At 44.4% G+C, this 121,896-nt stretch overlaps 1 protein-coding gene across 2 annotated transcripts; it reads left to right on the forward strand.

Moving 5' to 3' along the window:
* Positions 1–51,655: 51,655 nt before the first annotated feature.
* On the forward strand, positions 51,656–121,227 carry C3_1H4orf54 (chromosome 3_1 C4orf54 homolog). Of its 2 annotated transcripts, XR_015309332.1 has the most exons (3): positions 51,656–56,089; positions 88,287–88,391; positions 117,187–121,227. XR_015309332.1 is itself a non-coding variant. In XM_086961597.1 (2 exons), the coding sequence occupies exon 1, from the start codon at positions 51,725–51,727 to the stop codon at positions 56,072–56,074; it is 4,350 nt and encodes a 1,449-aa protein (XP_086817723.1). In that variant the 5' UTR covers positions 51,656–51,724; the 3' UTR covers positions 56,075–56,089; positions 117,187–121,227. The 2 variants fall into 2 exon arrangements, 1 of the variants encoding a protein (XP_086817723.1); XM_086961597.1 differs by lacking the exon at positions 88,287–88,391.
* The last annotated feature ends 669 nt before the right edge of the window (positions 121,228–121,896 follow it).

Raw genomic sequence — 121,896 nt, forward strand, 5'->3', positions numbered from 1 at the left:
TAAGCATTTACGAGCAGCAGCAAAACAGAAAGTGCGTACTTGCATGATCTGTTGTCAGTTCAACCCAGGTAAAGGCATTCCCGTAGAGCAAGGTGGATTTCATCCTCCCGATCACCCTTTTGAAGTCCTCCAGATGGATTATATCCAGATGGAACGTTGTCGAGGATTCAAATATGTCCTCGTAGTTGTATGTGCACTCTCCCGATGGACAGAAGCATATCCAGTCCCAGATTACACTGCTCCGACCACTGCCAAACAGCTGGTACGTGAATTCTTCCCCAGGTATGGTTTGCCCCGTATCGTGTACTCAGACAATGGTCAGCCATTCTCGTCCGAGCTTATGAAGCAGGTATCACTCCTGCTAGGATATCAGTGGAAGTTCCACTGTGTCCGACATCCTGAGGCAGCAGGTCTCGTAGAGAGACACAATCAGACACTGAAAATACGCCTTGCAAAAGTATGTAAAGAGAAAGGCGTTGATTGGATTATAGCATTACCAGTTGCACTTTTCTATATGAGAATGGTAGCCCATTCAAGAACAGGGCTATCCCCGTACGAGGTGGTCTTTGGTAGGCCACCGAATAGGTGGGGGACGCCTCTGCCTCGTAAGATCACAGATGTTGACTGCAATATGCTGACAGATTACCTTGCCTCCTTGATGTCTGCACTACAATCATGTCGTTCACAGGTAGCAGCAGCCTTTCCCGACAACACCGAGGTGAAGCCACACAAGATCGTCCCTGGAGATCTGGGGCTTATCCCGAATTTTGATCGGAGGAATCCGCTGGAGCCCCGCTGGCAGGAGCCGAAGCTTGTTCTTCTCACAACAAGGACCGCTGTCAAGGTGGAGGGCCGCAAAGGCTGGCTCCACTCGAGTCATATTAAGAAATACCATGGACTGCCGCCAAAAACAGACTCTCAGCCCTGCCCCATTCCAGAGACTGATACTAAACTCCCCCTGGTAGAAAAAACTCCTCAGCAGGAGTACAAACTGAAATTGAGGTCTAGCAAGTCAGACAGTTTAATTGTTTAAGTCCTCCCCTAGGTGAAGCGGTTAGACAGGTTCCTGACATGTATCAGTTAGACCCCAATAGAGAGAGAGATAGACAGAAACAGATCAAGAAAGAGAAATATTGTAAATCTCTCCGTAGCCATTGTATTGTTACACTATTGATTATGTTTTTTCTGAGTCTTACGATTATTGCTGCAAGCATATTATTACACATGTACTTTCCTATCTCCGTACGTGCACATTCTTCCTCAAACGACACTGTCGAGCATACTTTCAGTGAATTGCCCCCTCATGAGTTATCTTACCGACTTGCGCTGCGCAACAATACTTTCATCAGTATGTTACATCATTCTCATCAGACCAGCAACGCTACAAATTGTTGGATATGTGGCCGACTCCCTCCCTATCAGAAATACAAGGGAGTTCTGCCCTCTTTCCGTACCCGTTTACACACAATGGATCCTGTGGTGCATGGTTTAGTTTAATGAACTCTTTAAATTCTGATTCCATAGTTTACCAGGGCAATTGGGTATGGGGAAATCTGAACACAGTTATGCATAAAGTATGTTTCCCTGACAAGGAGGGTCTTCCCCAAAGGACAGGGACTGATCTAGAAAACGAAGTGTATGGATTAGGTAATTTTACACTTAACCTCATGATTCTGAATGTCCAGTCCGATACCAAACCAGACTTGCCCGCTATGTCAGTGTTACCAGTCAAAGGTGACTTATGTGTCAGAAAGAATGGTTCAGTTCATCTAGGTCATAGTAAATGTACTACTGTGATTGAATTCAGTGATAAAGGCAAGTCTACATTCAAAGCTTCCCGTCATTCCTATTTTATTTGTGGCCATACAGCTTATGTTTGCTTACCTCTAGACTGGGATGGTACTTGCTACATTGCCTTCCTTCTGCCACCTGTTTTCCTAGCCCCACCTGATTATCATAGGGACTCCCATCTAGTACACAATAGACCCAAGAGAGATCTCCCGATTGTCGACTATACTGAAACAGCATGGGAGCAATACGCAGACTTTAATAAAGGTTTCTTTCCCTATTTAGGTACTGTCTCGAATAGTAAACTGATACGTAAATTAACCAGAACCCTTGAAGCAGTAGTGAATGAAACCACTTCCGCCCTAGGCAACATAACAGAGGAACAGTCTGCTATGAGACTTGTTGTTCTTCAGAATCGTCTTGTTCTTGACGTCATCCTGGCCGATAGGGGCCGAGCCTGTAGAGTCATCGGATCGAGCTGCTGTGTTTTCATTCCAGAAAATGCACCATCAGTATATAGAGCCATAACCCGTCTCCACAAGATTGCAAGTCAGATACACCAGAATCCAGGCACCTGGACTTGGTCCGGTTGGCTCTGGAGCGTGTTATCAGCTTGGGGATGGAAGGTCCTATCCTTCCTCGGAATAGCCCTTCTCATAGTATTCAGTTGTTGCCTATGTTTACAATGTGGGCCGGCGATTTGTGGCCTGTGTGCCACATCATGTATTCCCCATCCAAGTCCACGTTCTAAATCCCGCATGAAAAAGGAAGAGCAAATGATGTTATATGAACAAATAGATGGACTAATGAAGATTGATATATCATGAAGGGTCCGTAGGGGACAAGGAGGGAATGAGGTAATTGGAATTTCTATGGTCAATTGTGTCCCCTAACGTAGACCCCAACGGCTCCATGTACGTGCTTCAAGTACATGTAATTACCCTCCATGACCAGATATGAAGACGCAAACACATTTGCGTCCAACGTTAACATGTCTTCTTTCAGATCCACCATGAATGGATCGATAATTCTGTTCCTAAGTATGCCGTGCCACCGTCTTTACATGGTGCACATTCACGTTTTCCTGGCTCTGTTAAGTTAGGCCCTGATTTCTGCCATCGAGCCCTTTCTGCCTTCCTGTCTTCTGCCTCAGAAAGCTGCAGCCTGGATCTGCATCCATGACCCTTGCCTTACTCCCTGTGCGGCGAGCGGTGCCCGGCTCGGCCTGCTTGCCTGCCAAGATCATACAGCCTTCAAGTTATCTGCTCCGCTCCTCGAAAATACATTCCTGTCTAGTGATTTAGGTAAACATCTCCCCAGCTGCAGAGCAAAGGGCCCGGCCTTTCTGTCTCCGTGCATAAAGTTCATTGCTCCTGTTACCATGGTAGGCCCATGGCCCCTCGCATTACACGTAGACACGTAGACACATATGCACGCACTAGCAGTCAGTATAGAATAGCCTCTGCCCGACAAACCTTTCCTTCTAGATAAAACAGTTCCTCAAACACAAGATATCAGATATGATTGAGTTTAGGTTGTTCTGACACGCCAGACTTCTGTCTCCCCATATAGTGCTAAATGTCAAGTCCCCTTCACCCTCCAGTTCCACGTCAATCACACGTCATGTTGCCTGCGCGCGCATCCAGCCATATATTTCTGCTGACGCTGCAGGATTCCTCTATGAATCCACCCACTTGTGACACTTTCCTGTGACGTTTCTAGCACACACCTCCGTGTACGTCCTAGTGCACGCCTTCTGTTACGCACATGTGTTCTTATCTCGTTTCTTTCAGCTGTTACGCCTTCTGTATCCATCACCATTGTATGCTTTTACTATATATAATGTGCACTGTTAATAAAGTATTGTCTATCCCTTCCTGAACCTTCGTGGTGATGGAACATGATACCATGGTTCGAACCATTCCATTACATGGAATAAAACCCTTATAAACTCAGCCTCCACGGACTCTGCCTCTCATTTTGATTGAGCTATTTTATTGAACTTATACCGCATAGAAATTAAGCATACGGTAAATTTATTTACCACACCCCAGTGCTCTGGGCATCTTACATGCCCCCATTATGCAGAAAAATTGCCCCCGTAATTTGCCCCCCCGGGACCTAATGAGTAACCCTGGGCGTAGTACGCATAGTTGCGCTACGCAAAGCTACGCAAAGCTACGCAAAGATGTTCTCGCACTACGCGAGCTTTAGCGTAGCTTCGCGAGCGTGCGTAGTAGCTTGCTGGACCCATTTGCGAGCCGTTTTTCTTGCTCGGGGCGCGTAGTGCGTGTTCGGGGCGCTGTCTGCGTGTTCGAGGGATTGTAGCGTGTGACCTTGGTGGGCTATGGGCGTGGCCATCTTGTTTTTTCAATTGTCCCGCCCGCTCGTGTCCCCTATTTCCTCTTCCGGGTTGCGTATAACGTGTTCGCGTGGTGCACGTCTTGTTCGGGGACACAACTACGTGTTCACGCTGACAAAGTGCGTGTTCGCATGAAATCCCGTGCGAACTTACCCACGTGGACGCGATGGGCGCGGCCATCTTGTTTTTCACACTCTATGCTATGGTTCTGGGCCTAGTTTTCTATCCACCTTTTATCTTTGCAATCTTTACTTATTTTCACAGTTTTTCTTACTTTTTTTACTTATCATCTATCTCTCTCTGTCCCTAAGTTTATATTTTGCATTTTATTTCTATTTTTCCACCTTTTCTTAACTTTTCTACTGTTTTATTTTACTTCTTTATTTAAGCTCATACTTCTTCCCCCTAACTAGTTTTTTTCCTTTTGTTCTAACTTTTCTTTTCCACCTCCACCTCCACCTCCACCCCAGAACCATGGCAAAGCGGAGCAGCAGAACCGGCTCGAAGGCCAAGGCGCCTGACCCCAAGAGCCGGCAGCCTTGCGGCAGAATGCGACCTGCAGGGGTGAAGGCCCGGAATCTTTTCGGGGAGGCGGAGGTGGCCGCTCTTGTTTTTTTTATTCAGCGCCACCTCCCCTTGACCTTGGCAGCAGGCGGCAGGCCAGGCTCTGGTTACCTCCCAGAGGAGCATCACCGCCGGTGGGCGAAGGTGCGCCGGGCAGTCTACCGTCGCTCAGATATCCAGCGCACCCACCAGCAGCAGGCCCACCGGTGGGCAGACATTCTGGATGGGGAGCAGGACCTGTTGGAGCTGCTAGGTGTCGAGGTCATAGTGCTTGTTGAGTAGCTAGTAATATTAATAATTTAATATATAATCTGGTAGTATGAGTATTGTGTATATTCTTGGACTAATATGTAACACGATTATTGGTGCGCTTAGTTACATTACATATCAATTCCGTCTCAAAATCTTCTGTTATTGTATGACACAGGTGCTGCTCACCACTTTTCTTACTGGGTTGTAACTTTGCGCTAGCTTGGGCTGGTGATTATTGATGTTAGAGTTTTTAGAGAACCGAAGTTAGTTAATGCTATTGCTAGAGTCTAGTCCTTACATTGTCCTTTAGTGAAATAGTGGTGGATGGATAGTATTAGTTCATATTTTTTTAATGGTCAGCATGACGCCTCTTCTGTCACTGAATGCTTAGTTAGTTCTTATTCATCCCACCCCTCCATAGAACTGGTTTAAAGTTTGTTTACTGAGTGGTAGGCTTAGCAGCAATAGCATGGTCACGTCAGTCAGTAGCAGTTCATATGACGCAAGCAACCAACATTTCCGTGTATGCACAAATTTATGCATGTGTCCTCCATCTCATCTATGCATGTTTGCGGGCAAAAATAAAATGGAAATGCCGACTTACTGAACAATTGGCCCGTCTGGATTCTGGAATAGTTGGTGTAGGTCAGGTGGTACTGGCTTCGTTAGTATATTCTGCAATCAGAATGTTTATGGAACATTGGATTAGTGTTCTATAAGTAGACAGTCTGTGAATCCTGCAAGCCAGTAGTCATTTATACTTCGGAGTCAATTTTATTGGAATTGTTGTTTCCTAAAATGTTTGAGAGGATTTTTTGAATGATGTCCTTGTTTCACAGCACTCAATGTTTCTCATTCTTTATTATTTCTTACATGATCAGCACCACCCAGGGGCAATAAGACGGGGGTCCGAGTCGGCGGGACAACCACAAGAGGAGCACTCCTCTACCGAGGATCCTGCTGCTGGCCCCAGTAAGTCTTACAGTGCTTATATTATTAACAATTATATTTCCCTAACTTTTTAACGCACCTTATTTGTTCCAACCTATTAAGCCTCCTTCCTAATTCAACGTTAGCAAAACCTTCTTTGGTCTTCAATTGGTTTTCCAAATTTTGGGTATCCAATGCCATCCCTGACTTTCAGTTCCTTCAAACTGCCTCTGCCCTATGACTCTCTGTGCTACTACTATTAGACGGTGTATAGCTAAGCTTGCCCTGTTGGCCACTCTTTAGTTAAGGTATTCTTTTGAATAAAGCTGTGATAGAATAGCTGTAGCCACTGGGTCCAGTTTTACGTTGTCCTCTGTAATCTCTAGTCTATGTCAATTCCCACCAACAAAATGCGCAACCATATGTTTGCCTACTAATTTTTGTTCAGTTAGTATACTACTACTACTGTTGTGGTTATTATTCTCTGCACATACAGAACTATGCACAAGAAAATAGGATGTTGGTGATAGGGAGGTTGGACCTTACTTCTTACACCTTACACCCTAGTCACAGAACTCAGTCAGAGGAACCCACAATCCAATGACCGTCTACCTACCTAAGTGTCTCTGTCATAGTCATTTGTCCCACTCCCGACCCCCATTTGAAGATAGTTAGATATATATACACAATGATTTTATCAAACAACCCAGAACAGAGTTAAAGAACACCCTTTCGCTCACTCACTCGTTTCAGTCTACAACACCCCAGACACTCAAAAAATAACCACAGAGTCTATGTGCAAGTTCAAAAACTTTATTTTTTTAATAACAAGCTTTGTATTGGTGATTGGTGACTTGTAACTTGTAAGTATTTCCATGAAAAACATCCAGCTCCACCATGCAAAATGAAGATTAAGTACTATACATTTTGTACATCTAGTGCACGATAGAGAAATGTGTGAATTGTGTGAGACCCCTCACTGTTGAACGTACACTGGTTACACATGCATCTTTCGAAAGCTCTGCAAATCTCTGGTTCGTAGAAGGCAATCTTCTCATCTGCCTATGAGAACAATGTTGCACGTTAGACAGTGAATACAACTATGCCAGTTTTTAGCAGTCATGGCAAAAAGTGCAACATGGATAAGCAAAAGGGACTAACAATACTGGGTTGTCAACCTCTTTAGTTGTATGCAACACTCATGTGGCCTCATAGGTGTCTTTCTTACTGTGCAACAAGCTGCGAGGTAACATGGGCAAAGCAGTAGACCCGGATCTAAAATGGTTATATGGCTCAGGCTAACTTTCCAAAGACGAGATTAGGAGTAGAGATTAGATGACCCTAGGGACCATCTAATAAATTAAAACTAAACTCGGTCTAATGTGACTGTTGTACAGTAGGGCGCAATTTGGACTAGTTACAACGATTTATGTTGTATGTAATGGTTTTTTCAGTCTTCCTTCCTGGTGAAAAAAGTACAACTAGTAAAATATGGGGAGGTGTGCAGGCATCTAAAAAGGTGTACTTGCTTTTATAGGTGCACAATCACTACCAACCAGTGCTGATGGGGCCAGCGGCGATGCGATTGCCATCCAGGAGGGGACAGTGGCTGCGGCACCTGCAGGAGCATCAGTGGGGGAGGAAAGTTCAGCGGTGGGCGGTGGTAAGTTATATTCATTACTTATTTGCATTACTAGGTGGAAGGGGAACATTTCCCTCACTGTGCTATGAGAATTAAGAAAGTATGAATTTGAAGTTGTACTCGACAATATACGATGGTTGCAGAAGACACCCTTTGCAGCATTACCAGTGTGAGTTGAGTAAACAAGGCCTCTTCTAGCAGACTCCAACTCAGCTGTGAAAGTTATGGAGAAGACTAAAAGTCAGATCAGGTGACCTTGAGGGATGTGTTGAACAAAAAGGGAAAGAAGTGAACTAGGGTGGAAGGACTAAAGAGATGTAATAATATTAATAAGACTACCATAGAAGGATAATTTGGAAGGTTCATGCACGTGGCTGATATGAATCAGATGCATGGGTTGTTGAAGGATGGGTAGAACTGGAAGGTGAAAGAAAATGCAGGCCTCGTTGGGCAAAACAACAATATGGGTGCATGGATATAGTGGATAGCAAGAATCATGAGCAGAGTTTGTGTCAATGAAACCCAAGGCAAGGAAGGAGTGGATGCATGGGTGGTTGCTGGTGAAAGTGAAACCAGCTAATGTGATAATGTATGTATGTATGTATAATAAAGAATGATAGACATTTACTTTTAATGGGTGGATGCCCCCTAAATGTATTGTATTCATCATAGGTGGAGACTGTCACTGGAAGCAGAGTCTTACTTTGAAAATATAAAAGGAGATACAAAAAAGACTGGTTTTCTTCTGTGTACTCAAGTCCACCCATAGTACTAGGGCAAGTATAATGCCGGAAAAAACTGCAACAAATTCTACAGGCAGGGGAAGCAGGAGGATAGATTAGATAGATACTAAAAGTTGACACCAATTGTATTTACTGCGCTTGGTAGTGCTACTATGCCACAATGTACTGTTGAATTAATTTTGAAGAGTTTCACTTACAATTCTGTTTCTTTTCTTATAGATACTCATACTCCTTCCCAAAAACCATCAAGGAAGGAGTTGGCAGCCAGGGCCCGGCAACGGAAGCTGCAGGCCATTGTGGAAGAGTACCGCCGGCTGGTGGCCGAGGAGGAGGAGGAGGAGGAAGAGGAGGCGGCAGCAGCTGCTGCCTCTTCCAATGCGTTTGGCACCAGCAAGGCCCCAACTGCAGTAGTACGGCGCTGCGGCCAGGCAGCCGCTCACCGCCGGCATTTAACATCTGCCACCCCCTCACAGCATGGATGCAAATGTAGATGCCGTGCATTTCGGCAACAACTTATCCTCCAGGTGGCCAAGCTGGAGGACCAATTAGAGGAGCGCGTAAAGATCATTGTGGACAAACACCTCAAAGCCCGCCACTTGTAATGGACCCTGTTGATTTGCCCCTTTTTTAATACTTTTGTTGGTGGGTGGGATTTGGGTGTTGGGGTTATTTTTGTGGGACATTCTTTGGACTTGGAAATTGGTTGGGGTTAGGGTGGGGATAGGGGTGGGATAGGACTAGGATATTTTTTTACATGAATAAATGTTATTTATTTTCAACTTACACATATGATGTTGGTTTGTGGTGGGGTTACTGTTGTACGTCACAAGGTTTACTCTAGATGCAGGGCAGCGGCCAGTGTTTGATTGGAATACTTTATTAATTGACCACATATGTAACATGCAAACAGATAGATGTGGTACCCCTCACTCAGTTATATTTGTCCTATTAGTACTACTAACAGCCTGTTCTCCATTATACCTCCCAGCATACTTCTCTTCTTACCTGTGATTGATGATGATTAAGTTTGGCACCGCAAGGGCTGCATGGTTTCCCAAGACAACGGAGAATAGGCCGTGGTTGTGTGATGGTAGTAGTAGACTAGACACTGGCACTAGCATTGGCAAACAAAATCAAAGACAGTCATTTGCCTGAGAGAGAATGCGGGAGAAGTAGAAAAATACAGTACATGAGACTGACAAAAAAATACAAACAATATTGCAACTGCTAAATGAACTCAAAGAAATCAATGGTGCTGGGGACTACCAAGTACAGGAAGATAACTGCAGTTGTGTTGGAGTCAGCAAAACACAATCCAATTTGTAAACTTAAATGCTCTAAAATTAAATTCAAACAATGCCAGCAATTATTTAGATTTATTCGTTGGGTCACTTTGGGAAATTAATTGCCTTCTACACTAGTACATAAAGTGAGCTTGGGTGGGCAAGCAGAAGAAGATCCTCGCCCTGCCTCATTGACATTTGATTTCATTGGTGTTGCTTTCACCACATCTGTCCCAGCAAGCGTGTGATCAATTGTTGGTGTAGATTTAGTGTAGTAACATCACACCTCAATATAAAACCAAACAGCCCGGGTGAAGAGGGTTAGGGTTTGATAAATGGATGGGAACGGGGGTTTGGGGAAAGGTTTGACAAAGAAAAACAGTACGCATGGAGACAACAAAAGCAAAACAATGAAGACGATGATTGATGATCCACTGCTACCCAATAAAGCTAAAGTTCAGAAAAACGAAATGCAGGCATGATGAACATAAGTTATAACTTGATGGTTACTAAAAAGTGGTACTTAACTACTACTACACAATTCAAATGAAGTATTTCTTATATATGATATGAATATGACTTTTGCCTAGGCTGTATGCCCTCTGAGAAACCGTAATACCTGCTGTAGCAGGCTGAAAGGTAGCAAAGAAAAGTAAGCAATAGTTTAAGTGAACAATCAATTAACAAACACAAGCGTAAAATAAATGAAGAGGAAAAAGGAATCCAAAAAAATTACGCAAATGATGCTAAAGTTAATGTATGGCATCATTCATTTCATATACCTGTCTTTCTCTTCCTTGTGACTGTCAGATCACAGATGCAGCAGAGCCTTCTGAAAGTGATGACGAGTTTACTTTAATTTTGGAGTCCTGCTCAAGTTCTGACATTGAAGAGTTGTGTATCCAGTTGAGATCAAGATCATCAGAAGGGATGCTTGGCAAAGAACTCAATGGACTAACCCTCCTTTTCCTTGGTGGGGATTTGGAAAACAATCGATGTGCTGCATCAGGTGCTTCCTCTTCTTCTTGCTCTGCATCAGGCTCAATTTCCTGAACTGCACTGACTTCGGGAGGAACAACAACTACTATTGCAGGCAGTGGTTGTGGTTGTTCTTTTCGTTGAGCATCTACTATTGCGGGCGGTGGTTGTTGAACAACTTCTATTGCGGGCGGTGGCTCAGGGTGAACATCTACTATTGCGGGCGGTGGTTGTGGATGCTGTTTTGGAACATCTACTATTGCGGGCGGTGGTTGTTGTTCACCACTTTTCTGCTGTGTTCCCTCTTGCATGGATTGTCTACTACTTTGAGATAGGGCTAAGTTTAGGTCAGGCTCAGTATCACTGCTTTCCACCATCAGGCTGGCTACCTCTTCCCCACTCATCTGCTTGGGCCTGGGTTGGTGGCTTGGGCCCACTGATGCGGAGGTGCTGGCCCCAGCAAGGACCCCGGTCACCGCTGCTGCAGGCGTACTTTTTTCCCAAAAAAGGTTTTCGGATCAACACCAGACTTAAGTGTCACTTCCTTCTTCTGTTCTTGCTTCTTCTCAGCAGCTTTGTTGGTCTTGGAGGACCTGGTACCTGCTTTCTTTGGGCCCATCTTCTTCAGATGTCAGCAGCAGCACTCAGTTGCACAAGTTGCTGAGAATGATGTCTGGTCAGGTGAGTCACACCACACGTGACGTAGTACAGAAGGACGTCCATCTGGCAGTAGAACAGGCGATGAATGATGACGGACACCTCCTCTCAGTCTTCAGTCTTTTGTGCACCTACAAGCAAAGAAGGCAGAATAACATCAGTCGAATGTGGAATTTGTTTACCTTTAATTTTGATTACTACTAGAAGTATTAGTACACTCAGAAGTGGAACTTGTTTATCCTTAATTTGTGCATCATTTAGGATGGATGCAGCATCAGTGACCTGCAGCAGATAGCAATGGGGATGTGAATAGTAGTAAGCCAACAGGAACAATGGCAAGACACAGGCCAATTTGTCAAAAACAAAACAGCACACTACCACCACAGCTCCCAGCCACATGGGCACATATCACATTCACAGGTACATGGGTAAAGGCCAGAAAACAATAAACTCAAGCAGGCCTATATGTATACCTATATGGCCAGAAAAAGGAGGATGCCTGTTACACATCACAGCTTAATGCACAAAAAAGAAAATCCCCATGGCTAAAAGGTTTGAAAGTTACACAACAACACAAACAACAATGGCATTTACAGTTTTTTACACATACCCAAACAGTTAACTACACCCCAAACACCACATTTGGGAAATCAATGTATTGCCATCCATGCCCAAAATGATGTTAAATTAAACAGACAAAATCGAAACTGCTACATCAAGCACCCCCGCTGCGCTGACTACCTCTGGGACTCTAAGCCTACTGGCAGAAGAAATCACAAGTTTGTAGGCCTGTGACAAAACTGAAGCACGATGGAAGGTCACACAAAATGGCCGCCCCCACAGGGCCTGGCCATCCCCAACAACATGAAAAGAAAGAGAAGACAGACAATACATGCCTACGGCAAAAAGACAATGCTTAGCTTCACAAAATGGCCGCCCCGCCACCCACACGGTCAGACCACCCTCAAACAACAAAGTACATAGAGGACAGAAACAGTAAGTGGTCCATGCTCCAAAAACTACTACCAAATGACAACCTGAGGAGTTTCTTTATCAAAATGAACAGCATCAACATTTTCGAGAAGGTTTTATGTAAGGTCTCGTTGTCACACTGTGCAAAGTTACCAAAACTACGCGAGCCGAATTCTAGGGTTACCTAGTGCGCAGAAAAAGCCATATTATCAACACACACCCAAAACATGCAATTCAACACCAAACACACATTTTGCTAATCAATCCAAAGCCATCCATGGCCTACATGATGTTACACTTACAACTAAACACCACAATAACAGTTGAACAACTTTCATGCACCGATGATGATGACTCTAGTGGTACCCTTGGACCTACTGGCAGAGTAGGCCACAAGCTTGGAGGCCTATGGCAAAAACACAGTGGCTACTAGCACCAGAAAATGGCCACCACCACATGGTAGGTCACACAAAATGGCCACCCCCACATGGCCTGGCCATCCCCAACAAAATGAAAAGAAAGAGAAGACAGACAATACTTGCCTACGGCAAAAGGGCAATGCTTGGCTTCACAAAATGGCCGCCACCCACATGGCCTGGCCATCCCCAACAAAATGAAAAGAAAGAGAAGACAGACAATGCATGCCTACGGCAAAAGGACAATGCTTGGCTTCACAAAATGGCCGCCCCACATGGCCTGGCCATCCCCAACAACATGAAAAGAAAGAGTAGACAGACAATACATGCCTACGGCAAAAGGACAATGCTTGGCTTCACAAAATGGCCGCCCGCAACCCACATGGTCAGGCCACCCTCAAACAACAAAGTACATAGAGGACAGAAACAGTAAGTGGTCCATGCTCCAAAAACTACAACCAAATGACAACATGGGGAGTTTCTTTAGCAAAATGAACAGCATCAACATTTTCGAGAAGGTTTTATGCAACTCTAGACATATTGCTCGCGAGATTGCAAAATCGGCGTGTTCGGCAGCACGAATTGTACAAAACATTATCGCATGCCGGAGCACGCACATTGAGCGCGCGAAGAAGACAAAAACTGTAAGGTCGCGTTGTCACACTGTGCAAAGTTACCAAAACTACGCAAGCTGAATTCTAGGGTTACCTAGTGCGCAGAAAAAGCCATATTATTCAACACACACCCAAAACCTGCAATTCAACACCAAACACACATTTTGCTAATCAATCCAAAGCCATCCATGACCGACATGATGTTACACTTACAACTTAAACACCACAATAACAGTTGAACAACTTTCATGCACCCAAGATGATGCCTCTAGTAGTACCCTTGGGCCTACTGGCAGAGTAGTCCACAAACTTGGAGGCCTATGGCAAAAACACAGTGGCCTAAAACACAAAATGGCCACCACCACCTGGCCAAGCCACCCACAGAAAGTAAATGAACTCAAGCAGGCCTACACTAACTACATGAACTACTAGGGTTACCTAATTTTACTAAAAAAAAAAAATTCCACTACAACAGAGTTTGCAATTGAATCCAATGCCATCCATGATGTTTTACAGACACCACAGAAACATGGTTGGACCCATGGGTACCTCTAGACCTACTAGATGAAATTTCAAAGACGTACAACTTGTCCCCTCATGAAATGACAGGCCTCCCTCAATAATAATTTTTAAGAAAGATTGAGAAGCACAGAAAACAGTAGTTAAAAAAAAACCAAACCAAACAAACATTTACAGTACATCAATTCTCAAACTTACTTGTAAAAGAAAAGTTCAAATCCAAAAGTCCTCAATAAATCCAATCAAATGCTATGATGCAGCAGACATACACAAAGAGTGATCCTTCCAGCTCCAAATCCAAATGAAAGTGAACAGCACATGGACAAAGCACTGAGAGGAGCCTGGTGGACAGGAAGAGGAAGTTGGAGACTCAGGGGCACTTCCTTTCTCTTGAAAAAAAAAGTAGAAACAAAAGAGGACTCCTTGCCCAAAAAAATACCGCCAAATCACAATCTGAGGGGTTTTCCTGAGCAAAATGATCATTTTTGATAAGGTTTTAACATGCTCGAGAGATATTCTGTGCCAGATTGCATTTTCTGCGTGTTCGGAAACGCGATCTTACCTACATAGCGCTGTAAGGAAGATCGCGCGTCCTAATGACGTGTTCGCGCGTCCGAATGACGTTATCGCGATCTCACAGTCAGGTGGAATTGTGCGGCCGGATTCCAAACATCGTAGTGAACGCGAACGGGAGAGAAAAGCGAGAAAGCGAACGCAGAACCAGGGTAAGTCATTACCACTCACGCGAGAATGCTATTGAGCTCGTGAGGAAGAAAAACTACTTCGCTACACTGTAGATTGCGAAGTAGTCGACAGCTTCGCGCTCGCAGCAAAGTGCGAAGTTGCCGAAAATTCGCAAACTCCGCGAACGGAGCATAGTTCTCCGCCCAGGGTTACTAATGAGTAAAATTAGTTTTTACCTTTCCACCGCGTACAAGTACTGCACAAGTACCCCACCATTTTTTATTTAAAAAAAATTTTGCCTAAAGATCCATGTACCACCCCCTGTCCAAGACTATAGGCTCAGAATCTTTCCACCATGCCCTGTTTCCTTTTTTCTCAACTTTGTTTTACTGTTTTCTTGTGACTCTCCTCTCCCGACAATCAACATGACAGCCAACACTTCCTGGATTTGAGTATTGACAGCCAATCAGCATACAGCCCCTGCTCGTAATTTTACGTATTTCCATACACGTACGCTGCGATTTTTCTTTAAAAAAAAAAAAAAAAAAATAGAGCCTAAACATCCATGTACGACCCCCTGAGCAAGCCTAGAGGGTCAGAATGTCTCTACCCTACCCCCTTCCCTTATTTCTCAACTTTGTTTTACTGTTTTCTTGTGACTCGGTTCTAGCGAGGCACAAGATGGCCACCAACACTTCCTGGTTTCGAATGTTGACAGACAGTTCACAGCCAATCAGCATGCAGCTCGCGCTCGTAATTGAACAGATTTCAGTACGCGTGCTGAACTCCGTCTCTAGATATCGCTATGATTTTACTTGCAATTTTCTCAGAAATTACTGAACGGATTTACACCATTTAACAAAAAGCACAATCTGCGAACAGAACTCTACCTCTCTGCCAAATTTCATGTAATTCCGTTCAGCCGTTCGTGCTGTAGCCCTGGCTAAAGGTCCCTATGGAAAATTGCATGGGGAAAACACGTTTTGGGACCCCACTTTATTCTCTGCCCCCGCTGAACGAATCACCCCCAAACTTTTAGGGAAGGAGCGGAACCGAGCAGGCCATTTTCTTGGAGTAATTTGTGAAGATTCGTCTACCGGCGCCAAAGTTATTCCAAATAGAATGTTGTGGATTTCCTATGGAAACTAGGTCCTAACTATAACTACCTACTGGCGACGGCCAGTAGGTAATATATATATATATATATATATATATATATATATATATATATATATATATATATATATATATATATATATATATATATATAAAGAATAGACCCCAACCTATTCCGATTAAGGAACAAGCACCCTTCATTGTGGGGTTCTCTCGTTTATTGCACAGATTACATCAGGCTATGGACAAACAGGAACGCGTTTCGGCAGACAGGCTGCCTTTCTCAACCTGTAATGCGCCATATTGGTGCTTCTTTTTAAAACAAATATTCATTAAAAGAGAAGATGCACTACAATGCGCAGTGATTGGGTACATGTAAGCATGTGGGCTAATGCAAGAGAGCGGTGGTCTTGTGGATCCGTGCTGTTGCTTATCGGGGCCGATTGCACTGGTAATGTAGATTAGATACTTTAAGAAGTTGCCGCCGTAAATATTTCACCAAGCAATGTGAACAATGGTTCCTAATTAACCAAGCGTCTCCGAGCAGAAAGTAGACAGCCCTTGAGGACATATGCACTTGGAAGAAAATTATGAAACAAGAAGGTGGGCAACTATGCTTTGAGTGAAATAATGTGAACTTGAAAAATGCGTGCCTTTGGATTTTAAAGTCATTATAAAGATGCCCTTGGCAGCAGCTGAAGGACGTGCATGAAATCTAGTCCGGGTTTTTGGTGAATGTAGAATGAGGCATGTTGGGAGTTTTCTTTAAACAGCATGAACAGAAGGGCATGAACACGAAATAAGCACAGACTGAAAACAATTTAAAATATACAATTTAGTTTAAAGGATTTTCGCTGTTGCAGTCTTCAAAATAACTGTGATTATGCTTTGTTTAAAGAATGTTTGAGCATTAGCCCACATGCTTACACGTACCCAATTTCTGCGCATTGTAGTGCATCTTCTGTTTTAATGAATATTTGTTTTAAAAAGAAACACCAATATGGCGCATTACAGGTTGAGAAAGGCAGCCTGTCTGCCGAAACGTGTTCATGTTTGTCCATAGCCTGATGTAATCTGCGCAATAAACGAGAGAACCCCACAATGAAGGGTGCTTGTTCCTTAATCTAAATCGGTTGGGGACTATTCTTTGTACATTTTGGGCGCTAGCGGAAGCGCTACCTTTGAAGCACCACCAGCGATATGGCAGCACGCCAGTATTACCGCAATTTGGATTTTGAATATATATATATATATATATATACTTGTTTTAAAGGACTTGAAATGCATAAAGAGAACTTGTTAAATTGAATATAATATTGTGAACATTGCATCTTGTGTACATTTATGGTGGACTTTTCGATGTTTCAAATTTATAAATTAGAATGTTAATGTATAACTGGGATGATTAGTATTTCTTCTAACCGTTCAATAAATTTCAAATGGAAATAAGATTTTGAAAATGCATAACAATATTTCTAATCTTGATATCTCAACATATATAACTTGCTTTTAACCAATGCAAAACAATCCTTTATGATTTCATGCATATCCTTATATTATACTACATAACACAGTTTGTGATGAATGCCCTTTTTATGCTGGGAGCTGAAGTTCCTGAGCCATTCACTCATGCTTCTAGAATACCTATACCACCACAATTTAATTTGGGTATAAAAAGTCTATAACATTTAGTGAAAAAAAATGCATATTAAATAAATATTCTCTAATTTATTAAACATACTGAACATCTTGAGGACTAGCACTCATCTATATGTTATGTTATTAACACTTATATAGCGCATAATTACCATTGGTCTCTTAGTGCTTGTCTAAGGCTTAGCCACCTTGCGCCAACTAATACTTGACAGAGACCTTCGATCAGACTCTACCAAAGACCTGTTCATACAAAAAGGTTTTCAACATCTTACGAAATGGAAGGAGGGGAGATTCTTTTCGCAGACTTTCTGGGAGTCCATTCCACAACTGAGTTATCAAAATTGAAAAATCTCGACCGTCCACCGTGCATTTGTTAAAACGTGGACGGGTCAGCACGTGCCTCAGAGGAATGAAGAACGCGTCCTGGTACATATCGCCTTAGAAGGTCCTTGATATACACTGGTACCGTCCAATATAGTTTCTTATGTGCAAAGCATAAGCCCTTGAACCTGACCCTCTGCTTTAGTGGGAGCCAGTGCAATTGTTGTGACAGTGGCACGGCATGCGCCCGCCTAGGTAAATTATATAATAATGTTGCTGCATCATTCATGACTCCTTGGAGCTTATCCAGGAGCCCAATGTATAAAGCATTGCCATAGCCCAGCTGTGACACAACCAGTGCAGCCACCAGTGTTCATATCGTTGCATATCACATATGAATGACAGTGCCAGTTGTACAGCACATTACATCGCGGTAACTTACACCCTGGTTTTAGCCACAATACTCGTTACATCGCTATGTAATGAAACTGAATGTAAGTTATGTATACCATACAAAGAACAGTATTTTTTTTGCATCACAAATGAAAATAATATTTTATAAACTGAAACTCAATATTAAAACAATTGTGATAGTATCTTTTAATTAAACAGAAAAAAAAACTATTCTTTCCCCAACCAAGATTGTGTCACCTACATACCAAAAAGGAAATCAGTGAGAATGTTCTTTCCAAACAAAATACCAAAAAAAGGGTCGTTTCTATCACATATCAATACTATTTGACAAATAACCGAAAAGTATTGCATTTCCCAAAAAGTTAATTTAAAAATAAATAAATCATCCTTTAGAGCCAGTAACTACAGTTTTCTGTTCAGTTATTACAACAGTCCTGACGAGAACAGACATTTCCACACAAGCCGTCTTTCACCAAACAGTGCCATCTACACACCACCAAAGGTAAGTGCGCCTTTTAAAAGTTAAGTGATGCAAACAAAACAGACTAAAGCTAAGCATACACCAAATTAAGTTAATATTTCTTTTATTATCCTTTGCTTTATAACTGAATTATCTAACAAAAGGAAATCAATGACTGACAAAATAGACATCATACTGGCAACGCTTGAAATCACAAACCCTTGAAAAAAGGGACAATAACTAAAAATAGGTTGGTTCACATTAGAAAAAGAACAAGTGTATGTTTCAACATTTCTTTTCTAAATAAATTTACAAAGTCAAATAGTACTAACGAAATGTTTCTATCCACCCTCCGTCATGACTCTCAAACGTAGAAACACACTAAGTGAAAAAAGAAGGCACACTACAACTATCGAGAAGTCTAAAGCTAAAACCTAAATTTCACTGACCCAATTGAATAATTCATATCAGGTACATTTTTAAATATTTTAATATATTATTGTCATAAAAATTAAACATGTAATACAAACATTAAATGTTTTTCAACGTAATGTTTATCACATTCCTTATCTCCTTCGCAATCTTCTTCCTTCTTTCTTTCTTTCCTTTGTTCATTTTTTCTTTGCTTCTTAGTTTCTTTTTTCATTTACTTCTCTTCTTCAATCATTTCCTTCTTTCCTTTATTTCTCTTCTCATTCTTCTTCATGTTCTATTTCTCAGCACCCTTTACTTTCTTTATCAACTCCATTTCTTTCTTTCTTCTCCTTCCTGTTTTCTGTTTCAGCTGTCTCATTCTGCCCTTCTTTCTCTCCTTAACCCCGCCGGTTCTGTCGTGCCTTCATTATCCATCCCTCATTTCCTGCCTTCTTCTCATTCCTTGCTTCCTTTCTCGCCAATTCTCAGTCTCGATGTTTTCTTTCTCTCCTATGATAATCTTCTCCGCTCTTTAAAAGCACTCAACTACCTATAAACAATCTCTTTATTCATGAATGTGGGTTTCATCTTTGCCTCACAGCTACACCCATGAGGAGGGCGATAACTGGAAATATATGTTTGCTTGATATGAGCTACCTAATCTGCATGTGCCTATTGTTAATGGTCCTATTTAAGGGTGCAAACTACATGTTAAAAAAGTAACTTTCTGACGTAGCTGTGTGTTAATTTGTGCATTTTGGGGAGTACTGGGGCATTTTCACCTTGGGTGCCGAAAACTAGCACTGGCCTTTCCGACATTCCTTGAACTGTGCCTAACCCACACCAGACCAGTTTCTGGGCGTAGGCCAATATACTTTAGGGCAGTTACCTAGATTATGGGAGTTTTTCTTTTTTAAAGAGAGCAATGCCATACTTAATAGTCCATGACCAAGAAACCGCAAACACCAGGAGACACTCACCTGTCAGAAGTGATTCACAATTTAGGGTAAAAGGGCCAAATGGTCTTTCAGGACTCCACAAACAAGCCTGTCATGATACTGCTCATCTGACATTAATGCAATGGTATTAACTGCAGCAGAATGGGTGCACAACATTGAAGTTACTTCGCCTTTATATACCCTTGGTTAATCTATGTTTCAGGCTGTAGCTTGAATAGAAGCAGCTCTCACTATTGAAAAGGTTGGTGACCCCTGCTTTACAACCTATACTGAATTTATGGCAGTAATTTCTTAAAAAGGAAAGTAAATCACAAAGGGAAAATAATAATAAATGTTGAATTGGCCATGCTAAAAGTAATAATTAAAGCACACCCTCAAGAAAGAATACAGAGATGTTTTTTTTCACTTCTCCCTAGCTAGTTGCCAGAAAATACAGAAAACATCCCAGGGTGTTATATTACAGAGAGAAAACTACGATTCGAAGCTAGAAAACTCACAGAAGATAATATCACCTGACATAGTTGATGGCCATTTTAGTGCACTGAAGTGAATACTATAATAACAATGAAGAGAAACTGGCACCTTTCTTAAGCTATTTCGAAGACAACTGGATTGGGTGACTAAGCAGGTCCGGTTGCAGAAGGGTACCATGTTTTAGAATTCAGTGCTGGAGCTGCTACTCAACCTGCTTACAGGCAGGTATGAAAACTAGAAACGCCATCGAATGGTGGCATGATTCTTTCTCTACTTCCATTTCAAGACCACATGCAAGATTCTATCACTTCGTGGAAATTCTAAAAAAAAAGACTAGAGTTTCCAGGAAAAGGGAGAAACACAAAGTTTTGCAGGTAATCTAGAAGTAAAACATTAAAAAGTAAGGACATAAATGAATGACTATTGACAAGATTCCAACAATTTGGAATGTTTGACGAGAAGACTTTGTACAAACCTTTGCATAAATCCTCCACTACTAGTACACTAACCAAACTATTTCTATGTATCTCTCGTTTCTAATGCTATAATGGTAATTTGATCATTTAAAAAAAATTAAAAACACACACACACAAAGCTAATTAGAATCTGCAAATAAAAAGCTTTCCTAATAAAAGAAACATAGGGCCTCATTACGATGGTGGCGAGACCACCACCATCAGGCCGTCGGTGGCGGTCCCACAGCCATCGGACCCTGCAGGACCACCCGCCACTTTATGATGGTAGGCAGATGGAGGTGCGTGCGGAGAGACCGAACGCCATGCATCGAAGGGCTCAAGAAGCCCCCTGGACTGTTGGAGGAACTGCAAACCCTACAACACTGGCGGTGCCAAGCTCAGGTACCGCTGTTGGGAATACAATGTCCCTTTCCACTGGCCGTTTCATTGTTGTTAACCTGCCATGACAAGGCAGGTAGAATGTGACTTGGGGGCCCGTAGCGGGCACCCCCACCACCCTGGGCCTCCAATATGATGCCCCCCCTACATATCCCAGCACCATGTGACATGTACCACATGGTGCCTGCCATACAGTGCAGGGATATGTCAGATGTGCTTTTTTGTATTGCTGTGTGTGCTGCAGCCTGCAGCACACACTGCAATACAAAGAATACACATTGCGACCATCGTGAAGGCAGTCGCATCGTAATGCGGCCAGAGGGACCTCCGACTCCTAGTCGGGCAGTCCTGGTTCCGCGTCAGTTACGTCCGCCCAACATCATAATCAGGCCCATACTACACAATCCCAAAATATGTGATATTAAAAAAATAAAAAGTACATTTTACTTACTGTTTGAAGTATCCTTAATTCAATGAAGCAATAACAATCCTTCTCCCTTAAAAATGATGAATATCTAAATGCATTAAGAGGCACAATCCATTAAGAAACCCCAAAAGAAAAGCACAATAGAAAAATAAAATCCTGTAGAAAATAAGGTAGGCATTAGGTGCAGTCAAACTTTCAAATGTACCTATAAATGCAAAAAGTAGATTAAAAAAAGCCACCATCCTCAGATATATAAAAATTAGTAGCTATCCTAACAATAATAAAGAAAATGTTTAATCAAGTCAAAGTTCCCATTATTATTGCATTTGTAACATCAAGCAGCCTATTTAGAAAAATGTGAACAGAAACAAACTCCAACACCATACTTCTCAAAAACGATTATAATTTGTTTAAAGATACTTTCCATACAATAAATATACCTTTGCTTAAAATCATAATGTAAAAAGAAAACAGTTCCTATCTCACCACAATAACAGCAATCCTCCGTTCTCGACCTCAGTGCTCCACAATTTATAAAGGAAATCCGAAATCATGAAAACCAGAAACCAAGAAAATAAAAAGTGGCTACTGTGAATATAAAATATTATTGCCATGCGACAAAGGGGCCCATTAGCATGGTGGGCGGATCGCACTGCCCGACCAGCGGTGGCGATCCGCCTGCCAAAACACCCCGCCAGATGGCCATTTACCCCCTGCCACATTAGCATGGCAGGGGTACTGCGGCGGACGGAAAGACTGTCTGCCACTTTTCCGCCTATAGGCAATCGTCACGGTTGCCTATCAAGCAGAAAAGGCCCATAATGTGGTCGCGATGTCATATTATGATGTGTGCGGAAAAATGCCTTTCCATGGCGGAGACTCCGCCATGGAAAAGCATGTGGTGTTTACTTTGGGGGCCGGTTGCAGGCCCCCAGGGCAGTTGGGGTGGGGGGCTGCACCTGGAGGCTACCCATGGTACCCACCTACATTGACATTCACAAGGTGGCAAGCACCGCACGGTGCCTGTCACGTTGTGCATGCCAATGCACAACATGCATCTTCAACATTGTGGCGGGTGCTGCTTACAGCACCGCCTGCCACAATGTAGAATACGCGGGATACGACCGCCAGGGTGGCAGTCGCACCCTAATTGGCAGTGCAGGACCGCCACACCACTGGCAGCTGCTCCCAGCACAGCTAGGGTGGTGGGCGGACTGAATTCCGCCCGCCATCCAAAAGGGGGCCATAGTGTCACCTCACTTGCTACACTGCAATAACTAAAAGATGTTATATAAGATGTGATAAGTGTTGTTATGTATGCCATAATTTCACGTCGTGTTGTGTCATATAGTGGAGTCGAGTTTATAAAGTGAATTGCTGTGTTGTATAGTAGAGGGGTGTGTAGTACAGTACAGCTGAGTGTCATACAATGGAGTGCTGTTGACTGCAGCATCATGGAGCCGAATATCATGTAGTACAGTGTTGTGAAGTAAAGTGTCGTACAATGGCAATGATTCAGTGGAGTACAGTGTTGCATAGTTCAGTGTTGTCAAGTGGAGTGTCGTTCTGTAGTATCAGAGACTCTCGTACACTGTAGTGTTTTATAGTGGAGTGTCATAAAGTTGCTTGTCATACAGTGGGCTGTGGTGCAGTGTAGTATAGTGGAAGAATCTGTTGTACAGTGGAGTGTAAGTGGAGCGATTGCTGCAGCAGTAAATGACAAAGTTGTACAGTGGAGTACATGGGGAGAGAGTGATGTGGAGTGGCACAGAGTGTAGAATAGTTTTGTAGAGTGGAGTTCTTTACAGTGGAGGAGAGTGTTGTGAAGCGGAGTGTTGAACAGTTGTGTAGAGTGGGATAAAGTGTCATATAATGGACTAGATTGGAGTGGAGTTAAGTGAAGTCACATATGATGGAGTGGAGTATAGTGCAATAGAGTGGAGTGTTATGTGGGAGAGTAGCGTGGCATGGAGTGGCTTGGCATATCATACAGTGGAGTAATGTTTCATACAGTGGAGTGCTGTGTCATACAGTGGAGTAGACTAGCATGTCGTAGATTGTTGGAAGGTTTTGTAGCGTGGGGTAAAGTGGAGTGCCACAGAGTGGATTAGAGTGTTCTACAGTAGAATGGAATACAGTAGAATGTGGTACAGTGTGGTAGAGTGGATTGGCATACAGTCTCGCAAAGTTGAGTGCCATAAAGTATTGTACAGTGTAGTTGTGTAGAGTGGATTAGAACGGAATATAGTGTTGCACAGTGGCACAGAGTAAACTAGAAATTCGCACACTTGGATAGACTGGAGTACACTGTTAGTTATAGTGTATTGCTATCGAGTGAAATGCTGTATGATAGACAAAAGGGTCGTAGAGTGTTGTTGAGAGGAGTAGAATGTAGTAGAGCTGAGTAGAGTGGAGTGGCATAGAGTGGAGTGGTGTACAGTGCAATAGCATGTAGTGGTGTGGCATAGAGTGGAGTAGCATGGCGTAGAGTGTTGGAAAGTGTTATAGAGTGGAGTACAGTGCAATGGCAGAGTGAAGTGGAGTTTTGTAGAGGGAATGGCGTACAGTATACTGTCGTAGAGAGTGGTACAGTGTAGTTGTATAGAATGTTGACAAGTCTACTTGCCTAGAGTGGCATAGAGTGGAGTTGTGGAGTACAGTTTAGTAGAGTGGATTAGGAAGCCGTAGAGTAGAGCAGAGCAGAGTGAAGTGGGGTGGAGTGGCATGGACAAAGTTAAGTAGTGTGTCTTACAGTGGAGTAGAATGTCATACAGTGGCATAGAGTTGAGTAGAATGCAGTATAGTGGCAGATAGTGGAGTAGAGTGTTGTACAGTGGAGTGCAGGGGCATAGAGTGTAGTACAATTCCGTACAGTGGCATACAGTGTAGTAGAGAGTTGTGGACTAGTATAGAGTAGAGTGTTGTAGACTGGAGTGGAGTAGAGTGAAGGGTCATAGAGTGGCATAGAGAGGGGTAAAATGTTGTGCAGTAGAGTAGAGTGGATTAGTGTAGCATAGAGTGGAGTAAGGTATCATAGAGTGGAGTGGCATTTTGTACAGTGCCATGGAGTGGAGTAGAGTGGAGTGGCATAGCATACATTAGAGTAAAGTGGCAAAGAGCAGAGTGGCATGTCCTACAGAGGAGTAGTATAGGGTGTTGGAGAATGTGGAAAACTGTTATAGAGTGGGGTACAGTTGAGTGGTTTAGAGTACAATAGAGTGTATACAGGAGAGTGGCATAGAGTGTTGTAGGGTCAACTGGCATACAGAGCCATTGAATAGAGTGGCACGGAATAGAGTAGTGGAGAAGAGTTGAGTATTGAGTTATAGAGTACAGTGGAGTGGAGTAAATTGTGGTAGAGTATCGTAGAGGGAGTTATGTAGAGTGTCATAGAGTGTGGTTGAGTGGCATGAAGTGGACTACAGTATTGAATAGTGACATAGACTAGAGTGTTGTAAAGTAGAGTAGCATAGAGCGGAGCAGAATGTGGTAGAGAGGAGGGGGAAGAGTGTAGAGTGGAGTAGAGGTTTACTGAGCAGACTCGACTGGGATAGACTGAAGTAGCGTAGAGTGCAGTGTCCTACAGTGTTGTGTTGTAGAGTGTTGTATCGTAGAGTATTGTGGCGTAGTGTCTCATGGCATGGAGCAGGGGTCTCCAACCAGTAGCTTGTGAGCTACTATAGCTCTCCAGCCAGCTACCTCTGAATAGTTCACATGTGTGCAGGCCAGCTTTGTTTTAGAAAGATTTTGCTTGGTTGAATTATTATACATATAAAAAGATTGAAATGATAGAACACTAATAATTTTAGTAGCCCCCAATACGTTTCATTGAACATAAGTAGCTCTCAGTACAGAAAAGGTTGGAGACCCCTAGCATAGAGTGTTGTTGCGCAGAGTGTCCTGGTGCACAGTGGAGTGGCTTAGAGTGGATTAGAGTACAGTGAAGTGGCATAAAGTTGAAAAGTGTAGAACTGAGTGGCATACAGTGGGGTGGTGTACACTGGAACAACATATAGTAGAGTGGTGTACAGTAGAACGTCATAGAGTGGAGTGGCATATAGGGTAATAACGTATAGTGGAGTGGCATCTAATAGAATAGTGCAGAGTGGAGGAGAGTAGAGTAGAGTTGCAAACAGTGGAGTGGAATAAAGTAGAGTCCCGTACAGTGGAGTTGCAAACAGTGGAATAGCGTACAGTCGAATGGTCAACAGTAGAGTAGCATATAGTGGAATAGTGTAGAGTGGAGTTGCATACAGTGGAGTGGTGTAGAGTTTAATAGCGTAGAGTGGAGCAATATAAAGTGGAGTGGCATAGCGTGGAAAAGAGTAGAGCGGAGTGGCATGCAGTAGAATAGCGTAGAGGGGCGAAAACTGGAGAGATACACAGTGGAAAAGCATAGAGTGGAGTGGTGTACAGTGGAGTGGCATAATGAGAATGGTGGAGTAGCATACCGTTGAGTAGGCCTGGGTGGAGCTCACACAGTTTCACTCTGTAGAATTCCATGGATTTGCCAAAAAACTCAGCAAGATTTTGCGGGGGCAGTCTGACCTCAAGCAATGAGCAACAAGCAAAGCACACTATTGTTGACTCACAAACTTACAGTAGAAGTACGCTCCCCCAAGAGCACCCCTTGCAGCTACCAATGCAGTCTCCTCACAGCAAAAGCATGCCTGCATGCACCCCCTTCCTGACAGCGTTCAGCTGTGTAAGGCAAGAATCCCCCTGCATACGGCACCCATTCCTTCCTAACAGCTTGCAGTAGGGCCTAGTGGCCCTCTGCATGCAGCTCCCATCTGCATCAAGCACGCCATGCATGCACACACTATAAACTGGCAGTACTCCATTGCAGCAGATGCACACACTGCAAAATCCAGTCCCCACTTCCCTTGCAGATTGATCATGCAGTGTGGCCAGGACAAGGCTCCCCCTTTTGAGTAATTTATGCTGTGATTAAATTTATTGTTACATGAATTTTAAAAGTCAAAATAGGGTATTTAAATATTTTATAATTAAAAGATAAATGTTTAGTATTGTATTTATTTTGTAACCTTAAATTATATTTATTAATATTTTTGACTGTTTTAAGTAATTTAATTCAATTTAAAATGATTCCTACAGGATTTAATTTTTATTTCCTAACTCCAATATTTCATATAGGAAGGTGTTGCAGTACCAGTGGTTGGCCGTGTGTAGTGCTGGACTTTAACTATATCTTTTAGTATCAATTTACACTCAGATTTTGAGAATAATGAAAAGGTAGTAAACGTACTCAAAAGTGTAAACAACTTAAAAGAGTACGTTACCTTTGTGAATCAGGCCCATAATGTTTTTGGGAAATGGTAAATGTTCACTTTAAAGAACAGGATGACAAAGAGGTAATAATGGAACATTGGGGGGTTATACAGGATATGAGAGTGCGTGAATGAGTGAGGAGAAATAGTAATGTGTTTTACAAAAGGGAATAAAGGGTCAGGAGGTAGAGTAAAGGGTACATAAAAAGGAGTAAATTTGGTAGAGGGCATAATGAGCTTGTAAAAAATGGAGTAAAGTGGGAGGAGAGTATCACAATGAGATAGCAAGGAAAAGTGAGAAAGCAAGAGAGTTAAGGGGAGAGAACTCCCCCCCTCCCTACCCAGGGAGAGACCACCCCAAAAGGAACACCACCAACAAACAGAAAGAAAAAAAACAGACTGAAGAAAGACATTTTTTGTCAAGAAAGACCTTAATCAGATTGGTTTTGTCAATCTAGTATCCCTAATTCTTGAAAATAAAAAAAATTTGCGCACTTTGGTTTGAAGAAAATATATTGTCAGAACCACTTTCTTTATCCTGTTTTTTTTCTTCCAACGCGCATACAACCGTATATGAAGAGGACTTCTTTCCCATGAGAAATTTAAAACAGTAACTTACTTGTGCATTCGTTTTCTAATGATTACAACTTTTCAATATGTAGATTATTGTTTTAAGTACTGCATAGAATGACAGCATGAATATTTTTGCGGGTTTTTTTCTTAAAGTGGAAAAGAATACATATTTAACTTGACTTTTAGCACTTTCTTTGTTCATTTTTTAGTATTTCCCTCATTTCACTGATTTGACCACATAGAAGAGACGTTCTGTATGTCAAGTGATCTAAGAGTGTCATCTTGAGAAAGACTCCAGAATGCCTGAATGTGACCACCATACTAATGAATTTGACCTCTACTTATGGACCATAATACCGCAACATGAGAGACCCAAAAACCTTTGCAGAATACTTTTTTCTTTGTATTTATTTTTATTGATTTGAAGAAAACAGTTGCATTGAACATCGGAGTACATTACCAGCAGTGTATATGTAGATTTGCCCTGAAAACCCGGAATAAAAATACAAAAGTGAAAGTACCAAGGAAGAGACACATTGGCATGCATACAGCGGTCACCTCATCCACATACAGAAGAGAAAGGGGCATATATATAGTCAAGCCTCTAATCAACACAACATCACCAGCTCACCCTGCCCCACCTCCCCATGCCCCCTTTATCCCACCCTTGACATAAGTATGCATGTTACCTCCTTTCAGGGAGCCCTCTCCTCTTATAAAGTATCTCTATAGAGTACCCGGGCTAGCCATCAATAGCCGGAGTAACTTGAGCAAGCATATCCTTCAATCGGGCCAAAACGTCATCTCACTGGTCCATAAGGTTGCATCTCCCATCCATAGCCCTGGCATCCACCCAAGAGTTCTGCTGAGGCCCAGCAGACTACATCTTTCTTCCATAGGGGACCAGGGGCCACCACAGCCTTCCAGGACATGGCAATGCTATGCTTGGCAAGTAACAGTGCCAGGCCCTGGAACTCAACCAGGTGTTTCATAAGATTAGTCACTATTCCATTATTGAGAATGCAGTGGGCAGGGTCTCATAGTAGGACAGAAGCTGCGAATTCTGATATGTATGAGGTGACCTTTTGCCAAAGGTCTACTGCAGGTCATATCCTTACCATATGGAGAAAGTCTGCATCAACATGTTGACATCTGGGGCATGACTCCCTGGAGCCTGGGTACATCCTCCCAATCCTGAACGGTGAAAGGTATGTATGGTGTAGGTAGTTGAACCGTGTAAAATGGAATTGGGCATTCCAAATAGAACCCAAACACCTCTGCCAGGCAGTGTCCAAGAGTTTTATCGACAGTATTTACTCCCACCAACCTGTGAGAGCTGGGATGCATGCACCAGCGGAGACTCGAATAAAAGCTCCATAGGTCCTGGTCATAACCTGTCTCATGCTTGCCAAAGTTAACATAATTTCCAGTGGACCAGCAATCTGTGATAGGTCCCTATCAAGGCCTCACATCATCCCTGCCCCCACCCCTTCCAGAGAGCAGAGTACAGTAATAATTGTCCCAGGTCTAGAGTACTCTACTCCACAACATCCTCAAACATGCACAGTCTCCCCTCCATCACCGCATCTCTCCAAAGTGTATGTCCCGCTGTGGCCCAGCAGTCTATCTGGTAAGTTTCTGTCAATGCCTACTGAGTGGTGGTGCCCATAACGGTAGGCTTGATGCATATGGCACTCCCCTCTTGTCTCTATGTATATATCTCCTCCAGCCCCAAACTGCCACCTTCAGCAGCACGTTCAGTATGATACAAAAGGAGGGACATTCCAGGAACCACTCCAACAGTTGGCTGCCACTGAAATTCAACAAAACCCAACATGTCCTACTCAGGATTCAAAGTATCCCTTAGCCATCTCAATGGCCACTGGAGTTGGGCAGTGGCTTAGTAGAGCTCATAGTTGGGGCTCTCAGGCCCCTATCCTCCATTGCAGCATGTAAAGTGATAATTGCTACCTTGTGTCTCTTATTTCCCCAAATTAAGGAAGCGAGCAATCCCTGAAACTCCATGCAGAATGATTTCTTCTGCATCACCGGGAGTGCTGTATAAAAGTGGAGGAGTTGGGGAGAATTAACATTTTTGCAATCGACACTCCACCCATTGTTGACAGGGGTAACTGTGTCCAAAAGGGTAATAACTGTCAGATTGTAATTAGTGTTTTACCCAAATTAACTTCTATCAAGTTATATTCTAAGTGGTAAATCTGGACCCCTAAGTATGTAATGATGTCGCGTTTCCATTGTACTGAGTCTGTCTCATCTGAGAGGCGTAACAGTTTGAGTGTTTGCAATAGGGGTAATAAGCATGACTTTCCCCAATTGATCTGAAGCCCCGAGATGTGACCAAAGTGATCCTAAACAGTCATAATGGCCGGCAGGATCGACGGATCTGCCTTTAGATACATTTGAGTGTCATTGGCATACATTGAAACCTTACTGGGGCGACCCGCAACCGAACATCCCCATTGAAGGACTGCCCCTGCAGCAGAAAGCCCAATGGTTCCATGGCCAAGGTAAACAGCAAAGGGGGCAGATGGCAACCCTGCCTAGTACCCCACTAGATGGCAAAGCTGTCAGAAATTATCTCACCCATAAGCACCCCGGCCATAGGGGACTCATAAAGAATCCCTATTCATCTGTGAAACCATGATCCCAGTCCTAATTACAGCAGTACTTTTTGCCGTAGGCCCACCCCAGGGTGTCAAACGCTTTCTCTATGTCCAGCAAAGCCACCCAACATTGAGTGTCCATTCTGCGAGCCCAGTCCATGATACTTTATAATGGATGGAAAATCAGAAACGTATTCCTACCCGAGATAAACCCATTCTGGTCTGAGTGGATCGCTGTGTGCAGCATTGGGGGCATTCTGTTCTCTAGGAGCATACCCAGTACCTTGTAATCGAGGTTGAATAGTGAGAGGAGGCTGTAGGAGACCACCTCAAGCAGATCTCCCTACTGGATTTTGAAAGTACTGTAATTAAAAGCCTTCCTTATGCTGTCCAAATGTCTGCCACGTTCCTTGGCCTATTCATACATTCTCAAGAGCCGGTTGGCCAGATGGGCCTCAAACATGGCATAAAAATCCATTGGTAGCCAGTCGGTGCCAGGCGTCTTGCCTCTGGCTATTTGTTTAAAAACTGGTTTAACCTCCTTAGGGTTCAAGGGGGTGTCCAGCTCTTGCCTCAACAATGTGTCAAGAAGGGGCCATCCCATTAGGTCTCAGATACGCCGTGATCACCTCTTTGTCCACACCCATTGGGGCCCGATATAGCGCACTGTAGTGGGCCTCAAACTCCCCATTAATAGCTAAATGATAGTTATTAGAAAGAAAAATGTGCGGCTGACTAAGGTTAAGCACATCAATTTCAAAGTAGGATAATCAGTCAAAAGTTTGTGCACAGAACATCCGGAGCTTGGCGCACAAACGCTCCCCTGTCAGGACAGATACTGAATCTTGAAGATAAGGATGGTGCACCAAATATAAAAGTCCAGAGATTTGTCGTTTCGTGAAGGAATGGTTCCTTTATTTATTCAATCTTTAAAAGGCCTCAGCCAACGCATTTTGTTCCTTGCGGAACTTCGTCAGGGCTTCTTAATTTCTTGAGAGTCCCATAGAGCGATCACAAAGTCAATATAGAAAGCCTCCAAAGTATGGCTAGATCACGTTCTGCATTATAAAAATAGAACCAGGCCGCTAGATATAAGGGCAACCTGGTGGGATATGGTTCAGGGCAGATTACAGCACAAAAGGATTGCTGATCTTTAATTATTCTGTTGATGCAGTCCGCATATCATTGGGACATTTCGACTTAGTCTGTGCCTAAAGTCGGCCCAAATAGTTCTGTTCATCCAATGAGTAACCTTTGGTCAGAATACCGGCCAAAAAAGCAGTATTTCAACTGAGATAAATAAGTGGCGGGCGTATATAACCCCAGACAGCGTTTAATAGAATCGCCCGTCTACATTCGTCCTCCCTGATCCCACCGCAGTGGTTTCTCGATAGTAACCAGCTCTTGATCTCAGTTGAAATACAGCTTTGTTGGCCGGTATTCTGACCAAGGATTACTCATTGGATGTACAGCCTGCCTGTGCCCCAGATTGCAGTGAGCAGAGTCCAGGAAGTGGTAAGGAGACAGACTAGTGCTGTCTCTTCCCAAAACAAAAGTTGTTTAAAAAACGATTTTCACTTTCTGTGATTACTGTCTTTGCATGTGGTTGTTACAGTTTAAAATTGCAGTTTTGACCTGCCTGTGATTTCATATGTTACCACCTGTTTTGTGTTTTAAACTTGTGGTGTTCCCTGCCCATGATTGCTTGCATTTAACGTGTTGAATTGTGGGATTTGAAGTCCAACCGCTGTAGTTGTCCCTCTCATTCCTTGGTGACAAATCTGTTTTCCCTCCAAATTTCTCCTTTTCTCTGTGCTAAGATCTGTGTGCCAAAACAGTGCACCCCCAGCCACCATTTTGTGTTCACAAGCCAGTGAGGCCAGCCCCCCCCCCCCCCGCCCCAGCGACAGGGCTATTCTACATCCGAGGGTGCTTCTGTGAGCTGTTTAAACTGTATTTACTGGGGTCTGTGCACTTTGTTTTTTGGCCAGCAGGGGAGTAAAGTTCTATTCAAACAGTATTGTTAGATTTCCAGTTAGTGAAGCCTTTGCCTGCAGAAGTCCAAAGTGTGGATTGAGCCTGACTGTCTCCTAGGAGATTCTGAACAGGAGAAGCAGCTGCCCAGCCCCCACCCCCAGGCCAGCAGACCATTGGCTATTCAGCTACCAGGCAAGTCTGATCCCTCCTCTCACACCTGCCCAGGCCCCTTAAGGCCTTGCTGGGTGCACCCCAAATCATTCGCCTCCATCTTGTGAATTGCAGCCTACCTGTGCCCCAGATTGCAGTGAGCAGAGTCCAGGAAGTGGTAAGGAGACAGACTAGTGCTGTATTTTCCCAAAAATAAAGTTGTTTAAAAAACGATTTTTCCTTTCTTTGATTACTGTCTTTGCATGTGGTTGTTACAGTTTAAAACTGCAGTTTTGACCGGCCTGCAATTGCATGTTATCACCTGTTGTGTGTTTTAAACTTGTGGTTTTCCCTGCCCATGATTGCTTGCATTTAACATGTTGAATTGTGGGATTTGCAGTCCAACCTCTGTAGTTCGTCCCTCTCATTCCTTGGTGGCAAATCTGTTTTCCCTCCAAATTTCTCCTTTGCTCTGTGCTAAGACCTGTGTGTTAAAACAGTGCACCCCAGCTACTATTTTGTGTTCACAAGCCAGTGAGGCCAGCCCCCCTGTCTCCCCAGCAACAGGGATATTCTACATCACAGGGTGCTTCTGTGAGCTGTTTAAACTGTATTTACTGGGGTCTGTGCACTTTGTTTTTTGGCCAGCAGGGGGAGTAAAGTTCTATTCAAACAGTATTGTTAGATTTCCAGTTAGTGAAGCCTTTGCCTGCAGAAGTCCAAAGTGTGGATTGAGCCTGTCTGTCTCCTATGAGATTCTGAACAGGAGAAGCAGCTGCCCAGCCCCCGCCCCCAGGCCAGCAGACCATTGGCTATTCAGCTACCAGGCAAGTCTGATCCCTCCTCTCACACCTGCCCAGGCCCCTTAAGGCCTTGCTGGGTACACCCCAAATCATTCTCCTTCATCTTGTGAATTGCAGCCTACCTGTGCCCCAGATTGCAGTGAGCAGAGTCCAGGAAGTGGTAAGGAGACAGACTAGTGCTGTCTCTTCCCAAAACAAAAGTTGTTTAAAAAACAATGTTCCCTTTCTGTGGTTGTTACGATTTAAAATTGCAGTTTTTACCTGCCTGTGATTGCATATGTTATCACCTGTTTTGTGTTTTAAACTTGTGGTTTTCCCTGTCCATGATTGCTTGCATTTAACGTGTTGAATTATGGGATTTGTAGTCCAACCTCTGTAGTTTGTCCCTCTCATTCCTTGGTGACAAATCTGTTTTCCCTCCAAATTTCTCCTTTGCTCTGTGCTAAGACATGTGTGTTAAAACAGTGCACCTCCAGTCACCATTTTTGTGTTCACAAACCCTATTTCTCATCCTGTGACTCTATCAATATAATTAATCTAAATATACTTACTTCATTTATGTATCTATATACTTTCAATGTATTTATGGATCTATATATGTATCACTTTATTCTAATTTAGCATTTCCAATGCACTAGCCTATTTCTCAGCCTATACTTCGCTCAATATATCTTCTAGCCCAACCTTCTGACTCATCTCAAACTTTTTTCTACTACTCCTTCCAATGCACTACCCTATCTCTCATCCTATACATCTATCAATATATCCTCTACATCCACTCTCTCATTTATCCCAAACCCCATACCACTACTATGTTTGCCAGAATCACCCTTTCTAGACTCTCTCCTGCTCTACCCCTCCTTGCATCATCTGACACCCTTTTACTACACCGATCCCCTAAAACAAACCTTTCTAAACTCTCCCCTCTGACTCCTCCCCTCCAACACTCCTTTTTACTCAGCCAAAAGCCTCTTCCTACTGCTAAGACCTAAAACAAATTACAAAAAAAATCCTTCACTCTTTTATCCCTACACTATCCTTTTCAATCAAAATTAACAGACTAACATGTTCACTTCTCAAATTCCATATTCAACTATACAAATATACTGCCCAAATAACTGAATAACATATCTACTACTAAAATTACTTCATATTTATACTATACTAATTTTCAACACTAATCCTTTATGGGTTCCGGAGTGGCGTGCTACTCGCCAGAAAAGTGCTTCAACACCCATCAGGGGTAACAAGTGGTATATGAATGCAAATCTTTCTTCCCTTTTTATCCCTCCACTATCCTTCTCACTCCAAGTAACAGACTAATATCCACCACTGAAAGTACCTCGTATTTCACCATATTAATTCACCACTAATCCTTTATAGGCTTCCTGAATGCGTCAACAAGTGATACATAAATACAACTTTGCCCTCCTCTATCCTTCTGCTATCATTCCAAATCCAAATAACTGACTAACCTATCCACCACTTAAAAAGTACTTGCATGTTTCACTATACTAATTCAACACTAATCCACTATGGCTCCCGGAGTAGCGTGCTACCCGCCGAAAAAGCGCTTTGACGCCTCGTCAGGGGTAGTAAGCACCATATAAATGCAATTACAATACAATACATTGAAAAAACTATTAAAGGACTCAACACCAGTTTGGGAAAATAGTCAATATTTATCCGATTAAAACAAGACCAAAACAATAAAAATCCAACAAACTAGAATCAAAATCTGAATTTTCAAAGAATTAAATAAAGTTTAAGTTCTTAAAAATCAATGGCTGCGCTTGATCTGGACAAAGTACCTTAGATGAACCAAGAATCAAAGTTGATGTGAGGCGCAGGGGATATGAAGAGGCAAAAAAGTAAGTGATGCATTGGTTCCTTACTGTTGAGATGGGGAGGTGATGAGTCATTTGCGGGCATAATACCTCAGTTCCTTACTGTGGTGTTGTGTTAGTGAAAAAATCAACACGCAGGGACGTGCCCCGAAAGTCAAGTCAAGTTGCACTGCATCAATTACACATCTTTGAAGCAGGCGCTGCATCGGAATCCGGGCGATTCTTCACAGACTTCAGAGATGCGGTGCTCGAGACTCACGAAGCAGCGGTTCTTTGAATGCGCTGTGACGAAAAGCTGGGTGATGGGTCGCTGCATCATGAGGAGACCGTGCTCCTGTGCAGGCATCGGCAATGTGTTGAGATTTGGTGATGATGCACCTGTTCGGAATTACGCTTAGAGTCAATGTGTGTATTTTCTTCTTTGTATCACCAGAACTCACTTCCAAGGGCTCAGGATCTGGATCTGGCACCACTGGTCAGAGTAGGACTCACAGCAGCAGAGTCCAGGTGAATACAGGTGAAGTCATTGATGGCCCTAAGACTTCTTAACAGGAGGCAAGCTTAACACAAGCCCTTGGAGAAAAATTGGAAGTAGAATGTAGAAAGCAAAGTCCAATCCTTTCACTCCCAGGACAGAATCAGCAAGCAGCAGGCCAACACAGCAAAGAAAACAGCAAAGTGGCAGTCCCTTCTGACAGCAATCCGGCTCTTCGTCCTGGCAGAATGTCCTCAGTCCTGACGTATTATGAGTATATGGGATCAGAAGTCCAGTACTTATACCCAATTTCAGACTTTGAATTAGTCAAACCTCAAAGGAAGATCTTTGCAGTGCACAAGACCCTGCCCTTTCTTGCCCTGGCTGGAGACACACAAGAGGGCTTGTGGAGACTTATTTGTGCGAGGACAGGCACAGCCCTGTTCAGGTGTCAGTGTGAACCCCTCCCACCACTCAATAAGGTCCATCAGCCATGTGATGGGTCATCAGAATATGCAACGTTTTGGGAGACAAAGGTCCTTAGCAGTGGTGAAAATAAAAAACAATTATTATATAGAACACAATAGGCTGCTATATATGTATCTTCCTTGTCCAGCCGAACAGGGAATTTATTTATCAAAAGATAAAAGATAATCAGTCAAAATACATTTCCACAGCAATAGTACATTGCAGTAAGACACACTCCTGTGCCTTACCGGGAGGAAAAGAAAAGTAGAAAAGAGTGAAAGGGGTGTTTCAGGCAAAGGAAAAGAGCAGGCAGGGTACTGTTGCAAATCAAGAGTTTAACAGTATCACCTGGAGTAGTTCATACACATTCAAATACACATTGTTTTAATGTATGGCCACTCATAGGTGTCGACGTTTCGATCCCTCGCTCAATTAATAAAGGGGATCATCTTCAGGACTTAGATAATAGTTTTGCCTGGGTTATAACCGCCTGTTAGGGGTAAAAAATGGGGGACAGAAACAATGGGAGATTGTCAATTTAAATGACTCAGGAGAGTGGTCAGGTGTGGGCCAAAAATTGCCCCCATTGAAGTACCCTTTATTTGTTGGTAGAATGTGTTGTCAAAGACAAAGAAGTTCCTGGACAGGCAGAGCTCGAGTAATTGCAGGATAAAGAGTGTTGGTACTCGATGGGGTCGGGCGGAATCCAACCAGTGAGATCCAAGACATCATACTTAAACTCACCACTAATGCTCGAGACGAAGGATACCTAAGCAAGAAGGAATATACCTTCCTCAATGTCAAAAGCCCACGCCTCCCTGTGATTTATACCCTCCCAAAGGTGCATAAAAGTATTGACAATCCCCCGGGCAGGCCTATAGTTTCTGCCTGTGGCTCAATCTTGGAACCTCTTGGTGCTTACGTGGACTTTTTCATTAAGGAGTTTGTGCCATCCACATCCTGCTATGGACGCGATAGCATGGAAATTATAAATCTGGTTGAGCACTCCCCGTATGATCCAGAGGCCCACACACTCTGCACCATGGACGTAGAGTCGCTCTATACGAATATCCCTCAAGGAGCGGCTCTACTGGGCATCCAAAAAACTCTGGATTCCCGCCCCCGACCCCATCGAGTACCAACACTCTTTATCCCGCAATTACTCGAGCTCTGCCTGTCCAGGAACTTCTTTGTCTTTGACAATACATTCTACCAACAAATAAAGGGTACTTCAATGGGGGAAATTTTTGCCCCACACCTGGCAATCCTGTTTATGGACGCCTTAGAGACTGGCACAATCCTGTCGGATGGGAATCCATTCCGGTCGGGCATTGTCATCTGGCGTCGTTACGTAGACGACATTTTCATGATTTGGAATTCTGATACTACTACCCTACACTCATTCCTCCACTGGCTAAACAATAATTGCGCTGACCCCAAATTCACCCTTGCCCACCACAAAACAGAAATACCTTTCCTTGACTTGACCATTTACCATGAGGCAGGAGAACTTCTGACACGCCTATACAGAAAATCCACGTAACGCAATACCCTTTTGAGATATGATAGTAACCACCCGAGGGTCCTCAAGGACTCACTACCATACTCCCAATTTTTGCGGTCAGGCGAAACTGTTCATCTAAACCAGACTACTTCAGGGAGGCCAACAACTTATCAAACAAACTCAAAGCACGAGGCTACCCCAGAAGAATAGTGAAAAATGCTTCTAAGAGAGCCTGGTATAGCCCTCGCGAAGCCCTACTGGAACCGAAGGTTCGCGACAGAGCAGACAGAATCGCATGTGTCACCACCTTCTCCCCAATCTCAAACAAAATTCGTAAAGCCATTCTGAAACATTGGCCAACAATAAATGCAGGTCCAATAAATCTAGAAAAACCACTCTTTGCATTTAAAAAGAGTAAAAACCTAAGGGACCACTTGGTGCGAGCAGCTCTGCCTGCTCCAATTCCGAATGTAACTATTGAATCCAACTGGGGGTTGCCACCTATCCTAGGGCATGTCAAATGTGGGCAATGCACAGTATGTGATCTGACAATTGAGGGACGCACCTTTAGTCACAATAATGTAACGTTTGGGTTGAAAAGCTTTACAAACTGCAACAGTACTAACGTGATTTATGCAATTGTATGTCCATGTCCCAAAATGTATGTGGGTCAGACCACCCAAAAGGCCAAGACACATATAGTCCAACATAGGAGTCGTATCAGGTGCGGGACTCCAAATGCTCCTCTAGTTGAACACTTTGCAGACTTGAAACATACCGCAGATGATTTGAAATGGACGATTCTGAAAGCAGTGAAGTTACCACAGAGAGGAGGCAACCTGCAACAATTGATGAACCGTGTGGAACTCAAATCCATAAGTTAGTTCAACACCATCCATACGGGATTCAACAGAAGTGAGGACTGGACAACACTCCTCTAACAGAACATTTTCCTTAAATGAAAAAGATGTCTTATGCAGTAACATGTATTACAATGTTGAGGTTAGAAACACTATCCTCCAGGCTGAGCGCCAAATTAACAACGAAAACGAAGTTTCTGATTGAAGTTCATCTATTTTATTCAGTTCATCAAAAATTGTTCGAGTCAGACGATTTTGTAAAACTGCATGATTATCCTTGCAACATAATTCCATTCTTATGTAGCAATGTCTTTAGACAATAATCCACTTTATCATAACACCCAATGCATTTCGGGTCAGAGGAAACGTGACCCTTCGTCAGGGGTCTGCAAATAAGGACCAAAACAGGACCAAATTAATCACCCTCAAGAATCCAAATTGTACAATATCATGGTCATGGTTTATGCAACGTCACAAACAGAAAACGGAAATGATCAGAAATGAACGTGCCGCCATGTGATTATTTTTTATTTATTTATTTTAGGTTTTTATAGAGCGCGTAGTAACCCAAGAGTATCCCAGCGCTAAACCTCGTGGTCCTGATGGATGAAAGTGCGGGGGTGAAAGTGGTTTAAGGGAAAAGAAGGGTTTTGAGAGATTTCCTGAAGCGCAGGAGGTTAGGTTCTGATCTAAGTCTAAGATTGAGGACTGATGTTTCCCCTATGAGAGCTTTTGTTGTAACGCTGTGGGTAGAATTCCGAATCCTTTGAGGCGCGAATGCGTCCTACCACTCGTAAGTTTTGTGTGTGTGTGTAACAAGGTTGTAATATTTAATGGGGGGCAGTGAGATACTGTTAGTTTAACAGGTTCACTATTAGTGTTGGTGTGGCATTTTTTCTGCCATTTTAAGTTTTAAGATATGTTCTTTAACTTCGTGGCGTGGATCTTTTTCTAAGGCGGCACGTTCATTTCTGATCATTTCCGTTTTCCGTTTGTGACGTTGCATAAACCATTGACCATGACCATGATATTGTACAATTTGGATTCTTGAGGGTGATTCATTTGGTCCTGTTTTGATCCTTATTTGCAGACCCCTGACGAAGGGTCACGTTTCCTCTGACCCGAAATGCATTGGGTGTTATGATAAAGTGGATTATTGTCTAAAGACATTGCTACATAAGAATGGAATTATGTTTGCAAGGAGAATCATGCAGTTTTACAAAATCGTCTGACTCGAACAATTTTTGATGAACTGAATAAAATAGATGAACTTCAATCAGAAACTTCGTTTTCGTTGTTAATTTGGCGCTCAGCCTGGAGGATAGTGTTTCTAACCTCAACATTGTAATATATTTCGAAAGGCACGCTTTGACTACGTGCGTCGACCAGAGTGCAACTCTACAAACCTTAAAAACTTCATGAACATTCACGCAACTTGAGTGCCCGGGATAACATTGCGTTCTTATGCAGTAACATGCCCACATGGCTGAACCAAGACTAACTGAACTGTTTTGTTATGTTTAATAACAGGCCCAGAAGGCCGAACGTAGAATGTGTTAATGTAATTCTATGCCAGGTGCACCTCCCCACACCACTCTCTCGTCACATTTGCGATGCCGTTGTTATCAATCACCTGTTCCCTACTTGTCAGACCCCTAAGAGCTGCATAACCCCGTCATCTGACCAGCCGTTCTGATATGAGCATTAAGCATGGGCGGAAAATCCGTTCCGCTCGCGGATTTTGGGGATTTTCGGTAAATTTGCGATCCGCGAACGCTCGCGAATTTACCGAAAATCCGCAAATTCCCACGCAGCTGATTTTTTTTTCTTGGTGATACAATTTTGCGGCGTGCGGCGTAAGTTCGCAATTGCGAACATGTAGGTGCGGCGGGCAGCAACAATCTCGCACTCGCGAAATTACAAAATTTGCAATTCTGCACAAGAAATCCACTAGCAAGCAGCATAGACCTTCTGAAAATGATGATTTTTATCAGAATAACTCCTCAGGTTGACATTTGCCTGCCCTTTTTTGGATTTGAGGCCTTTGACTTTCTTTGGATCACTTTTGGATTAGAAATCAACTTTCACAAGTAAGTTTGTTTGGGGCATTACATTTGCTGTTCTGCAGAAAAACGAGTTTTGCTAAACTGAAAGCACTCAGCAGGTGCAAAAGTTCAAATTCATCATTAGTAACCATTCCCTGTAGTGCTTCCTGACTGGGGCCCCTCCAGAGTTCAGTTGCTAGTTGCAACAATTGTATGACCCTGGTCTGACCCTCACAGCCGGATCATAGAATAGCTACAAGTAGGCCACAAAGGTCCTGGAAAAAAAATTGCACTGCAACAGAAAGCAAATTACAGATAAGGAAGCAGGTGCCAGACTGGAATTTTAAAACAGTGACACATTAATAAATCAACCCCAAAATAAATCATGTCAGTGGAAGCAGGGCAGGTGTGCTTGCTCCCCCCCTCCCCCATAATCTACAGTGATGATGATGAACCAGAGGGTGGCATTGATGTACCAGAGGGTGGCATGGGTGAAACAGAGGGTGGCAGTGTTGAAACAGAGGGTGCTGTGAACCTGTGATGATGAACCAGACGTAGAAACAACATAGTCGCGACCGTTGCGTGCCGACAAGTAAGTTCGCAATTGCCAACTGGTACAAAATCCTCGCAAACTGGCAGAAACCCTTTCGAACACTATAAAAATTAAAAAATCCGCAAATTTGTGAGAATTCGCGGATTTTGCAGATTGCGAGTTCGCAAATACGCAAATTCGCGAACGCCAGATTCGCAAAATTCGCCCATGCTTAATGAGCATGCCCCCCTTGTAAGTTAGGGCTCCTTTGTCATTGGATTCGATAGTCCTCAAACCCTGTGGATTACATATATCTCACAATGCACCACCCCATGCAAGTGAGGGTTCATTTTGATAGGGCTCAACCTTTATACCATTTGGAACACTTATATCCCCAATATGTTCCGAAAGCGTCCTATAGACGGTCGCACCACTCCAAGATGGCGCCCATCCCCAGCATCACGTGACCGCATCTTTTCTTTAACAATATGCCCGCCCACCTCCGGACAGTGCACCAGCAGCAGGATCACGGCCGCCGGTACTCGCCACGGCTTCATCCAGAAACCCGGTAAGCTGTTACTCGGTCTCACCCCAAAGCCCTCAGATTCTTATCTCACTGTTGAGCGAGAATCCAATTCCCTCGCTTTGTTTTCACAGCGGATCATTCACGGCAGTGACCGCACCGCGGCGACGGCCATTAAGCCCTCCCCGCCCAATTTCATATTGATCCCCATTCGGAGCAATAATTTCCAAAGGGTATGTCTTATTTATACTGTTTCCACAAAACTAAAAAGTGCGCGCAATTCCCAGCTAACGCCCTTGTTTAAAACCCTTAGATCGCAAGTACACCGTCCACGGGTCCTGGGCACGGCAACAAGTAAAGCCGTGAAAAAGTCTCATTCGGAAGCACTCCACGGGCCCTCAACTATCAAGCCCAAGGTACGCCCCAATCCCACCTCAATCCTAACACTACTCACTAAAGGTAGAAATAAATTGCTGATAGGCCCCATTCCTTTATTACAGGAATTCACACCCCCTTTTTGAGTTATCATAAAGCCCCCGCGACGCTGGCAGCTCCTGAACTCCACACCTCCAACAAGAGGTATGCTCTGTGCCACGCACTGGCCGCATTGGTTCTCCCTGTTCCATTCCAATAGAGCACGCCGCTAGTGTGATCTTGTAAATATAATGTGCACCTTGTTCACCTCAACACGATACCAGAGGATTGAGCAAACTTTGCAGTCACTTTCCTGCACCGACACCCCCAATTCCATACCAGCCCCCACACGCATGAGCCTATCACTGCGATTCCGAGAAATTTGTTTGTAATATATGTAAATCCTGAAACATTGTACTATCACTTTCACCAGCACATGTCACACACTGCGATTTCGATTATTGCAAGTGATGTAAAGGGCTTGAGCTGACCACTCTCCTGAGTCATTTAAATTGACAATCTCCCATTGTTTCTGTCCCCTATTTTTTCCCCCTAACAGGCGGTTATAACCCAAGCAAAACTATTATCTAAATCCTGAAGATGATCCCCTTTATTAATTGAGCGAGGGATCGAAACGTCAACACCTATGAGTGGCCATACATTAAAACAATGTGTATTTGACTTTGTATGAACTACTCCAGGCGATACTGTTAAACTCTTGATTTTCTTGTAAAGAGTTATTCAGGTTATGTCCACTTATACTTTTTGATCAAACAAGAGAAGAATAGGTTGCTAATAAAATGGGCAGGAGTGAAGGGAGAAAGGACTTATATAAAAAATATGTATGAAAAACAACGTGTATAAACTGTTTTACCTAACTATTGCCTGCAGATGGCAGTATACCCTTAAGTCCCCCAGAGAAGTTCGACTGGACTCTATGATTGTTGTCACATAGAGTAACCCGATCGTATTAATCCTAAGTATATCTCAAACATACACCTGTTGTCGCTCATGAACGTGTTTGAAAGCCTTACATAAATCTTAGAAATGTAGATCGGTAGATCCATTTAGTCCCTTAATACAGAAACACATACGAGTAAGCATTACGCTATCCCAAATATAAGTTCAATCTTTTTGGTTATAACATATACGTACATTTGTTTATACAAACTAAGGACTTCAAATAGAGTAATTCCGAGTCATCCATTAAACTCGGAGCTGCAATCTAGTCTTAATATACCATTATAAGATGGCGGACCCACTAACTCCTGAAAACAGTGCAAAAAGTCAAACAATCCTAATCACGCGAGACCTCGCGAGCCTCGGAAAAATGGTACCATTTGGCGCCAAAAGGTCTCCGTTTAAATAGAGCGAGATCTAAATGAACTGGGAGGTCCGCTACATCCAGACGAACAGCATGTCGCACTGCCCGATCAAGAACACATAAGGTATGTGAATGAATAGACAAGATTTAGACGCCGCAACTTAGGACAACTAAGCTTAAATTAAATAAAATAGCTTATGTGCCTTCTATTTTGTATACATAGCTAAATATCAGAAGACGAGAGGTAATAAACGAGTGTACCCAGCCTACATAAATCGACTACGCCACTAAAAGCTTGACGAGAAGACAAACACTCGGAGTTGAATCTCGCATGCAGGTAGATCTTTCCTCTGCCTTATTTTTAGTAGAGAGGACAATCATGTTTTTGAATCCATAGTAGTTAAAAAACTACATATACATATTTTCCACAGAAGCGTTACCGATAGGACGTCTAAAATTAAATAATCGGAAGGCAACCAGCCCCGAACTCCGGCAGAAAATACTTTGGGCAGCCACGCTAAAAACCAGGTATTACCATCCCACTAAACCCGTATTATGATAAAAACGTAGTCAGCACCATCTAAGCAATACTATATATTGTGTGTATTTCTTATTTTTAGGGAGCTAGAATCTGGCTTTCAATTACGCTCGTGCGACATATCATTTGTTCAGACAGTTGACACCCAAGTCTTGAAAGTTAAGGTACGATCTGATACAGAACTTTAAATATTAATAGTAAGGCATGATTTGACCAATTGGATTCACGCATACAGACAAAATGATAAGCACGTAAGATTCACCTATTCAAACGTTATTTTTCCAACAATTTCCATCCCCTTAGATCCTCCTTTCCCTGACCCCCGGCCCCTAAACTTATGTCGAGTATACAATAGGTACCATCTGCAAGCAAGAGATTAGCTTTCAAATGTCTGAATATATATAGTGTATAGACAAATTTACTGCAAGTTATGCATAATGTATATAGGATGTTGTAAAATATGTATATAATTGTATAGTTTTTATGAATAGACACAAAAGAGCATGGATACAGTGACACCTAACCACGCAGGGCCGACTTAAGGCAATGGGGAAATCACAAACTATAATGACAGGCAGAATCATTGATATAGATAATAATTCGGAAAGTAAGTGTCTAGACGTTGAAAATGACTATTCAGTTGTAAAAATAGTAAATACTAAAATATTGTCTTTTTATTACTATAGCTACTGTTGGTTTAAAAAAGAAAAATGCAGAATTCCTGAGGAAGGCGAACGGCCGAAATGCGTTGAAAGGAATATTGTCTGCGTTATGTTGAATATTTTAAGGATTATCTAATGTGTAACAATTGTAATGTATTATATGTAAAAAGTGTTTGTACAAAAAAAACAAAGAGGTATTGATACATGTATAATTAATAGAAATGAAATAAGAGTAAAAAAGAAAAAACAACAAAAAGATGAAATATAAATAAAAATACTTAACAGAAGCTACCTGGTAGAATATTGATTTATCCGTAAACAACGTCTAGTTTACTCAAAAAGTATAAGTGTACATAACCTGAATAACTCTTTACAAAAAAAAAAAATTCCTAACCTTGCTAGGGTTTATCCTTTTAGGCAGGGGCCCCAATCTTCCAAAACAAAAAAACTCTTGATTTTCAACAGTACCCTGCCTGCTCATTTCCTTTGCCTGAAACACCCCTTTCACTCTTTTCTACTTTTCTTTTCCTCCCGGTACGGCATAGGAGTGTGTCTTACTGCAATGTACTATTGCTGTAGAAATGTATTTTGACTGATTATCTTTTATCTTTTGATAAATAAATTCCCTGTCCGGCTGGACAAGGAAGATAAATATATAGAAGCCTATTGTGTTCTATATAATAATTGTTTTTTATTTTCACCACTGCTACGGACCTTTGTCTCCAAAAACGTAACTGATGCCCATGGTCCATAGCTACCCGCTGGGTCCCCCTTGTTTCTTAAAAATCATCAGAATATGCAAAGCACGCCTCAGCTCACTTTGTGTGACTTCCAAACGCATGCCATAACTCAAGCTGCCTGCCATGCACAAAGTACTCTTTTGCCAATAGAACTAGGAATAAAGCTTTGTCAAGCCAAATAAATATGGCCTTGTGATCTAAAGCAGTTTCTGGGGCAATGTTTTTTATTTATTTTTAATTTTAGGAATCCAAATGAAGCCTTCTACTTGTATGTTAAGTAAACCTCTAAATGATGCTCATGCTCCATGCAAGAACTTTATTTATATTAGTTATTTTAAAGACAGATAACCCAGCTTAGTCATTTTTCCATTTTCTCTTTTTTTACACCAGTATTGTGCTTGCTTACAAATAAGAGACAGAGGATGCTATGATTTCTTTCCAGCAACAGCACTTGTAATAAGGCAGAAATTCATTCTCATAATGGGTGGAAGTCAGATGGAATGATCACTCGAGTGATACATCCACTCTAATGACAACCCAACACTGAGACAGATATTGTGTAACAGCTGGTGATAATCTGTGTGTTAAGCATGTGATATTCAGAAAAATAAAACCGTAGAGTTCAAATCTCTTTATTATGGTTTTGCAAGACACATACTCTCCAGTATATCCAGCAGTCGGTGAGGTGGAATAGTGTGAGGGGAGTTATAACTGGGCCTAGATAAGGGTGGAGAGGGAGGGGTAAAAGTAGGGATTAATTACGTGGGTAGCAGAAAAGGGGGAGTGGTCTTGTTCGCCCAAGAAAGAGGTTATGAATCAGCTAAAGTCTCAGTGATGAACCAGACAATCGTCCGGGCGCATACAGTTAGGTTTTGTTCTACAGATTCATTGGTCCTCATTTAGTCTGAAGACCCGGAGGTTGCAAGTTCTCTAAAGTCTCTGGCCAGGAATTTGATGCATGAAACCACATTCTATCAAAGAGGGGTGGCACATGTTCCAGGAAGGCTGTGATGTTCTCCATGGCAACAGTGCCCCATAGTTTGTGTAGCCAGTCTGAATGGTCAGGCGTTAAACCTTTTGTAGGAGAGTAGGATCTGCTTACCATGGTTACCCCCACTTTTTGCTGGTGTTTCACTGCTTTTCGACTTTAGTCTGGCTGGGGCCCTGCTCACCAGGACCCCAGCCTAGCTGCTTCCTCTTTAAATTGATTGCATGTACATTAGGTACACTCCAGATTGGTTACTGGGTTACCCTTGTGAGACCCTAGTATATGGTACCTTAGGTACTAAGGGCATAGGTACCCCAGAGGCCTACCAGGGGCTGAAGCATGTATTGTGCCACCCCTGGGAAGCCTTCCAAAATGGCACCACAGGTCTGCTACTGCAGCCTGGGTAAGGTGGTGCATGCACCCCTTACTAAGATATAGGTTACCTATATCTACCTTAATCACTGACACATATAAACCTATAAGTTTCAGGGTAGAATTCCACCCTTCTAGAGGGAGAAGACATGTACACACTTACCTAACTGTTAATAGTTTAAAAGAGCCCCAGCATCTCAAAATGGATGCTGCAACAAAAGACACGAGTCTGACCTCCTGCTGCCGAATAAAACTCCGGCAGGGGAGGCCTGAACAATAGGTTTACTGTCACAGGGAGGTGTAACCACCTCCCAGACAGGCTTTAGTGTATTGGGGCTGGATGGGTGCTTTCAGAGAATGCTTTTCAGACAGTGCTGGGGGCACACCTGGTGTCCCTGTGCATATCCCAGTTCAAACCTAGTGCAGGGGCACTGAGCCCCTGCTCTGGTGTGAAACTGGACAAAGGGAAAGGGGTGTAACCACATCCTCCCTGTATCCACCCATAGGTGGATCCCCCCCCCCCCCCTATCTTAGTATAAGTATAGGAACCCAGTCCTTAGGACTTTAGATTACCCTGGACGAAACTCTGCAACATATATCCTGGAACTTCGACATTCTATTTCGACTAGAAGATGGAAGAATCTCCATTGGGGTCAAAGAGTGACTCCCCTATTCAAACAAGCACCAAAGAAGCATCTTGCCGGTCTGCATTTCCAAGGTTCCCGTCAGATCCAGACGGATTTGCGACTCAGGACACGGACTTCCAGCCTTCTCAGAGACCGACACGAGATCCCAGCAAAGCTGAGAATCGCAGCCCTCAAGTGCATTGACTTCCCCGGCTTTCCTAAAGTTGTGCATTGTGCTACTTGTAGTCCAAGCCCAGAGCACCATTTGCACCAAAGATTGTGGGCCTACACTCCACAAGTGTTCCGTGGGCCCGCTTCTAGCATTTCCGCTCGAGGCTTCTTTGCGATCCCTGGTCCGTCGACTGGTGGATCCCCACGAAGGTAACTCTTCTGTTTCTTGGGCTTTCCTGGCTGCTCCAGACAGCCATGACTCCTCTCCAAAGGGTGAGTACCTCAGACCTTGTTGGTCTGACCCAAAGCCAATCTTTGCTTTCTGCGTGGGTTGCTGTTGCCAAGGCCTGTTGGGTCTAATCCGGCAACCGACACCACAGCACTCGACATCCTTTGTGGAACAGCTCGAATCCAGGTCCTGGTCATCCTTGACGCCTTCTGGTCTTCGTGGCTGAAGAGTCAAGCTTCACCTTCTTCACCTGAAATCACCCGACATCGGTTGGCATCTTCTCATCGCCTCCCTGGTCACTGTCCCCTCTGCTTTCAGGTTCTTCAGATCTTTGATCCACCCTTGGATTTATCCGGACACTTTCGACTTGGTCGCCAGCAGCACTTTGCAGCAGATCGCCATTAAAAACGACAACGAAACCTGACACCAAAAGGCACCTTTGCACCCGGCTTCCCTGGTTGAGGTAACTCGGGTACTCCCGTGGGTATTGACTCTAGAACCTCCTAGTTCTAAAGGGGTTTGCTCCAAGTCCTCTTCCAAGTGTCCTTAATCTGTAATTTTCCAACTCCGACTTTCCCCTTTAGAAGTTAATGGTGATTCGCGATTGTGTTTAGACACTGCAAGCGTCCCCCATGGGTCCCCTGTGTCACTACCTTGAGTGGTTCCTGGTGGCCCCAGCGGTACTAAAGGCTCTAGGCCTTGTATCTAGGTCAGTTGTTGTTCTTATACCACTTTCTTAGTATATGGTTTGGTACGCTCCTAGGGCTAATCATATATTGTGCTAATTTACTGTGTGCTAAATATGTTTACTGAATTTACTTTTGCCTCTAGCCTCATAAAGAGACTAGAGGGATGTGTTTAGAATAAATATATATATATATATATATATATATATATATATATATATATATATATATATATATATACATGGTGTGGCTCTGCTTTTATTTGGTCATTCATGAGATTATAGACTGGTAAAACAAGCTGCTTTACATTCCTTCAAGACTTAGCCTGAAGGCTGCTCTCAACAGCTACCACTAGGATAGCTTTCTATATAGGTTGTCTTTAAACCTACCATCAATAAGGGTCGTTTGGACTGGTGCAAAGTGCCCACTAGAATAGTGGACAGCATATGCCAGGCCAACTTCTCACATGCTTGCCCCATTTAGATTTGAGAACTTGTCTGGCCCAACTAAGAGCCAATGAAATTGCCTTTCCCCTGTTGGAGCAGAGTTGGTAGGTCAGATAATTAGGGAGTCCAAGCAAGACATGGCTAGGGAAGCTGAGAATATCCATTGAGAAAATTCAGTCGATGTCTTTGAGCAGCGGTGGCTGATATGGCTTGCGGGGGGGGCGGGGTCCAGAGGGGGGCCGCGGGTAGAGGTGTCGCGGTGGTGTTGGAAAAGCATAAACTTACCTTGGGGCCGGTCCAGCGCCGCTGCTCCTGCTCACCTGTCTACCAATGCAACGTTGTAATTGGTGAGCGCTGTGACACAGCGCTCAGCCAGGGGCTGGGCATGATCCCCATGCAGGCTGCAAACCACTACTCCCCTGCCCTGCTCCGTGAGCAGAGCAGCTTCGCCCACCCAACTGCCTGCAAAGCAGTAGGACATGTCACGAAGCATAAAATGATAATACCTTAAATTTATTATCATTTTATGATTCTCTTCTTCACATTGCTTAAAAGCAGTGGAGCAATGCGCCTCCTCCACGAAGGAGGAGCCGTACCTGTCTTTGAGTACTTCTATAAAATATCTCTGAAGTTTGGGGCAGAGCAAATGAGTAAGTGTGCACACTTGGCCTCAGTTCCGCCAAGAAACCTGTATAATGGCATATCAAACCAAAGAAGGATTTCATCCATGTAATGCCTTTAGACATATGGATGAGGGCAAAATGACAGAAACGAAGCAATGGTATCAGTAGTATAAGGTTATACTACTGGTATCAAAAGAGATAGGGGGAGCAGACTTTGGTCAGAACACCTTAATGTAAGTTTTCAAAAACTCTGAATTTTACTAAAGAAAACACTGTTTAAGTTCGGCTATAGTGTCAAATAAAACTGAAAACTCACTGAAATCGCCTAGTTATGGCTGGCTCCCCAAACCGTAGCTTGCACAACGGCCAAGTTAACCCGTAATTTGCACACCACAAGCAATGCTTATGATCGCACAATATTTCTAACAATGAATAAGAGAACTTCACACCACAGCTTTCCATTACATTACTGAGGTCATATTCTAACCCTAGCTGTGTCATCCATGTTAGTGGTATGAAAATAAGCCATGCATTCGTGAGATTATTTACGTCATCCTCCACTATGACTGCACACGAGTGACTACACAAAAACGGCCTGCTGTACATGTTTTCATTTATTTAATTTCTGACAGTATCTTGCTTGTAAAAGCTGTAGGGTATCCTTGATAAGTTTATGAAAGCTGAGCTCCTCTGATGCCATGTGATTTCAAACCCTGCTCGTTTTTACTTTTCAGAATTATATAATGAAACAATGTGATGCTGAACAACGTGTGTACCGTAACTGTTGCTCGTATAAAGCGCTCCAATACCTTCAGGTCGAGTTCGCGCTATATAATAAAAACTGCAACAACAAAAAATATGGGGCAAGCATTTCGGTTGCGTTTTTATCTTTTTTGGAAATTCTAAAATTTCCAAAAAAAGGCGCTAATTTACTATGCATCACACTGATGCCATGATGAGAAATAGTCGGCACTTTTCTCGTACAGAACCATATGAAAACAATGAGTTTTTAGGTTTGCTGGAAATCCCGCCGTAAATGTCACAGGTAGCACACATTTTCAGCGACCATGGCCACGTGACAAGACTTGCCTTCTGTTGTGGTTATTAGTCCTGCTAACCCCTGGCATGGGGCTCCACACCTTGCAAGCAACAACGCTACACCGGGGGTGGGGGCACCATGCCGGATTTTACCCCTAACTATACAAACCACTAAAAACGCTATCTGCAAAGCGCTTTAGTATTGCGCTGTAGCATAACGACTTTAAAAAAATGCGGATGACCTGAGGTAACACAGCTATTTAAGTGCATGCAATATACATGCAATCCAGCTAAACATGCTTGACGGTCTGGTGCGAAGTTTAATTTTAAACATGTCTGAAACGTGCGCTGCATTCGAGTGTAAATATGCATACAAAACTAGATTAAAAGAACAAAAAGGAAAATTACACAAATTACCAAATTGAAGTGAAAGCTTGTTAATCTTTTAAGAAAAATATCAATGGAGAATGGCTGGAGCTAAAACTGAACTGCAGAACCACCCCCTAGCGCCTTGAGACCCTAACGGGTGACTCGCCGCGCTTATAAGAACCCTGATTGATTGATCGATCGATTGGAAAAAAAAAGTACTAGGAAACGTCATACTGTTACACCCTTGACCTCGGTGAACGAAAGGTTTCTTTAAAAAAACACACACACAAAAGAAGACGATCACATTGGCGAAATAAACACCGCTCAAATCTGCAAGCAAACCAATTCACTCTGCAAAACAACATTAGAAGAAGATTTTTGGTTAACTTGGTGATCAGAGAGAATCAGAAAGCGGGCAAGGCGCCCGTTCAATGTGTATTTTATGCGACTCAGCGGACACTGCCACGCTTCCATGTGTCGGCTGCCCGCCGGGAGGAATTTATAGCTGAGAGCTGTCGACATCACTGGGCAAAACCTGTCGCCGAGTTATTCAGAGCACCAGATCGGATTGGAGCCAGTAAAAATAAACATCATGTTATTTCCTTGTCAGAGTTTATTCACAGAAATCCCAAGTAAAAAAACGGAAATTGTACAAATAAATTCAGCTTCTCGAAACGAAGCTAGTTTTTGCTGCACCGATGTAACCTGTGACATGTAGCTATCCCCGTTTATATTAAGCGACTGGAGTAGAAAACATCAAAAATGCACTTTGATAGACAAGTAAAATGTGATGCACAGTTTTATATGGTGCATACGTCGACGAAAAGCGCGAGCGCGTTTTACAAAATATATATATATCATCGTCAGTATAAAAGGTGACTACAGAACAGTTCAACATATCCCAAAAACGGTCTTTCTATTCAAAAAGCACCGTAACTACAGGCATGAGTAATTTTAGGTAACTTGTAAAAGTAGAATGAATCACCTTGTGGACTGGGGCCAGACTGGCAGGATTGACCCCGCCGTGCTGCGCTGCCATTGCCCACTGCATCGGTGCTGCTGCACAGCCACTACATTTCCGGGCAGGGGTTTCCCCGGTGGATGCCCGTGGCATGACGTGCGCTGCCCCTTCGGGCCAGGGATTCCATATGCTTTCCCTATATTTGCGGCTGTCTGAGGGTCGGCGGCTCCTTCTGTTACCGCTGGCACGCAGACTGACAGCGCCCGGTGCCAGAGCGGCGGTGGCAGGCCACACGGCCGGACACGAGGGAGCAGAGCCCAAAGGGACCTGCGCCGAAGGAACCCCCAGACCTCCCTTCCCCTCGAAATGAAGGAGCCGCAGAGACCCCCGTCGGTCGCCGGGACGTCCCGCAGTCAAGAGGGCGACTGGCATGGCAAGAGTACGCAGCAGGCAGCGGGCAGAGCCCCCGAGAGCGAAGGTGGCATGGGGGCTACATACCCGGTGGACGGGGCCGAGGCAGGTCTATCTAACGGACACGGACCACCGGCAAGACCCTCGGTGCCAGTCGACGTCCCACACGCCCTGCCCAACGGGCCGAACACCACCTGCAACGGAGACGCCCGGGCATGGACCTGCTATTCCCCCTACAGCGGCTCCAGCGACGAGGACACGGAGTGCATCGACATGAGCCCGGCCGAGGAGGGGGACGAGGCGGCCAAGGAGGCGGCCGGCTTCCTCTGCGACCCCGAGGAGGCCCACTACATCACCACCCACCAAATCCAGCTCTGCGAGCTGGACCACGACGCAGACGGAGACTCGGGCCCGGAGCCGGGCGGCTGGGAGCTGGGCGAGGGCTCCCCCTGCCGCTCGCTGCTGGAATACGCCTCCTTCGACAGCGACTGCACCCTGGAGGACACCCAGACCGAGGGGGGCGACAGCTACGTCAGCACGACGGCGAGCGACCCCTGCCCCTGGCGAGAGAGCAGCACTGACATGCCCAGCAGCAGCGTCGAACCGCACAGCGGCACCCACTCCGAGAGCGACACCCCTGCAGAGGAAGGCTGGCCCGGGGGCTGGGGCAGCGGCGGCAGCCCGGGCCAGCTCCGCCTGTCAATCACCGCCGCCCCCTGGGCTATAAATGACCCTCTGCTGAGGGAGCAGCACAGCGCCCCCGCTGCCCAGAGAGAGGCAGACATGAGCCTGTGCGCCTTCAGAGCCCCCGAGGGCAGCCTGGGGAGGCAGCCGCAGTGCCTGGCGCTCGACCAAGCCCGGAGACAGGTGATTGCTGTGCGGGGGGCCGGCTACTCTAGCGGAGCCTCCAGCGCCGTCAGTGAGCTGGACGAAGCCGACAGGGAGGTCCGCAGCCTGACGGCCCGCGCTTTTCGCAGCCTCGCCTATCCCTACTTCGAGGCGCTCAACTTCAGCTCCAGCGCCAGCGCCTCGTCCACCTCTGAGCAGGGCGCCGGCCTCGGCCAGTGGCCCGGGTACCTGGACTGGGCGGGCGGAGCTGCACAAAAGGAACTTCATCAGAAAAGCACCGGTGGCAAAAGTGGCTCAGTGAAGAGCAATGTGCACATAGATTCGGTGCAGACCAGCCAGTCCCTGGAGCTGGTAGTGAGCGGCCTGCAGGCGGAGAAGGCGGCCACCTCCGCTGGAGCCCGAGTGGTGACCCTGAGCGAGACCCTGAGCCTCAGCCACATCGCGGCCAGTGGCTCCCTGTTGGCCTGGAAGGAAGCATCTACACCCGGTGAGGGCAAAGACAAAGGTCAGCTTCCAAAAGATCCGGAGAAGGAGCTGCCGAACGGCAACAGTTGCAAACCAACCTGCCCAGCCGCAGACCCTGCAGACAGCATGGAGCCAGGCACGCACAAGTCCAAGTTCGCCTCCAACCTGCTGCAGAATGTCATCTCCAAGAAGATGCAGCTGGAGCAGGAGTTCAAGATGGAAAGGGGGGAGATCACGGATACATCTAACGAGGCCTTGTCTACCTCCCTGACCTCAAAGGACTTTGAGGGACTGAAGGAAAAAGGCAGGGAGAGGGGCTTCCAGAGGCAGAGGTCACGGCTTTCGGAGTGCGATTCAGAGTACAGCTTGGCCACCCCGGTGGACTTTGGCGACTTTGTAGAAGAGAAAGTAGAAACTTTGGGAAAACAAGCTGCTTCTTCACTTGGGGACGGTGGGGCGCACAAGTCGACCACTATGCAGTCCGCCCATACTGAAGGCGCAGGGGCGGCCCTCAAGAGTGCAGCCGAGGCAGCCAAGGCGACCTTGCTGCGCAGCCAGCATAGCGCCTTCCGATCCTGGAAGGAGAAGGAAATCCAGAAGCTGGAGCAGAAGATTATGGAAGAAAAAGTAGCTGTGCAAAGCAAAATCAAGATACCCCTAGGGTACGACGGGAGGGTTGAACACCGGGACACCACGGTTGGCCGAACGACCAAGCTGTCCAGTCTCTATGTGCCGGGGATCCAGTCCCTGCCTAAAGAAAATCAGCCTGAGAAGCAGGCCACCAAATACTCTGCCTCTACGTATGCACACCAAACCTGCGTCAAGCAAGCTGCAGACAGTAAGGAGGACAACGTTGCAAGCCCCGCAGCAGTAGCGCGCACTACCCAGAAGATGGTTCCTGAGGTGCAAGTGGTTCAGGCAGCAATCAAAGCCAAGGTGGGAGCGGACAGCAAAGGGGGTAGTGGAAACAATCCATTCAGCATCGCTAAGTTGCTGACCCCGAGTCTGGCCAGGGCAGCCGAGGAGCTGAAGAATCAGACCCCGGCTTCTCCATCCAAGGTGGAGCTGCTGGAGAAGATGCCCCAATTCTTGGTACGGGATGTACGCGAGAGCAAGCCCAACAAGGCCCCAGGGTCGCTGCATCAGGTGCGCGATGTTAGGAAGCTGATGAAGAGCTCCTACCACCCAGAGGAGGCTGGTGCCAAGGGGGGCAGCTCCACAACCTCACCCATGGTTATCACATGCCAAGCAGTGAATAATAAGGACGATGTATTGCAAGCCAGGGTGAGGTCCTCTTCCCCGGACACTATCCTTGTGCACCGTGCCTCAGGTAGACTGCCTGTGGCGACTATTGCACCCAACAAGAGTGGCCCTCGGATGCCAGTGGTCAAAATTGTCTCAAAGGCCTGCAAGTGGCGACAGCAGCAGGATGAGAAGCCAGAGTCTGCCAAGTCTGTTGTTGAGCAGCCAAAGGAGTCACCTCCACCTCACCCCACAGCCCCAGGACATCAGGCGCTGGACAAACTGACTGCAGCAGTGAAGACCATGGAACAGCTGTATGTATTTGATAAGAGAGAGTGGCGTCGCCGCAGTGAGGGAGACCCAGCTGAAGGTGCCCAGTCAGGTGGGGCAGCACTGGTTGGCAGCCATGTGCTCTCTATCATTGCCAATGAGGAGGGCAGGGTTCAGCCCAGTGGTGGCACCCAGTGGCCCCATGGAGGTAAAGGCCAACAGACTAATCGTGCACCTGATCTTAAGCCTCTGCCACGCAGAAACTCACACCCTGGAGCAGACAGTAACAGCAGCAAAGCCACCACCAGCATAAAGTCAGAGCCTGCCAGTCCTGGTCGCATCATTCCCCCATGCAAGTTGGAGAGGGATCCTGGCAGAGCCTACCAAAAGCAACCACCTAGCAATGGAGGGAACAAGAACACTGCCAATTTCAGTGCAGGCCAACGGGCAGCACATCCTGCTACAGCTAAGACCACTCAGCAACCAGATTCATCTAGCATCCAGAGAATGAGCAAATCTCCAGGGCCGCGACCCCTTCTGCTCACCCAATCACTGTCGCTTGATGAGGGGTCTAAGCCCCAGCCTACCCGCGGCCCACCTCCCAGCCGCCAGTATAGTGCTGACTGTGGGAACTACTTGAGTATGCCAACTAAGAGCAAGGTGGAGCATGCCCCAGTCCCAGCACCAAGCAGCTGCAGTCTTCCGCCTTTCAGTGACAAGATCGAAAGTAGGAGCCCCCCAGGCCAGACATCAGATCCAAGAGGCAGAGAAGAAAGCAACCCACCCATCAGGACCCCTGCTGCTGACCCTCCACCTCCGGCTGCTGTCATCTACCAACAGCAGCAGCCCTGCCTGACCCCACTGCTGCCTGGAGGCCCACCTACACAACTTCTCTTCTCCCCACCACTTACAGCTGTCCCACCAGAGCTGCTCCAACCACAGGGGGGACAACGCAGGCTGCTATTGGACCTGGCCACTGGGCAGTACTTCATGCTGGACACCCCAACACCCCCTGCTCGCCGCAGGCTCTTTGATCCAGAAACTGGACAGTATGTGGATGTGCCGGTACCCCAGCAGTCGGCAACACCCATGCACCTCCCTATGTCCCCTCTGGCACTTAGTCCAGGTGCATACGGTGCAACATACATGATCTGTCCTAGCTTCGTGCCCACTACTGCTGTGGTACCCACCCTACAAAGCCAGCTCTCACACTCAGGAAGTGAACAGAGCTATGATATGGGGAACTTTCGTGGCCAGAGTGGCCAACAGGGGGAGACAAGAGGCTTTGCTGATAGCCCTTACTATATGCCTACTGGGAAATCCACGGCTCAAACCAATCAACAAGGCATTGGCCCTGCAGCATACCCGGAAGGAAAGCCTGTAATTAGTATAATGTCCCAGCAGCAACCTGGACCCCGGATCATTGCCCCACCATCTTTTGATGGCACAACCATGAGGTTTGTGGTTGAGCACAGATGAGGAAAAACCTTGCCGGTGAGTGTTTCTGTATGTGTAGAATCAAGCTCAGTCTAAATATTGCACAATATGTCATCACTGAATGTGATACAAATCATAATACTACCCACTGCGTATATTCGTTCTTTAGAAAGCTGAAAATATACCAGGGGAAAACTGAATTTCTTTTTTGCTTCTTAAACCTCTTTTGGGACAGAAATGCCCCTTCCATGGTAAATCAGTGGTATCCCTGCCGCGAGTGCCAGACTACTTAGCAGGTAATGCCAGGGCCAGAACCTGTTCTGTGACCTTGTAGGGCATACCAGGCTTGCCCTGTTAGTGAACACTGGACTCCTGCCCATGCCCTGGATGCATCACATAAAACAGTGGTGGCAGTAGCCCTTCTTTGTGATTCTTTAGTGTGACAAGACCTTTTCTGTGTGTCAAGGAGAAGTGAGACTACTGGCTCCTCTCGTGTAAATTTATTTATTGCCACATTCCCATGACTGGAATGTGGAGACCCAGACAGTAAACTGAGGGAGGATGGAGACAAGGCCTCACTTAGAAAATAAACAAGGACCTTGTTAGCAAAGAGGTGCTGCTTATCTTTCCATGAGCACTGGCGATTGATAGTTGGCAGGCACGAGTGATGGGACTGCAGCTTCTGTTATTTAAGAGTAGGAAGTTTGTAGGGAATGCCTACTGTCTTATTTGACCTTGAGTGCTGCTTCAGGAAGGCTGATGATAGAAAGGTGCAGAGATTTCACATGTCATTGTGCCCATTTTTTGGATACTCTTGCTTGGATCCAGCCCTATTGCTACCTGCGGTGATGGCCATCACCTTACACAAAGGTTGTATCTGAGGAACTGCCAGACAATGATATTTGTGAATCCACATCTCCTGTCTGGAAATTGAGTCCCAGAGTGGGTTTCAAAACACCCCCTTTACTTCAGCTCCAGGTTTTTCATGGCAGAGAAAGGGAGTGCTCTGTATAATACTGAAAGGTTTGCAGCACCTAGAACCCTTTGCCATTTCAGAGACGAAAGGAGGGTGTCTGGCCCTGCAGGAGGAGAGTGTTCAAGCTGTGTTCCTAGTGAAAGGAGCACCCAGAAGTTGCTGCCTTTCCTTGGGAGTGAAGCGGAAACTGACCATTGTCAAGAGGGGTTTGCTGGTCTCCCATTGCGGCCCTTTCAGTCGACCCCATGCAAAATTCCAACCAAGAAGTCATCCCAGGCTATCTCGCACCTGTGTGCTTACTGAAAGCTTGATGTAGCTGCTGGCTAAACCCCCAAGTATATGCAGAAGAGGAGCTAACATTGCAGATTAAGCCGGAGCTGATCCCAGTCTGAAGTCCACAACTGGCCAAAAAAGAACAACTCTTATGTGAGCGCAGTCCAGAGTCTCCAACTGCTAAACTAGCACTCATCAGCTCTCAGTCTGGAGGCTACATCTGCCTACATGGGCAACCTCCATGCTGACTTGCTTGTTTCTCCCTCACCGCGGGTCCCGCTCTGAAGTGAAAATGCCACCTGAGAGCGCAGGCCAAGAAGCACCCACCAGGGACAGTTGACTGTGACAACGTGAGCGTGTAATAGGGCCTCACACGAGATAATAAAGCAGATACACAGACCATGTCCTGCAGCCGAAACAGTGATTTTCGCCTGAAGATCCATTTAATTTGGGTGCAAACGTTTGACTAAACTGCAAACTGCTTTGAGCGAGTAGAGACCTAGTGAACATGTGCATGATCAGTGCCTCTGACTAAAATCGAAGAGCTGCAGTAACAATGCCAACTCCTAGTCTGGGAAGTGGATCATAGCGAGTCAGTTGCTTTACTAAGAATCATAGTGACAATTGCATTCTTACTTCTCAGCCCAATTGAATATTGGTATATTGCATTTTACTGTGATAACACATTTCTTTTTGCTGAGATAATCACTGGGCTGCAGAAAGCAATTATTGCGTTTGTTGGTTGTCTGTTGAGTTCTGAGCCCTTTCCCCTATGCATCCTCCCTTAGGAGCCCTGGACTGCTCACCCTCAGGGAATCAAGGAAAGGGTTGCAGTTGGCCCAGTTTGCAAAGCCATAGATAAACAGACCCCAGGACACGAGTGGCAAGCTACTTTAACCACTACAAATTTCGCCTTTATCTGCCCGGGGATCCCGCTCTTTTCATCCTCTAATATAGTCCTCAGTGAGGGGCGTTTGATGAAAGCCAGTTAAAATGAGAATAAACACTATGGTTCATCAGCTTGCATTCAAACTCCAAACAAATATATGTCAACTCTAGGGAATAGGCAAATGTATGGCAAAAATTTATGTAATAGACAATATGAAAGCTGATTGTTATTTCTTCTCATTTGCCTGCAACATTTATAGCAATTAATGCTGTGGTGTCCATAAGTTTAGGTAGTACAATGTCAGACTTGCTATATAGAGACAGTATGAGTTTTCTTTACCAGACGTCCAAGTGGCTTCAAAAATATATACCAGATTAACTGGATAAGAATAAGTTCAGTAGCACCTGTTTGCTAGTTGGAGCTTAACTGGGAACTGGTTGGAGGAATTGAATGATTAAACTACCTCAGCCACCTAACCAGTAGGGGGCGGTATGTCAGTGTATCAAAACACCATTGTTAGAGGGCAGTACCTGTTTCATAGCCCTTTATTGCAATCTCACATTTATTAAAAAGGGTTTTTTCCCTCTGGTAATTTTTTATGAAGAAATGTAGTCCCTGTTTCAGTTTATAGCACTGAATTTGAGGAGCATGGGCAGCGATAATGTAAAAAAGCCATGCAAGATATTGGCAGGATCTGGATAAGTTTGAAGCCAAACTTTGCAGTTACTGTTGAATTAAAAACCATATACTGCAGGCACAGCTATACTCCAAGACCTTGGGCACAAGGCTTGAGAAGCAAGGTAATGCTTGCAAAACTGAATCTAAGGTGAAAAACTTGCCTCCCGAATTCCACGTTTTACCAAGTGCTGGTTGGAATAGCATGGCAAAGCAAACACAAAGAGATGATGACGGAATGCTGAAACCTTCAGACACTCACCCTCAGTCACAGATCTGGGTTTAATCCATCATCATTCTTTAGCTCACTTCGCCACCCCAGTTAAGACCCATCCACATGCAAATCAGTCTTGACCCGGTTATTCATTGGAACAGTCCAGCCCAAACTGCCAAGCCCGCTGGCAGTCATAAAAATATGTTTGTATTCGGCATAGACCTTCCTCAGAGGGTATTAGCGGGGGAGGCTCCAGCTGTGAGTGTTACAGGACGTGGCTAGCACAGCTGATTGGAAACTCTCCAAATTTCAGATTTTGACAGGTATGAATAAACTAAGCTCAAAATGAAAAAATCAGCATCTCGTAAGAGAGACCTTGACGGAATATCTAAATTGACTTCATGCTAAGGGTATATTTTACTCATCATGTGCCTTTCCAGAATTACGTCTATTTCCACAGACATATTTATTTGATCAATTTGTAGTATTTAGCCATGCTCAGATTAAGTTGAGACAAGATCTGCAATCACAAGGGAAAGCAGACACTGTCCCACATATAATGCTGGTTTGTCCTTTTTATAGGGAAGAAAGATGATGATTATTTGAACTGAGGCTGTCTCCTCTAGATGGAGCCAAGAGGCCAGTTGGGTATGGCTTCCTAGTGGAAGACCTTTTGTCTTTGCTCTTGTGTAATAGCATTTGCAAATACAATTGTTGGTGTTTTAATGGTGTTATGCTTTTTGTATAGTTTGACCTACAGCTACACTTTTAGACAAATGATTGCATTGTGTTTAGGGTACTTATGCAAATCAAAAAAGAACATTTGGAACCCCACTGAAGACAGTGGACTAGCATGCATTTACTTGCTGGTACAACCTCCGTCTTTCAATGTTTGTTTGTCCTCCTGTTTTATTTACAGCAGTCTGCTCTCAGTGGGTGGGATGTTTGAATAGCATTAGAACCATCTATTGTAGGCTGTACAGTATCTTCTGTGTGCTCTCCTCTTGGTCCAGGCCCTGTATCTTACACCCTTAACTTACATAAGTAGCCCATAACCAAAAGCGTAACCTTGGGTAGCGGAATATAATTTTATACCCTAGCGCTGTACAGTTGGCAAATATTTAGCAATGTTCAACTCTCAGTCATCTTTATATGGGGCTTACAGAGAGCCCAGAGGATACATGTTGTACTGACTTCCTACTGAATACTCCCAACAGCAGGTATGGCACACTCTCTGAGCTTCCTTTACTGCTGCTCTCTTAATATGTCCAGATCAGTGACCTCATCATTATACCACAAGAACATATGCTGATATTAATGCTATCTGATTTGAAGAGGAGCTATAAGTTGAGAAAAACAGAAAGAAAGCATCACTTAGGTAAAACATCAATTGTGTGAAGTTCCAAAAAGTAAAGTTTTTACCTCTTGAAAATACTTCACAATTAAAATGAATTTCTTTTTAGTTTCAGGGAAATCAATTTGCACCGAAATCCACAAGTATTATATAGTAAAATACTACCACTTCAGCAGTTTGTATGGAACATGTTATAGGACCCTTTCTATTATTATTATACAGAGTTAGACAGCTCGTTAGAGACATAATTATATGGTGTAATAACCCACATTCGAAAATTCAGATTGCATCAGGCGATATTATCGGATTAATGTTTTTTAATCTTCAAAGAATGGATTCACACTACAGGCATTGAAAGTTGTGAATTTCTTTCCCCAGCAATCTTCGTAAAATGTTCTTACAAGCTGGCAAAGTTTAAACAGCAATGAACAAAATACTGAAAAAAGTTCTTTGGTGTAGACATTAAATGCTTACTTTTAATTCGAGAATTTGCTCACAAAAGGTTTTATACAAAATCATCTGCAATAATTTTCATTTACAATTGATGAAAGGTTACAAAAAATTGCAACTTTTCTAAAGTTTATAAAGTTTACAAAACTTTGCAAGCCAAATTAAAATTGTACCCAACACTAATTTGCACTATTCCTAACAAAATAAACGGTCCTGGATCCACTGCATCCCCTACAAACAGCCAAAACAAAGAATTATCTTGAAACTTTACATTCTGAAATGAATTCAATAGATGAACTCCTAGGTGGGACCTTCCTAGAGACCTGCTCGACTACTGTGTGCTTTTTAAATGTATGCATTCAATCAACTTGTCAACCTAATAATAAACATGCATATCAGTCTGCAATTTATCTTGTCATGGTGTAATATAACAAAACGTATTAAATGTATAGTTTTTAGAAAATGTATTACTTTAAAATTACTTTGAGGAATAAAGTTCAGCAAAATAAGTTTTACTCCTGATTTTTTAAAAAAATGATTAATCAACCACTCCCAACCTACCCTGCAAAGAAACTGGAACAAAATCACCACGGACCAAATCTCCGCATCGCTCCTTCGAAACTCCCCAGCCCTCTCTTCTAACGCCAACGAAGCCGCCGCCAACCTCACCCTATGGTTATCCAACACCGCCGACACCTTAGCACCACTGAAAAAACGTCAAAGCAAACCTGGCAACAAGAAGGCCGCATGGTTCAATGATGATCTTAAGAAATCCAAGAAACTCTGCCGCTCCCTTGAAAAGGCCTGGAAAAAAGACCCAGCCACCAGCACCAAGGACGCCTTCAAAAGCGCCACCCGCACTCACCACCAACTGATCCGAAAAGCCAAGAAAACAGCATTCAAGGATCGACTTGACAACAACGCCCACAACAGCAAGGAACTTTTCAACATCGTCAAAGAATTTTCCAACCCCTCTGCCAACTCCAACGACTTCACCCCCTCTCAAACCCTCTGCGACTCCCTAGCCTCTTTCTTCCACAACAAGATTGCAGACATCCACAACAGCTTTGACAACTAACCCGGAAACCAACCCACCCCTCCATCTGCTGACCATCTCCCCCCGTAAACACCCTTAACACCTGGAACCCAATCTCCACTGAGGAAACCATCCGCCTGATGAATTCCATCCACTCTGGATCCCCCACAGACCCATGCCCTCACCACATCTTCAACAAAGCAGACTCCGTCATAGCACCGCACCTCCGAGACGTCATCAACTGCTCCTTCAACTCCGCTACCTTCCCAGAAGTCTGGAAACACGCTGAACTCACCGCCCTTCTGAAAAAACCAACAGCGGACCCCACCGAACTCAAAAATTACCGCCCCATCTCGCTTCTTCCATTCCCGGCCAAAGTCATCGAGAAAGCCGTCAACAACCAGCTCGCCGCCTTCCTCGAAGCCAACAAATCCCTCGACCCCTCACAATCTGGCTTCCGAGCAAAACACAGCACTGAGACCGCCCTCATCGCAGCAACAGACGACATTCGAACTCTACTGGACAATGGAGACACAGTCGCCCTCATCCTCCTCGACCTCTCTGCAGCATTCGACACAGTCTGCCACAGCACCCTTTTACAACGCCTCAATAACATCGGAATCCAAGGAAAAGCACTTGAATGGATCACCTCGTTCCTCACCGGAAGAACCCAGAGAGTCCGCCTTCCTCCATTCAAGTCCGAGGCCTCTGAAGTCATCTGCGGCGTACCTCAAGGATCCTCACTCAGTTCCACCCTCTTCAACGTATACATGAGCCCCCTCGCGGCCATCGCCCGCCAACACAACCTCAACATCATCTCTTACGCGGATGACACTCAACTGATCCTTTCCCTCACCAAGTACCCCAGCACCGCCAAAACTAACCTACACGAAGGAATGAAAGAAGTCGCAGAATGGATGAAACAAAGCCGTCTGAAACTGAACTCAGACAAAACAGAAGTCCTCATCCTAGGTACATCCCCCTCTGCTTGGGACGACTCCTGGTGGCCGGAAGCCCTCGGAAAAGCACCCATCCCGACAGACCACGCACGGAACCTTGGCGTCATCCTGGATTCTTCACTCTCAATGAACAAACAAGTCAGCGCCGTATCCTCTTCCTGCTTCAACATTCTTCGCATGCTCAGAAAAACATTTCGCTGGATCCCCGCCGAAACAAGGAAAACAGTCACCCACGCTCTGGTCACAAGCCGACTGGACTACGGAAACACCCTCTACGCAGGTACCACCGCTAAACTCCAGAAGAAACTCCAACGAATCCAAAACGCCTCAGCCAGGCTCATATTAGACATCCCACGCAACGAACACATCTCTGGTCACCTTAAAGACCTCCACTGGCTACCCGTCAATAAGAGGATCACTTTCCGACTGCTTACCCACGCACACAAATCACTCTACGACATCGGACCAGATTGCCTCAACTCTCGACTGTCCTTCTACACCCCCTCCCACCAACTACGTTCTTCCAGCCAAGCCTTCGCCACTGTACCTCGCATCAACAAGACCACCATGGGAGGCAGATCCTTTTCATATCTGGCTGCTAAAACATGGAACTCACTCCCCGCTTACCTTCGCCTCACCCAGAACCACCTAGCGTTCAGAAAGCAGCTTAAAACGTGGATATTTGACAAATAATCCTCCTCCCCTTCCTAAGCGCCTTGAAACCCTCTGGGTATGTAGTGCGCTATACAAATCTTATGACTTGACTTGACTTGACACACCCAGCTGATTGCGCTGGACGAAAAACCGGCTCCTCACCCTGCTTATCTCTAACTACCCCACTCACAATTGATCCCCTTGTAAATCTACCTACATTTCCTGTGCGGTGTTTCCTCAAATTAAACATTTTGAAAAGTTAAACCAGTGAAATAGATGTTTGTTTTTCCTTTTTGTGGACTTTGCTTAAAACGTAGGCAATTCACCAGAAATGTCACAAAACACACTTAAAGTGCTAGGCTGCAATGAGGGAGGAGGAAGAAGGGTACTGGGAACATATATAAGAGGGTTAAAAGTAGGGTTGAATATTGAAATACTCGGCAAAACTCAATTAGAAAATTCAAAGTAATAGGGAAGATGTGGAGCAATGGGGAAAAGAGAGAGCTACTAAATAGAAGAATCTCTACACATCTTAAAGAAAACAAAATTGGAGCAAAAGCCACCACCACATAAACACCCATGCAAAATTAAATGAAAAACTATTGATCTACTTGCCATCAATGCTTTTAGGAAATATAGGGCCTAATTACGAGTTATGCGGCGCTCCGCTGTAGACTTCGTCCGGGAGAGACCGGAGACTGCTGTGCCATTGGCTGCCCGACCGCCGTATTATGAGTTTGCTTAGGGGCCGGCAGTGTGGCATTGGGAAATGTATTTCAATATATATATTGATGCTTTGTATCAATATTGATCCAGCACACACAGTTCTTTTTTATAAAATATATACAATGGTAACCACAATTTAGCAAATCAAAGTAGTGAAGCATTCAGTAGCAGAATCAACTATGTTATTTTTGAAGTTCAATCTTTATTTAATCTTCATAACGCACTGTAGCCAACGCGTTTCGTCCTCCACGGACTTCTTCAGGGCAAATAAAGAAAGTTCTTCTTACAATGTCAATATAGGAATCTATCCTTGCTTCCAGTCCAATTAATACTGGGTATCTTCAATGAAATCTCCCTTACTTCTCCATGTTTAATTATTCACTTTTAATAGAGGAGAATATATTTTCAAGTATCAAAGTCACTCAGGTAAGGTAGCCCGGTACAGTTGGAATTTTAGAGGTGGATTTCGGCCGGCTCCATCGCGTGGCGTCTTCCGTTATATTGATGCTTGTGTGAGCATTCAGACTACATATATATCGGATGCACAGATATGCATGATACATGTTGAAAAATGGAAATTGGAAGCATTATCCAGCCGGGTAACGTCCCCCGATTGCACAGCCAAACTCCGAATTGGATGTTCCTCTAATCTTTTTCAGTGAATGGACAACAGGTAATCATTGGAGTGATGTTTATTCAACATTGTTGCTTGGAATCAAATTCAAATTCCTTCAAAAGGATTGTTGTTCAAACCTTATGGTAGTGCTCACCCAAGGCATTTTGTGCAAACCCTTCGTCAGGGTAAGTTATATATAAAAATTAAATGGAAACTGCAGATGTAAAACAAGCTCATAATTGCATCAGGAGAATTAATGGTGAGTGATAATGTGGAACACCTCGGCGTGGTGATTAGTAATATTAAGAAATGAATGAAAGATTAAAAGAATAGATTAACCTGCAGCGAGTGAACCTAATGAGGATGAGTCATAGATAACGATGTGTGTGTGTGACAGATAAATGAAGCCTGGCTGGTCGGGCATGAGTTAGGAGAAACAAGAAATCAGTATATACAACCTGCAATGGGCATGTAAAGAACAAGTATTGTGGTATCTGAGGCCAACGAGTATGTTATATCGCGAAACCAGCAAGGAACATATAGTGCGTTTAAAGAGTTGCTTTAACTGTTAGTGGTGATAAAACATGCAGAGAATAACAAAGTACAGACAATCTTATCGTAAATCTAGCATTCTGGCACCTGTCAATGCAGATGCAAACATGCAAAAGATGACACAGTGCAGGTGTTAACAAACATTCTTACCGAGGTCCCGACGTTTGAACAGTATCCCGTGATGGAAGGCCAGTGCGTGTGCAGCGTGAGTAAACAAAGGAATAGAAATAGAAAGCGTCCCGGAAGTGGGGCGCCGTGGAGATACCGAAAACGGTTAATCAATCAAATCACCATACAAACACGAAGACAAAAATTACGAAGACAGGTGGTGACATAGGACTTTTTATTTTTTTTAAAGAGAAAAGTAAAGTAAAAATAAACTAAATCCACTGATACTGGAAAATGGAGGCCATCTTGTAATGGTTGATCAAAACAAGAGGATTGCTATAAACATCTGCTTCAATTATGCTCTTAATGCCACGTCTGCGTAACCATGATGATATATATGTATTGTCAAGGTAATTTATGTAGAGTTTAATATAGTAAACTTGACTGACAAATGTATATATAGACATATGTCAAAATATTGATAAAAATATCTTCTGACATAAGTAATGTGGATTAAATATTATTTATAAAAATAATTGTTTCAGTGGGTTTAGATTTCTTAATATTAACTTTGGTTGGGCAATATTTTTGTAATCAATATGTAGGACTCATTATCTTTGTCCAACGAGATTTAGGTCTGATACCATAACCATATTCATACTTTGATGATATTTTGGTCATTGGTATTTTTGATCTATTATGTTTGAAGCAAGACATTTAGGGCCTGACTTAGATCTTGGCGGTTGGTATACTCCGTCACAAACGTGACGGATATCCCGTCTGCCGAAGTGCTAAAGGAAATAATGCACTTGTAATATGGCGAAATGGATTTCTGTCACATTTGTGACGGATTATCCCATCCACCAAGATCTAAATCGGACCCTTAGTTCTCAATATTCTGACACTATACTGCAAAGCTTTTTAAAATCACGACATCCTACCTCAGGAAAAGGGAATCTTCCCTAAGGTCAATAATGAAAGATGAAATCTCCCTAAATGTTCTTTTCTCACTGAGGCTGGAAAGGTGGATTGTAAGGTCCCCGTGAGAGTCATGCGGTTTATGGTCAGAACGTTGCAATGCAAGATAAATGTCTACAGTCATACAGTGTTTCCTGTAGATTCTCTACTCTCTTACAAAGCAGTAGTCCTCTGTTTATTTTGCCACCAGCTGACCGCAAGTTCCTTTTGGCTCCTGGAAAGTTCACTTCTGGGTCAGAGGTCAAGTCATCTCCACACTGGGAAGTCTGGTATCCTCTTTTTACAGGCATTTCATAGTTCTTTTCAAAGAATCTCAGTCTCTTGGCAAACAAAAATACCCAGAATCTGATTACCATGCATATATTCCACTGTACTGGCGCAAAAGAGTGGTTTAAGAAGCTTAGAAAAATAAATGGAACTGACAAGAGAGAGCCTGTTCTTATCCAGTTCAGGAACACTGTACAGAAGCCAAGAGCAACAAAAGGGTGTGCATTTTTCAAAATCTATAACTCTGGCCTATCAGAGTGGGGTATACCAAAAAGGGGACACTGTTCCTAGTGCAAGGTGCAAAAGTCACCCATGCAAGAGGGTGCAAAAAGTCACCCATTTAAAAACAAGGGAAAATAAGAAAAAGAACAGAAATCCTAGGTAACACCCCCCACCAGTAATAGGAAAACCATATTGTTGTCCTCTGTTGCCCTCACACACCAGAAAGGTGTCATGCTTCATCATCAGGCAGTTGCTCCTCGTAGGGCCGGCGCTGCAATTCCCTACGGGTCCCCCGAAAGGTCTCTTTATCGGAGATCTTTTTATAGGACTGTCGGTTGATGCATGTGGGTTTGTGGGGTGTGGGGGATGGGTTTATCGTGTTCAATTGAGGGTAGTTAAGTGACGTGCAAGTGTGATATAAAAATAGGGTCACCATGCAGCGAAGGTAAACTGGTGTACCCAGAGCAGACGCAACTGCTGATTAAAATCTAGCCCCAATGGCATACTATGCCCGGGGGTAAAACGACATAGGTCAACATGTTTCGCGCCTGTATTGCCATAAGGATCGTTGGCGCTTCTTCAGGAGCAGAGCTATAGTGTGTAAGGTGCACGCGAAAAACAACTAAAAATATATACCCTCACATAAATCAGGGCGGCGCAGTGACCTGTATGCCCAGCTTCTGGCTATAACTGCATGGTGGAACCGCTCCTGATCAGTACCTGCAAAGGAACGACGCTTCGAGTTCAGCTCGTTCGCCACCCGTACTTCTGTGCACAGTTTCAGCATCATCAACATCATGATGATGCTTTGCCACAAGAGCGGGCTTTCAAAATGTCTTCCAAACCAGAACAGTGTTCGTAAAATATTTGCGACCAGGAGCATAAGACAGATATAAGTCGAAAAGCCTTCCGTGTTCTGAGTCCTTCTAATATCCCTGTATTGAGGGATGTAAGGTACCACTCCACCAAACATCATGGCTCCAGCTGCTCCCCAGGAAACCAGCTGGTGCAGCATCTCTACAAGCCATTCCCAGCTGTTGTCTTCCATCTTCATGCCGCAGACAGGGAACAATCAGTTGCGGAGGGCTTCTTCAGGTGACTGTAATGTCACCCTGCTGCCATGGCTGTCACTTCATCCTACTGCAAGCTCTCTTTCTTCCCGGGGCTCTGGGGGGGCCTGTCTGGCTGCCTCTGAAGGGGGTGTGCACGGGGGCTGAGTAGAAGGGGCACCAACCTCAAGAGATCCGGCTCTTCTGCTTCGCATCTGCACACAGCGCCCTGTTCCTGCTCTGCAACTCTTGCTCTCTAGCCCTGCCTCCCTCTGCCACCAGCTCCTCCCCTCCGGGTTCCTGGCCCTCCCCTCTGCCTCCAGCTCTATCAGAGTGGGGCACATCCAACTGGGCTTTCTCTACTAAACAAAAGTGGGAGCAGGTACCAACTTGCCCAGGCAATGTTTTTTTGAAGATAGAACATGTAGAAGGTCAGTAGACCCATATTAAAGGTGAGCATGTAAAAAGGCCAGTCTGTCACTAGCATCAAAGCTCACACCAGCCATCTGTTTTTACATTGCATAGTGATGTGACAGTAGCATCCTCTGTTGTGAGTGATGCAGTGTTTCGTGTTCACTTCCATGAAATATATGAAAAGGATTGGGGTATTGCAAGTGCTAATATGTCTAGATCTAAAATCCTAGCACATATGTTCATGTTTGTGTCTGCATTCATAACAACAGGTAGGAGTCAGGTAGCATTGGAAAGCAGGTAGTCTAAGAACAGCTGTGATGAGCAGATGGTGGGAGGATAGCAATGGTGAGCAAGTGTCTGCAAGTTAATAGTACCAGAGGGTAGAGATAAGATGAACAGGCAGTAGGAGGATAGTGATGAGCAGATCAAAGTAAAATAGAGGTGGACAAGTGTTAAGAGGCAAGCAGCGGTAGGCAGATGTGGGAAGATGGCAGTAGTGTCTGGTTGGCAGAAGTGTGGCAGCGATGAGCATGTGTCCGGAAGGTGCCTCTAATTGACTAGTAGAAGGGCACTGTTGAGTTGAGAAGTTGGTGGGTGTTCGAAATTGGCTTACTGTTTGACTGGGGTTTGAAGCCTGGTCAAGCAGCAACCACAATCCTAGTCATGACAAGGCAAAAACAATCCTCAAACTAACCTAGGCTCACCCCCGGTAGCTTGGCACAGAGCAGACAGGCTTAACTTAGAGGCAATGCATGAAGTATTTGTGCAACACTTCAAACAGTAAAACAGTTAAACCTCACACAAAAAGGACCCCACACCATGTTAGAAAAATAGAGCATACGATAATAAACTAGACCAAAACGACAAAAGTCCAATTAGTAGAAAAGGAGATATTGAATTTTAATATTTTTTGTGAAAATAGCATCACAAAGCGCCAACTGTGGTTATCTGGTCAAGTCAGGCTGGGACAAAGCCACAAGTTTAGGCCGACCGTGATGGAGCATGGATCAGTTACAGCGACCCAGTTAGGCCGACTGAACAACTTAGTTTAGATTCTGGTTTGTGGGGTGTTGCGAGGACACGTGCTGAAGATGCATTGCACAGCCGATGGTCGTTCCCAAGATGCAGCGAGGCTGCGAAGCGAGGGCCTGTGAAGTTGTCAAGGATCCTATTGACATTGCTTGCGATGAGAAATCTGGCATCGATGATGCGGTTCGCAGTCGGGGCGATGTGCCGGGTCAGAAGAACTGTGAGGCTGTGATGCGTAGTCCATTGTTGTCATCAGGGCTGCAGTCGACAAGGGATGTGAGGGGCTGCCCCACAGATGTGTTGCACAGGGGTGGTTCTGAAGTCACTGCATGTTGTGGCGGCGACGGGGTCTTTGCAGCATATGGAATCCACACCGCTTCTGAGAGGCATCAGTCTTGCTCATGGTTGTGCGACTCAGCAGAGGAGATGTGTTTGTTCGGCTGGTAAAACACCTTTTGCCCACTTCCAAGGGTCCAGAACCAAGGTTGCACCGCTTGGCAGGGTTGACTCACAGATGACAGAGTCCAGGTGCATTTGCAATGTTGTTGGAAGTCTGTTATGTCCCTGACACTCCAGATCAGGAGCCCAGCAAACTGGCCCTTGGAGTCACTATAGGGTTCTGTGTTCAAGAGATGCAGGTCCATTCCTTCTTAACCAGGCAAGAGGGCAGAAGGCAGCAGGTCAGCACAGCATAGGGCGAGTCCAGCAAAATGCAGTCCTGTAGAGTGGCAGTCCTTCAGCAGCACAACAGTTGTCCTTCCTGGCAGAGTATCTACAGGTCAAGAAGTGTACTGAAGTGCTAGTGTCTGAGGTCCTTCTTTTATGCAAAGTTGTGCCTTTGAAGGGGAGAGAAGCTTCTGGAGGCATTCCTTTGAAGTGCATAGATGCCCCGCCTTTCCCTACCCTGGCTTCAGACTAACTACAGAGTGTTTGCAGCCCTTTGTGTGGAGACAGGATACAGCTCATTCAGGTTGAGGTAGGGCCCAGCTCCTCCCTCCCATCCTGCCAGTGATGGCCCACCCAGTAACTCCTAAGCTCCCTTTGTGTGTGGCTGTCTAGGAGGAATACACAAAGCCCAACTGCCAACTACACCCAGTCATGTGACATGGAACAGTCTGCAGGCACCAAATAGTTAAGGCTGGAAAATGACAACTTTCTAAAAGTGGAATTGTACTTTAAAATGAGATTTCACAACAAATTAGGATTCGAAATTCGGATCCCCGAGACATAAAACATGAACCAATCATCTCTTCCCATTTGGATATTACACGTATAAAATGTAATATGGCAACTTCAATGTTATCCAATGGTGGAGAGAGGCCTTGCAGTAGTGAAAAACAAATTTATTCGTTTTTCAACAATAGGACTTGTAAAACGTAAAAGTACATGCCTAACTTTTTAAATACACTGCACCCTGCCCTTAAGGCTGACTTGGGCCTACCTAATGGGTGACCTACATGTATTAAAAAGGAAGGTTTGGGCCTGGACAAAAGGTTTATTTTCCCAGGTTGACATAGCCAGTGAAAACTGCGCACATAGGCTCTGCAATAGATTGAGACATGTTTAAAAGGCTGCTGAAGTGGATGGCACAATCAGTACTGCAGGCCCACAAGAATAATGTAATTTACAGGCCCTGGGCATATGTAGTGCGCTTTACTAAGGATTTATAGGTACATTAAATATGCCTATTGGGTATAAGCTAATGTTGAGAAGAGCACAAGCACTTTAGCACTGGTTAGCAGTAGTAAAGTGTGCAGCGTCCTAAGGCCCGCAAAAACAAAGTCAGCAAAAACAGGAGGTATGAAGGCAAAAGGTTAGGGGGAAACAAACCAAGAATGCCGCGGCTAACTGTGGGACAGATGTCAATCAATCAATCAATCAGGGAATTGTAAGTGTGCTACTCACCCGTGAGAGTGTTAAGGTGCCAGGGCAGCAGTGCTATTAAGCCGAAGAGCCATGTCTTGAGGGTCTTCCTGAAGGTGTTCAGGGAGGGGGCGCGTCTGATGTCTGTCGGGAGCAGATGTAAGCAGATGGTAGGAGAGTAAAGGTGAGCAAGTGTTAGGCATGCAAAACATGATGGTAGGAATGGCATAGTAGTGAGTATGTGTAGGGTGTAGCAGTGGTGAGCCGGAGATACGCAAGTCATAGGAGTGTAGCAGTAGTGAGCAGGTAGAAGGAGAGCAGTAGTGGGGTTTAGTTTATTTGAGGGTAGTTGTGGTGGGAGGGTGAGGTGGTGAAAAGGCAGTTAGAGGATGGCTTGGAGTGGTTATAGAAAGGTATGTATACAAGGGGGGAGCAAGTGGTGGGAAGGAAGCACAGCAGAAAGCAGATGGTAGGATATTAGAAGTGAGTAGTTTATGGGAGGACACTTGTGAACACGTTTTTGGAGGCCAGTGATAAGCAAGTGATATGGGGTACTAGTGGCTGGAGGTGAGAGTAGCAGTGGTTATTGGGCGATAGGTGGGTAGTGGTGAGGGAGTGATAGGTGGTAGTGGAAATATATGTGTGACAGGGAATGAGGCAGTGCATAGTGATGAGGAAGTGGTAATATGATTTAGTGGTGGACAATTTGTAGGAGGTAGTGTTGGTGAGGCTAGAGGACAGGATTAGGCATAAGGTGGTTTATGCATGTTAAATGAAGGCCTTAGTGTAGAGCGAGCCCAATAACTGTAATGACAGTATGCAGGTTCTTACGTGCACAGGGAATAATGCTGTCAAAGATTTAACTACCACACGCCCCAGACTCACCAGGTCTTGACCATTGCTGATCCTGCATTGATAATGGTCCAGACTTTTTAGAATGTTTTTTGTGCCCTTACCCTGAGTTAGTGTCTAAGAGTCCTGTCTGGTGGGAGTATATGCTTGACACTCCCAATTGGTGATGGGCAAGGCTTGGCTGATTGGACACCTCCTGGTGGTCATGGTGCAAACCCTGGGAGTTTGTTCCAATGACTGGGTACCAGGGAGGTTGCCATGTCATGTGTAGATGTGATCCAAGCTGTTCAGGGAGATGCAGGAGAAGGTTGTGTCAACAAAGCCCCACCTCTTGGGGTTCCTCCAGTCCAAAGCAGTAGATGGAAGGGAGTGTGCATGCATATAAAGAGAGATGAAAGCTTATCTTAGCCTGAGCCCTTCCATCATGTAAATGTACTCCATTCAACACCACTCAGTGTACACAGCATGAAGCATTTGCTCCTGTGAGGATCAAGCTGATTCTTTTACCAAAGTAGGTTTTTTTAGGGGCGCATGGGCATAGATGGGTATGCACTGCAAGGTATGCATTGCTGTATTTGCCCGGTGCCCTTGCTTCAGTAAATACACACTGCATAAAGCAGTACTCAGCACACACAACATGGTGCGCCAGCAGCTTGACTGGCATATTCTGTTGCAGCTGGGTGATTGTGTTTGGTGCAGGAGCATGGATGGGAATGCACACCCGGAGATGCTGAGGCCACCCTGAGCCCTTGCATTGGCAAACACATGCAAAAGGAACAATTGATGGACAGAATGCAGAACGATATCATACATTCACCCCAGTACAGAGATCTGGGCCTAAATCCATCTATTTATTCCTCCACATGCCATTACAGTTTTAGCCCAGCCATATGCAAATAAGTCTTGACCCTGCACCCAATGGGAACAGTCCAACCCGAATTGCCAGGCTAGGTCCTCCCTGGACTGGAAACAAGCATTGTAGTACTGGATTTGCGGATTCGCCCCTTATCAGCCATGATAGCTTGACTCCAGTGGCATGGGCAGTTTCCGGGGGCTAACCCCTTATCAGCCAAGATATCTTGACTCCAGTGGCATGGAGAGCACAGGACCCACATCTGGGCATACCCGTCCAACACGGGGTGACAAATGCAAAAAGAACTATTGATGGACAGAATGCAGAACAATGTCATACATTCACCCCAGTACAGAGATCTGAGCCTAAATCCATTGTTTTTTTGCTCCCCACGCCATTCCAGTTTGAACCCAGCCATATGCAAATCAGTGTTGACCCTGCGCTCTAAGGGAACAGTCACGCCCGGCCTGCCAGGCCAAGTCCTCCCTGGACTGGAAACAAACATCCTAGGACCTGTTTTGGGGTTTCACCCCTCTTCAACCAGGATACCTTGACTCCAGTTGCATGGCGAGCACGTGACCGACGTCTGGGCATACCGGTCCCACTCGGGGTGACAAATGCAAAAAGAACAATTGATGGACAGAATCCAGAACAATGTCATACATTCACCACAGTACAGAGATAGGGGTCTAAATCCATCGTTGTATTGCTCTCCATGCCGTTCCAGTTTGAACCCAGCTATATGCAAATCAGTCTCGACCCTGCGCCCAATGGGCGATGAGGGGTGAAACTCCGAAACCGGTCCTAGGATGCTTGTTTCCGGTCCAGGGAGGACCTGGTTTGGCAGTTCGGGGTGGACTGTTACCATGAGGCACAGGGTGAAGACTGATTTGCATATGGCCAGGTCTAAACTGGGGTGGCATGGTGAGCAAATGAATGATGGATTTAACCCAGATCTCTTGACTGGGGGTGAATGTTTTGATTTATTCTACATTCCGTCCATCAATTCTGTGTCTTTTGCTTCCTCGCCCAAAGTGTGCCAGGTATGCCCAGACGTGAGTCCCGGATTCACCGTGCCAATGGACTTAAACTATCCTGGCTGATGAGGGGTAAAATCCCGAAACCGGTCCTAGGATGCTTGTTTCCGGTCCAGGGAGAACCCGGCTTGGCAGTCCAGGCTGGACTGTTCCCATGAGGCACAGGGTCAAGACTGATTTGCATATAGGCAGGTCTAAACTGGGGTGGCATGGTGAGCAAAAGAATGATGGATTTAAGCCAGATCTCTTGACTAGGGGGAGGGGGGATAATGTTTTGATTTGTTCTGCATTCCATCCATCAATTGTGCGTCTTTTTCTTCTCCTCGTCCTAAGTGCGTCGGATATGCCCAGACATGGGTCCCGGGCTTACTGTTCCACTAGATTCCAAGCTATTCTGGCTGATGAGGGGTGAAACCCTGAAACCAGTCCTAGGATGCTTGTTTCCGGTCCACGAAGGACCTGGCTTCACAGTTCGGGCTGGACTATACCCATGAGGCACAGGGTCAAGACTGATTTCCATATGGCCAGGTTCAAACTGGGGTGGCATGGTGTTCAAAAGAATGATGGATTAAACCCAGATCTCTTGACTGGGGGTGAATGATTTGATTTGTTCTGCATTCTGTCCATCAATTGTGTGTCTTTTTGTAATCACATGGCAGACAGCAGCGCTCACCACACACAGTAAGCCTGGTCCCACTCCACAGTGGTCACCTGCACACCACCCGAAAGAAACCTGATAGTTTCCTGGATACGCCAGGAAGGGGGTGTCCAAAGGCTTATACGGTACCACTTTCACTTCCTAAACAATTTCAGTTACAATTGAGGAAAAATATATACTTATCTGTTACTGGTCTCTGGTGGGGAGACCTGACCAAAAAATTCAATTGCAGAAAGAGGATGACCCAAAGCACCTTTCTGTGTATGTTTTGTTTTATGTGGATGTTTGTGTGTCGAGTGGTTATGTGTGGTCGTGTCAATTAGATAAGTCTGCCAGTATCCAGATCTAAAACATAAAAAGACACCTCATCCGATTCTCTGTTGAGTTCTAGGGGAAAAATAGTCTGATGAGTCACGTCAAGTCATTCTTTATTCAATCAGTCAATGATCATAAAAGATGCTATACAGTACAGTTGTACGTGAAAGAACAAAACAAGCAGCATATACAGACATATGAAATAATAAAAGAGAAATAAAAAAATAGAATAAAGAGCAAGACTAAAAGTAAATTCAGATGACATTCCGTACCCTCAGATGTATGGCACATTGCATGAAGGTATGATGAGTCAAGGAAAAGTGCAAAAGTACAGGATGACTCAGCTGTCCCACTGTGACATGATTGTCAACCGAAACCTCCAATAATGTTTGTCTTTAAGGGGAAAGTTATTTGTAATTAACAGAACATGGATCTGAGCAGCGGCGTTCCACAAAAGTAATGATACAATACAGAGAATATATGAAGTTTGAATATCTAGGAGCACACATCTAAATTGCTTGCTGAGTTATGCGTAACATACTTAAACCATAGAGCAGAATCCAGTAGTTGCTTTGCTATATTTTGAATATCGCGTTGATCTTACTCAATCAATTAAAACATTGGATATATGTTGTCAGAGGCCATTAGTAAAATACATTGACAAGGTGGTTTATCTATTTTTTTTAATTCAGCGGTTGAAGTTAACGGTTGGTGTTGCCAATGCTGAGTTTTTGTAAAATGCTGACCTTTGTTTTTTCTCAGACGACCCAGTATTTTCAAAGCGTGGACATCCGAGCCCTGTTAAACCTAGTAGCTTTCTTTAGAGCACTATTTATAACATGTTCCACCTTTCAAACAACACTGAACTCAACATACACACGTGTAACCTGAAACAGAAGTCACAAAACGTCCTCAATGCAGTTTTCTAACATGGTTCTTCTAGTATTAGTTTTAGAGACATCAACTCAAAGGATGTTATATTTATTTGTTTGAGACTTTTTGTAAGTCTTTTGAGAGATTTCTTGCTATTAAAACGCCTATGATCAGTAGAATGTGGTATTTAGTTTTTCTACAGGAACCATAAATATTGTCTTTGTTTATATTGAAGCGACACAGGAACCCATATTAAGAACAGGAGGGGCTAGTGGAATTAATCTGAACATAAAGCAACGCTTCACTAGGCAGTTGTGAAGAGTGGGGAGAGGGGGTTTAGCATGCATCTCACCTGGATATTTAATATAGTTTGACTACTCAAAACTATACTTCTGTTTTTTTTTTTTGCTATAGTAACCTGTATACGGCGCTTCATAGAGGACTTCTGTCGTATTTAAGCGCTATAAATAACAGTTACTCATGTTACACGTATTGTTGTACTCGATACGATATGTGAACTGAGCACTGTGGTAATAAGAGTCCCAATTTCTTAATTATCCTAAAGTTCTCAGTATCTCTCAATGTAGAGGATTGATTTGCAATTCCACATGTGCGGTCGTATAATGCCAAAAGCTCCGGGGTCCGAGGGATGGGTGGGGCCACTTTCTTATTACAGAAGTGGGTGCCTATGCTTCCTCAGTCCTTTCAGTAATATTGATCACACCGGTGCTAGAGGTGCGTCAACAGGACCCGGGGAACTCCATTATATGCATGGGAGTGTGGCTCCACAAATCGTTTGCATTTGCACATGGGGCAAATGGCTCACATAGAGGTGGCCCGCAGTCAAAGAGCAGTGGTTGGGGGGGGTTATGGGGGGTGATTTGACAGACGACCACAAGGGAAAATTAAATAAATAATTTATTTTCTCGTCATCTGCCGAAAATAACCCCAGCCGTCCCCTCCGCCCCACCCCTCTTACCTGCAGGGGCTGCAGCTGGTAAAACCCCATGGCATCCCAGGGACCCCAGTTGTATCCCCTTGCAGGCAAGTCCAGTTCTCTCAGGCCGGCCCTGCAGGGCTTGGTGACCCTTCATCCTACAGGAGGACCTCACAACAATCAGGGGCACCCATATAAGCTCCAGGCCAATTAATAATTGTGAGGTATGGGAGAATCAGGGGGCCCTAATCGCATTCTACAGCCCTCCCCCTTATTTAGCATTAGGCCACTGTCTGCACTGTTAACAGCTGCTCTGCTGCACTGCCCCAATCTGCACCCACTTCACACACTTAAGGGTGTATCGTAGCTCAGAGGGATAACGGGAACCATATCCTGAAAGCGGCACCTGATCTAAGACAGATATATTTTTAAAACTCATTGTATCTATTAAGCACGGAGGGAAGAGGAGCACTTCGCTTAGAGTTACGTGTCAAGACCTGTGCGTTGCAGGAGCAAAAACAGATGTTTACATAGGCACGAGATAATACAGTAATGCAAACAGAAATGTGCATAAATAGAAATAAACAGATTATTGTATACAGAGTAGAGCTCCAAAGCTTTGGGGAGCAGGCACTAGGAGCAGGGAAGGTAGATGAAGAAGAGGAGGGTCATTATTTGTTTTCTGAAGGTTAACAGCTTGTGAACCAGTTTACCATAGAGTAGATACTGCAACATTCCCTCCAGGACGTGTTAATTTGCACCGAGAAACTATATAACATCATTGCATGTATTCCTGAATCGGACCACATGACCCAGTGTTCTAATTGTGTAGCTCTTCAATCCCTGGCCTACACAGAACCCAGGATAATGTACTTTATGGCTCGTTCTCAAACAATCGATTCGCTCCTCTATCTCCAGTTCATTCACCACTTCCTGCACAAACGACCTAACCTTCTCTATCTTCCTTTCTATCTATTATGTACATTTCTCACCCTTATCTGTTCACCATGCCATATTATTTCACAACACAAATAAACTCCACACCACACAATTCCAACCCACACAATTCCACAACAAACAATTCCAATACCACTCATATAATACCACTCCACTACCCATACATCCACTACACTGCAAACCAAAAAAACATAGATAAAATACATTGTAAGGTACAACGCTAATAGCTTTAAATCTCGGAAATGCGAGACCTATTGCATTGCAAATGCTTGTTCTTTTCTACTGTTGGAGGTCAACAGTTTCGACACGTTTGTGCTGTGGGAGATGCATTTGCAACCGGAGTGATTTTTTTAGCAAAGTGAAATGCTTTCTTGGAATGGGTGGTGTGGTAGCTGATATAGACGTATTTTAACTTTATACTCACTGGTGATCTTTGAGAGTGTGGGTGATGTGGTGTTGCTGGTGATCTTTGAGAGTGTGGGTGATGTGGTGGTACACGAGATGCTTGCATTACATCGAATATCCCCTTTAGAAGTATGAGGGAGAATGCAAGTGGGGTGGGTAGTGGGAGCTACCCCATCAATGTGTGAATGGTTGGACAGAGGAGCCATATAGGTGGGTTGGTGGTGGGAGTTTCATTATGTGATGGAGGTTTGGTTGCTTACATATTCTATTCTGTTATTCACCTCTTCTGTCTGCCATTTTTCATGCAAAAGCTGCACTGCATGGAAAACCCGACAGAGCTGATGTCAAAATCACAGTATAGTATATTCTGTCACAGAAAGTAAAAACTGAATAGAACGGGATATTAATTTAATTGCTTTGTCTTCCCCATTATTATGTGAACTATCTGTACAAGTAGTCAGATATGACATTCGTGCACATTGAAATGTTTCTAAATGGTCTTTAAAATATTTATTTGTATTTTCAGTAATGAAATTCAGATTTTTACATTTGTACGTATACATGATAATGTATCATCAGAAACAGTGAAACTGTAAATCCTCAGAAAAATGCAATTACTTTAACAGAATTGATGAGTTACCACATTCATCTTGAAAATGGTGCATAACATAAAATTCATGTACAATGGATTTTATGTGTTAGGTGCATCAAAAGTGTAATAAAACATGAAAACACAAGATATCTTTTGAATGAAAAAAATAGTACTTATATGACTGCTAGGAGCAGCAAGAATGAGAAAGGACTATTGTGCTGCCTTAATACAAATAAACAATGGTTGGATTATATAGAAGTCACTATTAGTCCCAGTGTTTTATGGGATTTAATAGTTCGTGTAATTGTTTTCTGTTATTTCAGTTAATACAGCTATTTGTTACTGGCATAATATGAAGCCCACAGCCTTGACATGAAATTAAGTTAAAAAAAAATCTAAAAACATTCATTTTTTTCAAAGTGAAACGGATAAAATACAATCCAATAAAATATTGAAAGCACTGCTGCTGAATCTCAGAAGAAGGGATTTTAGATAATTACTTTCACATGAACCTGTACGCATTGTAGTCCTCTAGAACCTAATAACTACCACTTCTAACCATCTTTATAAGTAGCTTCATAAAATAAACAGTACTCATACCCAATCTTCCATTCCCCCTCCTTTATTGCAGTTCAATGCTGGCTAAATCACTTCTAATCTCTATTCCAGAAGGCAACATGCAAATATTGTGGGAGGGAAATTTGCTGTACCGTTGTGGCATAATCAGCTCCTCTTTTGTGGCAATGAGATTTCAGACTAGAAATGTCTAAGCTACCGAATGTCCTAACCTTATTAACATGAATGTATTTTTATTTATGCAACTTATAAAGCGCGCAAATACCCTTGGGTGTCTCAGCGCTGCGGACAGGTCAGACAAAGGCTGACACGGATGATTATTGATTAAAGAGCCAGGTCTTTAGTTGTTTTCGAAAAGCGATCAGCGTGGGACTGGTCTTGATGTGAAGAGGGTGCCTGTTCCATAGTTTGGTGGTGGCAACCGTAAATGTTCACCCCAGGAAGTTTTTTTGGTTCGGGGGACAATTAGTAGATTTGCTGCTGATGAGTGTAGAGGTCTGGCATGGTTGTAGGGGCAAAGAGGTTTCCTTAGAAACTCTGGTCCAATGTCGTGGACCGCCTTGTAGGCAATACATAGCGCCTTGAACTTGGATCTTCTTCTGACAGGCAGCCAGTGGAGCTGTCGTACCACATTGGATATAGGTTTGAATTTGGGGGAGGCTGTCAGAAGTCTGGTGGCAGCATTCTGCACTAGTTGCAGCTTGTTTAGGACTCTTTCTTGGGCATTGATGAATAGGCCGTTACAATAGTCGACGTTCGACATGACTAGTGTGCTAATGAGAGTCCTAGCAGTGCTTGTAGGCAAGGCCGGACTGGCCATAGCGGGCACCGGGCAATCCCCCGGTGGGCCGCACACGTGGGGGCTGGTTTTGGGCCCCTGAGGGCCGTTTTTGTTAAAGGGCCGTTTTTGCAGCCTAGCTACAAAATCGGCCCTATACCTAAATTGTCCGAAAAGAGCTTGGCGGCACCTCCACCCCCCCCCCACCCGAGTGGGGAGGGGGGCCGGCCGAGCACTTTGTCGGGGCCGATTTTGGTTCCCAGTCTGGCCCTGCTTGTAGGGAGGAAAGGTAAACGTTTTTTTTAATCATCTTGATAACGTAGAAGGATGCTGAGCGACTTCATTAGCCTGGTGTATGAATGATAGCTTGTCGTCGAACATAACACCTAGATTTCTTACCTTTGCGGCGGGGGACGGAGGTGATCCCAACTTGGCTTGCCATCAAGAAGGGGACCAGTTGGGGGAGTGGTTACCGAAGATCATCACCTCCGTCTTATCTGAATTTAATTTGAGGCAATTGTTTGCCATCCAGGCACTGATGTAAAGCATTCCCTCTTGGAAATTTGCAGCCACCGCCCCACTATCTTTGTGGATCGCTAGCACCAGTTGTGTGTCTCCGGCGTACGATGTTAGGCCCATGTTGTAAGATTTGATGACCCTCGCCAGATCCGACACATAGATGTTAAATAAGTTCGGACTTAGCGAGGATCCTTGAGGCACACCACATGGGGGGGGGCAAATGGTGGGGAATCAAAGTCACAGAGCATCATGATTGGGTGCGATTGTAGAGGAAGGAGGCAAGGAGGTACCTGGCTTTGTGTGTGATGCCGATGGCTTTGACACGGTCGATCAGAGTTACGTGGTCGACCGTGTCGAATGCAGCTGAGGGGTCCAGTAGCACAAGGACTGTGGCACCTTCCCCATCAAGTATCTTCCTGATTTCATTGGATGCTTTGATGAGAGCTGGTTCAGTGCCATGGCCCTTTCTGAAACCAAATAGGGTGTTGTCAAGTAGGTTGTTTGCGTCGATGAATTGTGCTAACTATATGTTCATGATTTTTTCAGCTGTTTCCGCTGGGAATGGAAGACAGGCAATAGGTCTGTAGTTATTAGTATCTGTGGGATTGAGGTTGTTCTTTTTTAATAGGGGCTTGATGACAGCTTTTTTCCAGATGGAATGGTACAAGCCTGTCCTAAACATCAAGTTGCAGATGTTTGCTAGGCTAAGACATATGATGTCGGGGTCAGTTTGAGGGTTGAAGGGGGGAAAGGGATGTTGGGGGATCCCGATTTAACTGTAGTAGTTAGGTGAGAGGTCTGTTCAAGGGAGACCTGACTAAATTGCTCTAGTGTAGGAGAGGTTTGTTCGTCGATTGGAGTGATTTTGCGGAGGTTGGGGGGGTTTATGCCTTTGCTGGGAGATCCTGTGGGGTTGTCAGTTGAAGTGTGGGCTGCGAAGTTGGCGTATATGTGACTGACTTTTTCTTGGAAGTAGCTGGCCAGCAAATTACAGAGTGTTTGGGAGGAGGTTATGGGGGTGTTGGTCTCTTGTCCTGATAGCTTGTTAACTACCTGGAACTTCTGTTTGACCGAATATTGTGCTGATTCAACTTGTTTGAAGTAATACTTGCTTTTCTCTGTGATTAGGAGGCATTTGTATTTGGATAGTGCCTCTCTATAGAGGATTTTATGGTCTGGATCATAGTTTCGGCGCCAATGCCGTTCTTGATACCTGCATTTTGTTTAGTGTCTCTGAGAACCAGGGTGCGAATGTGGCCTTTCTATTGTTGGGTACATTTTTGAGGGGAACCACCATGTTAACTGCGTTCTGGAGCCATTGTGTGTAGGTGATGGCTGCGAGTTCGGGGTCGTGTGACAGGTCTTGCTGGGTGGAAAGCAGGTGGGTTACCCCATCCTTTGAACTGCCTGGGGGGAAAGATTTTGGTTTGGGAAGGGGTATTCATTTTAGTTTGGATGTTGAAAAGGACTGCGCAGTAGTCTGTACATGGCAACGGGAGGACATTTTCTAAGGATATTTGTTGATTGTTGGAGAACAGTTCGTCCAGTGTGTGGCCAGCGGAGTGTGTGGGGGAAGTCTCTAGTTGCAAGAGGCCTACAGCCTCTAATTCGGCTAAAAGGGCTGACGTGTCTGGGTCATCAAGTGCTTCTAGATGGAAATTGAAGTCTCAGAGGATGGAGAAATTACATTCTCCTGCTACTAACTCTAGTAGGCAGCCCATGGCTGCGAGGAATTCCATTCGGGAGCCTGGTGGGCGGTAAAGGAGAATACCTTTAACCCCTTAGCTGCGGCGGCTATTCTGCCGCAGCGCTAGGGGGGAGGGGGGCCGCGCGGCGCTCCCATACTCGTGACGGAACCGCTCTGTCACGAGCCTCGGGTGGGCTGTGCTTGTGACGGAGCGGTTCCGTCACGGTCCCGCCCGCTTAATAGAACGCACTGCGCAGGTGCAAAATCAGCGCAGCACAGGCGCGGCGAGCGGGCCGTTGCGGAACCGCTCCATCACCAGCACAGCCCACCCGAGGCTCGTGACGGAGCGGTTCCGTCACAAGCACGGAACGGGTTAAACAGAAGGGAGTGGGTGACCATGATCGTGAAGGTAAAGGCTTCACAGATCTTGGAGGGGATTGATGCAGTCCTAATTGAGTTTTTTTCTCGGTAGATGAGTGCAAGGCCTCCTCCTTTTGTGAGAGTTCTATCGAATCTGCAGGGGAAGTAGCCTTCAGTCGTTGCTGTGGAGAAGTCTGGACCACAGGAGGGGTCACCACAGGTTTCTGTTATAAAAAGACGGTTGAGCTTGTAGTCTTCTAAGAGGTTCAGTATTTCGTATTTGTGTTTGGGGAGGGAGCGAGCGTTTATGAGAGCGGAGCACATTTTTCCTTTTTGTATGGACTGTAATTTGGAACGTGTGGGTGGCGTTGTGTGTAGGTTATTTAATGAGAATGGGCAATTTGGTCTACGAGTGGTGAGCTGAGTGGCTGTGACCTCAAGGTTGAAACAGGGGCAGCTCTGTGTGTGTTTGCTGGTGCTGAGAGTATGTATGAGATGTCTACTGGTGTAAGTTTCTGTCTTACTATGAGACTCTCTATCGAAACGGCCAGGGGACATGGCCCTGTGTGTGTGTTTCGATTTATATAGCGCACTTTAACCCAGGGGTCCCAAGGCGCTTGCTTAGGGAACCCGTCCTGGTATTCCCCTGTGAGATATCCCGGCCGGGTATCCACAAGGCGAAAGCCAGGCATCCCGCCGCGAGGGGCCGTAGTGGAGATTAAGCAAGCTATTGCCCAGAGTCGCAGAGTGTGACCCCGTGAGTCGAGTAGGCACCGGAACGAGAATTGTCGACTCCATGGAATTTTTTGAGCCCGAGACCCGCCGAGGCGGGGAATCGAACCCTGGTCCACGGCCGATCTCAGCTTCCGGGTCTGCCGCCTCTAACCACTGAGCCACGCTTCTCCACCTGTCCCGGTCGAGGCGTGGATGGGCGTAGATGGGCTTGCCTTTGGCGCGCCCGCTCCGCGCGTCCGCTGCGTGTAGTGACCGGCATGTGACTTTTATGGTGGGGGAGAGAACAGCTAGACTGCTGACCTGCGTGCAATTTCAAAGCGGAAGTAGTATTCGCTTCCGGTTGGTGCGTCAGCTTCCCTCCACTCAATCTGACCCAAATCAGCGGTGGACCGGGGAAACGCGTGAACAAAGTGCAGGTAAATACAATTATTAAAACAGCTTTAAAAACAGTAATCTGCAATTTTTAAAGCAACTATCTTGTGGCACTGGCGATTACTTGGTAGCGTGAGAGCGCAAGAAAGAGGTCACAGGAGCCCTTTGCCAGGTGCTCCGATTTAGGTTTCAGTGGGCGTTTTTCACCAGTCCTCAGCACGTCCTCTGGGCGTAGCGACCGGCATGTGACTTTTATGGTGGGGGAGAGAACAGCTAGACTGCTGACCTGCGTGCAATTTCAAAGCGGAAGTAGTATTCATTTCTGGTGGGTGCTTCAGCTTCCCTCCACTCAATCTGACACAAATCAGCGGTGGACCGGGGATGTGCGCGAACAAAGTGCAGGTAAAAACAATTATTAAAACATGCTTAAAAACAGTAATGTGCAATTTTTAAAGTAACTATCTTGTGGCAATGGCGATTACTTGGTAGCGTGAGAGCGCATGAAAGAGGTCGCAGGAGCCCTTTGCCAGGCGCTCCGATTTAGGTTTCATTGGGCGTGTTTACCAGTCCTCCGCATATATCTAATACCAGAAAGTGCAAAGAATTTATTATCTTCAATTTATTTCTTCCAATTCATCTCCTCAGTGGACAACATTAGAAAAGAAACCCTTTACTTCTCACAGCTATGGCTAAAGTTGTGCATTTCCAGTCTCAATACATACGTCTCTAGTGTAGAAGAGCTCATTGTGTCTTGCATGGCTTCGGAGGTCCCCCTTCAACAATTGCCGGAAGATCGATTCCACCATCTTAGAAACCCATTTCCCTGTCTACTGTTGAGTAACTGAATGATGAATGTTGAATTGTGATGGGTAAGTTTGTTTCACTTACTCTGTAAAACACCCAGACAAAATGCAATATTCCAATAAAATGTATAAAGTGCATGGCTGCCTCCGAGGAGGCGTCTCAGCACTAGCAGTTCTGAAGGTTGCTGCTGATTAGTCCGAACCATAGCATTGGGCCTACTTATCAAATAGGTATGTTTTCAGCAATTTACAGACGGTTGGCGGTAAGGAGTTCTAGAGTTTGGCGGTCAGGTAAGAAAGGGACCGTTTTCCTCTTCTTGTCTTGTTAATCCTCAGGACAAATGAAAGTTTTTGTTCTTTGGACTGGAGTGCTCTAGCCTGATGATAGGGAATTAATCTCTTCTTCAGACAGCGGGGGCCTTTATGCTCACATGCTCTATAGGCGAGTGTTAGGGCTTTGTATGTAATGTGGCTAGCAATGGGCAGCCAATGACAGTTGCGCAGGGAGGTCGTGACAGAAGCACGGGCAGGTAACTTCAGGATCAACCTCGCTGCCGCATTCTGAATGATCTGTATGGGCAGATAAGCTGGAAAACCCAAATACAGGAAAGACCAGTATAATGAGGTGTGTGGCCCAAATAGTACTACATACTCAATGTACACTTCCTTCTGAATTGACATCTTAGTGAACTTTCAAACCACTAATAACTCATTCTTTCTGGAGGCCTTACAAGACTTTGTAGAAATGTAACATAGACTGTCACTACTAACATTCAGCGATAACAGAGAGGTAGAACAAAGATTGAATAATATCCCCACAACTTATGATATGTTAATGAATCGATTCGATAACTTGAGGACACCCTGATCTTTGCAGATCACCTAGTAAGAGATCCTGGATTGACTAGTGATGTACATTGTGACAATTCCCTCCTTCTTAATTGCTCCCACTGAATTCAAGACCTCAGAATATTAATCAAAGAAATACATTGTCAAGCCTGAAAACCTGCTGTGTTGCTGGTGTAATTTTTTTTTTCATACCTTGAATTATTTGTAGTCTGTCTTACATAGGAGAAACTTAAATGTGAGATTTTTAAATCGCTTTTTATAGACCACATCAAATGTTTGCTAGTGATTCAGGTTCATTCCAGCTGATTTTGCTCGCATCATTGTTATGTTATGTCATGTTATGTGCATTTGTAAAGTACACTATCACCCTCAAGGGTATCCTGACACTGAGCAGGTACCTTTGATTAGTCGTGCCTATAGTAGTCTGGTTGAAAAGTCAGGTCTTTAGCTTATTGTGGAATTAAAGAAGAGAGGATGAGGTTCTGATGTGGAGTGGGATGCCGTTCCACATTTTAGGGGCGATATAAGAGAACTCCTGTACTCCTGATCTGGTTCTGTTTACGCCTGGGATGTGTGTGAGTAGGAATCCTATAGAGCAGACGTGTTGATGAAAGGTGAAGTTACTGTTCAGGTACAAGGGGACTAAGTTGTGGAGTGCCTTGAATGTGTGAGTAAGGAGTATGTAATGAGCTTTTTTGTGTATCGGGAGCCAGTGGAACTCCCTGAGGTGTGGTGTGATGTGAATTCTGTGCGGGAGATTGAGTATGAGTCTGACTGCCGAGTTCTAGATTGTTTGTGGTTTTCTAGTGAGTTGTTTTGTGATCCCGGCATAAAGAGTGCTCCCGTAGTCAAAGTTGCTGCCGACTAGGTCATTAGTGACAGTTTTCTATTGTTTCTTGGGAGCCATTTGAAGATCTACCTCATCATCTTCATGTTGTGGAAGCTAGTGATGGTGTTGACTTGGGTGATCATGTCCAGTTTGCTATTGATAATTATTCTGAGGTTCCTGGTGTGGGTGCGGGGTGGGGGTGTGGGGCTGAGTTTATATGGCTGCGGTGAGGTGCCGCATATCACCATTTCTGTCCTGACTGTGTTGAGCTTGAGAGAGTTTGCTACTTCGGTCCTGCAATCGATAAACTAGTTTCTTGTGCTGGTAGGCTTGCCGGAGAGACAGAGTATGAGTTGCATGTCATTGGTGTAGGTGATGTCATGTGCATAGATGACATGACATTGGCTAGAGGGATCATGGGTGTATTAAAGAGGGTGGGGCTGAGCGATGATCCTTGAGGCACTGCACAGAAGGGTTTCTGGGCTTCCAAGGAGTAAGATGCCAGGCTGCTGCCACCATATTCTATATCTGTTAAGAAGGAGTAGACCCAGTGGAGAGTGGGTTCATATCATGTAAATCTCATGCAGGCGCCTGATGAGGCTGGGGTGTGAGACATTGTCAAATGCTGCAGAGAGATCCAGGAGAACGATGGCTGTGGTGGTGATGATAGGGAATTAATCTCTTCCTCGGAACTCTGAGGTCTTTATGCTCACTTGCTCTTTAGGCGAGTGTTAAGGCTTTAAAAGTAATGGGGCTAGCAATGGGCAGCCAATGACAGTTGCACAGGGAGGCCGTGACAGAGGCACATTTATGTGCTGCGTTGGAGCCTAAATCTGGACTGCATGGCATAGCGAAGGCGGTGGTTGCCGAGATGTTTGGTGAAGCGTTGGTTGATTAGTTTCTCTAAGACCGTTTCCAGTTATTTTAAGAGGGGGATGTAATTGGAAAGCGTGGCTTGTCAGGGGATCGTTCCTTGAACAGGGGCGTGATGGTGGCATGTTTCGAGGTGTCCAGAAACGTGGCTGAGTTGATGGAGGCATTGAGGATGGGTGTTTGTGCTTATCTGATCAGTAGGAGCACTTTGGTGAGTGAAGGAGTGGTGAGGGCAAGGGTCCCATGGGGCCCCAGAGTGGATGATCTTCATGGTAGGAGCAATTTCAACAATGGTAACGGCAGGCAAGGAGGTTCGTTCGGTTGTGATAGGAATTTGAGTTGCGATGGTGACGGGGTCCAGTTGAGGGCCAACCTGTGTATGGAGGTGATTTTCTTACAGAAGAATTCTGAGAGTTTGTTAGAAAGGTCTTGTGAGGGGAGACCTTGCTCGAGACAGCAGGAGGTGTGATGAAATCTTTATAGATTCCTAAGATTTTCATGCTGCTGTTAGTGCTGGCATCAATACGAATTGCAAGAGCTGTGTGCTTGGTGCTCCATATCTGTTAATGACGAGGGTTGCCACAAAGTCAGTGATGTCTCTGGCAAAACTAGTGAGTGGTCCTGGTGGTCTCTATACAAGGGTTCTGCTCAGGGGAAAATTGGCTGTGATACGCCCAGGGACAAATTGTCTGTGATGTGTATCTTGAATGTGAGATATTCCATGTAGCTGGTGAGTGTATGAGGGCTGACATCTAGCTTAAACTTTTTGGCAGCAAAATAGAAATGTAGGATTATTACTATGCAAGCATATATGGTTACAAAAAGTTGTATTGATTGTTTTGGCTTCACGTGCCCATCACACATGACCACTGACGTCCAAAAAATTGAACATACCATTAATGGTAGTAATGCACCATTAACCTTTTATGATTGTAGCATTAGACTCTTTCTTTCTGTGTGTATTATGATTTAAATGGTTGCTATTTTACTATTATATTTGCACAATCAAGATGCAGTATTCACTGTCAGCACAATTTTACATGTGCGGGAAACATGTAGATTCAATGTGTGTCCTTAATTTATTTTACAGATGCAAGTAAAACGAATCAGCAAAAAATTATGCAATTCTCTATCGTCAATCTTCAAACTTCAACATTTTCTACTTTTTTTGGCTCGTGTTCTGCATACATAATGCGTAAGTTTGTGTTTTTCTACAAAAGTTGTCCACCTATAAAACAACTAACATGTGGTATAATGCAACCAAGCCTATCTCACCAGCTTTTTGTAATGTTGAACGAGCTAACTTCAAGGTTCAGTAAATGGCACACCTAAACTTTTATGAAAAATGTGTTTGTAAAATGTACAGACCCAACACCTCATCTTTATTAATATGTATGTTCAAGGGAACATGTTGTTGTGTATCCTACTCAGTGGCGGCCGGCACAGGTTAGAAGTATGGGCGGGGCAGGGTGAGGGGGAAGTCGACAGACGACAGGATAGGTAAAAAGAAATTACAAAATAAATAAAGGGGGCGTGTCTAAGATGGCGACGGAGTAGGACGCTTCTCCAGGTCCCTCCGGCGCCACGATCTTCATAGAATTGTACAGCGTCCTCTCGGGGGCACAGCTTGCCACCGGACTGCCTGGGGGAGCCCCGTGAGGTGATCCAGACCTGAGCGGCGTTCTTCCGGGGCCCCTAGTTGCCCAGAGAGCGGAAGTAGCAAGAGCGACTGCTGAGGGCCGCTGGGCGTGGAAAACTGTGGCGGACGGAGCGGAGGGGCTTCGGAGGTGCCGCCGCCGGGTCCCGTAAGCGTTGCCCGTGGACACTGGAGATCCCGCTGCCCCCGAAGCAAAGTGCGACAGTGAGGCAGCGGTAGCTTCGGGGACCCTGGAGGCCAGGAGGATCTGGGACGCACGGCCGGCGGCAAGGGGTGAGTCCCGGCGACCTGCATCACCCGAGGTCGGGGATTGGCGGCCTGGTGGTTCCGGCCCCCCGCCCAGTGGGGCTCCGGAGGTCTCGCTGCCCAGATCCCAGTAACGGTGAAGTAGCGCTACTGCTGAGGTCCCTGCGACCGGGACGGCCTGTGCGGCGCGGCTGTGACGTGAGGTGGAGCCGGCGGCCTGATCCAACCGAGGCCGGGGCTTACAGGCCTGGCCGACACGAGACCGGCAGCGCAGGGGGCCCCGACTCGGAGATGAAGAGAGGAGTGCTCACACGCTTGCATCCGGCATTCCCCACCGAGAGCGGCGTTGGACCTGGGGCGGACCCCGAGCAAGGAGCGGGCCGGGAGATAGGCCTCACCGGGTCCTGATCGGGGGACTGAGTTGGAGCCGTTGAGTGGGGTTTGGCGGGACGGGGCCCGCATTCGTGACCTTCAGCTCTGGCGCATGGACTTTGACCGTTACCCCGCTCCTCCCCCCCCTGGACCCGGCACTGTTTTAGGAAGGAGAGCCCAGAGCGCAGCTGAGACTTCCCTCCATTTGGTCTGCGCCGCGGGAGCCCTGAGTCTGGACTCCACGGCGCGGGGGTCAGCTGGTTGGTCTGCCCGGTGCCCTCACCTGAAAGGGGGCACAGAGAGGTGCGCGGGGCATCTGGAGCAGCTCGTCGGATACAGCGAAATGGCAGGCAGGCTCCGCAAGGAGAAGGATAAGCCGGGCAAAGATGGCCACCCAGGGGGGACCTCCTCATCGACGCCGCCTGGGCCTAGTAGCTCCACCAAACAAAAGGACGGTGATGCCCCGGCCACCAAGGCCTTTATGCTGGAACTGTTTGCAGCAATAAAAGAGGATATATCGGAGCTACGCACCCAGCTCGCCTCGGATCTCCGCGAGGTTCGGAGAGATGTGGATGGCATTGGTGAGAGGATTGAGATTGGAGGCGCTCGAAGAGCATGACCTGGGCCTAGCAGGCGATGTCCATCAGTTGCAACAGGATGTCATCAGGCTTACTGAGCAGAACCTAGATCTCCAATCGCACGCTGAGGATTTGGAGAACCGCTCCCGCCGGAATAACATCCGCATCTGGGCGGTGCCGAGCGGAGGGGAGGCCGGAGATCTGCGAGGCTTCGTGGAGGCCCTTTTCCTACAGATCCTGGTCGTAAGTGGATTGATATGAGCCATCTAGGGAGGACTGCTCTGTAATGCCAGTGGTCATCGGCACGTGGAATGGAATGTTAAGGGTCTGAACTCCCCACAGAAGCGCCAGAAGGTCTGGAAGTACATAGTTGCCCATCACTTAGATGTGGTGGACCTCCAGGAGATGCACCTGGCCCGCAAAGATTAAGTTAGACTGAAGCATAAACAATTTCCCCTCATTTATCGGTCCTCCGCAGCTACGAAGCATAGGGGAGTGGCCCTGATGTTTCGCTCCACCCTCCATTTTCAACCGATGGGGGCCAGAATGACAGGGAGGGACGTTGGTTGATGGTCAAAGGGGTGCTACTAAGCAGGACATGTACGTTCCTGGTCCTCTATGCCCCAAATGTGGGCCAGAACGGCTTCCTGCGAGATCTCCTTCGGGTGGTGGAGGAGTTTGTAGAGGGGGAGCTTGTGGTCCTGGGGGACTTTAACTTGGTTTGGGACAGAGATCTGGACTGCTCCCAGCGCCTGAGGTCCGACGTTGGCACTTTTGCCGCGGACACCCAGGACATGATTGGAAACCTAGGCCTTCTCGATGGATGGCGTGCCCTCCACCCTCAGGTGAGGGACTACACCTTTTTCTCCCATGTCCATCACTCTTAATCTCGACTGGACCATATCTTTGTGAGTCAATCCCTACGAGGCGAGCTCCAAGAGGGCAGTATATTTCCCCTATCTGTCTCGGACCACAGCCTGCTAGCGCTCTGTCTAACATGGCCCCCTAGGATGACAGCCTATGGCAAGTGGTACTTCCCACCGTCCTTAACCCGGGATGACATTTACTGAAAGGAGCTGCGGAAGAGTATCCGCGATTTCTTTGACCTCGACCGAGTGGAAGACACTTCCATCCTCACGATATGGGACGCCTTCAAAGCTACCATATGGGGAAACTGCATTGCGCTTAATTCCGCGCTCAACAAAAGGAGACGCATTGAGCGGGAAGATCTGGAACGGGAACTGGCAACACTCGAACAGGCGCACAAACAGAACCCCTCTAGGGTGACGCTCCGACCCCTGACGGCCGCTCGGAGTAAACTTAGAGCCCATTACAATAACCGGGCGGAACTTACCCTACTTAGGCTGCGGCACCTATCCTATTCCCAGGGGAACAAGGTGGGGAAACATCTGGCCCGACAACTCAGGGACAAAAAGGAGAAGGAGTACATAGGAGGTATCCGGGATCCAATGGGCGTCCTGGTGCACCAAGATGGGGATAAGGCGAACCTCTTTGGGGACTATTATGCCGCACTCTACTCGGGGAAGGCCTTGTCTCCGACCGCTCAGGAGGAATACCTACGGGCGCATCCGCTCCCCCAGGTCTCCGCGGAATGGAACGAGCTCCTTGTGGCCCCCATTACGGAGGAGGAGATTAGAGATGCAATAAAAGTGCTGAAACCACACAAGGTACCCGGCCCGGACGGTTTCACCGCGCTGTTCTACCAGAATTTCACTTCGGAGATTAGTGGCTTCTTGACGCGATTATTCAATACCATGGAAGGAAACGGGAATGACTTCGGGTTCCATGGCGGAGGCTGCGTATCAATCATCCCGAAACCTGGGAAGGACCCTGCATCTTGCTCATCGTACAGGCCCATCGCCCTTCTTAACATAGATGCCAAGTTGTACTCCTCCATCTTGACGCGTCGACTGCAGGACTTAATGCCGGCTCTGATCCACCCGGACCAGTCCGGCTTTATCAAGGGCCGCCAGACACACGACAACACCAGGAGAGTGGTCCACCTCATTGAGAAGGCCACCCGCTTTAAGATTCCGGCGGTCCTGGTGGGCCTTGACGCCGAGAAGGCCTTTGATCGAGTGGATTGGAACTTTCTGTTCCGGACCCTGGAGGCATTTGGATTTTCCCCCGCGTTTCTCACAATGCTCAGGGCAAACTACAGCAACCCCCGCTCGAGGGACGCGGTGAACGGCCACTGCTCCGCCTTCTTCCCACACACTTGCGGCACGCGGCAGGGATGCCCCCTCTTGCCCCTTTTTTTTGCCCTGAGCATCGAACCCCTCGCGGTGGCAATTAGAGAGAACCCGGATATCCGGGGAGTACCCTTCACGGGGGAACAGCATAAGATCTCTCTCTTCGCGGATGATGTTCTGCTGTCCCTGGCGGGCCCCGCCCTCTTCCTCACTAATGTCCAGGAAGACTTGGAGTGTTTCGAGAAAGTTGCAGGATTTAAAGTCAATCTGAATAAATCCTACATTCTCAACCTTACACTTCCCGCAGCGGAGGCCGACCGCCTTCGACTCTTATTGCCGCTTCCATGGTCCCTCATTTCCTTAGTGTATTTAGGGATCCACCTGACCCCCACTATTGGGAAGCTGTATGCCGCTAGCTTTCCACCGCTTCTGACGAAGATTCAGGGTGATCTGGGCCGTTGGAAACCCATATTCATCTCGTGGTTGGGGCGGGTTCACGCGATTAAAATGTCCCTCTTACCTAAACTGCTATACCTCTTCCAGGCCCTCCCCGTGGTTCCCGAAGGCGACTTCTTTGGCCGCCTCCGGTCCATAATGCTCCGCTACATCTGGCAGGGTGGCCGTGCCCGATTCTCCTTCGCCACTCTCCGACGCCCTCAGAAGAAGGGCGGTGTGGGCCTTCCAGATATGCACCTGTATTACAAGGCGGCGCAGCTCCGGATACTTGTAGAGTGGTCGCAGCCCGAGTCTGAGAAGCATTGGCTGCACATGGACCGATCGGTGGCGGGGAGGACGATTTGGGACCTAGCATGGAAGCCAGAGAAGGATAGACCTAGAAATGCGTACGTCAGCACTCCCACGAGTACCACCCTGAGGGTATGGAACTCGGTCTCCCATGACGAACGATGGACGTCATTCCCGTCCCCATATACCCCGATACATTTTAACCCCGCCTTTCCTCCTGCGGAGCGCGAGGGTCCCTTTGACGCCTGGAGGGCCGGGGGCTGCTACGCCCTTACACATCTCTTCCATGGGGATGCACCACTCACGTTCACTAATTGCATGCGGGACTATTCGGTCCCTCCGCTGGAACAATTCCACCACACCCAGATGCTGCACTGGGCACTATCACCCTCAGTTAGAGACGCGGCTACCAGACCACCACTGTCTTTGAGGCATTTCTTGCAAAGACTTCCAGCATTTGGGGGACTATTTCTTTCCTGTATGACCTCCTGCTCACCACCTCGACATCTCCTAGGCCACGGTATATGAGCCTTTGGGAGGACAATCTGGGCCACTCCATTGCGGATGGCGAGTGGTCCCATCTGTGGCGCGACATCGCGAAGCACAACCACTCGCTGGATCTTCAAGAAGCCCATCTTAAAACCACAATGGACTGGTATATGTACCCAGCCAAATTGAAAAGGATCTTCCCGGACTCTTCAGATAGATGCTGGAGGGGCTGTGGAGCTCTGGGCGACTTTCGCCATATATGGTGGGACTGCCCGATCATCCGACCCTACTGGGAGGAAATCCTCTCCCACATTAAAGAGATTTTGGGTTACCCTGTCAAGGACACGCTTGATCACATTCTGCTAGGCCTTCGAGACCCGGAACTTGAACACTAGACACAAGCGGATAAAAAGATCCTATGGTCATGTACGGGAGCGGCCAAACTGACCCTGGCTGCAGCCTGGAAAAAAAGGAGGCTCCGTCGCTCGCTCTATGGCATGCAAGGCTGTGGAAACTGCTAAGTATGGAAAGGATGGCAGACATTTTCCGGAATGATTTCAAGAATTTTTCCTTTCGCTGGGGTCCTCTAGTCCGCTTTCTATCCAGCGGCTTGCCATCTGCAGTGTGCCCTCCCTCCTTGCGAGGCCTTCATTTATTCCAGACCTGAGTTGCCTTGGATGGTTGATTCTGTGAATGAATCGGAGTTACCACCACTGGGGAGCAGGGTGGGAAAGGGTGGGGGGTGGGCAGGGGTGTTGGGAGGGGAGTTTTGGTGACGCCAGGACAGTGAATTGGCCGAAAGGTACGGGATGCAGATTAGGGCTCCAGACCAGCTACTCTGCGAACTAGCGATACCTCGTTCTGAAATGATGCCTGCTGCGAACCTTGGGCCTCATTTATGAGAAATTACGCATTGCTGCGTGAAAGCAGCGATGCGTCACTTCTCAGTGCGCACCCCTTGCGACATTCCTGATGCGTCATATTTAATGTATGACGCATCATGTCGCAAGGAGTTACAGATACGTCAGTATTTCTGACCTATCTGTAAGCGTAAAAGTGACGCATTGCTGGAGTGTGTCACAAAAGTGACGCAACTCCAGCAATGCGTCCTTTCACATGAGGCAAGCCCCATGTGAAAGGGCCTGCGTCAGTCTTACGCCTGCTGCGAGGCAGGCACAAGATTTTGACCCAACGGCATCCTAAAAGTGACGCAGTGAAATCTCATAGATTTCACTGCGTCACTTCTACGACCCTTCCTTGCGTCAATACGCCCCCCTTGCATACATTATACCTGGCGCAGGTATTATGTGGCGCAGGGGTTTACAAAGTGACGCATCTACCTAGATGCGTCACTTTGTAAATATGGCGCAACAAGGCGCATTTTTTACGCCACTGGTGCGTCACAAAAAGTGACGCACCGGCGGCGTAAAAGTGACGCACAGCCGCTTAAATGAGGCCACTTGGACCGTTGAGTCGGATCTGAACAATGCTCTCCTACTAGATGTGAACTGTGATCCTTAGGCCAGAGTTTACTGCTCAACCGAGTTCAATGAGTCTGTATGCCCGATACCGTGCCCCCTGCGAGGGAAGTTAAGCGGGAATGTCGCTTTTTGTGGTTTTATATTATCAAAATGTCAATAAAAACATCTTTAAAAAAAAATAAAAATAAACACTTACCTTGTGCTCGGCTATGCGGCGAGCGCAAGGTAAATGCTTTTATTTAACTTTACCTATCCCTTTGTCTGTCAACTCCCCCCTGGACCCTTCGCCTACCCTGCCCTATCGCTCTTACTTGTGACAGCAGCCACCAATCCTCCTTTGTAAAGGTCCATGCGGTTTGCGCAGTGGTAGCCTGGAGGGGCATATACCCTTTTGCAAGCAATGAAACTTGGATCCCCCCTCAGCTGATATTGGAATACTGCTATACTGTGCTCATCATACCCTGCACCCTGGTGTCCCTGCACTTACTACACTAACATAATTTATAGGGTTCCGTCTACTTTTCTGTCCTTCTCGCCTCCGTAACTGCACCCCGGCGCTTCTCTGACCAACTTCTTTCATGTAATGCTCTCTTCTCAGTCTCTCACTTCCTTCTCTCCTGTCTCTGACTCTTCCTCATTTCCTTCCTCCCTTCACTCATTATTTTTGGTTCCTTCCTTTTCTTTTTCCATTGCCTACTTTGCTATTTCTTATCTCCTTTCTCTTTCTCGCTCAACCTTATGGCTTTCTCCCTTTCTATCACTGCTATTCTCCCCATTCTTCCAGCCTCTCCTTTTCTTTCACCCCGTTCTCTCCCTTCTTTATTTTTCCTTTATCCTCAACTCCCTCTGCATCATTCCCCATAAAAAGTGAACACAGCCAAGCCGTACCTAAATTGTAAAAAGAGAAGTGCCAGTGCCCTCGTTAGGGATCAGTGCATTTTGCACTTCCCATTGCTCCTGCCAGTACTGCAGGTGAAAACCACTAACCAACACGCTGTTACAGTTGTGACATTTCAGACTATTCTAGGCCCCTAAGCTATAAGGATGACTTTGGTGGCACATATGTAGTTTTAATGTATGTAGAATTAATAAACAATTACTGCTGTTCTCATCTCTAAATTAGATGGATAGACAGTGCCACCATGTGGCAAACTGTCATAAGTGCCGGTGTAAACAATTGCCGGTGCCGAGCACTGAAAACCACCAGCTCAGATTAAGCACTGCAGCCAAGCTCCTGGCATGAACTGTGTCTAAAAAACAGTCATATCAGGGAGCCTTTTGAAATAACTTCAGCTGGTGCAGGCCAGACTCGGCCCCTTCCCGCCCCTGAGCCCAGGTGCATTGCACCGTCTGCACCAGTGGTAGGTACACCCCTCTGTTTTGGCAGTTCTTACAGTTTTTTAACGTCAGTGGTGCACTTCACATCTTTTCTTGGAGTTATAAAGTGTTTTTTAAGTTAAAAAAAGTTTATTCAGAAAACAAAAAGTGAAAATATACAATAATGCAATAGTCAGCATATAATCATATGAGTGAATAATTAAACACTAGATAAAACCTTATTTAAGTGAAAATATGAAGTATACATGACTGGAATGGAATGCCTGAACAAACAAAGAAACATAAAAATAACATTAATAAATTACTGTAATCTTGTCTGAAAATATACAGAATGACGTGAATAGGTGTAAAATAGTATAATGTCACGGAGGTTGTGCAACTTCTTGCTGCATGGGAGTTTTAGAGAAAGATTGTCAAGCACTAGCCTCAACATGTCTTGTAACAGGTGACCATACATTTAAGCGTTTTGTAGCTAAATGAATATGATGAACAAGAGCCCTATCCAGTCTATGGTTATAACATACAGCATGCCACCAGGCCTGAAAGGATAACTTGGTAAAATCATTCCAGTGTTTGGTAATCTGTTGAAAGGCAACTGCTATCACCAAATCTACAATCTTGATATTAAAAATATAATTGTCCCAAACAGGTGATAGACCTCCTAAAAATAGGCGAACAACAGAAAAAGGGATTTTAGAACCAAAAATGAAGTTAATTTGAGACCAAACGTTTTCCCAGAAATATGCACATGTGGGCATGGGAAAAGCAAATGTTTCAAATCAGCAGAAGAGGATGAACATGTCCAACAGTTATCGGGGACGTTAGAATGCCTCTTATGCAAAGTGACTGGATGTAGTAAAAGTCTATTGTAAATAAAAAATAGTGTTTGTGTGGTATTTGCTGCCGTGGCTGATTTCCTCATTTTAGGCTATATTTTGTTCCAAAAGGAAATTGGCCAACCCACCTTTAAATCCCTCTCCCAAGATAATTCTACTTTGGTTTTCTCTCTATGGATATGTAGATTACGAAGGTAAGTATAAAGAGTAGACACTGTAGGACATGAGTATAAAAAAGTATGTAACCTAGTGACTGCATGAGAGGTGGGATGGCTGAAAGATAAAACTTGAGTATAAGCAGCAGAGTGGGCTTGTTTTAGGAGCGTGTATTTAGGTTGATAAGAGGGTGGAAAATCAAAAAGTTGGCTAGCGTGTGATAAATACATAATTTTATTCTGAAGAAAAAGTTAGTGCGTCCAAATTAAACCTTTGTGTCTCCATGACTTCCAATAAAAAGTTTTGTCATGGAGCAGTATAAAACTATTATGCCATAATGTGGAGTTAAGAAAAGAATTTGAATCTGTAGGAAGTAACTTTGGATTAGATTCCAGACACTTGCAGGTATGTTTTTTAACAGAAGTGGAAACAGATTGTGGTTTGCGGGTGAATGAAAGATATTCCTTAATAGAGAAAGGAGAGAGAGATTAACTTTCAAGTTCCACCCACAAAGGACAATCCAATTGAGGTTCAGAAAGCCATCTTGAGGCTTGACGAAGTAGGAAAGATTTATGATAATTGAGGAAATCAGGAAAATTAACCCCACCTTCTAACTTTGGTTTTGTGAGTCTTAATAATGACATAGGAGGTTTTTTAGTGTTCCATAAAAAAGATGTCAATATGGAATATATTTTCGTGAAATTGTTTGAGGGGATAGGAACTGGAATATTAGAAATTGTGTACGGTACTATAGAAGAGAGCATCATTTTAATGGTATCAAGACACCCCCACCATGACAAATAGAAGGGGGGCCATTTGGAAATTAATGTGGAGATTCTCTGAATACCCTTTTCCATGTATAAAGACGGTGTTGAAGGGTCAAAAAGCAATCCCAGATATTTTATATGTTTAGAGTTCCAAGTATAATTTGAAATAGCAAAATCTTCTTTGAATGTATATTAAGTCAAAGGTAATATTTTTCACTTATCTTTATTTAGTTTATAGCCAGAGAGGAAAGCAAATAACTCCACCTCATTTAAGAAGACAGGAATAGAGGATTGTGGATTAGATATAAATAGGAACATATCATCAGCGTAAGCTGCCAATGTAATTTGTTTATTTAACTTTAAACCCCTGGATATCTTTGTTTTGATAGATTCTGGACACAGGAAGGGTTCTAAAGCTAAATTAAAAAGACATGGAGACAGTGGGCAGCCTTGACGCACACTTCTTCCTAAGTCAAAATAAGAAGATGTGTTACTGTTCACAAAGACCGCAGCTCGAGGATTAGAGTATAAGAGCGAAATCAAAGATATAATCTTTGGACCGAAACCATTTAAGCACTTGAAAGAGATATGACCAATTGACACAGTCGAATGCCTTCTCTGCGTCTAGGGCCACAGCTGCTAATGAATCAGGTACATGAGAAGACTTAGATAAAATGTCAAAGAATAGGCAAGTATAGTCTGAAATGAGGCGTCCCTTTATACAACCAGATTGCTCTACACCTAATAATTAAGGGAGATTGGGTTTTAGACGTATTGCTAAGGTTTTAGAAACAAGTTTGTGGTCAATATTGACCAAAGAAATAGGTCTATAGTTTTTGCAATGTTTTGGATCCTTTCTGTCTTTTGGAATTAAACATATTAGTACTTCTAAAAAAGAGACCGAGGATTTGCCCGACTGCAGCAAAGAATTTAAAAGGGTGTGTATTTGAGGAGAAGCAGGAGTGCAAAATGTGTGGCTAATTCCACTGTAAACCCGTCTGGACCTGGAGGCTTGTCCTTATTCAGTGTTTGTTATGCACTGAGGAGTTCTTGTTGTGAGATGTCACATTCTAAAAGAGTGTAATCTATCTGGGAATCATAGGACCGTTGAATGCCTGAAAGAAACTGAGAAATATCAAATTCTAAGGGTGTGGATTCTGCCGTGTATAACTCTTTGAAAAAAAGGAGAAATTCATCTAACATTTCTCAATCTTTAAACCTTAGTGTGTCTTGTTTATCCAGAATTGATTTGATGTCAAGCTTGTTATTTTTAACCTTTAAATAATTTGCCAAAAGCTTACCAGCCCTGTTTTGGCCACCCTATTATTTTGCACTCGACTTTAACAAATAGAGTGAGGCATTATCAGTTGAGTCCTTATTGAATTGGAGCTTAGCCTCAATGTTTTGAGATAAACAATTCTTGGATTTTGACGAATTTTATGAGTGCTCCAGTTTCTTTATTTTTGCCAAGAGATCTTTAGTGGTTTTGTGTGGATTTCTATGCTTTTTAGATACAAAACCAATAATAAAATCTCTGGCTGCTGCTTTAAATGCGTCCCAAATAACGAAAATGGCACAGATCATTCTGATTTAAAGAAAAATATTCATTAAAAAAGCAGGTAAAAGAGGAATTGAAGGAAGAATCCAGAAGGAGAGAGTTATTAAAACACCATCTCCTGGGTATACTATATTTTGACAGTATATCCAATTTGATAAAGATGGGGTCATGATCAGATATTTAAATTGTCCCGATATCCGGGTCTCTCAAAGATAGAGCTACATTATGTGATATGAGAAAGTGGTCTATTCGAGATTGTGATTGGTGTGTCGGAGAATAAAAAGTATATTCCAGGATTACAGATTCTCCAAGCATCTATAAGCAAATATTGTTGTGTGACATCAAGAAATATTTTATGAGATTTATGTGATTTAAAGGAGACAAATAAATTACAATCTATGAAACAATTCGATTGCAATCTCCAGGGAGTTTGAAATTGTCGTAAATGCGAGATGCAATTTTTTGGATAGAAAGGACCAAAAAGAAGGGTCAACATTAGTGGGAGCATATACATTGAGCAAATAAACCGGAGCACTTCCAATTTGCAATTTAGTATATAACCATCTTCCATCGCCATCAGATAAGTGAGAAAGTAATTTAACAGAAATCAATTTGTGACAAAGTGCCACTACACCATTTCGTTTACCATCCAGTGGTAAAAAGAAAATCTTTCCTACCCAATTTCTTTTTAATTTTAAAGACTCAGCTGTCGTTAACTGAGACTCTTGTATTAGAGCTATATCAGCCTCTAATTTAGATAAATGTGTTAAAACACATTGTCATTTAATGGGAGAAATAAAACCACTGACATTCCATGAGACAATTTTCAGAGACATGGAAATAGCGACATGAATGCAAAGGAAGGGTAATGAATTAGGCAAACCAACCAAAAACATAAAACAATTGTAACATTAACCAAGTCATGTGTAATTGTGATAGGTTTATATGCAAATCTTAAGAGGAAATAATTCAAGCACAAACGTGAGACAAAAAAACAAAGAGAGCAAGAAAGGGAAAGGGACAGAAAAAGAAAAGGAACAAAGGAGAGATGATGAAAAGAAAGAAGGCACAATACCAGGGAAAGGGAAAAAAGCTTAGGAATATCATAAGAGGAAACACAATTGGAAATGTAAACCTTGCGATAAGTACGAAAGTGATATCAATGAAAACCAATCGATACAAAGAGGAAGAGAAAAAAGGGCAAGAAGAGGAACATTGATAAAAAGAACAATTATAAGTAATTAGTTTAAGGACAAAAAAAACAGATAGGCACAGAAAAAAGAAAACTTGCTATTAGAAATACTAGATGAAAAAAGACTGTACCTACATAACGTCCAAAACATATAAGGGGTGGGGGAGATGAGGCCACATGGAACGATGGCCTGCCCATACTCCATGAGGTGAGGCAGGGAAGACTTCTGGACAAACGACATGCAAGACGAAAATATCAGACAATACAGAGATGGAACCTGCAAAGAGAAAAATTGGTTAGAGCTATCTAAACATTTTGCTAAGTAGAACATATTCTATTATTTCAACAAACAGTCGTCACAGACAGTGGAGAACTTGAAGACTCAAAATTAGCAATACTTAATATTTAGAACGTGAACTTGAAGTGTCCATAATTTATGGACTACATGAATTAAGGAAACTTTTTAGTCTGGCTGGATCCTCATATGTAGTATTATTATTGTTAAAATTTACTTTGAACAGGCAAAGTTGAAATAGTCCAAAAAGTCCTCCAATAGAGCGAAGATCCAGTCTCATAGTGAGAAACTCTCTGCATGTGTGTGCTGTAGATTTTGCATAGTCTTATGAAAAGAAGAGATGGTTTCCCGATGATGAAATTCGTTTTGCGGGTCTAACTGCTGCTATACCTTAAGTAGATCAGTGTATTCAAGAAAATACAGAATAACTCCTCTTGGCTTTCTCGTCCTGGAAGACGCTGCATGTGGAGGGCCCAATCTCTGAGCACGCTGAATGTTTAGGGGAGTGCCCTCTTGTAGATTCAAGATGGTCGACAGAAATTATTTGAAAAAATGTATAGGATCAGAACCTTCTGATCCCTCTGATAAACCATAAATTCTAAGGTTATTTCACCTGCCTCAGGTTTTGAGATTTTAAATCTGCTTTTGCAAAGACGTGACCTGGGTTTGATGAGCTTCCACTTTAAAGCAGTATTAATTTAGCGATTCCACACTATGTTCAACCTTTGTGATTCTTTCCACCATCTTGGTCCAACCATCAGTTAGGACTTGTTTGAAGTTTGAAGTCTATTGGTTTGTATAGCGCTGATTCACCCATGAGGGTATCTCAGCGCTTAGGACGGCAGAGAACAGACAAGGTAAAGAAATAGAAAAGGTACGTTTTCAGCAGCTTTCTGAACTGAGGCAGATTTTGACAATTACGTGATAAAAAGGTAACTTATTCCAAAATACAGGGGCGAGGTAGGAGAATGCTTTGCCTCCGCTGCGTGCTTTTTCAACTCTGGGGGTGCAAAGCAAGAGTTCAGAGCCTGATCTAAGCTCTTGTGCTGGGGTGTATATAGCTAGTTTGCTAGTAAGATACCTTGGGCCTTGACCATTGACAGCTTTGAAGATAGTGCAGCCTAATTTGAATTTGACCCGCTTTCTTCCCGTAAGCCAGTGGAGGTAGTTAAGGAGGGGTTCAGAGGGTGTTCTGGCTGGGCCGTCGGAAACAAGACGGGCGGCAGTATTCTGCACAATCTGAAGTTTATTGAGGGAGCTTTCTTCAGCCAAAAATAAAAGGGCATTAAAGTAGTCAAGTCTACTTAATACCAAGGCTTGCATTAACGTTTTCTTGGTAGGCGAGGGTAAGAGGGGAAAAATCCTTCTAAGTAGACTGAGGATGTAGAAGCATGAGCCAGCAGTGTTATTAGCATGAGCCTCAAGAGTTATTTTGTGATCAATTCTGATACCTAGGTTCTTGACCACTTTTTTAGGGGCAGGGGCAGAACCAAGTTCCTCCGGCCACCAGGTAGGTGACCAGTGTGTAACAGCTCCTCCAAACATGATTTCAGATTTCCCAGCATTAAGTTGTAAAAAGTTAGCCCGCATCCAGGCAGCAATGGATTTCATGCCGTCTGAGAAAATAAGCTGAATATCTGGTCTGTTTTTATCAAATGTGAGGAGGAGCTGTGTGTCGTCTGCATATGAGATGGGGGTGAATCCTAAGGATCTCATGAGTCTGGCCAGAGGGGTAACATAAATATTAAAAAGGGTCGGGCTCAGGCCGGAGCCCTGCAGGACCCCCTTGGTAACTTTAGTAGTAGTAGATTTAAAAGTTCCCAGAGTGACAGTCTGTGTTCTGTCAGTTAGGAAGTCAGTCACCCACTTCAGGGCCAGCCCTTGAACACCTATATCTTGGAGTCTATCTAGTAGAATCTGGTAAGAAATGGTATTGAATGCAGCTGACAGGTCAAGCAGCACTAAGAGTGCTGCTTGACCCTTGTCAATAGCCATTCTGATATTATCAGTAACCTCGATAAGAGCTGATTCGGTACTATGTTTGGCCCGAAAACCGGACTGTGAGGCGTCTAGATGGTGAGAGGTTTCTATGAACTCAGACAGGTGTTTGTTGATATATTTTTCAATGAGCTTGGTCTGCAGGGGCAGTAATCATATAGGTCGGTAGTTAGATAGTTCAGTAGTAGAGATCCTGGGGTTTTTTCGTATGGGTACTACTTGTGCATTTTTCCATACTGGGGGAAGACTGCCAGAACTCAGAGAGCGATTAAGGATAGAGCAGATAGGATTGGCGAGCTGGTCAGCAAATTTGGCCCAAATTTTGGTGGGGATGATGTCCAAAGAGGAGCCAGATTTAATTGTCGCAAGGAGGGATATGACTTCTGTAGGACTGAGAGGGGGGAAGGAGAGTAACTGTGAGGGGATATTGTGAAGGTCAGTGGGGCCAATTGTGATAGGGGAGGAGAGAGTATTGACAGAAATGATATTCTGATATATGGTATCAATTTTTTGAGTGAGATAAGATGCAACACTATTGCACAGCAACTGCGACGGAGATTTCGCGGTATCACAGGCTCTAGGGTTGGTGTAGGATTTTACTATTTGGAAAAGAGTCCTGGAGTTGGTTCCAGCTTGCTCCAATTGATGTGCAATATGGATTTTGCGTGCATTTTTAATGTTTTTATGATAGGATGCTAAAGCGGTTTTGTAACTCGATTTATCTTGTTCTCTGTGGGAGAGTCGCCATATCCGTTCCAATTACAGTGCGTAAGGCATGGGAATAGCAGTCGGAAGGAATGGATTTAGGGGAGTGGGTGAGTGGTTTCAATGGAGCTGCCTCATCAAGGATGTTGGTGATGATGGAATTAAAATGAAATACTTTGTAATCTACACCGTAGTTAAGAGTGTCTGTGTCCCAGGACAGAAATGAAGACATAAAGTGGTCGGCCCGGATTTTGTGCCAGGGTCTATACCATCTGTCCGTGTAAGATATGGGAGTCGGGGAGGTATTAGGACTCATCAGATGAAAGTTAATCAGGGAGTGGTCAGACAAAATCAGAGGGAGTGTTTTTCCCACATGAGATGTTCTGGGAGTTGGAAAGGATGAGATCTAAGGAGTGACCAGCTGTATGGGTGGGTTCATTATTAATTTTAAGGCGACCTGAAGAGGCCAGGTCTTTTAGGCAGACCGCAGTATCATGGTTGTAGACATCCTCACTATAAATATTGAAATCCCCTAGAAGTAGGAAATTGCGGGTGGCAATTATTTGAGGAGAGATAAATTCTAGGAGACGGCTATTAAAGTCATGTAGTGGGCCCGGGGGTCTGTACACAAGGGCCCCTTTCCAGCTATGTTGGGGGTGGAGATCAAGCCTGAAAATGAGGCGTTCAAATAGGTCTGTAGATAGCTGGTCAAGAATAGTAACAGATGTAGAGTCCTTATGGATTAAGGCAACACCTCTTCCAGCTCATTCCAGCCTATCAAGTATTTGGATGCGGAAGTCCGGTGGAAGAGCCAAAGCGATCGCTGGGATAGCTGAGGGTTTAATCCAGGTCTCTGTGAGAAATCCAATATCTGGGTTTTTATCGCTTAGAAGATCCCATATGTTGGTAGCATGCTTGGGGAGGGACCTAACATTAGCTAGAAGGCAGTTCCAGATTTTAATATTGGATGGGTCAAGGGTAGAACTATGTGGGGGTTAGTAGGAGAGTCGGTACCTATGTTGGAAGATACGTCTGTAATAGATAAGTTAGGGGTGAATTTAGAGTCCGGGAAGTGGTGGCTTGATAATTGCATATTTTACATGAGAAAGGTCCTTCAGGTATACAGCCAGAGTATGCAGAGAACCCACAAGGGGTCGGTCTGATCTTGAGTAATATGTCTCTAGTATATGAGCGCCTAAGATTGATAGTAGGTAAGTTATCCGGGTATAAACTACCAGAGGTCCTGGCTTCTGGCGACGAACAGGCGTGGACGGGCGCAGACGGGCTTGCCTTTTGCGCGCATTTGGCGCGTCTGCTGCACGAAGTGAAAGGCATGTAGATAAGGCCTCCGAGTCAGCTGTCTGCTGATGTCAGTGCTCTGCCTCCCCCTGTCTCCTCCCAAAGCTGACAAACACAGCTTCTCCCTCCACAACAATCGGGCAAGCCCTTGGTGGACGGGGGAGAAAGCGGCAAGAGAACAGGTAGGGAAAAGTGCTAGATTCAATTTAAAACAATATGCCAGGAAAAGTATTCAATTTAAAAAGCGCCGCAGCTAGCGTTCCCGCACACCTGCAGTCTTGCGTCCGTAGTTTAGAATTTGTCTCCTCTATGAAAGGACTAAGAGCGCAAATCTCTTCTAAGTGAAGGTCCATAGATACAGTCGAAGTCTGCTTTAGCGGGGATGGAGGGTCTTTTTCCAGCCTCTTGGATGCTGCTTTGTGCTCTGTTGAAGGAATGTGAAGGCCGGATGAAGAAGCGCCTTTAAGCGTCAAGTTCAAAGTGTCCTCCATTGAGGCAAGAAGGGTGCTGTAATTTGAACAAACCATACATTTTCGAGTTGTAGGTGTCAGCAAAGATTTTGTCTTTTTCAGTCTGCCCATATACGAGAAGGCAGCCTAGCGTAGGACATGGAAGATAATGCGGGGGAGGTCCCTGAGACTTCTCAGAGCAAACAGCGAGTGTGAAGACTAATTATTGCACAGATCCTGTAATTTCTCTTGAGAACATACAGGAAGAAAGGCACTATATGGTGTATTACATATTCCAGTATGATGCAAAAGGTAGAAAGCTCAGGCAAAGTTCACGCAGATCAATATAGAGAGCAGGCTACTGTTACCTAAGGGGCAGAGTCTTAAATAGCTGCAGGACATGAGGAGTATTGAGATAAATATTTTTACCTTCAAAATCCTTAAAATGACCAGACACACTCCAGTGTAGTATAAGATGTGGAAAGCTCAGGCAAAGTTTATGCAGCTTTGTATAGAATAACGGAAACAGGCTTCTGTCACCCAAACTGCAGAATCTTGAACGATCTCAAGTAATAGGGAGCATTGAAGTGAATATTTTACACTTCAGGAGTAAAGAAATAACCAAAAAATAGAATGGTTCAAGTTAAACAGCCCGTACCCGCATTGCAGGATACAAAGGTCTGTGAGAGAAATGAGCGCAGGAGAACGACTCTTCCCAGTGCGTGTGTGTAATTAAAATGGCTGCCTTCATACCCACCGAGCCGCTCGTTTCAGCAACGAGGGAGCATAAGCTGAAAAAGGCTCAGCATAGCAGGAAATTTACATTCCTGTCCTCCGCTGGAGTTTCGATATCCATATGTCCATTTTCAGCTACTAGTGGTGAGGAAGAGTACCGCAATGCCCCTCCGTCTTCGTGTCGCGGAACCGCCGCCATGCTCCTTGGGCGCTAGCCACGCCCCTTCGAGTTATTGTGTGTTGATTGTGTTTTTTAACTTTAGTTTTAGATTTGGTTTGGAACAATAGAAGGCCACAGATATATTCCCTACACTACGCATGATGTAATCTACGCATAGCCAATGCTTAATTTAAACTGGCAGTTGCCGGTGGGACCTGCTAGCCCTCATTTGTGGCAACCAGCACTTATTTTTCCTCATCAGACTTTGACCCAGAGCAAAATAGAGAAACACACAATAGGTGGAAGGAAGGAGTAGGAGCAAGATGGAAAACCAGTGAGAAAGGGAGAAAGCAGGGATGAAAAAAACCTGGAAGAGTGAGATAAAGAAGCAGGGTGTGTCTGGTGTTGGATTAATGAGGCATCAGGTGGAATCAACACTATGTTGCCTTGGTATTCTGCAACCTGAGACTAAGATTGCACAGACCGCAGACTACTGAGCAAATCTTCGTGCCCCGGCACTTATTCTTTTACAAATTAAGCACTGTTAAGTGTAGAGTGCCATGAGCAATTTTATTATCTTTATTGCCTGTGGAAGAAAGGGATACGTGATTTAGTATCTTGAAGGTATGTTGTTTGACTGTGTTGGCAATCTGCACTGCAGTTCACAAATCTGACGCAGTGTTTTTAACATGCTTGCTGATAATCACATGGCATTCAGGATGAATGCCTCGTGCCATGAACCTGAGGAGCAATTGAGTGTACAGAAAAGGGCTGATTAGCATCACTTACCAACTTGATGTTGAGGGCGATGTAGTCTTTAACATAGAAGTAGGCATAGGGGCCCATGTGGATGTTCTTAAAGTCCCTGTGGGTGCATTTGCAGGAGGGAAGAGGGCAATATCGAAGAAGTCCCTCTACATTTACTGTATCGACATGTGTATGTGGGGGTGAGGGTAGGAGACGAGGAGGCATCACATATTTGCTGTGGTTCAGGTCCAATGAATTGATGCCATAGTGCACATAGGAGCTTTGTCTCAGATGTTATAGCATCAGGAGTGCTCTTCTTGGGATGACTTAGGGCGTGGTGAAAAGTAGCAGGACATTGATCAGGTCCTTATTGTGCCTGCCTTCCTATATGCTTTTTATGGCATTAAAGTTTGTTGTTGTCCATGCCCTGATCCTCTTCCTGGGATGTTGGTTGGATTTTAATGCCAGGTTGGCTGTGCGTGTGTGAGTTTGTGCTCTTCACTGAGGTTGCCTGCATGACTGTATCGCACAGTCTATAGCTCATCCATACGTTGGAAGGTTTGAGGGCAGATGTTGATGCTAGCACTTTTGTATGGTTTGTTCTTGTGTAATGTTAGTAGGGTATCATCCAGCATATTGGTTGTGGACCTGCTTTTAGCAATTATGTAGCCTTCAATTAGTGTTATATTTGTTTCTTTCTGCATTGGCTTTGACCTGAATAAATGAATAAATTTGAGCCTTGAATTCTTGTTTGTTGTTCGCTTGATATGCTGTAAATAACAATATGTTTGTACTTCGTGGGTGCGTGTGTTCAACATTTCATTTCAGGATGTTCAGATATTGACGTGTGCACCTGCAATGAACTTATTATCACTAATGTCAGTTTTCACTTTTGCTACTTTCCTGTGATCGCTTTAATGGGCGGGCTTGGTCATGAAATTGTTTGGTGATCACTGGAGTTTTTCATCTAATTTGACAAAGATGGTTTAATCTCCTTCTTCCAACCTCTAGTTTCATGAGTGAGATCACATTCCTTAGCTGAATATGGAAACTGCCATGTTCAACAAGGCAATTCCATCCTGACAATTTTAGGAATTCTGATCTCTGCTCAATTTCTACATCCAGTCCTAAAATGTATGGCTGCTTTGCAAAGTTGGAATTTCAAATGTACTGAGGCAGAATGGACAGGAAAGGGCAGAAAGGTTAGGGTATGTGTCATCTAGGCACCCCCAGTCAAGTCATGCAATGCCTGCATTTTTTTAATAAGCTGCAATGCGAGTCCATCCAGAAAACCGAGCATATAATCGTTCCTAGTGAATATATTTCGTCATAAAATATACACACGCATGACAATGAATTTTGCTTTAAAGAGAGTTCTATAGTCCCTCATACTTAACGAATCCACTGCCTTGTACAGAATTGGATAAAGCAATAAAGAACCGAATAGGGTAGACATGGTACTGCCATCCTATCCTGAGAGCACGTTTCTTTTGTACGCTGGTTCTTGTGATATTGTGAGCAGTCTAGTAGTCGGGATGGGAGGAGTTACGGGGTGGAGGGAAAGGAGGGGCCACGAAAGGAAAGGGCAGTTAGAGTAGGGACCAGGGCGCCAAAGGAAGCAAAGAATAAAGCTCCTCATGACATGATATAATTTTATCTGTCCTTATTGATATCGAGACATGACAGTTCTGCTCTCTCCAATGCCCTATGGCTTCATTTACAAGAGCAGTGTTGCAGCTTCAATACTAATATCCCAGCTTTATTGACATTCACACTCTCCCCTTACGAATGGCTTAGCAGTTAACTATCACGAAATATCATTTCTGTACAAGATACTTATTTTTTTTTAGATATTCTAACTTTTCACTTTGCCTTGTGCAATGGGGCTTTCGCAGTTGTATGTAAATATTACATTTTATAATGACTTTTAAATATCTTACCTTCACCGTTGAAGTATTTAACAATATCCTGATTCCGCTGTGACAATATGGAAGGCATTTAACACACTTTTAATCGTCGAGCCATAAGCAGACAGAGGAGACGAGACAGAAAATGTTATTTTAGGTATGGCTTTTAGCCGCACAGCTGTCAAACTGACCTATTGATAACAGTATGAATAAAGCGGACTGATTCTTGATCCATCTCTGTACCATTGAGCTGGAGCAGGCATGAGTACTAGAATTCTAGGTACCACATGAGTTATTGCTATACTTCACCTCCAGGGCAAGGCTTATCATCCAAGTTCTGATTCTGTTTGCACATTTGCTGGTACAAGTATCTACATTAAATATAATGGGGTTGTCCTGTGTCCCTCAGAACCTGGGTATACAGCCAACGAGGCAGGTGATATTTGCACCTACAAAGAGTACTGTTGGGTAGCACAATTCTTTGAGAATTGTGAAGAACGTTGAACATTCAACATCAGTGGCAAAGGGCCAACAAACGATCCCTTTAGAAAAAAGAAAGAGAGGGGTGTTTATTCACTTTTTACTGTGCTTTTTCATCATGCATCACAGTTTCACTGTGTCAATTTTTTTGATTTACTGTATGTTTTGAATATATTATGGGCAACTTATTGTAAAAAAACTAAAAGTGAAACATTATTTTACTAGATGTATGATTTGATATGTGATGCAGACTAGACCAAATTAGAAAGAGTCCTTTGTGTCAAGTCTGGGTTTTCATTCATGCGTTTTTAGGTCTCGCCTTGTGTTGCAGCGCATGCATTGCTCACTTTGCGAGGGATATTGTATTAGGGTATGTTTTAGAAGTGGAGTTTAAGCCCCGTCCATATTTTTCATTGGCAGGTGTCATCGTCCATGGTAAAAGCTGGCTTCCGATTGATACAGAGGCTTCTTAGTCCCTCCTTGTTACCGCCCTGTCTCCTTTTGTGGCCTTCCATTAGTAGTGGATCTTTTACTTGCGGCGTTACACGGTCTCCTTCATTTAGGGGCAGATCATGATTGCGGTTTTTCCGCATCCTCGGTGCCGGCGGAAGCCACCGCCGGCCCAGAGGATGCGGAAAAACCGCAGCGGACTGACCAAGGACCCACCGCCACATTATGATGGCTGGTGGGTCCTGGTTTCCGTCCGCAGCTTTTCTGCCGCGGTCGGCTTACAACCGCGGCGGAAAAGCTCTGATATGGTGACGTGTCTCTGAGACACCGTCCGCCATATCAGGATGGGCTTTAAAAAGTGCTTTTCCGCGGCGGGTTTTCCGCCATGGAAAAGCATACTGATCTTCACTGCGGGGGCCCGTTGCGGTCCCCCTAGGTGAAGGGGGGGTGGGGGGTGCACATGGGAGGGTACCTATGGTACCCCCTGCATTTGCATGCAGAAAGCGGCAGGCACCGCGCGGTGCCTGCCTCTTTCTGCATGCAAATGCAATGCGTGAATTTTTAACATTGCCGCGGGTGCAGCTTGAAGCTGCACCCGCTGCAATGTTAACAATAGAGAATGTGACCGCCAGGGTGGCGGTCACATCCTAATTGCACAGGAGGGAACTCCGCATGCCATGCGGAGGTTCCCTCCTGCTCTGGGGTCGCGGACGGACGCAAGTCCGTCCGCGATCCTAATCGACCCCTTAGTCTGTAGGCACTTTTTTTCCATTCACACAATGGTGACAGCTTCTTTGGGAGATTAGGTGAATTGCCCAGAATCACAGGATGTTCAGCGTCATTGCAGAGCCTCGAACCTAGTTCCCCAGATTCGAGGTCAACCGCCATAGCCGTTCTTATAAATGTACTAATTCTGCTTGCAGGTACACCTCATGCACTGATTAACGTCTCTCATAGTACAACACACTTAATGTAGTTTATTACAGTCCCCGTACACTCCTGACACTCACTCATACACTGCTGTGGAATTAACAAACATTTATTACAATGCAGTTTCCTACACTCTAAGATCGCATGCAGTTTTCCTGCACACACACACTACCCCGCACATACCATGAAAAACTGATTGGGGTGCACTTCCTCACACGCGGACTCCCGCCACCAGGTCCTTTTACATTGCATATGCTGCAGAATCTCCGAGGATTCTAGGCGCATTAGCACTCACCTGCCTGCTCCCCGAAGTCCCTCCTCTCGGTTGTGGGGCGCATAGGGGTGCTCAGGAGGAATCACATTAGCAGGGCTGGGAGAGCACCCATCGGTGCCAAGGACTGGAGGGCTTCCCTGAGACATGCGTGTGTGCTTCCTTTGCGGGAGCCTCTGTGTAGTGCGTGCAGTGCAGGACTAGCTGGCTATAGCAGCCAGGGGGCAGCTCCCATTAGCATAGATGCCGATAGAGAGCAGACACCTGAGTTGAGCACACGTGTCTGTAGCGCCGATTGTGAGTGTGTGTGTGAACAGAATTGTAACAGGCTGCAGATGCCTGTTAGCGCCAGGGCATGTCTGTCCATGTGTTTCTGTGTGCCCTCCAAGCACTATGTGGTGTGTCAGTGCTTAGAGTTGTGTGAGTGTCTGTGTCCAAACAGATGTGTGTGTGTCTCTGTGCAGATGAGTGTGTGTGTCTTTCGGACACTGTGATTCTCAGTGACTGTGCACACGTGTTTTTGTCAAGGTATCAGTGTCAAGGAGTGCTTCGTTTCTACGTGTGTTTTTGGGCGCGTGTCTGTCAGATTGTAGGTGTCTAGATATGGTTGTCCGTGGATGCTGGTTGGGAAGTGGTGCTGATGTGCCTAAATGTCAGAGTGAACTTGTTGAGGTACGCATGAGTGTCAATCCGTGTGAGCGTGTCTGTGTCTGTATACAGATGTGTTTGTGTGCGTGTGTATGGATACAGATGTGTTTGTGTGTGTGTGTCTGTTCGTATACAGATGTGTTTGTGTGCATATGTCACTGTCAGTATGCAGGCTGGTAGTGTGTTGGTGCCTGCGGGCAGTAGTCTGTGCCAGACAGTAGGTGTATATGTTTGCTCTTGCATTCAGCCAGTGAGAATGTGCATTAACCCTTCTGAAAGTGTGAGAGCCCCTGTGTGATGCTGTTTTAGGGCCCAAGTTGGGTTAGGAGTGTTTGAAGCATCAATGCGTCTTGTACAATCCAGTTGCAGCTGCTTCTCGTCGCTCCCACAGACACACAACTGTTGCCTGAAATGGCTAGAAAACGTTTTCGTGTCTACCTTCATTTAAACCACCATTTGCTGTTGTCAGACTACGTTGAGCGTCACTTCGACCATGAAGGGAATGCCACACATACACCTGTAAGTGATGGACTGGAGTTGAGCGAGGAGGCAGGAGCTGGGTCTTTTCTATCCTGTTGTTGAGGGAATGGTGATTGGCAGAGGGACCGATGACCCTGCTATTTGAAAAGCACACCCCAAATGGGATGATAGCTCCTTATATAGTGAAGACTGTAGAGGTGAGTCGGCAGGCTGAAGGGTAAAGGTCCAAGTAGCTCTACCTACTCCTTCGTTCTGCCTTTGAGACCCAGCATGTCCTCTCAAATTCTTGATATCACAAGGAGAAAACAGATGCAACTGGCACTGATAAACCTCTAGTGTTGCGCCTTCCAGGCCGTACTGTCATAGTGTGGAAGGACGGGCGAGGCAATGATAAAGGATAATAAGGCACTTATAGAGCGCACGACTACCCGTAGGCATCTTCCCCCACATGCATCAAACTCCCGTTTTGCGATGCCAAATTTGCGAATTTTACCGAATCGCAACTATGGAATCGCAAAACGGGATGCATCATTGAAAGTGGATAATATTTGCGATTCGGTAAAAATCGCAATTTTTACCGAATCGCAAATATTATGCGAATTCAAATGTGCGATTTCGCATTTCCCATTGATTCCTATGGGCCAAAAGGCCCATAGGAATCAATGGGAATTGCGAATTCGCAAATTGGAATTCGCAAAATGTTGATGCATTTCATGGCTGCAGGGGGGGGGTCCAAAGGACCCCCCCTTGCACCCCTGAAATGTTTTTTTAAATGGATGTTTCACACACACATGTCCTAAGGACATGTGTGTCTGTAACATGAAAGTGTTTAAAATGCATATTTGAGCATTTTAGACATTTTTCGCAAATTACCACGAGGTTCCCCCTCGTGGTAATTTGCACTTGCAATCTTCAAGATCGCAATTTTTTCAATAAATGATGCATTGCATTTAAGGAATCGCAAAATTGCGATTCCTTAAATGCAATCGCATTTTCCAAAATCGCAAAATTAGCGATTTTGGACAAAAAGCAATGATGCATCCCAAAAAGCATTTTTGGAATCGCAAACGGCCGATTTTAAGGAATCGCACCGTTTGCGATTCCAAAAATGCTTGATGCATGTGGGCACTTGGCGCTTGTATGAATACCGCAGAGGAACCCTTCCTGGCCTTTCCCTGTGAGGAGCCCACTCATGGGCACCCCCAAGGTGAAGTCATGCATCCTCAGCATTGTTGGGGCCATTGTAACCCATCAAGGTTACACGCGCTATATAAATACAAAACTTTTACTCCTCCTCTATCCTCCTACTATCCCTCCGAATCCAAAAAACTAACTAACCTATCCACCAATTAAAATTACTTTCATATTTCACTATACTAATTCAACACTAATCCTCTATGGGTTCCGGAGTAGCGTGCTACTCACCGAAAAAGCACTAAAACACCTTGTCGGGGGTTGTAAGCGCTATATAAATGCAATTACAATACAATACAATACAATGCAATACCTTGACTCTCCTTCGGCAACTGTGGGTGAGCAGACAAGGCGTACTCACAGGAGGTGGGTTAGGGACTAGAGGCCAGATGTACAACCTTTTTTTGGTGGCCACAAACAAGAAATCGTCCCGTTTGTGACTGCAAAATAGGTCTGCCCCATGTGCAAACCCTATTTTGAGAGTCAGTAACCTATCTCTGACTCACAAAATAGGGTTTGCGACTTGCTATGAGGAAGAGGTGTGCCAAGGGGCATCCCTTCCTAATAGCGACTTGCACTTCAATGTAAAATTGTTTTGAGGCCGCAATTACGTCCACTAAACACTCACAGTTTACCACCTACTTGAAGTAGGTGGTAAGCCACTGGTAAATGGGTAGGGGTCCACATGTGACCCCTTCCCCTTTGTGAATGTATGCGTTAATATTTTTTAAGAGCAGGCAGCAGTCACACAGCCCACTGCCTACTCTTACGTCTCGCATTTACTCAAGTTTAAGCTACCGGCATTGTGAATGACAATGCCTTTTATTTATGTTTTAAAAATTAATACAAAAATAAAAGGCGTTTTTATTTGCAATGTCAATAGCTCAGACTTTCGTAAATGAGATACCTATTGCATTGCAAATGCTTGTTTTATTTGTTTTCACAACAAGTTAGTACTTGTGGTTTCTCATTTGTAGAACGGGAAACAATTCACCCCTCTCTTTGTTTTTTCTAAAGGGATCGTTTCTTGAGCCTTTGTCACTGATGTTGAAAGTTCAACATTCTTCACGATTCTCAAAGATTTGTGCTACCCAACAGAAATCTTTGTCGGTGCAAATATCACAAGCCTCATTGGCTGTAATGCCTGTGACTCTGCTCAAGGCACCTGCTGATGTGGCATAAGTTATTAATCCTAATGTCAGGCCAGGCATTGTCTAGGAAACAGCTGTGAACTATGAGTCGGGAGGTTGTGTTGGCTGTATTCAGTAGGTGCTTTACTTTGGAAATTGAGTCTAAGGGCCCACACCAACAGCAAGAAGTGGATATGGAGTCCATGTTTGACTTCCTACCAGAGCCAAATTTGGAAAAACAGGAGCAGTGCTTTAAGAGCGAGAGGCTTGGTAAATGGATTAACCATTTTCTTGTCAACATGGGCTTCTGAGTCCATGACCTTCTGACCACCTCTGATTGGACTTAGAGAGAGATGTATATTTTAGGTCACTATCATTCTTCCTCCAGGCCAGACTCAGTTTCTCCAAAGTATCCAAAAAGTGGTCTCTCAAGGACGCAGTTTCTTAATTTCTTGCTACTGGCAGAAAGTGTGTAACCTCTAGGGCTTCAAAACAAAATTCTAGGCTCTCTTCAAAGAGATCACGCTGCTCCCTGCCTTCTTGGTATACATTGCAGTGACTAAGGAGAATGCCTATCCTAGAGACAATATTGATTTATAATTGAAGTACTATTCTAAACTCATGGAGCCTCTACTTTCCTTCCACCTTCTGCTTAGGCTGGGATCTGGAATGAAGAACAGTCACTCTTCATTTTTGGCTGTTTTCTTGGAATGCCAACCAATCACAGAGTGTTATGGTTAAAAAAATATACCCTTCACTGGACAATGTCTTTATAGACTGTTTTTGGGAGAGTTAATGAAAAAAGCAGCAGTGGGCAATAAATTGCCAGTCAGGTTCAGGGCCTGGCACCTGGTCTCCTCCTGATGTACATAGGTGCCTAATTAGCTGCTGCTTTGTACCAATTCATCAGACTTTGTTTCTTATTCAGTGGACAAAAAGGTTGACTTAGGCCTCAAATTTCTTTTATTTTCTCTTCTCGAGGTCAGTCAAGTCATATTCCTACACCCCCTGAAGCACCCCTGACTACTCCACTCCTTTACCATCGACTCACACGCTAAAAAGAGCATCAGCAATCAAGCTGAACAATGTCCTTAAATTGTGGGAGAAGGATGACATATGTCTGGTTCTTGGATGTGAACTTCAGGAGTTACTCAATCGTGTTCTCCTGCCTCTTCCAAAGCAGACCAACCTTTAACCAGGTGACCCAGTGAAATGTTGGAGTAGGTATTAAAGACCATCAAAGGAAAGGGTCACTCATTCCAGTTTCCAAGAATGAGATGGAGAAGATAATCTGCAGTAGCTTTTTTGTTTGTTGCAAAAGCAGTCCACTTAATGTTGCTCCATTGGAAACTTGGAGTAGTGTGAACATGTATGTTACTTCTGCCAGATTCAAAATAGAGACCTTGAAACAGAATCATCCCATTATTGAGCTCTGTATCTTCCCTTCATTCACATGTGTCCTTTCACATTAGGATCATGTCATCCACAAGAGGTACCAGTTCGTCACTCTTCTGGACAGCCATTTTCAGTTGCTACTTTTTTTAGTCACCTTTACTTGGATGACTGGCTGGTGAAGCTGGAAAGTCTTTATCAGATGTTATTGGCGAAGTGGAAAGCGTAGCGCCTTCTGAAACCTAATGGTTGTCTCCACAACTCTAGCAAATCAAATCAAGAGATGATCTGAAGGCTGGGGGTAACTGTTTACCTGTCAAAACAGTTGGCAACTCTGAGAGCTATTGGAAACTCTAGACATCCATTGTTGCTTGAATCTCACCACCTTCACAGTTTTTTGGTGGCAGGATGCTATTTCTGAGACGAGGAGAGGGAAAATGCACTCTTTTGTATTTTATAGCAACAATGTGTATAACTCCAAGGGTTTATCACCCTAATTTATAAGGACTGGCTTGAGGAAGAAGGCTCATTGAAATGATGATTTATCGGTAAGTAATCAGATCAATATTCAAAACCTGATCAATCAGTTAGGGAGAAACTTCCATAGCTCACTGAATACTTGGAGATTTGGTACGAGTCTGAGAGCTCTTTCTAGAACAATTTAGCTTTTGTTTTACAATTGCAAAACATGAACATAGGGTTTTGTATTGCTTCTGATCTGCTCTGAGTTCTTTATGCAGCTCTCACTTATTCTTTGAATTAACTGATGTTTTTGAAATTAAGAAAAAGTGTATTGCAAATTTTTCAAATACAAATATATCTGATCATTACTAGAGTAGTGAATTGGCTGTTTGGTCTCTCCAGAACATACAGTTCTACCTCAAAATAAAAACTAATAGCGAGGACAGCAACTGTAATTCTTATTTACCACTGTTTTCTTAAGTACTTTTAACATTAAAAATAAAAGCAGGAATCAACATGTTTAGGGTAAACGATGTCAAAGCATGTGGTCTGAATTTTATTTTGACTTTGTTCATGTACAGCTGTATGTACATTTGAAATGTGTGATTGACTAGAATGTGTTTTGTTACAGGTGCAGATTCAGATATCCTCAAGATTAAGTGCACTGCAAGTATACAGCTATAATTATGTTCAGTGTGTGTTCTTACTTTTTTATGACTGACTCACCTTCTTCAGAACTGGATGGAAGAATTCTTTTTCATTTACGTATGCACCAAAATCTCATACTTCTTGGAGAAGAGCTGGTGATTGCTTGTCATATGTATTCCTCCCTAAATGTACTATTTTAGAATTGGACAAATACTTGCTTTTCTATTAAATTTATTATTGAACAATTGTTTTTTTTATTTTTTGTTCAATTTTGAGTGTGGAATAAATGTGTGTTCTCTTTTTTATGATAAGTGCATTGAACTGTAGGATAACATAAGCACCAAAGAAATGTTGTTATGGCCATTTAATGAATGCAAGTGTATGGTGCATACATTTTATTGGCATCTGTGTAAAATATAGTAATGAGATACGGTACGTGTTTGACTATTTTACTACTCCGAGAGGAGGTTCATGTTAAAGTTTACAAACTGTTGGTTTGCACAATGAACTCTCTCAGGGTTTGCAGGTTTTACAATGTCCTAAGAAGAAGAAGCTTTTGTGTCTATTGTATTCAGATTGCATATTTCTGTAACTGAAAAACAAACCTGTAATGAATGACAAAATGTTTGGTGCAGTATTGTATTTCTCAGGGGAGACAACTTAAGAGGAGCTCTGAATGCAGATGTTGAAGGGAATGTGTACCTCACTTTATGAAAACTCAACCAGCCTAATGACATATAGATTTTCTTTCGTGTTCATCTAATTAAGTTTCTGATTAAAAGCATTTCCACTGCTGCTTGTAAAGATATTTTTCAATCTGCACTCTTGTGCTTTAATGTAGTTGTACATAATACAAAAGTACTTTGAAGAGGTATGAGAGAGGGAGTCAAGAGCAAGTGATGTAAAGTTTTGGAAATTCTTTCTTACATTAAGCATTACACTAACACTCACATTATCAATGCAATAAGCCATTATTTTAAAATAATTTTTCAAATTAGATTCTTGCCTATTTTAATATCGGGTGTATGCAGTTATGCTCTAGAGGCCTATGATCTCACTGTTAATAAGGTACAAACAAAATAGAATAATATTTTTCAAGCCAGCATTTACTGAGGTAGATTCAATGTTACAGAGCTTTTGTTAGGTGCAAAGTGCCTCATTGGCGTTGAGAACATATTACACATAATGGTTGCATATAGGATACGCATAGGATACATAACGGTTAACCATATAATATTGTCCAGTGTTGCCATTGCGATCTTCTGATGAAATTGTAAGCCACAAGGCTGAATGATGAGTGGGTAGCAAATGTCACCAGAATCCGACTATGACAAAAAAGGTCCATATTATACATTGTGGAACGTGTTCCCATGCAGGGACAGTTAACAGTGACCACTCATTGGAATTTTAATGTTTAGTAACTGTTTACCGTTATCGATAGATTGTTACTAAATCAATGGACAATAGTCATGGATAGTGTAATTATGCTATTCTATAGTTGCAGCATGTATTGCTTAATTTTGTATTTTCCACACTTAGCACACAACTTGCCACATCATTTTAAGATTTCAATAGAAACAATTGCTTTTTTAATTCATTGATTTAAAATAACAAAGTGCCAGAGAATGTGCCACTTAATTTGCCTTTTCATGTTTCTTATTTATATAAAGTGTCATATAAATCACCTTTACACATAATCATAGAGGCCCGACATGGGAGTGCTCTGTAGTGTGGCTAAGGGGCATCATAATGAAAAAACCCTTGAAGACAGAGATTTTGTTTTTAGAATATGACATAATTCCAGTAAAATATGGAATTCATCCAATGTCCGTTGGGAGACCTATATTCATTCTGAGGTTCTTCCCTCCAGCTAATTATTTACTGAGCCTGATGAGGGAGAGGCAACATGATCCACTTAAACCTACAGCTCTCATGGATTATGCCCACCTACCCTGCATCAGCAATGGTAGTGAAAAGAATATTGCATTCTGTACATCTGCAGATATTCTACATACATAACTATGTATGCATCTGTATGTATAAATAATCATTAAATATACTTAGTTGATTGTTGATCTCACAAAACCTCAAAAACTGTACTCAATCATTTTCTCTCACTTTCATGAATGTGAAACTATGTGAGAATACACTTTTTTAATGGAATTTAAGTCTGCAATGGTTGCAGCCGACAAAATGTAAAATGTGATAAAGTCTCAATCATGTAACATATCAGTTAAGGTCTGCTTTAAAGAGAAATCACATTAGAGCACTATCCAAAAATCCAGAACAATTATGAGCACACCAACCCAAATCATGAGTTACTGCACTGTTCAAGGTGAGTTTAAGCTTTCGGATTGCACTCGATGTCATGCTTTTACACAGCACCTTAACTGATGTATTTCTGTACTTTTAATATTGTTTCTTATTTATGTAATGTAGTCTGAACATGTGAGAGTGGGAAACTACCTGTTAATGTTCAGTGGGCCCTCAAATGTTCTCCAAACATCCCTAAATATTTGCATGGCCACCTCTCACACGCTGTCTAATGGATTGCTTCCTTTTCTCTCTCCTAACAACAAACGTACAATGGGAGAACATCTGCACTACCGTCAGATGTTCTGCCATTGTAAGTACTACTAATCCTTCCCCATTTGTTGTTATGTTACTGTGAATGTAGCACTGACAAATGCAAACGACTTTTTCTTGGAACTAATGTGACTCTTAAGTTTGAAAAATACTTGTGAATCATACCTAGAGAGAGAGAAGCAGAAAAATAATTTTTAGCTCTCTACAGCCAATTAGTATATATATTTGGCTTTCTTTGTGCTTGAAAATACTTTATGTAAAAATGTACACTAAAACTGCAGAATTTGTAAAAAGCATCTACTAAAAAATCTACCTAAATTCTGACTTTACTGAAACATCTCCCTGCAGACTATTTGACATGTTTTAAGCTACTGAATTCATCCAAGCTCTCTTCCTACATATTGTAGCATGGAATTGTTTTCACTATTCTAATTCCACTTATTCTATGTTTGGTGACAAGTGCTAGATAGTGATTTGGGTGAATGTCATTTTTTTGTTTAGCGATAGTTATTTATATAAAGTCAAGGTTTATATTTTTGACTAGATGATATGTAGTCTGTTTTTTCAGTTTAGTTTCCTTAGTTTGTGCACACCTGAAACACTTTCTACTGACAAAAAGAAAGGACTGCCAGATCTTGCACTCTAGAAGACTGAACCTATTGAAAAAGAGGTGCATAGTGTTTATGCTCTTTTCAACATTAGTAAACTCTTTACACGCTTGCAAACTTTTTAACATGAGTAAACAACTTTTTATTGGCTCATATTAGATTCATTATTTAAAATGAATACATGAAAAGTTGAAGGCTGTATTTTTCACAAGTATCAGGTCTCTTTTTGTGTGAATGTCAGGCTTGTTATATTCATTCTTAAAAACAATATTTGTATTCAGCTCAAGGTGCCTACTTTTGCTTAAGTGTGATTTTAAATGGAACTAATTTTTTCCTTTTTGAAACTGGAATGTAACGCTGTAAGTTATTTACCAAGTGCTGCTGAAGAATGCAAGCAGAGACTGAGACATAGTAGGTGAAAAATGTATGTGTTTAAATGAAGTATGGTAGCTGGGTCACATAGCAAATCGTGACGAGGAGATTGTGAAATGTTTACAGTATGTTGACAATGGACTATCAAATAAGAAAAGTGGAACAGGACAAAAAGAACATTTCAATGTAACTCCTGTTCTCAGTAGTAAATATGGTATGGCCTTTGGTTGAAAAGTGAATTGACTTCATTGCCCAGTGTAGTACACTGGAAATGGGAGAATCGAGAATTGCACTCTTCGTGTGTTGCACTTTGGGAACTATGCAACAAGACATATTGTGAGAATTGACTGTTTGAACCCCTTGGAAAGAAATATTTTTAAATACTTGTATTTGCTTTTATATATTGTTTTTATTGTTAGTATCACAAATTTAAAAGTATTTTTCATTAAAAGACATCTTACAAACCAGACTCTACTTTCATTTAAAGGAAATCGGGTGGTGAAGAGTAAAGTCATTCCGAATTAGGTGTTGTTCATAGATATTACTTTTGCAGACTTAATAATAGTTTCAGTTTAAAAATCTTTATTTGACCTCTAGATAAAGATGATAAAAGTACAAAGTGCAGACATTACATCAAAATTCGAAGTAACATTTTAAAAGTGGCACACTTATAATTAAGAACAAGATGTTGATACAAAGAAGGCAGCACCATTATAATGCATCGACATATTTTATGCCTGCCGTCGCCATCAATACATTTCTCTGAGTATCCAGCTCAGTGCATACAAATACATACAATACAGTACATCACATACACACTGTATATATCAAGGTTAAAAGTACCTTTAAAACATCAATGTATGTTCAATAATAGACAAAATTCAGTGCAAACAATGTATAAAAAAAGTGCATTTACAAAATACTAAACTCACTTTGCGTTCATTCCCCCTCCATAGTTTTCCTGATACAAATAGACATTTTAAGAAAGTAACAAACACTGAAACTGATATGATGGTTATGAGCCTCTCTGTATTACTTCATAGCCAATAGTTCCATGATGTGCTTAAGACAACATTCCAAGACTTTACAGAAAAAATGAAGCGCAATAAATGTTGCTCTGCCATCCC

This window comes from Lissotriton vulgaris, chromosome 3_1, assembly GCF_964263255.1.
Source record: "Lissotriton vulgaris chromosome 3_1, aLisVul1.2, whole genome shotgun sequence".
In the NCBI taxonomy this organism is placed as follows: domain Eukaryota; kingdom Metazoa; phylum Chordata; class Amphibia; order Caudata; family Salamandridae; genus Lissotriton; species Lissotriton vulgaris.

Bases quoted from the DNA above. Each gene is read 5' to 3' on its own strand.
- C3_1H4orf54 (XM_086961597.1), top strand. From the start codon at position 51,725: ATGAAGGAGCCGCAGAGACCCCCGTCGGTCGCCGGGACGTCCCGCAGT.